The sequence below is a fragment of the Megalobrama amblycephala genome, linkage group LG21 (assembly GCF_018812025.1).
Source record: "Megalobrama amblycephala isolate DHTTF-2021 linkage group LG21, ASM1881202v1, whole genome shotgun sequence".
Taxonomy (NCBI): domain Eukaryota; kingdom Metazoa; phylum Chordata; class Actinopteri; order Cypriniformes; family Xenocyprididae; genus Megalobrama; species Megalobrama amblycephala.
The window spans coordinates 3,057,136-3,182,013 of NC_063064.1; the positions used below are offsets into that span (position 1 = coordinate 3,057,136).

General features: G+C 40.0%; 7 protein-coding genes across 8 annotated transcripts; 3 read left to right on the forward strand and 4 right to left on the reverse strand.

Moving 5' to 3' along the window:
• Positions 1-5,258: 5,258 nt before the first annotated feature.
• Positions 5,259-29,049, forward strand: slc1a6 (solute carrier family 1 member 6). 2 transcript variants are annotated; one of them, XM_048173361.1, is made up of 10 exons: positions 5,259-5,722; positions 17,962-18,219; positions 18,383-18,520; positions 18,832-19,039; positions 19,118-19,160; positions 19,260-19,573; positions 21,147-21,380; positions 25,929-26,123; positions 26,287-26,421; positions 27,481-29,049. In XM_048173361.1, exons 2-10 carry the CDS (start codon positions 18,003-18,005, stop codon positions 27,677-27,679), a joined length of 1,683 nt encoding a protein of 560 aa, XP_048029318.1. In that variant the 5' UTR covers positions 5,259-5,722; positions 17,962-18,002; the 3' UTR covers positions 27,680-29,049. The 2 variants fall into 2 exon arrangements, with proteins under 2 accessions (XP_048029318.1, XP_048029319.1); XM_048173362.1 differs by lacking the exon at positions 5,259-5,722 and adding an exon at positions 5,796-5,996.
• A 4,354-nt stretch (positions 29,050-33,403) lies between these two features.
• Positions 33,404-37,153, reverse strand: ccl44 (chemokine (C-C motif) ligand 44). Its single transcript, XM_048173673.1, has 5 exons — positions 36,883-37,153; positions 36,378-36,507; positions 35,914-36,061; positions 35,767-35,799; positions 33,404-33,826 (listed from the first exon to the last, which is right to left on the reverse strand). The coding sequence occupies exons 1-5, from the start codon at positions 36,941-36,943 to the stop codon at positions 33,818-33,820; spliced, it is 381 nt and encodes a 126-aa protein (XP_048029630.1). The 5' UTR covers positions 36,944-37,153; the 3' UTR covers positions 33,404-33,817.
• A 4,953-nt stretch (positions 37,154-42,106) lies between these two features.
• Positions 42,107-52,506, reverse strand: pole4 (polymerase (DNA-directed), epsilon 4, accessory subunit). Its single transcript, XM_048173215.1, has 4 exons — positions 52,131-52,506; positions 47,771-47,855; positions 47,625-47,666; positions 42,107-42,355 (listed from the first exon to the last, which is right to left on the reverse strand). The coding sequence occupies exons 1-4, from the start codon at positions 52,374-52,376 to the stop codon at positions 42,342-42,344; spliced, it is 387 nt and encodes a 128-aa protein (XP_048029172.1). The 5' UTR covers positions 52,377-52,506; the 3' UTR covers positions 42,107-42,341.
• A 4,173-nt stretch (positions 52,507-56,679) lies between these two features.
• LOC125257172 lies at positions 56,680-57,615 on the forward strand. Its single transcript, XM_048173644.1, has 3 exons — positions 56,680-56,882; positions 56,987-57,125; positions 57,258-57,615. The coding sequence occupies exons 1-3, from the start codon at positions 56,687-56,689 to the stop codon at positions 57,550-57,552; spliced, it is 630 nt and encodes a 209-aa protein (XP_048029601.1). The 5' UTR covers positions 56,680-56,686; the 3' UTR covers positions 57,553-57,615.
• LOC125257171 (putative nuclease HARBI1) lies at positions 57,262-59,028 on the reverse strand. Its single transcript, XM_048173643.1, has 3 exons — positions 58,029-59,028; positions 57,622-57,918; positions 57,262-57,393 (listed from the first exon to the last, which is right to left on the reverse strand). The coding sequence occupies exons 1-3, from the start codon at positions 58,736-58,738 to the stop codon at positions 57,351-57,353; spliced, it is 1,050 nt and encodes a 349-aa protein (XP_048029600.1). The 5' UTR covers positions 58,739-59,028; the 3' UTR covers positions 57,262-57,350.
• A 10,009-nt stretch (positions 59,029-69,037) lies between these two features.
• On the forward strand, positions 69,038-80,500 carry LOC125257208 (serine/threonine-protein kinase NIM1). Its single transcript, XM_048173676.1, has 4 exons — positions 69,038-69,059; positions 72,116-72,406; positions 76,712-76,980; positions 79,378-80,500. The coding sequence occupies exons 1-4, from the start codon at positions 69,038-69,040 to the stop codon at positions 80,128-80,130; spliced, it is 1,335 nt and encodes a 444-aa protein (XP_048029633.1). The 3' UTR covers positions 80,131-80,500.
• Positions 80,501-105,502: 25,002 nt separating this feature from the next.
• Positions 105,503-107,057, reverse strand: ccl25b (chemokine (C-C motif) ligand 25b). The gene is made up of 4 exons (XM_048173436.1): positions 106,902-107,057; positions 106,677-106,766; positions 106,253-106,370; positions 105,503-106,081 (listed from the first exon to the last, which is right to left on the reverse strand). Exons 2-4 carry the CDS (start codon positions 106,738-106,740, stop codon positions 105,976-105,978), a joined length of 288 nt encoding a protein of 95 aa, XP_048029393.1. The 5' UTR covers positions 106,741-106,766; positions 106,902-107,057; the 3' UTR covers positions 105,503-105,975.
• Between the last annotated feature and the right edge of the window lie 17,821 nt (positions 107,058-124,878).

The window sequence follows — 124,878 nt, forward strand, 5'->3', positions numbered from 1 at the left end:
TCTAACTCCACTGAAATGCCCTCAATAACAGATGCTAATGCTGGCTCACAAACCTTGACAGACTCTGCATTGGGCTTGGGCTCCAGGATGAAATTAGCCTCTGGCAATCACTCCAGCTTGGTTTTCATGGCAGCTCGAGCTCTGAGTCAGTGGTGGGCTCTGGCATATCCATGGCAGGCCTGGCTGTTGGCTGGCTGCGCTCTGGGTCTAGAGTGGAGCTGGCGATGTCCTCATTCGGAATGCAGACTGCAAATGGTGAGTTGTTTTGAACCAGCAGCCACTTATATTTGGCAAAGCTCCCTGGAGGACCATTCACAGGCATGCATGCCTTCAACTGCACGCCAGATCGAGAAAGTCCCTTGTGTGATCCTTGAAGGAGTGATCCCCTTGCTCCAGCAGGAGGAGAAAGTCTGTGGACATACAGGTGCATCTCAATAAATTAGAATGTCATGGAAAAGTTCATTTAATTCAGTAATTCAACTCAAATTGTGGAACTTGTGTATTAAATGAATTCAATGCACACAGACTGAAGTACTTTAAGTCTTTGGTTCTTTAAATTGTGATGATTTTGGCTCACATTTAACAAAAACCCACCAATCTCAATAAATTAGAATCCTTGATAAGATCAATAAAAAAAGGATATTTTAAACAGAAATGTCAGGCTCAATACTTGGTTGGGCCTCCTTTTGCATGAATTACTGCATCAATGCAGCATGGCATGGAGGCAATCAGCCTGTGGCACTGCTCCGGTGTAATGGAAGCCCAGGTTGCTTTGATAGTGGCCTTCAGGTCATCTGCATTGTTGGGTCTGGTGTCTCTCATCTTCCTCTTGACAATAGCCCATAGATTCTTTATGGGGTTCAGGTCAGGCGAGTTTGCAGGTCAATCAAGCACAGTAACACCATGGTCATTGAACCAGCTTTTGATACCTTTGGCAGTGTGGGCAGGTGCCAAATCCTGCTGGAAAATGAAATCAGCATCTCCATAAATCTTGTCAGCAGAAAGAAGCATGAAGTGCTCTAAAATTTCCTGGTAGATGGCTGCGTTGACTGTAGACTTCAGAAAAAACAGTGGACCAACACCAGCAGATGACATGGCAGCCCAAATCATCACCGACTGTTGAAACTTCTCAGTGGACTTCAAGCAACATGGTTTCTGTGCCTCTCCACTCTTCCTCCAGACTCTGGGACCTTGATTTCCAAATGAAATGCAAAATTTACTTTCATCTGAAAAGAGGACTTTGGACCACTGAGCAACAGTCCAGTTCTTTTTCTCCTTAGCCCAGGTAAGACGCTTCTGACGTTGTCTTTGGTTCGGAAGTGGCTTGGTACGTGGAATGTGACAGTTGTAGCCCATTTCCTGAAGACGTCTGTGTGCGGTGGCTCTTGATGCTCTGACTCCAGCTTCAGTCCACTCCTTTTGAAGCTCTCCTAAGTTCTTAAATCGGCTTCGCCTGACAATCTTCTCAAGCCTGTGGTCATTCCTTTCACTTGTACACCTTTTCCTACCACACTTTTTCCTTCCAGTCAACTTTCCATGAATATGCTTTGGCACAGCACTCTGCGAACAGCCAGCTCTTTCAGCAATGACCCTCTGTGGCTTACCCTCATTTTAGAGGGTCTTGATGATTGTCTTCTGGACAACTGTCAAGTCAGCAGACTTCCCCAAGACTGCTGTTGGGATTACTGATCTAAACCCAGTATTTATACCCTGAGAATGGTAATTTAATAGAACTTGAACTTAAATATTCTAATAATTTGAGATACTGTTTTTTTTATTTTTTTTATTTTGATGAGTAGCAACCTGTAATCATCAAAATGAAAACAAAAAAGTCTGGAAATATTTTACTTTATGTCTAATCAATCTAGAATATATTTAATTTTTACTTTTTGAATTAAATTACAGGAAAAAAAAAAAAAATTCATGATATTCTAATTTATTGAGATGCACCTGTATCCATGTTTAAATATTTGCAATTATAATCCAATCTTTTGGTCTTGTGTTCTGTTACGGGGATGCTTGTATATAAGATCTAAAGGAAAATGCATGACGCAGAATGTACGAAGGTACTTTTAGTAAACACAAAGAGAACTCGGGCAATACAGCACAATCCACATAAACTTTAACACAACACAAGGAACTGAGGAAGACTAAATGCTTAAATACACAGAGGATGATGATTAACTGAACAGGGAACAGTTGATACACTAATCATGCATGATGGCAACTAATGAATACTCAGACAAAAGGTGGCAATGAAAACAACATGTCCTCCAACCAATACGCCCATATAGGTTGTTTGTCACTTCCCTGAAATATGACCCATAGCAGCATTTACTAAAGTTGCGCCCCTATCGACAACAGGACTATTTCATTTTAATGCATTGTTCCCTTTTATCTGCACCACATTTCAGGTTTTGCATAACTCAATTGTTAGAGCATTGCAATATACAACAATATGCATCATGTGATCATGTAATCGTGGGTTCGATCCCAGGGAACGCATGTGCTCATAAAGTGCACTATAAATCACTAAGGGTAGGTTTAGGGGTGGGGTAGGTGTAGTCGTTAATAAAAAAAAAGAGTTTTGCCAAATGGAAATAGGACAAATGGCAGGTAAGGGACCGTGTAAAAAGTCCACACATTGCATTTAAATGAACACGCATTTTGATTGGTAACGACGGTCATACGTCATTTCATGATGAAGGACGTAATGCGACACTGTCATTATTATCTCTTTGAATGGGGAAACATCAAATTCTCCAAAGCTGTTTGCCAAGCTTTCAATTAAATTTCATATTTGTAATCACCAATGAAATCTGACAACAACTGTCTCATAAATGTTTTTTCCAAACGCTCGAATCATGACAAAAAAAATTATTTTTAGGCTGGATCAAGCTAATGCGCATGCGCAGACCTAAATGCGCGTCTCTTGTGCCTCATTTTGGAGGCGACCGTCCGACTGTTTCTATAGAAACCGGAGCTTCTAACGGCTGCTGCAGTGACGCGATGACTTTACCAGTTGACGATTGGCTCTTATTTAGAAGGCGGGGCTTATTTCGCCATATTGCGCGTTGCACTTTCTCCCTGTCATGAATGTGGCTCCCTCGGCTCATCCTCCGGACCACCGGAGGGAGCCATCACCCGAGTATTGACTGGTTACCATTCGGACTCCAATACCCATAGGCCCTCATTCCTGGGACTGATGAACCATGCACCTGCGCCATCAAACACACACTATTTAAGACGCTCACATACACACATACCTTGCGAAGTCTTGATTTGTTAAGGTGATCATTTCTGAGCGTTTATCCTGTGGACTGATTCTTTGTTATTACCTGGACTGTTTACACTGTTTGATCCGTTGCCGCCTGCCCTGATTTCTGCCTGGACTTTGTACTTTGTTTGCTTGCCGCCTGCCACGACCATTGCCTGTGACCCGACTCTGATTATTGCTGCCAGCCCTGATCCACTGCCTGTCCCTGACCACGGTACTGTCTTTGCCCTACTGTATTATTGTGTCTTTAATAAAAGCTGCAAATGGATCCGCACTCCTCTGACCCTTCATTACACTCCCATTCAAAACATTACGAGTGACACGTCTTGTGTTATTCTGTAGTCTTTGTTGCCTCTCTCAATTAGCAATAACTGTTCTCATAACAGTACTGAGACTTCTTCTTACTTGCTCATCCCGTATGTATGTTACATATAATAATAATAATAATAAACATAAATGTCTTTAGCATGCTAACAAGCTTTTGCTATTTTTTATCCAACACAATAACTTAGATCTTAAGTTGGATCAAAAAAACATTATTTGTTTAAATTAACTTGTTTCAGGCTTGTTGTTGTATGCACATAACCTAATTGTGGAAAAGTTGTTGTTAATTTTATTAAAGGTTAGTTCACCCAAAACTGAAAATTCAGTAATTTATTACTCACCCTCATGTCGTTCCACACCTTCGTTCATCTTCAGAACACAAATTAAGATATATTTGATGAAATCCAATGGCTCAGTGAGGCCTCCATTGACAGCAATGTCACTGAACCTCTCAAGATTCAGAAAGCTACTAAAGTTCATGTGACTACAGTGGTTCAACCTTAATGTTATGAAGCGACAAGAATACTTTTTGTGCACCAAAATAACAAAATAACGACTTTATTCAACAATATCTAGTGATGACCGATTTTAAAACACTACTTTACGAATCTTTTGTTTCGAATCAGTGGTTCAGATCGTGTAAACGAAGCCTCCTTTACTGAAATCGTGTGACTTTGGCACTCCGAACCATTGATTTGAAACAAAAGATTCATAAAGCTTTGAAACAGTGTTTTGAAATCGGCCATCACTAGATATTGTTGAAAAGTCTTTTTTTTTTTTTTTTTTTTTGGTGCACAAAAAGTATTCTTGTCGCTTTGTAATATTAAGGTTGAACCACTGTACTCACATGAACTTAAATATGTCTTTTGTACCTTTCTGGATCAGGTTCAGTGATATTGCAGGCAATGGAGGACTCACTGAGCCATCGGATTTCATCAAAAATATCTTAATTTGTGTTCTGAAGATGAACAAAGGTCTTACAGGTGTGGAACGACATGAGGATAAGTAATACATTATTTTCATTTTTGGGTGAACTAAGCCTTTAAGTTCATTTAACAAACTATTTTTTTTGAGTGTACAGAACAATTTCAAATGATGACATCTCAAAAATATTTTGTATGTTCAATCTGAAAATTAAAGATTGCTCCAACTGTTTGAAAATGATATTCCTTGGCAAAGAAATTACACATTTAACCAAATTTACTGATTTATGGTGACTTTGTGTTAATTATTACAACAATTTTTTTCAATGTTGTATCATTGTTATATATTTTTTTCAGTGTATATGAGACTGTTATACATTGTTGTGTTTTAATTGGTGCTTATAGCTCCTAAAAAACTGTATTCTGTATGCAAATAATTTTTGTGACTCTTGCAGAATTAAAAAAAACGACCTTATATCCACTGATATTCCTGAACAACTGGGTTTCACTGTGTTCCATACCACAACTTATTATGAAAGAACACTAATGCAACAAGTACAATATAATGAAGTTAATGCGTAAGTGCTGTAATAAATATCAGATTCCTTAGAGTCTCATTGGGGAAAGCAAGGAAAAGAGCGGGGTGAATTTATACAGCAGAGCAGACCTAAGACACTGTGTAGGTGGTGAGTGGGCAGATCGGAGCAGAAGGTCACACACACACATCTGAAGGCTGGACCTGAACCAGTACGAGAAATCACGTTGTCATGGTAATGAGATACGCTGAATATTTGTCTCTTGCTCATGCACAGTGCAACAAATAATTGTCACTTAAAATGCAACTTTATTTATCATTTAATGAAGATCATATTTCTCAAACAATACTTTCAGATACTATTAAATGACAATGCCACTGATATTGAACAATCACAGTCATTAAATGAATCCATCAGTAAACGCGCAGTGGGTGTTGTCGCTGAATGCACTCAGTATAACGCCTCCCCCAATGAGACTTTATTAACGTGTTGATCCTTCGCGCTATCGGGCAGTAGCTAGTTTTTTTTTCTTACCTCCTCTTCCCACGCTTTCCTTTCTTTAAACTGTTGTGAGGGCAGAATATCGCGGAGTCTCCAGCTTCTGCCGCACGCGACGTTACCACAGTGCGCGCGGGAGAACAGAACAGAGCTGCTGAGAAATGGTAAGTCGTGCTGTGTTGTTTTAAAATGTAAAGTGTCTAAATATATTATAATAAAAAATTTAAACATTTAGCTGGTACTTTGAATGAGGCATCAAATAATTTCTTTTTTTTCTTTCTTTAAAAAAACCATCATGTTCAGTTCACAAATACAATTCTCTGTTTTTTTGTGTTTTCTGGTGATGATCTTTTGGTTGACTATTGGAAAGTGGAAAGGATGAGCGCAAGATTACGGTGTGGGTCAGCTTTGTAGTGCTCACCTGGGGTGTTTGTTGATGTGAGTATTTATGCTGATTTGAGATCAGTGATCAGACCATCAAGTAGGGATCAATGGAGGGAAAACTGACCCTAGATCAGGCCAAAAGGTATGTTGTGTACCTCTAGTGTCACTCAGTATGGGGTCACATGGAGGGTGAGAGAGTCAGGCCATATAATAAACTGTTTCATGTGTGTTTGGCACAAGTTGAGCTTTACCTGTGGCCACTTCAGTCCTTCATCTCCAGCACTAACCCACTGCAGAGCAATCATGAGTGGTGAGTGAACCCATGTCAAGGTTTTATATTGTAGATTAGTTTGGAAAATATTGGGTGACATGCTGGGTGACAATCTTACTAATAAAAATTGTCTCGTTCTTATTTTTTTCTTCTTGGTTTATTATGAAGTTTATTCTTATTTTTAACATATTTTGACATTAGACAAACATTCATTTGTGTCAGTTGTCTGTATGATGGTTGATTTTTTTGTTAGCCAGTCCATAATTTCAAAATATTTTTTACTAGAAACACAAGGATAAGAGTTGTGAAGCAATAAATGAAAAGTCTGTCATTGTTTACTTATGTTGTTTCAAACCCATATTATTTATTTTGCCCTTGTGCTTTTTTTTTTGATATCCATCAAATATCCATTCCCTTCTATTGTATGGAAAAGAGCAACCTGGACATTCTTATAAACATCTCATACTGTGTTCCACTGGGGGAAAAAAATATCATATGGGTTTGGAATGTCAAAGGTGAGTAAACGATAACAGAATTTACGTTTTTGGGTGATCTGATTCCTTTACGAGTGCTTTTTACATTCCTTTGCTATATTCCTGACAGGATTTCTGTAAATGTTTTCCTGATTTTAACACCATGTCCACAATATTCAAGCTAGTTTCTGCCTTAGAGTAAAAACATAAAAAAGGTAATTGTGAGAAAATTGCAATTATGAGAAATAAATTCACAATTACAAAAAATGATAGAGGCAATTACAAGCCATAAAATTGCAATTGCAAGATATAGTCACAGCTGGTTGCAGCAGCAGGACCTAATCTCAGCAGTCTTTAATTTATTAATAAAATAAAATAATCATCGTCAGTTTTGCGAAATATTCCTTTTTTGAATTGATTGAAAAACCACTGCTGGTGAGTGTAAAGTTTTTTTTTTTTGCAATATATATGGTAGTTTTTGCGAAACTGATGTGTTTTCGTTGTGCGTATTTTCAATTTGCAAATTTAATTTGCACAATTTGAAGGGTAATTGGAAATGCTTGTGGCGTCGCCTATAAGGGTGGGAATCGTAAGAAATTTTCCGGTTCCGGTTCTGCCTAGCGATTCTGGTTCCGATTCCGGTTCCATTAAAATAATTAAACAACCTATAAAAAAAATAGTAGTAAGGGAAAAAATGCACAGTACTCAACTCAAACAGTCCTTTTTGTGTTTACTATTCTTGTCAAATGAATTTAACATACTGCTAATCTTAAGTTCACTAATAATACAACAATTCAATTAGCTAAATTACAGTAAGGTTCATTAGTTAACATCAGTTATCCACATTAACATGAACTAATAATAAACTGCATTTCTACAGCATTTATTAATTAATATCTGATGTATATGAGTAGTGCGAGGGCTTTTCAGTGCATTCACCCAGCAAGCAATAGCCGTCATTTCACCGTCTCGGTTAACTATAGACCCGATATAGTCCGGCTATGTGTAACCCACTTTTAGCCAAAACAATCTTTCATTTGGTTACATGTCGTTTTTGCCAAAATAACTTGCGAGTTGTATGTTATTGCATCATGTAAGTGAAGTCAACAGTGATTACAAGGTGTTTGGTTTCACATCTATGACATGTTATATTGTGTAGGCTGTGCGTAGCCACGATTTAGCTCATAGTCAGACAGGCTATTTGTAGCCCACCTATAGTCAATCCTGATTTATTGTAGTTTTTGGACAGGAAGTGCTTGAGATGGTTGATATCTCATCATGTTCGCAATGTCAATGATTTCTACAAGATTTAAGTGGCATTTCATGACATGGTCTATATGTAGTCACGATTTAGCTCTGAATTGGATAGGCTATGTGTAGTCTGCTTTTAGTCCACCCAGCGAAATCGAGGCAATTTATAGTCTAGTTTTTACAGCTTGGCTATAGCCCTGATTCAGACCAGCAATGAGTGTAACCAAAATAGTGTTAAGTCATTTTCGACCACAAAGCTTGTGGGATTCTTGATATACTTGCATTTATACATTTATATGCAAGTATAATATACATTTATATGTAAGTATATATTTGAAACAGCATATTTTTGCTGTCACACAATCCTACATTCTACGATATCATATATATATATATATATATATATATATATATATATATATATATCAGGGTATAGCCAAGCCATATATTAATTATAATTATATACCACACACATATATGACTGTATTTAATTTTAAGTTAAATAAAAATTTACAATTCTCAACCGCTAGATGGCAACTGTGGCTCTACTGAGACATGACCACTGGCAACGCGAGACTTGAACGTTGACTCTCGATCACTGTTGCCAGATCTCGCGATAAACATTTCCGCATTTCACAACTGTTGGAGACAGAGAGCAAGCAACAGCAAATGTTAAAGCAAATTCTTTCCTGCTTTTGGTCTTGTAAGTATCTGTGTTTTTCATTTTGACATGTGTTTATTATTTATGTACATTATGTGTAGGAACCGTGACATTTTAGCGGGTAACAGTGCAGACTCAGAGTAAAACGTGGTTAGATTAACATACATGCACATGTACTGTAGTGTTTCCTTGTGCCCTAAAACTCTGTAATTATCTAAATACAAGGGGTAAACATGAAACCTGTGCGCCCTACTATTATTTGTTATGGAAGCCTTGTATATCTTTTAATCTTTTGATCATTATGAAATAAAAATATGAGTTTTTGATTTGGCAAGGCAAGTTTATTTTGTATAGCACATTTCAACAACAATGTTCAAGGTAATTCAGAGTGCTTTTCATAAAACATGGAATTTATGGAACTGAAAATTAATCAGGTTGTTTTATAAACCAAAAAAATATTGTTAACATTTTTATTTAACTTTTTTTTTGTCAATGTTATTTTTTTTTTTTGTCAATATATTTTGATTGTTACACGTTGTAATTTTCTTTTAATGTTTATTTGTATTGTATTTGTAAAATGTATTTTTTTTTATCATTGTGCATTATCTTGAGTTCTTTTTCTAAATAAAACCTTTTATATTTAATTTGTTTGGACGGATTGTCATTTATGAGAACCTGTTATATTTAAGTGAAAAGAATCCTTTAGCCATTATTTAGTTGTCTATTGCATGTATAGATGTAATCATTCATTAGTAGTGTAATTGATGACTAGTCTATTTTTAGGTTATAGATAGACGTCTATTAGATTTTCACTGACAGCCCCAATTTTGCCTTATTTTAGCCTAGACCCGTATTAACCGTCTTTTAAACATAAATATGTAGTTGTCTAATAGTCGTCTAATTGATGACTAGTCTACTCTTGGGTTATGGTTAGACGTCTATTAGATTTTCACTGACAGCCCAAATTCAGCCTTATTTTAGCCTAGATCCATATTCACCGTCTATTAGACATATATATGTAGTCGTCTAATAGTCGTCTAATTGATGACTAGTCTATTTTTGGGTTATGGTTAGACGTCTATTAGATTTTCACTGACAGCCCAAATTTTGCCTGGTTTTAGCCTAGACGGCCGGGCTATGTTTTGACGGCTATTAGACGTCTAATAGACATAAAATTGCTTGCTGGGCATTGCTATAATATTCAGGAGGTGGGACGTTTCTATTACAGGATATGCTTCCTGCACTTCGCCCACCCATCACACCAGAACTGTTTTCGGAACAGAAACTTAGAAATCTTGCACGTTTCCGGTTCTTTTCAAAAAACACCACATACCATGTTCTCGGTTCCCAACCCTAGTCGCCTCACATCGAGGCTAAAAAGTTTGCTTTTGCTTGAACCAAGGTTGCCAGGTTTTTACAACAAAACCTGCCCAATTGTTACTCAAAACTAGCCCAATCGCGTTTCTGGGGGCTCCCCTGATAAACATCGCGTTCCGGGGGGAAAAATCCACATTCGCATTCCAGAGCCTAAATATCATGTTATGTGGGGTCGCTTCAACCCACGGACATGAAAAACGACCCGTGGCAATGGTGTAAAAGTAGGGAAAATCCGCTGGAAAATTGCGGACTTGGCAACACTGGCTTGAACACACTGCACAGACTACAGCCGACGGCCAACTTGCATGGACGTTCTGCACCTGTGTGAGAGGACATAACTCTTCCATACCAGTAGGTGGCAGTAGTCTGTGTTAGTTTACTAAAAGCATCATGGAATATTAAAGGTGCTCTAAGCGAGAGTAACTGGTGGAGTAACTTCCTGTTGACGTTCGAAGTGTTGTCAAACAAAACAGAGGCTAGCTAGACCCTCCCTCCTCCTCCTCCTCCCCCTCCCCTCCGTGCTTCCTGAAACAGTCATGAACGCGCATTTAAAATCATTCTTGTCGGTTATCTTGGCTCGGTTATTCATGTTTATTATGTTTCGTGCTCCAGGCTGCACCAGGTAGTTTTTGTTGCCGTTTTTGGAGCTTGTGGCGACTATAGAGACCGCGTTTTTTTACAGTGTTGATTCAGGGGACAGGCAGCTAGGCGGATAATGAGGGAGATGTTTGCTGTATGTGACAAAAAATGTTTTGGCCTAAAAACAGCGTGACATCGCTTAGAGCAACCTTTAATAATGTATTTTATGTATTATAGAAAGCTATATGTTCTTGCAGGACAAAATTGCAAAATGATCATTAAAAAACCCCCAGCTCCCCAAAAACCGTCAGTATGAGTTGGATTCATAGACTGTAAAAAAATATGGACGTAGTGTCCGTGACGTCACCCATAGAGTTCTGAACAGCAGTTTTGACGCGTAAATGAGGCCGCGGCCATCTTAGCTGCACGTGACCGCACGTCACTCACGGATAACTGAAAATGGGCAAAGAGGCGGGACGTAGTTAGAGCCCATGCGGCTTGTTGCTGAAACCACGCCCGCCTAGCATATCTATCTTAGATACTATCTAAAATATTAATAAAGATAACAATACCATTAGAAAAGTACTAAAGTTTTACTGTCAATCTACGGTGATGATTTTTAAGATAACGTTATAACATTAGATGCTCTAACACCAGTAGGCTTATTAATTTGTGTGGGTTGTGCAAATAACACAAAAAAATCAACTGGGACTTCATACCTTTTAATGAAAAAGAGATCGCGAGATGAATCCAATCCGTTGCACTTGGGTAAAATGTCCATTTCAAAACATAAAAAAACTACTTTTTGTTCATGAAAGCATTAAATCCATGAAAACTTTATATATTATCCAGCGTTTGCATTACATATCTAAGGAATGATTTGCTCTCCATCATCGTTCTTCAAGAAAGGATGCAATCTGAGCATCGTTTATAATGTAAAACTCTATACGTACAGTACCAGATATAACTCTCAAATGTTCTCTCAAACTAATGAGCACATGTCCAAAGTATAATTTTTCAAAATAGTGCAGCAGTTTTAGTTATAATATCCAAGCTGTGCTGTCGGAGTTGTATATCCTCCTGGTATTGTCACTGTAGTAAATCTCAGGAACAAAACTTTTAGCCAATGCCACGACGATCCAACAACGTGTGTTCCGCGTGCGAGCACATGTACACAGACTGACATTTGTCTGAAGTATGCAGCAAGCCATATATTGTATAAAATAATCCAGAAAAAAGGCACAAATACGGCTGAGATGCCAAATTCAGCGGCTGGAATTAGCTGAGGTAACATGACGGCTCACAGACAGCAGCGCCAATCCACCTGTCACTCAAGTGACCACGCCCTTAATTATGCAGAACTTTAAGGCTTAATATAATTTAAACGGATGAGTTATAAAAAAATTCACCCCCCTCAGAGTTGTCATGAAAGGCAAAATTAGCAGTATAGACCAAAATACAATTTGAACCAGAGTGTAAACATGTTTTTTTCTGCTGTAAACTTGGCTGTTTTAACATGATGGTCAATGAGATTCTGCTCCCTTTTGCAGCCTGTCCCTAGCGGCCAGTCGATGAATCGCAGTTTAAGTTACTTCCGTATTGGCTTCACGAGAAACTGGGGGAGGTTGCCGCTTGGTTGGATTGGTTGAATTGCTGCTAATACCCTCGTTGGTGATTTTTTTAAATTATTAAGTTCTGCCTTAACATAAATCCTAACATATATGTGCTCACATCTGTTGTTGTGGGCAACCCTGTGCTCTCAGCAGGTTATTCACACTCACAGCTGACTCCAGAACACCTTCAGTTCCATCCTGTCTGCATCTGAAACAGAATATACAATGACAGTCTCAGTGGAGACACTGTGTACTGCTTATCTGAAAGTCACATGATATTTGTTTGTTGTTTTCGGGATAAGTGCCTCAATATGACATTTATTTTGTATTTACAGTTTAAATAATCAATAAGCATGTCATTACTGTAGCTTCTCATCAACATGGCGTCAGCATGTCATTAAACACGAGCTGGGATTGAAGTTGGTGCTTAACTGCAAGAGCAGGTGGTGAATTTTAATGCACTTGCTGACCATTTCTCATTTAATTAACTGCTCTCAATCACTTGAAAATGACCTTTAAAGCAGTGAGAAAATTATGTTCTGAGGGACTAAAATGTGTGGCCCATTGATGTTGCTTAAAGAGAGGTGAATTAACAGTTTGTCCATGCCCCCTACAGGAGCAGTACTGTATTCTCACATGATGAAGAAAAGTTTTACAGGATGCAGTACAGAATTTATCTTTCCAATTTATCTTTTCTTTAAAAAGCAAACTCCTGTGTTACAGTGAGGCACTTACAATAAGTGAATGGGGCCGATTTCATAGGATTTAAAATACTTAGTGTTTTATAAGTATGGAAGTATAATGTTAACATGAATTTATTGTGAAAAAATCACTTATACTAACCTTTCAGTCTAAAGTTATATCTAATTTTAAACGTTGTTGCATGACAACAGAACACAATAAGCTCTTAAAACTGAACTGAAACTGAAAATGAATTAATATTAGAGCTTATTAAAAATTATTTTACATTTCAGCTTTTAAGTCCTTAAAAAATGGACTCTATTCACTTCCATTATAAGTCTCACCATAACATCTTTTTTAAAGATGTTTTTTTTTTTTTTGTCACATAACCAACGTTGTTCTTGTGACTGTTCGTGATATACTAAGTTTAAAGGGGACCTATTATGCCTTTTTTTATTTTTACCTTTACTTTAGTGTCTGCAAGTATAATAAAGTACAAAGTCCATCCCAAAGGAATTGAGTCTCTCCAAAAGAAAACATCTGCCTTAAATGCCTTATTTTTAGTCCTGCCATTATTTCCGTGATGTAGCAGTAGGGGCTTTCATACCGGAGGAACCTTTTCATAGTTCCTAGAACTATTGGCTGAAGTACCTGGACTTTGCCGTGTTCGCACCGCAGGAATTGGGAATGATTTTAGTTCTAGGAACTCCTTTTGGGGGAACTAAATTAGCTCCTACTTCAGAGTAGGGTCTAAACCAGCTCTATAGGAACTATCAGTGACGTAAATGTACGTTGATTGGTCAAACGCATGTCAAACGCCGGTACCCGGAATTTGTAAAAAGCCATGTAAACATACAGTATATTTCCAAACGTTTTGGAACACCTGCCTTTACGTGCACATTAACTTTAATGACATCCCATTCTTAATCCGTAGGATTTAATATGGAGTTGGCCCACCCTTTACAGCTATAACAGCTTCAACTCTTCTAGGGAAGGCTTTCCACAAGGTTTTGTAGTGTGTTTATGGGAATGTTTGACCATTCTTCTAGAAGAGCATTTGTGAGGTCAGGTCAGTGATGTCGGCGAAGAAGGCCTGACTCTCAGTCTCCGCTCTAATTCATCCCAAAGGTGTTCTGTCGGGTTGAGGTCAGGACTCTGTGCAGGCCAGTCAAGTTCCTCCACACCAAACTCGCTCATCCAAGTCTTTATGGACCTTGCTTTGTGCACTGGTGCGCAGTCATGTTGGAACAGGAAGGCGCCATCCCCAAACTGTTCTCACAAAGTTGGGAGCATGAAATTGTCCAAAATGTCTTGGTATGCTGAAGCATTAAGAGTTCCTTTCACTGGAACTAAGGGGCCAAGCCCAACCCCTGAAAAACAACCCCACACCATAATCCCCCCTCCACCAAACTTTACACTTGGCACAATGCAGTCAGGCAAGTACCATGGTAACCACCAAACCCAGACTCGTCCATCAGATTGCCAGACAGAGAAGCATGATTCGCCACTCCAGAGAACACATCTCCACTGCTCTAGAGTCCAGTGGTGGTGTGCTTTACACCACTGCATCTGACACTTTGCATTGCACTTGGTGATGTAAGGGTTGGATGCAGCTGCTCGGCCATGGAAACCCATTCCATGAAGCTCTCTACACACTGTTCTTGATCTAATCTGAAGGCCACATGAAGTTTGGAGGTCTGTAGCTATTGACTCTTCAGAAAGTTGGCGACTTCTGGGCACTGTGCGCCTCAGCATGTGCTGAACCCACTCTGTGATTTTACGTGGCCTACCACTTCATGACTGAGTCGCTGTTGTTCCCAATTGCTTCCACTTTGTTATGATACCACTAACAGTTGACCGTGGAATATTTAATAGTGAGGAAATTTAAAGAAGGGACTAATTGCACAGGTGGCAACCTATCACGGTACCACGCTTGAATTCACTGAGCTCCTGAGAGTGACCCCTTTTTTTCACAAATATTTGTAGAAGCAGTCTGCATGCCTAGGTGCTTGATTTTATACACCTGTGGCCATGGAAGTGATTGGAACACCTGAATTCAATGATTTGGAGGGGTGTCCCAATACCTTTGGTGATATAGTGTATTTACCTCATAAACATGGAAAATGGTGATAACGGCATTTACCTGTTATCTGCAGGGTTGTGTTCTTTTCTCCACCTTGAGACTGAAAGTTGTCATAGGAGATTTCGTCTCTCTTAGCCCTACTTTTTGCTCTTTCATTCATGTAGATTATGCATTTACATCCCATTCTCTGTTATCATGACATCCACGACACACAACAAACAGCCCCGATCGCGGCATCCTCTACCGCTGTGAAAGCCTCTTATGTCACTATGTAACATGTTTGCATTATGTCCGCCTGCCGGCTTCTTTGGCTCGCCCTCAAACAAAGGTAGTTATAAGGCCAGGATAAGTTTATACATTTTTTTCACTGCATGGGCATAACATCATTACATGGACTTCCAAAGGCAGAGGAACTGAAGAATCAGTGGTTAAAATGTTATGGTCACTATATGCTTTTGTTGTATGGAAAAGAGTTTCTAATTTTGCTCCAAAAAACGACAAATCTTCATTTTTGGTAACTAAAACATTGTAAGTACATATCTTGTAATGGACAATACATATTTCGGCATTTAATCAATTCAAGATAATATTATTATGGTAATATTATTTACTATGAATATTACATCATGGTTTCATTAATTATTATTCCCTATCTTTCAGTCATTTCGACGTTGTGTTGATGTGATGACACTAGGGGTCGCACCTGGGAGCCCCAAGTACCTCTAATAATTAAGAAAAGGTAAATGAGAATTGGCGAGTGGAATTTGCATGCTGGCAAGTGCTGCAGCAAGCGCTGGAGGCGATCTGGGGGTTTCAGTGGAAGCATTTCCACCGGGTCAATCCCCACGTGACTTCCATTAGTTTCCCCTGGTTGAGTTCATGGATGAGGGCAAATTTAATTTTTAACTTGTGGGCTCAAGTAGAGGATGAGTTGTTGAATGCAGCATCGGAGGGCGGGCTAGTGCCTTCAGATGCTGAGGACTCAGTTGGACCCTCACAATTTGGTGTGGTTGCCCAGTCTGAGACCGATGCATAGTTGGTGGCCATGCTTGCCTGGGCTGCCGCGAACTTCTGGCTCAAGTGGAACCCTCTGCCCTGCCCTGAGCGTTTGCAGTTTGATGATAGGTTCCTGGGTTCTGAGCACCTCTCACAGTCATGCTCCATCCCAGTTCCTTTCTTCCCGGAGTCGTGGAAGGCACCTTTCACTGCCAGAGCGTGCTTCACAAGCTCTTCCTTGCTCACTACCCTCGATGGTGGGGGCGGCCAGGGGGTTCACAGAGGTTCCAAAGGTATAGCAGGCGATCACGGTGCATCTATGGTCGCAGAGCACCGCTACCTAGTGGAACCGTCTTAGACTTCCGTCCAGGGCCTGTAAGTTCACTTTGTCAATGACGGTGAAGGCTTACAGTGATGCTGGACAGGCCGCCTCCACCTTGCACGCTATGGACATCCTGCAAGTACATCAGGCCAAAGCACTAAAAGAGCTGCAGAAGATAGTCCTGACCTGGTAATCCTGGGATTAATGTAGGAACTGCTCTTGGCAATGACTTCCCCCTATGGATGACGAAGACTGGTTCGCGACAATAGACCTGAAGGACGCATAATTTCAAGTCTCAATTCTACCTTGACACAGACCATTTTTTTAGTTTGCCTTCATGGGTCAGGCATACCAGTACAAGGTCCTTCCCGTCGGGCTGTCCCTGTCACCTTGCGTCTTTACAAAAGTCACAGAGGCAGCTCTTGCCCTGCTAAGGGAAGTGGGTATTCGCATTCTTAATTATCTTGATGACTGGCTAATTCTAGCTCACTCTCAAGATCTGTTGTGTGTGCACAGGGACCTGGTGCTCAGAAACCTCAGCCTTTTGGGATTTCAGGTCATTTGGTAAAAGAGCAAGCTCTCCCCAGTGCAGAGCATCTCTTTTCTCAGGATATGGTTGGACTCAGTCACTATGACAGCATGTCTCATGAGAGAGTACACTCAGTCCGTGCTGAACTGCCTGAACTCGTTCATGGGGAAAACAGTGTTTCTACTGAAACAGTTTCAGAGACTCCTGGGGCATATGGCATCCTCGGCAGCAGTAACACCACTAGGGTTGATGCATATGAGACCGCTTCAGCACTGGCTTCAGATTCGAGTCCCAAGATGGGCATGGCACCGCAGCACACAGTACGTGGCTATCACACAGATCTGTCGGTGTTCCTTAGAACAAGTTCAGGGCATGTTGTTGTTACAACGGACATGCCCAAGACAGGCTCGGGCGCTGTATGCAATGTGGTGCGGAGGACTACGCTGCTTACATGAGGCTTTGAGAAGGTTACAACATGACCTGGTGCACTTGTTATTAGGCACACAGCAGCCTGCCTGCATATGAACCGGCCAACCTCGTAACAGTTCAGCTAATTGTGGTGGTTCTTATAGGGACCCCTGGTGTCATCCCATCGACACAACGTCAAAGTGACTGACAAATAGGGAACGTCTTGGTTACTATTTTTACCTCCATTCCTTTATGGTGGAGGGAAGGAGATGTTGTGTCCCTCCTGCCACAAAACTGAACTACCGCTGAAATGGCCAGGACACTATCTCGGCTCTTCAGCACAAACCTAAATGAGTGGATGTAAGCCACCTCCTTTTATACATGTGTGTCTGGGGGAGTTGCATGCAAATTCCACTTGACAATTCTCATTGGCCTTTTTTGAAGTATCAGAGGTGTTTGGGGCTCTCAAGTGCAACCCCTAGTGTCAGTGCATTGACACAATGTCTTGTTCCCTCCATCAGGGAACAGAGCTTACAATAGTAACTATCCCTGCTTCTCAATCAGCTCCCTAGCTCCCTAGGTCATGAATCAGTATATCATGTAAATTAATATGGCCGATTCCCTGATCAGTGCCCTGACTACTGAACTAGGGGGCTGATTGAGATGCACGCCAAGATTCACTTTGAGAGATGGTGAACTTTAAATCATGAAACATTGCAAGTAACAAAAAATGAATTTTAGCCTTGACATAATTTTCCTCAATGTTTTGCCACAGTTTCCCATGAAACACTCTTGGACCATGTATTAGAGCTGATTATGAATGAGAAGCCTCCAAACAGCACCAGCCTGTTTCTGAGTGAAGACTCTGAGAAGCCACAGCGTGCTGAGGAGGGGCTCCACCATCTGTGCCGAGTATTACAGAAGCAGATGTCAGGAAGTAGGCGAAAGATGGGCTGCATCACACGAGACAGCGTGAAGATGTTCCTGCGGAGGAACACGTTTGTGATCTTCACAGTGGCTGCTGTGGCTTTAGGTAAAGCAGTAAATCAGTTGGCAAAACAACAGGAAAAGCACATAAAGTTGTAGTTGTTTTTTGTTAATAGTGGCACTGTTTAGGAAGTGTGAAGTCCAAAAGAGTTTACAGACTAGCTAACTTAAGTTTCACATTAAATTTCTGTCTGTTTGACTGTATGTAGGGGTGGTGCTGGGTTTTGCCCTGAGATCTCATAACCTGTCCATCAGGGAGGTAAAGTATTTTTCTTTCCCTGGAGAGCTGCTGATGAGGATGCTTCAAATGCTTGTTCTACCCCTCATTGTCTCCAGCCTTGTCACAGGTATGCCTGAAAAACATAGCATTTATTAATTTAGGTTAATTGTTCATTGTTTATTTGTTTATTCATAATACATTTACTACTGTTAATATATAGGCTACAACTTGAAATGTTTAAAAATTTATAATATAGACTACAGTTCAAAAGATTGTGGTCAGAATTTTTTTTTTAAAGAAATGAATAGTTGATCAAAAGGGACAATAAAGACAATTATAATGTTACTAAACAATTCTATTTAAAATAAATGCTGTTGGTTTGAACTTCCTATTCATCAAAGAATTGCCTTTGTCTTGGTTCTTCATGTTTTTGTGCAGGAATTTCCTCTTTGGACAGCAAGGCTTCTGGGAAAATGGGAATCCGGGCCATTATCTACTACATGGTGACTACGTTTATAGCAGTTTTCATCGGTATTGTCATGGTGATTATTATCAGGCCGGGTAAAGGCAGCAGGGATAGTCCAGTGGCCTCTAGTGGCAGCATTGAGCCAGTGCAGGCCGCTGATGCTTTTCTGGACCTGATAAGGTGGGGAGAAATTTTCGTTTGACTGTTGCAATCCTTGTTTATTTTTTAGATGTTTCTGATTTTTTCTTGTTCCTACAGAAATATGTTTCCACCAAATTTAGTTGAAGCCTGCTTTAAACAGGTTTGTAAATTCTCTTCTAATGCATTTCCATAACATTAAAGTGCTTCTACTCATTTGGTACAAGTAACAGATATTACTAACCACCCATTTTTCTTGCAGTACAAAACAATATACAAGAAAAATGTGTTGACAAAAAATGTCACCATCATCGTCAATGCGACAGACAACATCAACTCTACAGATCTCAGCCAATTATCCAACTTAAGCACAATCCTGCAGACCATTCAGGAGACGGTGGAAGATGTGGTTCCTGTCTCAGGTTCCTCGAATGGGGTGAACGCCTTGGGGTTGGTGGTCTTCTCCATGTGCTTTGGATTAGTGATTGGAAACATGAAACAGCAGGGCCAGGCTCTCCGGGACTTCTTTGACTGCTTGAATGAAGCCATAATGCGCTTGGTGGCCATCATTATCTGGTTAGTGTCCAATTATGATGTTATGATAACCCTGATAACCCTAGTCCCTGATGACAGTGAGGCAGTCATTTAAGAGTCAATGACATGATGCTATTAATTTATTCAAAAATACATTAAAAATGGAATTCATACATATAATGACTGGAATACACCTCTTCAAAGGTTATATTTTTAATTTCTTTGTTACAATTTATTTTGAATTTTTTTGGGGGATCATAAAGTAAAAATGTCAGTGATACTATCTTAATATCTCAATGAAAAAGTCACATAAAAAAATGAAAGTCTTGAAAGAAAATCTTAGGCCTATCAAGTAATTTGGCAGTAGTGGCCAAAAGTGATGTCTGGAGGGGATATTTGTTTTTAATCTCCCTACAAGTTCAATTAAACTATCAAAATATGAGGAAAATATTTCATATTTTTAAAAATATTTTAAATATGAGAAAAGAACTAAACACTGAACTTGGTTAAGTTATTTATCTGATAAATTTATTTGTCAAAAAAAAAAAAAAAAAAAGAAGAAGACACGTAGTGACAGGGCCAGCCCAAAGGGAAGGACCTTGTACTGATATAACCTTTTTATTTTACTCTAAAACCTGCATAGAAAATCAAAAAGCTTACAGGACAAAAAACATGCATTGACTATATAATCAAAATCATAATCAGTTATTAATGTTTCTTTGATTATCTTGATTATCTTTGATTATCTACAACCTGTTTTTGCATGTGTTCATAATTCCTTTATATGTCAAAAATGATGTCCGCATAATTTGGCATGTTTCATTGCATTATCACAAATAAAACAATTGACTCCAAGCTCAACTACACAATATGCTTATAAAATCTTTAATACATTTGTAATAAGATTTGAATAAAGGGTGAAGATGTAAATTTTACTAGGCCATACTTCACTTTTGGCCACTGCTGTATATTCAAGGAACGTTTCTTGAAATGGTATAGAAATTTTTTAAAAACCTGAAACATGAATACAGTTTTCAAAGAACTTTGGTATATAGATTTTTTTTTTTTTTTTTTATTTTCCCACCACAGTTAAGTAAGAATGGGTGGTTAGTAATATCTGTTACTTGTACCAAATGAGTATCTGAAAGGTTCTCATTATTATTAACTAAGTCATTATTATGGGAAGTTTGTTGATTTTGAGACAATTTATTATGGCTTACAGATTACTTTTTTTTATTGTGACTTCTTATTATTGGCATGTATATGGAGAAAGTAATTAAACACATGATGCAGATTAACAAACAATAACTTCTTTACTTTACTAAAAGAAAATTAAGAAATTAAGAAAATAAAACTAAACAAAACATAACCTGACGATTATCATTTAAAGATTCATATTTTCTAACTGTGGTGGAAATGAGCTTGCAGATACAGTATTTGACATTGGCTGGAGTAGAGAAATTATTGTAACATTGAAATAAAAATCTTTAAATTCAAGCTATTGTGGTGAAATTTCAGTTGAAATACAACATACAATAAATGCTTTATTCATGGATGCATGTATGCTGAAGCCACTATTATTGAATGTCTGTCCCATTTGGCCTCTGTTGAGCAGGTATGCTCCAGTGGGTATCCTCTTCCTGATTGCAGGGAAGATTGTTGAGATGAAAGACCTTGCTCAGGTGGGCGGACAATTAGGGATGTACACGGTATCTGTCATTGTCGGGCTACTCATCCACGGCCTGTTCGTTCTACCTCTGCTCTTCTTTGTGGTGACCAAGAAGAACCCTTTCACTTTTATTGGTGGGCTGCTACAGGCTCTCATCACAGCTCTAGGCACATCATCCAGGTAACCACCTGTGTAAATAAAATATTTGCTATATCTATTGGTAGTCAGATGTATCGATTCCAAATCTTTTGTATGTCACGTATTATCTGTATATATTTATACACATTTAAACTAAATGTGTATTAATAATTGATAAACTAAAATTGATCATGTGTAATGGATTAAGTGTATAGTAATTACATAAATCATATCAAATATTTATAATAAATAATCATTGCTAAAAGGCTGGCAATTTTGTGTTTAATAATCTTTTATTATGTAGTGACTTTTAATTCAGAGCAAGAGAAACTGGGAAACCAAGAGAAACCAAACCAAAACAATGAAATTAAGCAAAACAAAACATAATCCTAACATAGTGCTCCCTTTCAGTCGGTCATGTTCGATGTTACGTCGACGTCACTGTCGTATTGGGATATCACCTGAGAGCCCTATCACCTTCGAGTGTAAACTAAATGAGCCAATGGAGATTGGCATGCAAGATTTGCATCTCTCGCTCTGCCCCGCAGCACGGGTATAAATAGGAAGCGGATGCAATGCACATTTGTCTTTCATTTTGGAGCAGAGCTGTATGTTCCTGTCTCCTGAAAGTACTGGTAAAAGTCGAGCCATCTTCGGGAAGAAGCCTCTCTGTGTCCTGTGTTGGTGTGACAGCACTTTAGCGGGATCGCGGCCTCTGTTGGGCACAGAGAGTTGCGTCTTCTAAGAATTAGCTGTTTTTACAGCCTAAAATAGTGAGTGCACACCACAGGCTGCACTATTCCCTGTGTGTGTGTCGTGGCCATTTCCCCTGTGTGCTTCAACATTGTGAGAGAGCAACACTCTTTTTAAAGATGTCATTCCACCTGTGCGTTTCTAGATGCGGTCGATATCTGATCCCAGCTGATGGCCATAGACACTGTCTTATGTGTTTGGGCATGTTACGGTGTTACGGTGTTACGGTCAAGACTCCATTACCTCCAAAGAGGGGGAGTCCCCTCACCTATGCCCAGATCTAGACCCCTTTGGCTCCACCTGACGACCAGATGCATCGATGCATCGGAGGGTGAGCTTAAGTCCTCTGGGGATGAAGACTTGGCTACGTTACCCCTGTCAGGGTTGCACAAGCCTGACCCAGAAATGACGGATATGCTTTTCCATGCTGTAGAGAGAGTTGGGCTCGAGTGGAGGCCTCCACTGTGTCCCGAACCCTTGAGGCTTGGGGCAGCCCATGCTGGTTCTCAGCGCCCTGCCCCAGTACCTTTCTGGAGGTGCATGAAGAGGTAACTAGATCGTGGAAGGCACCTTTTTTTGCTATAAACCGGTCTGGTTCCTCTTCCCCTCTCACTACCCTTGATGGCAGGGTAGTCAAAGTGTACACGGAGATTCCTGGTGTGGAGCTGTAGTGATGTAGCTGTGTCCTAAGGGCACTTCATGGAGGGGTAATCCCCATCATCCATCCAAGGCTTGTAAGTTTTCGTCCACTCTAACTGGCAAGGCTTACAAAGCCGCTGGACAAGCGGCCCCCGCAATCCGCACCATGGCCCTCCTGCAGGTCTACCAGGCTAAGGTGTTGAAGGAGTTACACAAGGGCAGTACTGACCCAGGGCTTCTGCAGGAGTTGCGCACAGCGGCGGACTTTGCTCTCTGAGCAACGAAAGTCACTGTGCGCTCCCTGGGACAGGCGTTGTCCACACTTGTGGTCCAGGAGCGCCACCACTTGCTTAACCTGGCGGATATGCGGGAAGCTGATAGAAATCAGTTACTGAATCTCCCAGACCGGCCTCTTCGGCGAAGTGGTGGAGAACTTCGCCCAACAGTTCTCAGCTGTCCAGAAGCAGACAGAGGTAATTAAACATATTCTGCCCCGATGGCCAGCTGCTGTCTCCACCTAGCCACTCCTGCTCAGCCAAAGCAGCAGTCACCACCCAGGCCGCAGCGTGGAGCCAGTCGCAGGCAGGTCACCCAGCCCATCCAGGCAGCCGCCAAACCTGCAGGAAAACATAAGGGGAAGCGGCCCTGAGACAGGCAACCCACAGGTGGAGGACACTGCTCTCCAGGAGATGGTGACTGCACCACTCCCTCCCCCAGTGGAGGGCTGGGCGGAAAATCTTGTGTTTCCTTTTGTTTTTGTTCTGCAACTGGCCCCACAGCCAGTGGTACCCAAACTGGGCATCCAGTTCACCTCCGTGCTGGCCAGTGATGCTCCTGTCTTGCGGGTAGAGATCGCAGTCCTGCTGGCGAAGGACGCGATGGAGCTGGTCCCTCCAGCCGATAAGAAGACAGGGTTCTACAGCCCCTCATTCATTGTACCCAAGAAAGGCAGTGGGTTACGGCCAATCTTGGACCTGCTTTGGAGGGACAGGCATATCAGTACAAGGTCCTTATCTTCGGGCTGGCCCTGTCACTACGTGTCTTCACGAAAGTCACAGAGGCGGCCCTTGTTCCCCTAAGAGAACATGACGTTCGCATTCTCAACTATCTCGATGACTGGCTCATACTGGCCTAGCCACGAGAGCAGTTTTGTGAGCACAGGGACATGGTGCTTCGTCACCTTAGCCTGTTGGGGCTTTGGGTCAACTGGGAAAAGAGCAAACTTTCCCCTGTGCAGAGGATTTCTTTTCTCAGTATGGAGTTGGAGTCGGTAAACCTAACAGCATGCCTCACAGAGGAGCATGTTCAGTCAGTGTTGAACTGCTTAAATAAACGCAGGGCAGTGGCCTCACTGAAACTTTTTCGGAGGCTCCTGGGGCATATCGCATCCGCAGCCACAGAAACACAGCTCGGATTGCTTCATATGAGGCCATTATGAACACTGGCTTCACGACAGAGATGGGCATTGCCATTGCCAAACCTTCAGCCCGTGGTCGGACCCTGGGTTTCTGGGCAGGAGTTCCTCTAGAACAAGTGTCCAGGCATGCTGTGGTGTCCATTGGCCCAACTGGACCTGGTTTCCAGACACAGCCCCTCCTTTCTCTAAGGAAGGACCTGTTTTCATAGAAATGGGGCACTCTATGACACCCGTGTCCAGACGTTTGGAATCTCCACATCTGTTCTCTGGACAGGACGTGGAGGACTTAGGGACCACAAGCAGTAGTAGACACCATCACTTCAGCTAGAGCCCCCTCTACGAGGCGCCTCTATGCTTTCAAGTGGAACCTATTCATTGAGTGATGCTCTTCTCACCGGGAAGACCCCTGAAGATTTTTGGTCAGAGCTGTGGTTTTCTTGTTGCAAGATAAGTTGGAGCGAAGACCTCCACCCTCAAATTGTATGTTGCTGCTGCTATTGCCGCACATCACAATGCAGTTGATGGTAAGTCAGGTTCCTGAGGGGTGCAAGAAGGTTAAATCCTCCTCGTTCACACCCCATACCCTCTTGGGATTTAACTCTGGTGTTAACAGCACTTCAGAGAGCCACTTTCGAGCCTCTGCTGTCGGTAGACTTAAAGATTCTGTCCATGAAGACGGTTCCTCCAATTGCACTGACTTCTATCAAGAGGGTAGGGGGCCTGCATGCATTTTCGGTTGCATATGTCCCCTCAGGTTGAGGGCTCACTCTACAAGGAGTGTTGCTTCTTCCTGGGCATTGGCACAAGGAGCCTCATTGACAGATATATGTTGAGCTGTGGGCTGGGTGACATCCAACACATTTCCTAGGTTTTATAGCATTCGTGTAGAGCCGTTTTCTTCCTGTGTGATCGCTTCAACCAGCCAGTGACACAGAAGAACCCGCTCAGTGTCGGCTTGCTGCACCATTCCCCTCCTTAGGGACCAGATACGTGTGCTAATTGCTCCAGTAGAGTTCCCCGTTTGGCGAACCTTGAAGTTCCTCCATCACCACTTCCGGTGGTTGGACATAGCGGAGCTTTTGATCCCAGGTCTAGCTCTGGTAATTGCACCCAAGTGCTGCACCCTGAGCTAGGCTGGGTGCCATATGTTGCGACTCCTACAGTAGTCCCATATGTGTATTCTTCCACGGTATGGCTTCCTATGGTGAGCCTATGTCTTTCTCTTGGCAGAGTCCACTCTGCCATCTCTGCTTGGTGTAGTCTCTCCCATAACAAGGCCGGAGCCAACCCCTATTGGCCAGTCCATATGTGTAACCTCCACATGATACCTCCCTATGGGCAAGATGTGGACTCTGTGTTATCCAATAAGTCTTACTGCTTGGGTTATGTGGAACAGCAGTGTCTGACTCCCTCTGTGTAAGCCCTGTTCCATCGTCCGCTCTAAGGTGCAGGAGGAGTAGGAGGCTTACGCAGAGCGCTGGAAGTGGCAGCAACAGTGGCGTTTTCCTAGAGATCCCAATACGTTGGTGACATTGACGTAAAGACGAACATACATAACCTTCGTGTTATAAATGCACATTTTTTTTAATAATAAAATATAAAAAACTTAATTTACAATGTTAATAACTGTGAACATGTGTCCTGACAATGTGTTAATAGGTTCATTTACTGATTTCACTGGTATTTTGCTATAACTATACACTCCTGAATAGATGTGAATTGCCACCTTTGTTTTAACAGCACATGATTCTATGGCATTATTATTTTCTTTTCTTCCTCAGCTCTGCCACCCTGCCTATCACTTTCCGTTGTCTTGAAGAAAACAACCATGTGGACAAACGAGTGACACGTTTTGTGCTACCAGTTGGAGCCACAATCAACATGGATGGCACAGCTCTGTATGAGGCAGTGGCAGCCATTTTTATTGCCCAGGTCAATGATATGGACCTGAACTTTGGCCAGATCCTGACCATCAGGTTAGTTTTGGCAAGCACAAGTACAGGTACTGAAGGAGTGTTTATCTCTTCTCATTCATTTTGCAAAACAGCTTTACTTTGCCAGTTTTCTCCTTGACTCCTGTGGGCCAATTTCATAAAACTCGACTTTTTCCAAATTAAAAAGCTCTCATGTTTCTTTCAGTATTACGGCGACTGCCGCTAGCATTGGAGCAGCAGGCATCCCTCAGGCTGGGCTGGTTACCATGGTGATAGTATTGACATCGGTGGGACTGCCCACAGAGGACATTACACTGATCATCGCAGTGGACTGGTTCCTGTGAGTCTCTCTCAAATGTCACGTTGAAGCATGCGGCTCCAGTAGAGCGCACTCTCTCAAAGGTTATTGATACATAATGCAGAATGCTAATCTGAAGGAGTGTTAGCAATGTTGACACATTCTGCTTTCATATTGTGCTTCCATAATACTACATTTACATTTACATTTATTAATTTGGCAAACACTTTTATCCAAAGCGACTAATACTAAACACTGAATTGAAAACATTCAACGTTCCTCTTCAGCAACTGATTCAGGTATTGTCACATAACTAGTCAGGCTTCTGTGCAGCAAACATGAATGATTCCTCAAATCATGCAGTTTGTTGAGAAGAGGTGTGATATTACTTTTTTACAGTTGCAAAAAAAAAAAAAGGCTAAAAATTGCCATGTGCTTACATAAGAGACCCAAGACATTTCTAGAGTCCAGAGATTCATAGAGACCACATGAAACACTCATCTTAATCACCCTAGAAACCACCTAGGTAACGTCTTGGCAACCATCCACAACACCCTAGTGTATAACATCATGCCAATAGCCACCCAGAAAACCATAGCACCTGCATAGCAACACCCTGGCAACCACCCCAATACCCTAGCAACATGCAAAAAACACTCAGAATCCCTTTAGCATTTGCATAGCACACGCAATCACCCAAAATACACCTGCAACTGCATAGCAACATCTTGGCAACCACCCAAAATACACTAGCTACTGTGTAGCAAGACCAAGGCAACCAACCACAACACCTTAGCAGTAACAGTCAGTACTAAACAGTAAGTACAGCAAGTAACCATCTAGCAACGCTTTGCCAGTCACCCACTACAACTTAATAACTGCATAACAACATTATGAAACTCACTCAGAATACTTTAGCATTTGCATTGCAGCACCCTAAAGACTAACATGGCTACATGCTAGCAACACCATGGCAACCACCTGCAACACTTCAGCATTGTGTTGGCGAGTTTTGCACAGCAAGCAAAATACAGAAAATTTCAGAAAATACAAAAAGGTGTAAATGTAAATATAATGTAAATATTTTGTGTGGTTCTTCAGGGATCGACTCAGGACCACCACCAACGTGCTGGGAGATTCGTTTGGTGCCGGGATTGTTGAGCATCTATCGCGACAGGAACTTCAGAACCAAGATGTAGAAATCATCAACTCTGTGATTGAGGAAAATGAAAAGCCATATCAGCTGATCTGTCAAGAGAATGACTCTCTCAAGCATCGTAACAGTGAAACCACCATGTAATAATTCTCATATAGTTATAGTTCACACCTTCAGCACTGTTATATTCTGAAAATCAGAACTTGCAGAATAAAATGTTGGAAAGAAGACAGCCATATGAGTATGTTGAGAATGTAACATGCCAATCCAACGTTTTATCCCTCAGTATTTTCATTTACTCTTTTCATTTACAATTACATCCAAGGCAAAGTAGCACCCAATTAAAATAACACTATGCTAGTTTTATAATGCTGATTTGAGACTGTTAAAAACACGTCTTTGTAATTTGTATAAATATTGTTATAGAGTTGGTTGATGTCATTGAACCAGCATTATTTCACAATGTCTTTCAGATGTTTGAGCTATATTACCTCATACACACAATGCCAAACTCATAGATGTAGAGACAAAGGGAACCTTTTTGAGTTACTTTGATGTTCTTATTGTGTTTTTGTTATCTAACATATCAGTGAGGTCATTTTTGTAGATGTTTATATGATATTGTAATCAGTTATTTATATAATTTACCCCTGGTTTCACAGACAAGGCTTTAGCTAGTCCTAGACCAAAATGCATGTTTGAGCTGTTTTAACTGAAAGCAACTCTTAAAATATGTCACTGCCAAGATGCATACCAGTAATGTTTTTTTTTTTCTAGGGAACGTTTATAAAAGCTACTTAAATATCCTATTGCCTAATTCTGGTTTAGGCAAAGCCCTGTCTGTGAAACCAGGAAGTAATGTTTCTTTGATGGATTTAGCTTTTGCTTTACTCACTGTTACGTGATGGACTGTGTGAAGTATATAATTCCCCCATTAAGAGTGGCTTTTAGTAACATTATTTGTTTTGAATCAATCATTGATAGCACATATCAGCAGGTGAATTATTTTTTTTTTTGTGGTGGAATATGGCTGTTATTCTAGGATTATTTAGTGTGTTCTGGTTCTCCAGCCAGTTTGTATTGTGAAGTGACAGTTGTTTTATTTATATTTGAAGTCTATTAGCCTGCTTTATAAATATTCCCAGATTGTGCAGCCCATATTGCAGCTGTGTCTGTGTGAAATACTTGAATGTTTACCACAGTCCCCAAACAGTTTACTCTCACACAAGAGTTCATTACGAATTCACTTCACAATCATCTCTGGGTTTTAACAGTATATTCTTTTAATAGAGATTATCTTTAAATGCAAACTACAGTATGTGAAAATGGTGTTATGTACTTATAAGTATTTATATAACCATAAATGCTACAATTTTGTTTGTTGTATTCATTATTTTGAGTTTGCTTTTTTGAGGTAATGGTATAGTGTGGGCACATTTTTGGTTTGAGTTATTTGGTATTATGGATTCTGGAAGGTGTTAAGATGAATAAATGTCTCAGGAATAAAATTCTCATTTTACAGTGTTTGTCTTGTCACAACAAACCACTGCACACAGTTTCCCACTGTTAGCAAATGACAGTAATATATATTCACAAAACAGCATCCTCTAGTGGTGTGTAGTGGTAGGATTCAGTAATTTTGAAAACTACTGGCACATACACACCGATCAGGCATAACATTATGAGCACTGACAGGTGAAGTGAATAACACTGATCATCTCTTCATCACGGCACCTGTTAGTGGGTGGATATATTAGGCAGCAAGTGAACATTTTGTGGCGAATTAACTCAAAGGGGAAATATTAATAATTATTAATAACTCAATATGATTTATTAATTATGATTGATTATGAATATGTAAATCTGTTAATCAGATTTACTGGATATAGCTACATTAATCTCAATATTACAATCAATTAACCTGTTGTCCAGGGAACACTTAGTGTTGATTGTTTAACAACTCTAAGAAATGTTCATTTCCAGGTTATGGAAAAATAACATTCTTATCGCACCGTGCTACTTAGAGCATAGGTTCGGGGTCTATATCACTTAAGAGGCAATTCATTAGCAGATGGAGTCAGAACCAAACATGTATTGTGCACAATCTTTATTAACTAACTCACAAACACATAACTAAACTAACAAACACATAACATAACATAACATAACATAACATAACATACACAAAGGGTCACACACATATGAAGGTCAGAATGAGTAATGATAGAGTTGAACCGGAAGAGGTACTGTTACTAGAGCTATAGGAAAAAGTCAAAGACAATCTGGAAAGGACTCATCAGGTTCTTTTAGCAATAGCAAAGGTAAGTCTTACAAATCAATACTAAACCGCTGCTTAGCATTAAAATGTACGATACTTGCAAGATGCCTTTAGGCTGAGGAGTGTCGGATCTGCAGGTTGAGGATAAATCTTGAGGTTATCGTCTGAAGTTGTTGCCAGTCTGTTGGGTGATGAACACATGGCTGGGTGTCGTAGGCCGGGGGCCTGCCGGCCGCAAGGAGACCTGTTCGGTCGTCCAGAAGCAAGGAAGAAGAGAGGGAGTGGCACTGTTCGCTGGTTTTTAACCTCTGGTCAAAGTCACACCTCTCAGTTGTTGACCGGACCAATGAAGATGTTGTAATTCCGGGTGGCAACACCCCTCCTGTCAGGGCTTTTACAACCCAGAAAGATTAACAAACTGAGTTCTTAAATAAGAACTATTAAAGATTCTTGTAATACTGATGTGTTGCACAGATATGGACATACCGCATACACAAGCATTTAAATCTTCCCGCTACGAATGTATAGACACTAAACATGGCATGATTGAAGTTACCTTAAATGTCATGTAACTTAAAAATCATAAAACATGTAAATACAATGACTGCAACACAACACAGTAAATAATAGATACCATTTCCTGGGAATATGCCTGTTCATTTATAGAATTAATGCAGTAACGTCTTTGTTCTGTGTGGAAAATGCAGGGAAGATGCAGATTTCCTGTGTCTCTTCTCTGCTCTCAATGTGGCAGCACATTCCTCAGTGCAATAAACTTCTCGGGGGATGGGTACAGTCAAATCCCAGAGTGAGCTTAAAACTATTGGTGAACTAAGAAATAATTGTGTCTGATTTGTCTCAGTCATTACATTTTGTCCTCAAAGTTGATGTGTTAGAAGCAGGAAAAATGGGCAAGCGTAAGGATTTGAGCGAGTTTGACAAGGGCCAAATTGTGATGGCTAGACGACTGGATCAGAGCATCTCCAAAACTGCAGCTCTTGTGGGGTGTTCCCGGACTGCAGTGGTCAGTATCTTTCAAAAGTGCTCCAAGGAAGGAACAGTGGTGAACCAGTGACAGGGTCATGGGCGGCCAAGACTCAGTGTTGCACATTGGGAGCGAAGGCTGGCCCGTGTGGTCCAATCCAACAGATGAGCAACTGTAGCTCAAATTGCTCAAGAAGTTAATGCTGGTTCTGATAGAAAGGTGTCAGAATACACAGTGCATCACAGTTTGTTGCGTATGGAGCTGCATAGCTGCAGACCAGTCAGGGTGCCCATGCTGACCCCTGTCCCCACTGAAAGAGACAACAGTGGACACGTGAGCATCAGAACTGGACCACGGAGCAATGGAAGAAGGTGGCCTGGTCTGATGAATCACGTTTTCTTTTACATCACGTGGATGGACGGGTGCGTGTGTGTCGCTTACCTGGGGAGCACATGGCACCAGGATGCACTATGGGAAGAAGGCAAGCCGGCGGAGGCAGTGTGATGCTTTGGGCAATGTTCTGCTGGGAAACCTTGGGTCCTGCCATCCATGTGGATGTTACTTTGACACGTACCACCTACCTAAGCATTGTTGCAGACCATGTACACCCATTCATGGAAATGGTATTCCCTGGTGGCTGTGGCCTCTCTCAGCAGGATAATGCTCCTGACACAAAGCAAAAATGGTTCAGGAATGGTTTGAGGAGCACAACGAGTTTGAGGTGTTGACTTAACCTCCAAATTCCCCAGATCTTAATCCAATCAAGCATCTGTGGGATGTGCTGAACAAACAAGTCCGATCCATGGAGGCTCCACCTCACAACTTACAGGACTTAAAGGATCTGCTGCTAACATCTTGGTGCAGATACCACAGCACACCTTCAGGGGTCTAGAGGAGTCCATGCCTCGACGGATCAAGGCTGTTTTGGCAGCAAAAGTGGACAAACACAATATTAGGAAGGTGCTCATAATGTTAAGCTTAATCAGTGTATATCATGCTAATAGAAATGAACAAATAGTCACTTTGAGAACGGGTGTCTTTTTATAGAGTCTGAGAATGATGATGATGATGTGTGTGACTTCTGCCCTTCCTTGGTCTTTGTAACATCATTTGTTTTCTTTTGATCACATGGTTCAAACAGAAGTTCCCTTAAAGGCACAATATGTAAGATTTTTGGATTAAAAAATCCAAAAACCACTAGAACTATGTTATTTTGTTGACTTGTGTACTTAGGTTATCCCAAATGTTTCCAACAATGTTTAAATCGAGAGAAATCCGCTATTTTAATGAGCAGTGTAACGGGCCGTGTCATTGTGTTGCCCGTCAATGATGTAATATCTGCATTACCCTCAATTTCTGGTTTTACTTCCATCGAAACCATGTAAACATTAAAGAAGCTTTAATAAATTGTGTTTTATTAGACAGGTGAGCCTTATAACAGTCTTATTGTTTGAATCTCTTGTTTTCTTGATTTACCACAAGAAACATGTTTGTATCCAAAAAGTAAGTCAAGCGGCTAACATAACGTAATCAGAAAGAGCTTTATAGTAATATGATATTTTCTCCACCATGCAATGTTTTAAGATGAATTGCATACCATTATAAACCAACTGCATACCATTTAGAAACTCAAGTTATACAGCTTTTATTAATATATTCTAATATCGATCTAGCTTACTGCAATGTACAACAAATGTGTCTCATACTAGCCACCGAACAAACGCAGAGAATAACATTATAACATAACTTTCAACACTAAAATGTTTTTGTACGATTTTTTTTTACGAATTTTTAGTATGATTGTTTTGACCAAGTAAAGCAGCTGTTTCATTAGAATGAAATAAAATAATTGTAAGAAAGTTCAAATTTAGGAAAGAAGGAGAATGTTAAATGTAACTTTAATTGTAATTTTAACCGTTAAATATGCATAAACAACAAAGCAAAAGGAGCGCCAGTGGCTGAGTGTGGCATATAAGCATAAAAACAGCAAGGTAAAATGTCCCAGGCTCTTGACCCCACCTGCTTTAAATCACAGTAACGTTAATAAAAGTTTAATACATTAGCTCATCCACGAACGTGATTTCTGCCTGAGTCCCATCGGATTGCTTTCCATCAGCTTTGGAGGTAAAGACATCAACTCCCATGATTCCACACCTTAATTATTGTTTTGAATAAGCAACCTCTAGGGGGCAATCTTACATAATGTGCCTTTAAAAAACACAAGTAATTAGATTTTTTTTTTTTTTTTTTTTTCAAATAAGTTGTTGATACTATAACCCATCCATTCATTTTCCAAGATTCTTGTCCTATGTAAGGTCACAAGGATGCTGGAGCCTAATCCCAGCATCTCAGGCCATGCAGTGATTATAGTGTAATATCTTTTCTATATCAAAACTAGGTTTGGAAATGTATAAAAGTGTAGATTTTCATGAAGAACAAAGACATCCAAAAGGCAAAAATGGTGCAGACCTTCAAGTCTAAAATTTTAGAGAGAATTTGACAGTGAAGTAATACAAGATCATCTAATATCATCCTAAAATAAACTGGGTTTATGTACTCAAACCATATTTTGTGAAATATACATTTGGGAGAGGGGGGAAAGTCTGTTACAATAAAAACAAAATGATTTTCAATATTTGTCTTTTATTTTTATATATAAAAATCAGTTGTGTTTAACATACACAAGATTCTGTAATTGCACTATAAATTGTTTGAGAACAGTCATACCAGCTTACTGGACTCTATAGAAGAGCTTGTATAAGTTATAGAGACTATACATAGCTGCAGAGATTATAAACAACCTTAAACAAGTCTCAGAGAAGAATACTTTGGCATATAGATTAACAGTCATTTGAGAGGACATCTAAATATCACAATATATCTGGATAACATACTGTTTGGTAGTGAATCTACATATATTTGTGTAGTGAGTCTACATATATTTCCTTATACATATATAAGAAAACAGCGACACACGAGAAGGCTGGAGTTTCATCAATCACCTGTCTTCCCTCAAATTTCACTTGGTCTGAAAAAACAAAACAAAAACAAAACAACAACAACAACTCTGATTACTTTAATATTCACAGAGATTGCAGAGGTAAGTATTGTCAAAGTGAAGACTAAAAAAAAGCAGTTACCTACTGAAATATTTAAATATTTTCCCCATTCATTTTCTCCATTGTCATTTAAAGAAAAAAATATATATATTTTTGAATGAGTGAACTACTTCTCATGAAGCCTCATAAATTGCGTAATTGAATCTGAAACTATAATGGATGGAAAGGGATGGATGGATAACTATATTGACTAATCATTAATTATTATTACGAAATGCCATATATTTGAGGTTTATTGCAAAGTATATGAAATATATGTTGATTGAAAGTGTAGGTAGACTTGATTAAGTCACATATTAGTAGAAAATCTGCCATTATTAGAGATTTTATTATTTTAACAGTACTGTTTCTGCCACTGAATAAAAAATAAAAAAGGTAATTGCGACTTTTTATCTCACAATTCTGACTTTTATTGTGAGATATAAACTCAAAATTCTGACTTTTTTGGTAACATTTTAGTATGGGGAACACATATTCACTGTTAATTATGACTTTTCCCTCAATAAATTCCTAATTTAGCTTATTAAATAGTTGTTAAGTTTAGTTATTGGGTAGGATTAAGAATGTAAAATAAGGCATTAATATTTGATTAATGTACAAATAAACAGCCAATATTATATAATATGCATGCTAATAAGCAACTAGTTAAAAGACCCTAAAATAAAGAGTTACTACTATACTTTTTTTTTTTTTCTCTTAACTGCGAGTTTATATCTTTATATATTGCAAGTTATAAAGTCAGACTTTTCTCCTCAGAATTGGACTTTATAACTTGCAATTGTGAGTTTATATCTTCACAATTCTGAGAAAAGTCGTCAGAATTGCAAGATATAATCTTGCAATTGACCCTTCGCTGGGAGTTTGATTGACAGGCAATCTAACCAATCATAACGCCGAATCCGCCATATTGTCTGACAAAGCAGTCAGGGGAGTTAGTACATTAACATTGGTGGACTTCAACTTGAAAACTGATATGTACTGACGTCCTTCAGTGGTTGAAATGTGGTTAATTCATGTTTATTTGATGATATTAACTTGTAAGAAGAGATGATCGGTTCATGAGCCGCTGGATCTGAGGCGCTCCAGCAATCTTTCACGACACATTAAAGAGCCACAAAATGGTATTTATTGTTTAAATTTCTTTAAAAATACAAAATTTGAAATTTGAGACTTTGTTTCATATCAAAAGTAACCTGCTCTGTCTTGTCTGTCGATGCGTTGTCAGCTTATTCTTTGCTCCGTGTTGTATTTTTCACTGCGTGAGAACATGTGTGGCGTGAGAGCGCCATGGCTTGTCGGACATAGCAACAGTAACTAAAGGGGGCGGGTCTTTGTGAACGGTCAATTGCGAGTTATATGCGAGTTTATCACATAACATCTCATTGCATGTTTAAGCTCTCAATTCTGAAAAAAAAAAAGTCAGAATTGAAAGAAAAAGTCGCAAATATCTTTGAATTTTTTTATTCCATGGCAAAAACAACCTTCCATAAAATATGCATATACACAAATCCAAATAAAATAAATATATATTTTATGTACATGTGATATTTCCATAAAATATTATATATACATAATTGGTGGATTCCTCTTCAGGATTTTAGGTAGTGTAGTTCTTTACAGGGAATTTACCAATTAAATGCAGTTTTGTTTCAGATAAAGCTGAAATCACACTGACTTGTGGCTTCTACAGAATCATGTACCATCTCTTAACCCCTGTGCTCATGGTAGGTCCATCATGAAAGGTTGATATCGAAAATCAATGTATCAATGGAAAAAATGAATGGGAGTCTTACTTCCAGAACCCTACTTTTGCACTGCATTCAAATGGCATGCTGCAGATCTTGTTTACCTTGTTCATCTTTTGGGAGTTAACAACATCGACCTGTCAACAAAGAGAAAATGACACTTAAAGACACTAAATTTCTGGACCACAGAGCATCAGTTTTATTCGGACAGCGATACTGACGTTACTTTCTTTAATCCATGGAGATCTTACCTCCGACATGACGGGCAGATTCATATGCCGATGTGGCCACATGGTTCTGTGGGCTTTGGCTGCCAGCCTCTGGTTCAGTTTCCGTAGTAACCTCTTCACCTTCCTGTCTCTTGGATCAGCGCACTTCACCGCCTTTTTGGTGTACAGTCTGTCGTGATTCAAACAATCGAGAACATGAGCGCCAAGATTTCAAGAGCTCCCTCCAAAACCTCTCTCTTTACATACAGCAAATCCCAAATCTCTTAATCTGCTACGCTTCAAGTCAGCGCAGGCCAAATTGGCCCCGGTGAAGAAACAGTTTGGGCATTGTCCACCAAGCCTGAGTGCATTCTTTTGCTCTACTTGCCTGACAATTACTGCTCTCAGTAATAAAAATCTGACCTGCTTAGACGGCAATGCCTGTGAGCTTTAATAGGGCATATTTTCCATGTCTGTGATTGTTCCAGGATGCCTGGAATACTTGCATGATGGCTCTTATGCTGCAATCCGGCCCCTCCGTCTGCCTCTCATACCTCAGGACGTCTTTGGTCCGGACTTTGCCTTGAGAGTACTGCATGCAGCACTGAACATCTCGCTGCATTTGCACACCCTTCCCTGTGGCATAGAGAGAAGTCACAAACCAGCAGCAGAATTCAACTAAGATTCACACCTGGAACCCATCGACAAGTATCATAACTGATGAAATTATGCATAGAAACTGGCATGTTCAACAGTTTGCAGAGGAAAACGCATGTCATAATCAGATTTGGACTCCTTTTCATCCTTTTTGGAGCTTCCTGTGGCAGGCACAGCCTCCCATCATGCTTTAACACACCTCATATCCTCAGACATGCGTGAAACTCCAGCATCCGAAGCTTCTGAACCAGTCTGGCTATCATAGCATTATGCCTCTTTCCCTCCCACCGAGATCTGGTCCCAACCGCCCCATTCCGACATCACAATCAGATGCGAGGGAGAGTTTCACCTTACCTTCCAGGCAGCCGAAGAGGACGGCCGAGAGGAAGAGGATGGAGACAGTCTGCAGGAACATGGTGGAACCTCAGAGGGATTTTTTCCTCCGTTCTGTCTGCTGTCCTCTTGTGCTGTTTTTATTTCTCTCCTCTCTCCCTCCCTTCCCCTATTTTTTCTCTCACGCGCTAACACACCCACAATCTCCCTCGCTCCCCCCCTCGTGTGCTGTTTTCACAGTCGTAGCATCTCCCCTCACTGTTGAGAAACGCACAACTCTCTTCAATTAACACATTGAGCTGTGCGAGCGATGGTGCGATGCGTGGCATAATTACTGTAGTTCTGAGCCCATCATCCTTGTTTGCTTTAGAATTTACAACTGAAACCCTCTCGTAATAAATCGGTACAAAATTCTTCCAAACATTTGAAGAAACAAGATTAAAAACAGCATTCTGCAATGAAATATGGGCCTGAAGTTGAATGCTGAAGGGAAGGAAACACCTTACATTAAACAGCCCAACTTTCTTTTTTTTTTTTGGGGGGGGAAACTTATGATTTATTGCAGTCAAAAATGTTGGCGCTGGATAAAATGCAGTCCTGGGGTCTGCAGGGAGGAGTGTGAGAAAACATTGGAACGAACAAAACATCAGGAATCAATATGGATACTCATGTGCAGACATTTAGAGCCTGTCCTCATGTCAAGTTCTTGTGGAGAAACTGTTTTGGGACTTTATGGTTTTGGCATACCTGGGATCATTAGATCAAAAATATGCCATCTGTGCGTCCAAGGTGGGTGTGGAAGGCATGCCAAAACATACCATGCCCATGACCTCACCGAGTCCATTGGCCAATCGTCTTTCCCGCATATCTCTTTAGCAATTAAGGTATCGCTGTACAGCATGCCGAACAAAACATGCCAGCCGCTGCTCAAAGAAACCTCTGTTCATTTTGTGAAAGAAGAACAGCTTAATGGACCGCTGACAAATAAACACAGCTTTTACATTTAAAAAAATGGCATCAGCTGCTTGAGTATCTGGGAAAACAAAACAAACAAAATTGTTTGTTTTATTTACTGAAGTACTCCTAATGGAAAAAAAAAAAAAAAATTGAACCCAATGCCCATTGTGACTTGAGCCAGACATTTGAGCCTGATTAGCAGTCCTTGTCAGTTAACATGAAAGTTGAATTACAGTTTAAGTGAAACCAACTGAATCATCCCAGGTTATGGATTGGTAAAAATGAACGATTCTATAAATGACTTAACATGTCAAAGTACATTTATTCATGTTCAAAATCAAACGTAAGTGGTCTTTGCTAATGCCTATGCCGTGTATTTCAGCATGCTTCTATGCGGATACTAAGGTGTTCTCGCCCTAATCAAAAAAGTGCATTACCTCTTAATCGTAGAAGTGATAGCACATCATTTCTCAAAAGCGGTACAATTTGAGCTTTAGATTTAACAGGTTCAATCCAATACAGTGTCTTAAAGGGAACCCCTGGTATTAAGTCTTATATGGCTTAATATAACATTAATTATGTCTCTTACTAAAATATGTAGTAGAAAACCCATGAAAGATTTTACGTTATTTAAAAAATCCATGACATATTTGGACATATGGGGGGGGGGCATTTTGTTTAGCTGCACAGTGCGTTCTACGTCGATGACGTCAGATGGTTGCACTCGGTGAGCTACTGACGCTGCCCTGTTGCTATTTTTACCACAACACTGCTCGGATTACAATATACGATGCCACATTGTGCAGCTTTTGGATTTAATTTTCAGTCTATGTGCAACAAGAGAAGCGATGTATAGTCTTAACTGCTTTACTAGCGATAAGAGGAGAATGGGAAGTTGTGAAGAATGTGGATGAATAAAACTTCCTAAAGATCTTTGTTCTCTTCACTTTAGCCCTGATGCCTTTGAGGCTTTTAGTAGACCACAGCTACTGAAAGAGCTTACAATTGGCCGATGGATATAAGTGTATGCTTTTAACCAAATGCCGTACCTGTCGTGGAGCCTGACAAGGCAGCCTAATCGACACATCTCGATCGAGACAGGCTGCCTCAAAGCTTGTGTGCGCTGTAATCACATAAAACATAGCATCTTCTCAGCACGTTTAACTGTCAGTCATACAACAGTAGATCAAATAGCCACAGAGACATTGCAACATCTTCGATGTTTTCATTCTCACTAATTTTGCGCTCTGGCTCAAATCGAAAAGGCTGATCGTGTTTTAAAAAAACCCCGCAGGTATTAAGACTTGTATGCATTACTAGATTACCATTGCACCAAAACATACAGATGAAAAAGTATCAAAGGCATCAGGGCTGAAATTGGAGAGAACAAAGACGTGGTTCTTTAGGAAGTTTTATTCGTCCACTTTCTTCACAATTTCCCATTCTTTTCTCCTCTTATTGCTAGTAAAGCAGTGAAGACGTACAATACATCGCTTCTCTTGTTGCCCATCGACTGAAAATTACAACCAAAAGCTGCACAATGTGGCATCGTATATATTGTAATCCGAGCAGTGTTGTGGTAAAAATAGCAACAGGGCAGCGTCAGTAGCTCACCGAGTGCAACCATTTGACGTCATCGACGAATGGCAAAATGGCGACCCCCATTGTCCAAATATGTCATGGATATTTTAAATAACGTAAATTTCATGGGTTTTCTACTACATATTTCAACAAGAGACATCATTTACGTTCTATTAAGCCATACAAGTCTTCAATACCATGGGTTCCCTTTAAAGTGTTAGTTGACCCAAAAATGAAAATTCTGTCATTATTACTCACCCTTATGTCTCTCCACACCCGTAAGACCTTCGTTCATCTTCAGAACACAAGTGAAGACATTTTTAATGAAATCTGAGAGCTTTCTGTCCCTACATATAGATAGATCTGATGTAACTACCACTTTCAAGGTCCAGAAAGGTAGGAAAGACACCATTAAAGTACTCAATGTGACTCCAGTGGTTTAACCTCAATTTTATGACGCAACACAAGTGCTTTGTTTGCACAAAACTACATAATTTATCACTTTATTTATGAAAATATTGATCACGACACATGCGTTTTATGTTCATGCGAGAGCCGACATTGTTGCGTGAACAGTCTTTGGATATTATTTTGTAAATAAAGTGGTAAATTATGTTTTTTTGCACAAACAAAACACTCAGGTCACTTCATAAAACTGAGAATAAACCACTGGAGTCACATGTAGTACTTTAATGATGTCTTTTCTGGACCTTAAAAGTGGTAGTTGCATTGGATCTCTATAGATGGACAGAAATCTCTCGGATTTTATTAAAAATATCTTTACTTGTGTTCTAAAGATAAACGAAGGACTTACGGGTGTGGAACAACACAAGGGTGAGTAATTAATGACAGAATTTTCATTTTTGGGTGAACTAACCCTTTAAGCATCTTCTGTTAACTTGTCATTGAAGCATGTTACAATAGCACATCCACACAAAGACAACTATGCAAAGAATTCTCAGCATGCATACTAGAGTTCTTCAGTTCTTAAATTGCTCATGTAATGACTCACATTATTTGCGTGCCTTCATCAAAAATTAATTAACTTTATGTCCTGGATCAAGACATAAAGCCAACTTAACTAACGTAAAATATTGGTTTTCAATTTTTTGGCAATGTTTTTATTTCTGCTGGATCTACAGCATCTCTCACACTGCGAGTCCAGTAGGACTATCCATTCAAGGCAGACTGTTTTCCCCTGGGGACACGCTTTAGTTAAATCTCAGGAAAGACACATGCTATGCGGAGATGATCATGCACATTCTGCTCAGTTCCTCCTGAACTGGTGATCATAAAAATCTTTGGATTAGTTGCCATGTAAACTTTTGTCTTTAAGCTCCGTGCCTGAAGACAAAGTCCCAGATATTAAGAGAGAAACAGTGATGCCTATCTCATCCTGGATATTGAGGTAGACTGGTAGTCTGATTATGCAGATGACACACTGCTCATAGTCCTTTCACTGACCTTCTGATGAACAATAAAACTGGAAAGCACTTCACAAACTTCAATCAGAATTGATTTTACAACTATTGGAAGCATAGCCCGATAAGAAACAATCGTTTCAAATAGCAGCTGTGGACTTTTCTTCTTTCTCACTGGTCTGTCCACAAGACTGTAGGGGGGCCCATTTGTCGTTTTAGGTTTCAGAAGGTTGCTGACGAGCATCAACTTTGCACCCTTGATGAGTGCATCCCACGACCCCTGAGGCGAGTGGACTCCCTAAAAACAGTGAAGCTCTTGAAACCAGTAGTTTTTGCAGTAAGAAAAGGCCTTTGAAAACTTTCAAGGAAAAAAATTTGCACCATAACAAAAACACCCAGTAACCAGCGAACAAGATGTTAATGAGCACTACAGCATTTTCTGATATATTGTCTGCCTGTGAATTAATCGGTACCAATTAATTTTGGACTGACATAAATTCTATAATTTTTTAAGTCTACATGCATTTTCTACCAATTTCTTATGTTTTTTTCTATACAATTAAATCACAGAGAAGCCATAATTTGTGTTCGTCCATTTCTAGTAATACGATCGATTTCAGATTTATGGCATATATGTTGAGTTATATTTGAAAGGATTATTGCAGCTTCCATAGACAGTGTATATTTTACCAACTATAAATGTTTTTTTTTTTTTTTTTTTTTGCTAGTACTGATCTGTATTTAAATGTCAGAAACATAAAATAAACATATGGTTGAAAACACTGAACAGTTGTGATATATGATGAGCGCTGAACGTGCCCATCCCTGGCTCAGCGCCATCCAAAACGTGAACGAAGATTTGAATGTAGCAGTTAATAACATGACGCACTGAACATTCTAATCACAGGTGTGATGTATGCTTCAAAGGGTTAATTATCTAATGTCATTTTTTTGTTTTTTTTTGTCTTTTCCAAGCTGGATTCAAATCCATTTTATACAATTAATCACAGAGAAGCCATAATTTGTGTTTGTCCATTTCTAGTCAGTAATATGATCGATTTCAGATTTATGGCATATAAAAACAAAAACTGTTGTTGGTTCCTCACAGGTTGGTCAAAAGGTTTCTTCTGGTTGTAGTGAACAGAATAGTTCATGGCCAGAATAGTCTGCAGACCAGACTTTGCTGATAATCAAGTCCAGCAACACAAGAAACACTCAAAAAAGCATAAATTCATGCAAATCATTTTATCCCACTCGTACAAGAAACACACAACACCCAGAACAGATAAAAGAACTTCACTTTATTTAAACACCAAACATGGTTTCATATAACATAGAAAAATACAATTGGCATTTTACAACTTTGACAACTATACAATATTAATCAAACTGCCCAAGCATACCAACATCATCATCATCATCATTAAAAAAACACCAGTTTGCCTCTTGATTTCTCAAATCTGAAAGGGACCTTCAGAACTTGTTGACAGTCTTTATATTCATATCAATGCACCTTTTCAGTCAGTCCAGGGTACCTACACAAGAGTGATAAAGAAAACAAAAAGTTGATTTAAAGTTTGGTTCCATATCCCTCCACAGTTCTTTTGTTGCATTGGACTATTGGTTCTGAACCATGGTAAGTTCACATCATTGACCTAAGTAACACTGTATATACAAGTTGCAACTTTTTACCATTTGGCGTTTTTGCACCAGGTAGTTATAGGAACTCAGTTATAAGAACTAGCCACAAGGGCGGTCCCCCAGAGAAAAAAAATCCCCTAAGGCCATTTTCCTGGTTGCAATCGCACCGCCAGTAGGAACTCTGAAGTGATCTAAGCCGGCCAACAGCAATGTCATTTAAGTGCATCATTCAACAACGTCAACAACTGGAGGATGCCGTGATCAGAGCCGTTTTTATTTTGTGTTCTGTAATATCGGAGATGGATTGTAGAAGTTATGCGTTTGAAAGAGCAAAAAAGAAGGCTAAGAGAAGAAATTTAAGACAATTGCAATGCCACATATCATTGGTGATGAGAAAAGAACATAACGCTGCAGAAAAAGGCGACAGGTAAATACTGTTAACATTAACTTTCTGTATGTTTCTTTTATTGCTGTTTTGGTAAGTACTGAAAAGTAAGTACTGAAAACCATGTGTTTACACTGCTCTTCTAAAAATGGCGGGTGCCGGTGATTTATATAGCATGAGTTTATATATAACCCCCTAAATAAAAATAACTTATTTATAATAAAACTTTACTTTTCGTTGTAATAATTACTGCTATTGATTTAGTCTATGTATTTTGTAGATTATAGAAACAAACAGATTTAAAGCATATAAGCACTGCAAGGCAAACTTCACCATATCTCGGCGTTGTACACTGCATTTTGTGAATAAGAAGCTGTTTCCTGCAAACCTATCATCCTCCATTATTTAGCTTACAGTTCGGTTGATCAGTAAAAGTCCTTTTAACAGAAGTCTAAAACTCTATTTTTTGTATCATTTTGGATGGACTCTCCAAACACAAGCTTGTGTAAAATCGATGGTTCTGTACAAATCACCTAGGCCGAGTGACATTTTAGCTTCAGAACTAATAAATTCACCAATCGAGTTATATTTGAAAGGATTATTGCAGCTTCCATAGACATCTGTGTATATTTTACCAACTATAAATGTTTTTTTTTTTTTTTTTTTTTTTTTTTTGCTAGTACTGATCTGTATTTAAATGTCAGAAACATAAAATAAACATATGGTTGAAAACACTGAACAGTTGTGATATATGATGAGCGCTGAACATGCCCGTCCCTGGCTCAGCGCCATCCAAAACGTGAACGAAGATTTGAATGTAGCAGTTAATAACATGACGCACTGAACATTCTAATCACAGGTGTGATGTATGCTTCAAAGGGTTAATTATCAAATGTAATTTAGGTTTTTTTTTGTCTTTTCCAAGCTGGATTCTACGGAAGAGGATTAGGGCCAAGCAATAATAAAAAAATAAAACCATCTCGAGATTAAAGTTGTTAAATTTCGATAAAAAACATTACATTTCAAGAAAAAAGTTGAGATAAAATGTTGAGAATAAACTTGTTAAATTCCGAGAAAAAAGTCGATAGATTATGAGAACAAATTCGTTAAATTATGAGAAAAAAAGTCGTTACATTTCGAGAAAAAAAAGTCGAGATAAAATGTTGAGAATAAACTCGTAATTTGCGAGTTCATTCTCAACATTTTATCTCGACTTTTTTCTTGAAATGTAACGAGTTTTTTTCTCATAATTTAATGAGTTTATTCTCAACATTTTATCTCAAACTTTTTTTTTAAATTTAACGAGTTTTTTCCCCTCATAATTTAACGAGTTTATTCTCAACATTTTATTTAGACTTTTTTCTCGAAATTTAACGAGTTTTTTCTCAAAATTTAACAACATTAATCTCAATATGGTTTTATTTTTTATTATTGCTTGGCCCCTTATCCTCTTCCGTAGCATTCAAATCCATTTGGCTCAAAAATTTAAGGGGGCATGTGCATGATGAGAAAATTTTCACACCGTTAATCAATGACATGTGACAATACCGGTAATACCGGTGTCACCAGGGGGCGGGGCCTCTAACTCTTTTTTTTTTTTTTTTTTCCGCTTATGAATGCTGGTGTGGCCATGCGCATTTTACTTTCACTTTCAAATTAGCGGCAATTGCTTGAATGTTGGGTTATTATCAGGGCTTGACATTAACACCCGCCAGCCTGCCAAATGCGGGTAGATTTCAGCTGTGGCGGGTAAAAAAGCCACTCCCACTAGCCACTTTGGCGGGTTGAGTATAATTTCAGCCTACAGCCAAATGCAATGCCAAGATCGTCATATCACAAAATTACAATTAAATTACAATTCTTTATCGATTAACTTGCAGTTAGTGAAGGCGGGATCGGCAGAATCGCACTGAATGACACAACAGAAGCGCGATCAGTTCTCCTTGCGCCTGAATACACACACACAGATGTCAAAATGTCCATCATGTGGATTATCTCGCGTGAATACAGTCGGTTATGGCTTAAGTGGACGTAAACAGGTGGGTATGGATATGTGTCAGTATATTACGACATGCATTCAGCAGCCCAATTAAATCATTAATGTTAATCAAACAACAAAAGATGTTAAATATTTGTATACCTACTGTATCTGAAAAAAGATTTTTTTTTTAAATGTACTATTGCTTTTGTAATTTGCTTCTTTGTTCTTTTATACAGCCTAACAAAAAATTACTTTTTCTCATATTAATTTCTCATATTAGCCTATGCTCATATTGCCCACCTGTACATACCAGCTGATATACAATGTAGTCTTGATTTAGGAGGTCAATCTGCATTTGAAAGTTTGAAAGGGTTTTAAATCTTCTAAATCAATTAAAATTACTCAAAATCAAGTAATTCTAACATGCCAAAGTCAACTTTAATCATATAAAATGTAATTTCCCAACAGCAAAATTGTGGCCAGTGAAAATGCTGAGTGGCTAGTAACTTTGGAAAACCACTAGCCACAGTGGCTGGTGAGCAAAAAAGTTAATGTAAAGCCCTGGTTATTATTCTTACTGAAAAACAGTAGAACGACAAACTCGCTTATATTAAACACAACGTTTATTAACAAAACAAGTAAGAATACACCATGCTAGGCCTAATATAAAATAACAAATAGGCTAACTTACACAACGTTTATATATAAAAAACTGAAACCATGGAAACTGTGGAACCAAATAGGGAACAGAACGTTTAAGTTCATTAGTCAAGAGCAGTTATTCTCTCTCTTTCCTTTGTTGTTTGATTAACATTAATGACTTTAAGATCTGCCGCTGCTGCACACGAACACGGATCTGACACGTGTCCCATTTTCTCACAAATCTTTGTGTTCATTTAAAGGTGCCATCGAACGTTTTTTTCACAAGATGTAATATAAGTCTAAGGTGTCCCCTGAATGTGTCTGTGGAAGTTTCAGCTCAAAATACCCCATAGATTTTTTTAACTGCCTATTTTGGGGCATAATTAGAAATGTGCCGATTCAGGCTGTGGCCCCTTTAAATGCTCGTGCTCTCCGCCCCCTCCCGAGCTCTCGACTCTATCATTGCATAAACAAAGTTCACACAGCTAATATAACCCTCAAAATGGATCTTCACAAAATGTTCGTCATGCATGCTGCATGCATACATCGGATCATGCGAAGTATAGGTATTTATTTGGATGTTTACATTTGATTCTGAATGATTTTGAGGCTGGTGCTCCGTGGCTAACGGCTAATGCTACACTTTGAGAGATTTATAAAGAATGAAGTTGTGTTTATGAATTATACAGACTGCAAGTGTTTAAAAATGAAAATAGCGACGGCTCTTGTCTCCGTGAATACAGTAATAAACGATGGTAACTTTAACCACATTTAACAGTAGATTAGCAACATGCTAATGAAACATTTAGAAAGACAGTTTACAAATATCACTAAAAATATCATGTTATCATGGATCATGTCAGTTATTATTGCTCCATCTGCCATTTTTCGCTATTGTCCTTGCTTGCTTACCTAGTCTGATGATTCAGCTGTGCACAGATCCAGACGTTAATACTGGCTGCCCTTGTCTAATGCCTTGAACATGGGCTGGCATATGCAAATATTGGGGGCGTACATATTAATGATCCCGACTGTTACGTAACAGTCGGTGTTATGTTGAGATTCGCCTGTTCTTCGATGGTCTTTTAAACAAATGAGATTTACATAAGAAGGAGGAAACAATGGTGTTTGAGACTCAATGTATGTCTTTTCCATGTACTGAACTCTTGTTATTTAACTATGCCGAGGTAAATTCAATTTTCAATTCTAGGGCACCTTTAAGACTTAATTTAACTAATTTAAGACTGCTTTTATGAGAAAATGTGACAAAACAGACATTTTGGCATAATTTGTGTGCGTTATGGTCATTCAAGCGCGGAAGAGAACTTGATACTGACACGCGTTGTGTGTGTGTCACACAGGCAGGACATTCAAAGACAGCGCGTTCTCATTTGTCTTGTCACGCTTGAATGGTTTAAAAGCATTTGCATGATTAAGAGCTTGATCATATAAACGCAGAAAAACAGATACTGTATTAATTGCGCGTTAAACTGAAAAAATTTTCCTCGGTGCTACGGTGGGCAAGTGATGAAACCGGTGTTGCGACTGAACACCGTTAACACGACTACCGTAGCAAGCCTAGTCCGCGGCCGAAACAACTATTGTACTGGGTTAGACCCTACTCTGAAGTGGAAGCTAATTTAGTCCCCCTAAAAGGAGTTCTTATAACTAAAATCATTCCCAGTTCCTGCGGTGCAAACACAGGCAAAAAGAGGGTACTTCCGCCAATAGTTATAGCAACTATGGAAATGTTCCTACGGTACGAAATCCCTATTGTAACTAATGATTAAGGACAAGAACTGTGATTAAGGACAGATTGCATTTAAACTGGGAATAGTCCTGAAGTTCACATGAGCTGTACGCAGACCACCTTTTCGAGCTGATTTGGTGCGGGTTACTGATGGGCTTTCACAAAACCAAGCAGGAACCACCAACAACAAAGCAGAATATCTTTAATGAAAGAGTTATGTTATTACCAACTGCCTTAGTTTTTTATTTCCTAGAATCAATGTTCTACATGGTTCTTGCTGTTCTTGGAAAATGAGGTTTTAAGGGAGGAAAGAAATATAGGCAATCAGAATGATCCATAAAACTCGTCCCCACTGCTTTAGATCCATTGCCAGCAGGAAATAACATTAAATTATGTCTCCCTTACCTTCCAAAAATGCGAATTCATCTATTGCTTCAATAGCATTATCTGCCAAGAGAAAAAAAGCACCAACAATTACTGCATCAATACCACTGATGTTTCTAGTTAAATGTGCTATACTAACCATTTTAGAATTTAACATTTTAACTTACCCAAGTCTTTGCGTTGAAGAGTTTTTCTCTTTCCCTGTTGTGCATAAACAAGAGCGTCCTTTGCAATCATTTCAACAAAAAGCTCCTGCAGGCAGAAAAACAGTTAGGTTAACTCAGATACGAGATATGTGTATTGGTGGGAGCCATCCATAAAAGTTGTTCTGTGCCCTGTGAGCTGAAGCGCGGCCCTGACGGTAGTTAGGCACAAACAGGTCCATCAAGACAACAAATCTACCCTAGTTTGACACCAGAATTCAGAATATCCAGACAGACAAGCATTGTATCCATGAATGCAATGCGAATGACAGGCTCATAGAAGAACTAGTATTAAAATGTTTTTAACAGATCATCTCTCCTCTTTCATTCAATTTTATCAGTTTTCTGTGTCAGGAACAGTCACACAGTAGGAATTTGAACTTTTTTGACACTATGAGAACTTCTGCCATGGTAAGGCAATTACAGTAATTAGCTTTCACTGAGCATATCACACTTTACAAAGCAGTTAGTTGTGGTCCTTCAAATTTGATTGTATGAGTAGCGTTAATGCTTCATTATTAGTATTTATTTATATTACACTTGCTCATGGGATATTGCTTAAATGTGAACTGAGACTGTCTTACTATATTTTGTCATTTCTTTTTATAATCTGCACGCTACATACAAGAAAACCATGGCAAAAACATATAATGTGCACTAGGCAGATAGACTGATATGAAATTGGCAGATAAATTGATAGATCTGAAATTGAAATGACAGTCAAGCAGAGAAAGAGAGAGAGAAAATCTTACATTCACTGATCTTTTTTATGCTTTAAAAACATCTGTGATGTATTCAATATTTTCACCAAGATCATGATCTAGCTGGCTAACATACAAATGGTTTTATTGAAATTGCAGAAATGACTTGTGATTGTCTTTAATATATCAATAAGAAAGTATAAACAACAAACCAATCAGTAAAGTGTTTAAGAATTTATGGAGTTGTATTATGGCTGCTTAATTTCCAGCTTTATGGGTTTTTTTAATAAATGAAACATACACCGATCAGGCATAACATGATGAGCACTGACAGGTGAAGTGAATAACACTGATCATCTCTTCATCACGGCACCTGTTAGTGGGTGGATATATTAGGCAGGAAGTGAAGAAGCAGGGAAAATGGGCAAGCGTAAGGATTTGAGCGAGTTTGACAAGGGCCAAATTGTGATGGCTAGAGGACTGGGTCAGAGCATCTCCAAAACTGCAGCTCTTGTGGGGTGTTCCCAGTCTGCAGTGGTCAGTATCTATCAAAAGTGCTCCAAGGAAGGAACAGTGGTGAACCGGCGACAGGGTCATGGGCGGCCAAGACTCAGTGATGCACGTGGGGAGCGAAGGCTGGCCCGTGTGATCCGATCCAACAGACGAGCTGCTGTAGCTCAAATTGCTCAAGAAGTTAATGCTGGTTCTGATAGAAAGGTGTCAGAATACACAGTGCATCACAGTTTGTTGCGTATGGAGCTGCATAGCTGCAGACCAGTCAGAGTGACCATGCTGACCCCTGTCCACCGCTGAAAGAGCCAACAGTGGACACGTGAGCATCAGAACTGGACCATGGAGCAATGGAAGAAGGTGGCCTGGTCTGATGAATCAAGTTTTCTTTTACATCACGTGGATGGCCGGGTGCGTGTGCGTCGCTTACCTGGGGAACACATGGCACCAGGATAGCTATGGCGAAGAAGGCAGTGTGATGCTTTGGGCAATGTTCTGCTGGAAAACCTTGGGTCCTGCCATCCATGTGGATGTTACTTTGACACGTACCACCTACCAAAGCATTATTGCAGATCACGTACACTTTTTCATGGAAACAGTATTCCCTGGCGGCTGTTTCTTTCTCAGCAGGATAATGCTCCTGCCACAAAGCAAAAATGGTTCAGGAATGGTTTGAGGAGCACAACAACGAGTTTGAGGTGTTGACTTGGCCTCCAAATTCCCCAGATCCCAATCCAATGGAGCTTCTGTGGGATGTGCTGAACAAACAAGTGCTGATCCATGGAGGCTCCACCTCACAACTTACAGGACTTAAAGGATCTGCTGCTAACATCTTGGTGTCAGATACCACAGCACACCTTCAGGGGTTTAGAGGAGTCCATGCCTCGACGGATCAGGGCTGTTTTGGCAGCAAAAGGGGACCAACACAATATTAGGAAGGTGCTCATAATTTTATGCCTGATCGGTGTATGTATGCATGTATATATACACAGTAAAACCAAAATTTATTCAGACACCTTTAACATTTCATTCATTAATACAGTTTATTCACTATAGTTTAAAAAATGGTAATAAAATATGACAAGATCTCAGAGTTAAACTGTGTCAGACAAAAATAATCTTAATTATGTCAGATAACACTTAAGCAAAACATGGTCAGGTCAAAGTGTCTGAATAATGTTTGGTTCCAAATTATCAATTTTACTGGTAGTCCACAAATTTTTGGGTATAATATGTCACAGTTTACTTTATTTTGCTATCCTCACTTACATAAATGAACTATAGTGTCCTGCACCCACTATGAAAAATATATAAAAAAATATATCTAGTGTCTGAATAATTTTTGGTCAGACTGCATGTCTGTGTGTATGTGTGTGTGTATATTTAAATGCAAAAGTATTAGGCACATTAGCATTTTCACCTCAAAAATGGTTTTAAGCCAGTTATTTATATCATTTGGTGTAGTGTGTCAGTAGGATATTTCACTTTACATTTCCAAACATTCTTTTTGCCATTAATTATTATAATCCAATGAGATTTCTGTATGCACAAGGAGTCCGACAACAGTCAGCAACTGAATCAAATCAATATTTGGTGTGCGTTTAAAACAGCTTTTGTTCAGGTACACTTGCACACAGTTTTTCAGGTAGCTTTGAAGGTAAGTTTCTTCAAGTGCCTTGGAGACGGTGCCACAATCTGACCTAGTTTTAATTTTAGCAGGTCAAATCATTCCATTCAGTAAAGGTCTGGATTTAGTCAGTCTCAGTTTTTTATGTTTTTTCATGAAACCAAGATGGACTCGATGATGGTGAGATCAGATCACACCGACTGTTGTCAAGACTCTTTGTGTTTACAAAAATCTGACTGGATTATTAGGGGAGAGCGGGGTAAGTTGTCACACTTTTCACACTGTCTAACATTTACTGAGCACCATACATCACAATGGTATAAATGTCATACCAAATGAAAGAAGGAAGTCTTGGGCACATAATGTTGTATTCATTACATTTTCATATCTTATCTCATTACGGAGTTGTAGACTGTTGAATAGAGAATGTGCACTTGTGACAATTTGCCCCATCGGCGGGTAAATTGTCACACTAGATTATCTAAAAATAAGAACAAAACTACTTAATTGTGATTATTGATTTTAATTTTTAAATTCAAACCAGAACTGGAAATATAAACAATCATGCCTAGAGAATTTGGAAAAACAATTATTTCAATCCAAACAATGCACATTTCAATCAAAACACATTAAGTGGCAAGACCACTTTACTTTGAACTTTAAACTCAAACTTTCTCTGGCTTGCACATAGATCCATGATAACTGAATGGAATACTGCAGATAACTCGCTTAACTTTTAATCTCTGAACATAGCTGACTTAACATGTTGAACCTCTTTTTTGAGCATGTTCTATGTGTTTATTTGTACTGGGGCAAGTTGTCACACGTGACGACTTGCCCCAAACTGATATGTGTGCTAATGTTGGCTAAATCTCAAGGTGAGCTCAACATAGCACGTCATCTAAAGTATCAAAAGACACGTCATTGCCTCCTCTATGTTGTGCAAAATAATAATTTTTAACATTCATATCTAACAAAATTGTATTGCATAAAATTTAAAGTGCAAATTTTTACTTTTTAAGCCCAAAAATAAGAAGATTTTGCTAACCTCAGATTAGAGCGATCTTGACCACATGTGACCAGAAAGTTGACTATAAAAGAAGAAGTCACACAAAGTGGCTATTTGATTTTTGAGATTTGAGATTGATTTTTGGAGTTGTGAAGAGTGTGACAACTTACCCCGCTCTCCCCCTACAATTAATAGCAAAATGAATGTTTGGAAATGTAAACTGATATTTCCCACTGACACACTACAGCAAAATATATTAATAACTGTCTTAAAAGCATTTTTTGGAGTTAAAATACTAACGTGCCTTTAGCACAGTACTGTAGATAGATAGATATCAAATTACAGACAGACACAAAAACACAAATGGACATCACAGACAGACACACGGAGCTAAAATGAACAAGATAACGTAGATAGAGAGCCAGGAGAAGTGAGGGGGAGATGTAGTCAGCACGTGCACATATGTGAGTGTCTCACCGTGGCCTTAGCTATGATGAACACGGACTCTTGACTCGCCAGACTCACATCCGGATCTGCTTTCATCAGCGTTTTGATGCGGGACAGCGGTAACTTGGCGAGACGGTGCTGCTGCTGCGCGCCCGTCGTGGGCCCAGCTTGCCCATTCCCTCCGTCCTCCTCCGGCTCGTTGCCTCGGGGCTCGTCTTCAGCTACGCTGCGGTCCAAATCCGATTCCACGGGAGCTGCGGACGCAGTCGTCGCCATTGACGCAAGCGGCTCTCAATAGAACGCGCTGTAAAACGAAAGCGGTCGTCTAATCTTCTCCCGCCAAATCCGACTGTAAACAACCGTGAGGCAAACGGCGGAACAGACGTCACAGCGCGACGTCATTTTAGCGGGTCAAATCATTCCATTCAGTAAAGGTCAGATAAAGTCCATTAACAAGTGGTGTTGACGCACTTCATTTTAACGAAGGTTGATTTTTAATTAATCACAGATGACATGTTTGAAACACCAGAGAAAGAGCACTTTGTAAAAACTCCACTACTTCAATTCATACCTCATCTGATGGTTACTGAGGAGAAATTTGGGATTTGATGAGGCACTTTCTAAATAAAATGTAAAACTTTGAATAAATATTTGTTTTAATGCTTAAAGTAATTGTTTGTTTGTTTGTTTGTTTGTTTATTTATTTATTTTATTTATTAAAAAAAAATAGGCTATAAAATCGGGACCCACTTTATATTAAGTGGCCTTAACTACTATGTACTTGCATTTTAATTAATCATTTGATACAATGCACTTATTGTGTACATACATGTTTTTACATTGTACTTATATTTTAAAAACACCTGCATGTAATTACATCTGTAATTAATTTCTGTAATTACATTCATAATTACACTGTTGACCCATCCCTTACACCTTACCCCTACCCTTAAACCTACCCATACCACCAAAGCTTTCCCTAACCTTACCCGTATCCACCTCAATAGCAGCAAAAGTGTTTTGCAATTCAATATGAACCCAATAAGTACATTGTACTTATTTTTTGATGTAAGTACATAGTAGTTAAGGCCACTTAATATAAAGTGGGACCTAAAATGATTTCATGTCATTTCTCATTGTATGTCAGAATTCATGTTAATTGCTTTGTCATCAATATTACCATGGCACCATGAAAGAATACTGTGGTGTTCTTTAAATATATATATATTTTTTCAATGAATATGGTAACTATTCAGTACCATGGTAAATGGGGCTACACTGCAAAAAAATGCTGTTCTTAGAATTTTTGTCTGGTTTCCAGTCCAAATATCTAAATATTCTTAGATCAAGAAGCATTTTCTTGACAAGTAAAAATTATTTTCTTGTTTTTAGGGGAAAAAAAAAAAAAGTTAATTTTAAGTTGTTTTTCCTTAAAACAAGCAAAATAATCTGCCAATGGGGTAAGCAAAATAATCTTAATACAAACTGAAAACTTATTTTTTCCCAAAAACAAGAAAATAATTTTTACTTGTCAAGAAAATGCTTCTTGATTTAAGAACTTTAAGATATTTTGACTAGAAACAAGACAAAAACTCTAAGTAAGAACAGCATTTTTTGCAGTGTAGTTGTCACACTGTTTTATTCCACTGAATGTTTCTTTTGGTACATTAGGTTTATTTTTGAAAGTAAGTTTGTGCATAGACACATACTAGAGTCTGGGTTACAAAACAGTTATTGACCCTAGAATGCGTAAGACAAAGACAAATGTAAAGTGGGTCAAAATGAACCATATTGGTATTAATGATTTTCTTAAAAAGGTGTCCTATAATGAAATATTTAAAGACCCCCTGTGGTGAAAATCAAGTTTTTAATGCTGTTTATACTTATATGTCTATGTAGTGTTTTTAATATGCTTTAAGACAAACCATGTGCAAATTCATAAGTCAGCACCATTGCTGAGTATTTTATGTTTGAAACTGCAGTAAACCAAAGACAGTCTAAAACCCGCGGTTTGAAATCGTGGGTGTTTGTGACGTCACAGACTACCTTGTAACCAATCAGAACAACGTGCCGGCAGGCTTTAGCATATCATTAACTATGACTGCTCTGAAGCAGGAAAATCTCGAGAGAAGCCAGGTTATCCCGGTATATTTTCTGTTGATATGAAAAATTGTGTAGATTTATCAATAGGCTATAGCGAGTCTATTACGATGTTATGATGAACTATATGCCTTCCTCCACTGACGTTCTGAGTTGTTCAAATAAGCGTTTGTAAGGATACTGATTGTTAGAAGGCTGTCTGACTCTGAGATGAAGAACAGGAACGGCGTGTGTAACATTAGCAACACATTATTAGCTGTTTGATAATGTAGTCAAGCAAAAGGCTAATCATATTATTTCATATTAATGACAGAACCGTCGAAAGGGCTGTGCCAAGTGTGCGAGCGCATATGGGCTCACGCTAAGTAAAGTGACAGCTGACTTGAAGTAAAGCCAATAAAGTTCATGTTTTTGTCCTTCGAAATATTTTAATAGCCTACTATTAAAACATAGCTAAAACAATATTGCTCTGAGCGTGTGACCGTGATTCGTGTGCATATTCAGTCAGTGTGTCCTCACACGTCTAGTTCTGAGAGAGCTATTCAGTCCATTATAAATTTTAGCCTACCTGATAAGTTCAAGAAAATACGCTGGAAGTCCACGCTCATTCAAGGATGTCCATTTGTTTCATGTACGGAGAAGGCACGGGCGCCTGCAGGATTTATTCTGAATGGTTTTTTTTTTTAAATCTGAAAACTAAAAGCAACGAAATTGTCAAATTGAATTGTCAAGAGTAATTTGCATATTCATTGATCCGTGTATATTTGTTACAAGTGCTGGTATATAGATGAGGTGGTACACGGAGATCCACAAATAATGGTTTTACTCAAATGAAAGAGTAATATACATCCAAACACATAAGCAAGATCAAGGAACACATAGAAACATAGAGTAACATCTAAGACCGGACAAGGAGTGAAGGGAGTGAGTGCAATATAAAGGGAGTGCTGATGAGAGAGTCCAGGTGCAGGTGATCCGTGATGATGGGGAGAAGACGAGGGAAGTGAGTGCAGGTGCGGAAACAGGAGGATTATGGGAAATGGAGTCCGGGGAACACAGGAACTGTGACATTACCTCCCCCTCCCGGTTGCTCTATCTACAGCGTGAGGACGTGCCTACCGGGAGGGGGAGGTAATGTCACAGTTCCTGTGTTCCCCGGACTCCATTTCCCATAATCCTCCTGTTTCCGTACCTGCACTCACTTCCCTTGTGGGCGCCCTGGAGACCTCAAGCAGGAGCAGGGAGAGGAGTGGAACGGGGTGGAGGTCTCCAGGGTGGATCCATGAGCCATAGTTGGTCGGGAGCTTCGGCAGGCCATGGCAGGTCAGGGGCCGTGGACGGCCACGGAGGGTCAGAGGCCGTGGGTGGCCATGGAGGGTCAGAGGCCGTGGGCAGCCATGGCAGGTCAGGAGCTGCAGCAGGCCATGGATGGTCAGGAGCTGCAGCAGGCCATGGAGGGTCAGGGGTTGCAGCAGGCCATGGTGGGTCAGGGGCTGCAGCAGGCCATGGAAAGTTAATGTCCGAGGGCGGCCATTGCGGGTCAAAGTCCATGGGCTGCCCCTGCGGGTCAATGTCCGTAGGTGGCCATTGTGGGTCTGGAGCCTTGGTCGGCTCTGGCGACCCTGAAACCCCACCCAGGAATTCCCCACCCACAGGTGCAGGAACAGGTACTTGCCCCCCCAAATACTTGGGGAGATTTAGGAGAGTCTTCAGGGCCCGTATCCCTAAAGATTCTGAGAATCCTCTCAGAGAGCTCCTAACTTAACCTAAAAATTCCTTGCCAGGAGTTTTAGCTTAGAAGTGATTCCAGAACATTTTCAGTGAACTCTGAGCAAGGAATGGATGGAAAATCCTATCTTAGTGAGGAGGTGTGGTTGACCCCGTTGCTAGGTATGAGTCATCATTTCAAAAGCCGTGATTGGTTGATCCTACAAGTTTGATGAAAATGAACTTTTGGTGATAATGAGCAAAGGATGTACCCTCAAATCAATAAACATAATTATACACTCTAATCTTATGCAGACTGTAATTGTAAATAATATTTCACATTCAAGAAAATATCTGGAAAATGAATAGTAAGCTGTAGGCGTTATAGCCTAACATTAGAATCTAAAATATGTGAAAACTTAAGCTCATTACACCCTGTTCAAATAATGATTCCTGTCTTATTTGCTCAGATTAATATCCTAGCTGGCATATTTTGTACTTTCACTCCCATATGGACCCCATTGAAAACAAGATGGCCTATTTCAAGGGGCTGTCCTTAATGAAGTAGAAATTACAACGTTACAACTCAGTGTGGTCTTAACGAGGGTAACACGGCTCAGCTTTTATCAATGTCTGTGATTGCTGGCTGGTCTATTTATGAAGGCTTGTTAACAAATATCCTACAAACACAGAAAATGGAGAAAAAAAGGAATCGCAAGCCGAACTGGACTGAGGAGCAAGGTTTGTTGCTGGCCCAGTTGGTGAACGAACATAAAGGTATGTTACGAGGAAAATTTGGCCCAACTGTCACTAGCCAAGGCAAGAGGCGCGCCTGGGACACAATATCCCAAACAATCAATGCCTCTTTTCCACTGGTGGTGCGGACAGGCGACGATTGTGAGAAAAGGTGGTATGTGCTGCAGTCCAAGGCAAAAGATGAGATTGCAGCACACAAGCGGGAATCCTCACTCACAGGTGAGCAAAATACTATAGCCTACCACATAATCTGGCAACTTGCTCCTGCTGGCAAAGTTAATTTACATGCCTAAGTACTGTGTTCATTGACTGTTTCTTTCTAGGGGGTGGACCACCTGCAAAGTGGCTGTCCCAGGTGGCCGACACTGTCTTTCAAGTCCTGGGACACTCTGAGGTCAGTGTCACCGGGCTGCCAACAGGCATTGACACGTCAATGATGCAGGCCCTTGAAATGCAGCAAAGGTAGGACACCAGGGTTATTCATATCAACAGTGTTTATTCATTGCAGAAGCCATTTCATGTGTTATCCATGCTCATTGTATTAAATTAATTTAATCAAAACAATAATTAAACTAGGCCTATGTATTTCTGTAGCATGGAGCCATCACAAGAACCGGGCCCATCAAGTTTGCCGACAAGATTGCCGCCTGAACCATCTGCAGCTGCTACTCAGGATAGCCCGGCGGATCAAACACCATTCCCATCCGAAGCACCTGCTCCGTCAGCATCCCTGCAGGAGAGAAGATTGCAACTCACAATTGATGTGTTTGAACAACAAAAAAAAGTCCTTTCCCTTCAGGAGGAGTACTACCGCCTTAAAATTGAACACCTAAAAAATAAACCATTTACAGATTGTGTTCTGTGTCTTGCATTTAACAATTGCAGGTGATGTGCAGTAAAACTGTGGTAGTTCTTAATACCATCACAAGTTCTCAAATGACATGGGGCTACAGCTTGCCTGAAATGTAAATTTGTGAAGTTTGCCCTGTAAGGCAGTCCACTCTGGGCTAGGTTCCCCTGTGGAATGTGAATATCTTCTTCACCACCATCCTCATCGTTGTCTTCATCCTCATCGCCATCCTCCAGAGGTTCTGCAATTTGTCTAACCTTGCAAATATTGTGTAATATTGCACAGGCTATGATGACTTTGCTGACTTTTTCAGGCCTCAGCCGCACCTCTCCGTGGAGAACATGAAAGCGCCTCTTAAGCTGGCCTATGCCACGCTCCACCACCGCTCTTGTTGTCTTGTGGGCCCTACAATAGAATACAGACCTTTAATTATTTGATGGAAATATTGCACTACTTGGATGCTCTAACATATTGCTTGCATTTCATTTCCATGATTTTTGTATTGTTTGGCTTACCTGTTATAGTTTAATTGGGGCCCTTGGCGTGGCTGGAGGTAAGGTGTAAGGAGCCATGGTTTGCATGGGTAGCCACTGTCCCCTAACAAGTGGCAATTAGCTGGCACATAGCGTCTCTCAAAAAGCTGTCTGATGCCACTCTCGGAGAGCATTCTCGCATCATGTGTGGAGCCTGGCCATTTAGCCACAATGTCCAAAATCTTACAGGCCGCATTGAACACTATTTGCACATTGATGCTGTGGAAATTCTTCCTGTTAACAAAGACTGCCTCGTCCTCTGATGGCGCAATTATTCTCACATGTGTTCCATCAATTACACCCACAACGCCAGGGAATCCTGCAATGTCCATAAATGCCCTTTTATGTGTGTGTAAAGTGCGGGCATCCAGCGGGAATGAAACAAATTGTGTCACAATATTAGGTTGTGACAAAGCTGTCAGTGTTTGGGTGATGACTCTGCTGACGGAGGATTGGGACAGACCCAAGTCATCACTGCTGCATTGTTGCATCCAGGTTGCCAAATACCTCAGGGTTGTGATTACTTTCTTCTCCGGTGTAATAGCGTTGTGGCGTCGAGTTGGTGAAGTAATTGCATCTCTAAGGAGATCCACCACAAACATGATTCCTGCACGATCCAATCTGTAGCGTCTCAATAATTCCCTGTCATCCAGTGTTTGCAGGACATCTCTCCTGCCTCCTCTGTTGGCCATTTTGTGCAGCTGCTTAGGGGAACTCCTAAGCCACTAAAAGTCCTCTTCCCTGCTCTTAGCAGATCTCGCCTTAGGAGCCCTTTTAAGCGCTAGGAATCTTGAGGAATAGCTTTTATATTAACTGGGATTTTCGTGTCACTTTTAGGGGAAATTCTAAGAAAACGTCATGACTCTGAGAATTTTCTTAGAATTTGGCCGCTAGGAGCCACTTTTTGCACAAAAATTCTTTAGGGATACGGGCCCAGGAGTCTAAGGAAAGGAGTGGGTTTGTGGGCTGGAGTGGGCTCGTGGCAAACTGGAGCGGCTGGCTCGGCGGCGGCTGGAGCGGCGGCGGCTGGCTCGGCTGGCTCGGCGGCGGTGGCTGGAGCGGCTGGCTCGGCGGCGGCGGCTGGAGCAGAGGGCTCGGCGGAGACTGGAGACACTGGCTCGGCGGAGACTGGAGACACTGGCACGTTGGTAGTTACTGGAGTGACTGGCTCGTTGGCAGCTACTGAAGCCGCTGGCTCGTTGGCAGCTACTGGAGATGCTGGCTCGTTGGCAGCTGCTGGAGACGCTGGCTCGTTGGCAGCTGCTGGAACCGCTGGCTCGTTAGCAGCTACTGGAGACGCTTGAAGAGGGGTCCAGTCCATCCCCTCATACATTATCAAAACCCCCACTGGCACAGGAGTGGGCTCAGTGGATTCTGGAGATGGCTCTATGGGGACTGGAGAGAGCTTTACTGGGACTGGAGAGGGCTTTGCTTTCCTCCTCTTCCTCCTTCTACTGGACTCAGTGGAGGTGTGTGGGTCCAGCAGGAAACAGGGGAACAAATCACTGGAGGGGTATGTGGAGGAAGATGGAGCTTGACAAACTGGCCAGGCCGCCCGTGTTTCCGGGAGGACTGGACGAGAGTTACACTTATTATCCTGAACCTCTTCAACAAAGAATTTGGAGTCGTTTAAATATAAGATTAAATTAATAGTATCGTTTAGGGAAACATAATCATCAGGTTGATAAGAACGGATAGTGTTCTCGTCCAGTCCGTCCAGAAACAGGGCAATCAAACGAGCATCCGACCAGTTTGTCAAATAAGCTAACTCAACAAACTCCTTCACATACCTCTCCAGCGAACGTCCAAACTATAGCAGCCCGATGAGGCAATCAGCGGCCGTCATTGGTGTAGGAGGCACAGGAGGAGTTGGAGCCACGGAGAAATTAACGATAACCATTTTCCTTTGTGGATATCCAGTCAGTTTGGTCCGGTCTTCTGTTACAAGTGCTGGTGTATAGATGAGGCGGTACACGGAGATCCACAAATAATGGTTTTACTCAAATGAAAGAGAGTAATATACGTCCAAACACATAAGCAAGATCAAGGAACACATAGAAACATAGAGTAACACGTAGAGTAACACGTTGTTGGGGATAAACAGTTTAGGACCCTTGAGATCAGATATGTTGAATAAAGACCCGGAGTCAAAGTTTTAAAAAATTAATAAATTGAAGAAAAATTTAATGAAGAATAGTTTGCAGTTTCATCAGCAGAAGTCAGCTTCAGGTCTCACAAGGAGTTCGTAGGCCGCTCTGCATACATTCACATTTCCACAGCAATTATACTCTAACAGAGTCAACTAACTACGTCATTACCACAGGTTGGATGATTCTGATTGGCTAAGAAAAATATAGACAGATTTGGTAATCTTCCACATATGGACAGATAGTAAGAAGCATATCTCCCTTCGTCACGGTGATGACGAGGGGGACCCTAGGTACCGGATGTCCTTTTGGGGTCATGACATGGTGTCTGCTGGTCTCGAGCAGAATGGCAGTTGTCCAGTACAAAGGGACCTGCACAAAACTCTTAGCGCACATACACAGATACGCATGATTCACAGCTTCTTCAAGGCTGAAGTTGATCTGAGCTCTGCTCTCAGCAGGAAACTTTCCCCAAAACATACTGATAACATGTTCTTTTCTCAGTGAGAGGTACAGAGGAAAATAGATGCTTTAACATACATTGAAGAAGTCATTCAAATATTTTAACAGAAATATAAATGTTGATTAATAACTTAAAAGATATATATTGAAGCGGCAGTGGATTCCAGAATCCACCCCTTCAACGTAGAGTAACACGTAGAGTAACACGTAGAGTAACACGTAGAGTAACACGTAGAGTAACACGTAGAGTAACACGTAGAGTAACACGTAGAGTAACACGTAGAGTAACACGTAGAGTAACACGTAGAGTAACACGTAGAGTAACACGTAGAGTAACACGTAGAGTAACACGTAGAGTAACACGTAGAGTAACACGTAGAGTAACACGTAGAGTAACACGTAGAGTAACACCTAAGACCGGACAAGGAGTGAAGGGAGTGAGTGCAATATAAAGGGAGTGCTGATGAGAGAGTCCAGGTGCAGGTGGTCCGTGATGATGGGGAGAAGACGAGGGAAGTGAGTGCAGGTGCGGAAACAGGAGGATTATGGGAAATGGAGTCCGGGGAACACAGGAACTGTCACAATATTAAATGAGACAAGGGTGTACAAGCTATTTTAAGGCATGGAGAAATTTTTTTCACTTGAATTTTTTTTTAAATACGTCATTTTGGTGATCAAAGATGAGTTTTAAGGGATAAAATAATTGACTACAGGGGGACTTTAATATGATACACAGATATTTTAATATATCAAACATGCTTATTTGTCCACTTTCCTTAAAGACCCCCATGGTGAAAATCAAGTTTTAATGTTGTTTATATGTCTATGAGGTGTTTTTAATATGCTTTAAGACAAACCCTGTGCAAATTCATAAGTCAACACCATTGCTGAGTATTTTCTCCTTAAAACTGCAGTGAAAAAACCCAGCAGTTTGAAATCACTGGTGTTTCTGATGTCACAAACTACCTTCCAATCACGTCAACATGCCAGCATATCATTAACAGCGAACTAGCAGGGGAGTCTCGAGAGAGCCCAGGTTATCCTGGTATATTGTTCTGTTGATATGAAAAATCATGTAGATTTAACAAAATGGCGGGTGTGTGATGTATATTACGATGTTATGATGAACTATATGCCTTTCTCCACCGACATTCTGAGTTGTTAATGTGTTTGTAGGATACTGATTGTTATGCTGCGTTCACACCGAACGCGTCTGGGGAGTCAAATTCGCGTCAGACGCGTCTAGTTGGACGCTTGAACATTTTGAAGTCAGACGCTTCAGACACGCTTCAAATTCGCTCTATTCACGCGCCTAAACAAAGTGTGTTCAGACGCGAATTCGCGTCATGGGAGGGGCTTCCATCTCTTTCTGCACAGATCATCTGAATAAACACATCATCTTGTCAGTTAGAAACCAGTAGCGGCAATTTAACTCGGTTATGCCAGGTGTTGTGCCGAATTCTGACCCCCTGCCAGATTACTACCCCCCTCGTTGAAGTCGCTACCTGATTGCCTAATCCTAATCGCACCCCATATCCTAACCCCTTCCCCACACCTTCTCCTAAACCTACCAATACTAGGGGGGTAATAATCTGGCAGGGGATCGGAATTCGGCACAACACCGGCTGGCTTTTTCTAGCTAGCAGGTGGGCTAGTCTCAATGGCTAAAATCATGCAAAGTGTTTTACAACTAACCAGATTGTCCGATTTCTTTGCTTATCCTCTTCCAGGCAAGGTCCTTTTTATTCCTGTCTTGATAAAAATATGATGACACATCATAGAGCTCAGGGTGGCCACACACAGCGACTATTATCTTTGTTCTGGTCTCCACCGCTGATCACGTCATAAACACGTTACTACCAAAGCAGAGTCCCTGATTGGTTAACGTGCCGCGAATTTTCGCCAAAGTTCAGATTTTTCAACTCAGGCGTCTAGGGCATCAGATACTCAATTCACACATCAGATGCGTGAACGCTCAATTTGCGCCGCGCTAGACACTTGATTCGCGCCGCAGGACGTCTAGATGCACGTTTACATTGACTTAACATGTAAATCAGACGCCCCAGACGCATTCGGTGTGAATGCAGCATTAGAAGGCAGCTGTCTGACCCTGACATGGTGAACGGTAACATGTTTTGTGTAACATTAGCAACACATTATTAGCTGTTTGATAATGTAGTCGCGCAAAAGGCTAATCATATTAATTACCGTTATGTGTCTGATGTTGTAAGAGTGATACCATTGTGTAGCGTTGACCTCAGTAAGTTGACCGAGTGGATTTTCGGAGCTGGCGTGAGCGAGTGGAGGCGGGGCTAATTTGCATATTCATTGATCCGCGTAAATTAAATGAGGCAAGGGTGTAGAGTAAAGCTATTTTAAGGTGTGAATAATTTTTTTCACGGGAAAAAAACATTTAAATTTGTCATTTTGGTGATCAAAGATGAGTTTTAAGGGATACAATTTTTGACTGCAGAGGGACTTGAAAGTGTCTTGGAGCGCGCATCATTATTCAACGTGTTGATGTAATTTAAACTGAAACAGGAAGACAGGGCGGGATATATCGAACAACCCTGCCCCTTTTTAAAAAATAGCCAATAGCATTTCATTTATATCACAGCTCGGCCAGAGCCGCTGAGCTTGGTAAAGCTTTGGTTTCCTTCTAATCTCTAACCGTTTCTCCTCCTAATCTCCTCTATATCGCTTTAAAATACAGTATTCTGTGCAGAATTCAAATGGGTCCGATATGTTTTGTGGTCTGTGCCGACTCGCGGATATGATCCGCTCTGTGCTCTCATGTCTCTGGACCAGAGCAGACTGGTACTGCGGCAGTTCACGTGACACTAACGCGAAAACCGACTTCATTCGCGTCAATGGAAAGCATATTTACACTGTCTGAATCGTTCCCGTGCACTATGTGCCATTCACCATGTAGAAACTAGTAAATGTGTGAACAAGTGACCGATTTCAGCCGCAGCTTCAGCGTCTGTTTATAGTGTAGGAAGGGGTGGGACTTCAGATTCTAGAGAGCATTTGATTGGACAGAAGATTTGATGAGAAGCTGAAGTGTGATGTGATGTCATGAAAATCTGTGATCCATTTTAGCAAAGTGAGAGACTGTACGTTTTGAATGCTTACATATCCTAAATGCAAATTTTGTCATTGTTTTGGAACACACCAGCTTACATATTCATACTAAAAGCTAAAAAACTTTGTAACGTGGTTCATAGATGTGGGAAGAAGGAGGCGGGAACCGGCGAACATTCAACCAAACTTTAATATAAAATAAACAAAGAACAAAACGAAAGTAATGCCGGCAGACCCTCGCGGACGTCTGCCGGCCACACAAACATAATAAAACGTAAAATAAAGTCCAGGCCTGGTCCTCTCTCGTCCTTCACTGTAGTCGCTCCTCCTTTTATGCTCCCGGAGCTCCTCCGTGAGGGACTCAAGGCCGGTGCGCCTCCCAGGTGAAGCTCATTAACACTCGCGCCACCGGCCTCGCGCCGTTCCCTCACGGCTCTCGCCCGCCCTGGTCGCCACAAACTTGTTTTCAGGGGGGACTTTAATAATAATGGATCGGTTTGACCCCCTTATATGCATTCTTGGGGAATACAAAGATGATTTTGTTTCCCATATGACCAAGATTTTTTTTTTGTTTTTTTTGAGGAGTTTATGTAAATAAATAAATGTTTTTATTGATAAAATATTTTCAAAAGCCACGGCCTGCATTTTGAAGTTATTTTCCACCATTATTACCAGGTAAGATACAGTATGGATTATGGTTTTTTTTTTTTTCAGCTAAAATGAAACAGTAATATATATATATATATATATATATATATATATATATATATATATATATATATATAAAATCAATTACAAGTAGGGTACATTAATAAAAATAAGACCATTGTTTTGGCCAAGAAAAATTGTTATTAGTGATGTCATGATCACCAGTGAGAGTGCCCTATCAGCCACTAGAGGGCACTCCATCTTGGACTCTTGTTTTCACCCCTTGGACTACAATACCCATACTCACTCTTGGACTCATTATCCCACTCATTGCACTCAGCTGTTTTGTGTTTGTTATCAGTGTCTGTCTATTTAGTCTCAGTTGTTTCTGTCCTTGGTTGTGGTTTGTTGTATTTTGTTACGTGCACTTTGTTTCTCTGGCTTTTTGTATTGGACTGTTTTGTGGAGTTTAACCTTTGCCTGTGTTCTGGATTACATGCTTGGAGTCTCCTGTAATAAACATCGCTGCACTTGGATCTTACCATCTTGTTCTTGTGTGCACCGTGACAGAACAAACCACCGCTATGCAAGGATCCAGCAGCAGGAGACTCCGGTCATCCGTGGGGCTGAGGAGGCTCAGGCCCTTTTGGCAACTCTCCGCCAGAGGAGAATGGAGTGCGGGCATTCGTCCAGAAGTTCTGGTCACGGGCGGAGGGGTATGGTCTCTCTGATACGGTCCTCAAAGACACAATTAATAACTGTCTGGATAAACCTCTGCCGCAGTGGGAGATGGAGCTGGTAAGGGGGTTAAACTTTTGGAATTTCTCCAATTACCTGCATCTGCGTGGGAATGGGCCGCTTCGACTACCTCCAGCACCCGCTCCAGCCCGTGTGCCCGCTCCAGCCCGTGTGTCCTTTCCAAGGCCTGCTCCAGCCCATGAGTGCGTCCCAGCCCGTGAATCCGCTTCAGAGGCTTCAGAGGAGGTTGGCACTGAGTCTCCGCTTCCCACATCTAAAAGGAGGAAGAGGAGGAGGAAGGCTTCCATCCCCCAAGACCCGGAGGCCTCTCCAGAGCTCGCTCCAGTCAGTGAATCCACTCCAGAGCCCGCTTCAGTTAGTGAGTCCACTACAGAGCCTGCTCCAGTCAGTGAGTCCGCTCCAGTCAGTGAGTCCGCTCCAGTCAGTGAGTCCGCTCCAGTCAGTGAGTCCGCTCCAGTCAGTGAGTCCGCTCCAGTCAGTGAGTCCGCTCCAGTCAGTGAGTCCGCTCCAGTCAGTGAGTCCGCTCCAGTCAGTGAGTCCGCTCCAGTCAGTGAGTCCGCTCCAGTCAGTGAGTCCGCTCCAGTCAGTGAGTCCGCTCCAGTCAGTGAGTCCCCTACAGAGCCCGCTCCAGCCAGTGAGCCCACTACAGAGCCCGCTCCAGCCAGTGAGTCCACTACAGAGCCCGCTCCAGCCTGTGAGCCCGTTCCAGCCAGTGAGTCCACTCCAGAGCCCGCTCCAGCCAGTGAGTCCGCTCCAGCCAGTGAGTCCGCTCCAGCCAGTGAGTCCGCTCCAGTCAGTGAGTCCGCTCCAGCCAGTGAGTCCGCTCCAGTCAGTGAGTCCGCTCCAGTCAGTGAGTCCGCTCCAGTCAGTGAGTCCGCTCCAGTCAGTGAGTCCGCTCCAGTCAGTGAGTCCCCTACAGAGCCCGCTCCAGCCAGTGAGCCCACTACAGAGCCCGCTCCAGCCAGTGAGTCCACTACAGAGCCCGCTCCAGCCTGTGAGCCCGTTCCAGCCAGTGAGTCCACTCCAGAGCCCGCTCCAGTCAGTGAGTCCGCTCCAGTCAGTGAGTCCGCTCCAGCCAGTGAGTCCCCTACAGAGCCCGCTCCAGCCTGTGAGCCCGTTCCAGCCAGTGAGTCCACTCCAGAGCCCGCTCCAGCCAGTGAGTCCGCTCCAGCCAGTGAGTCCGCTCCAGCCAGTGAGTCCGCTCCAGCCAGTGAGTCCGCTCCAGCCAGTGAGTCCGCTCCAGCCAGTGAGTCCGCTCCAGCCAGTGAGTCCGCTCCAGCCAGTGAGTCCGCTCCAGCCAGTGAGTCCGCTCCAGCCAGTGAGTCCGCTCCAGCCAGTGAGTCCGCTCCAGCCAGTGAGTCCGCTCCAGCCAGTGAGTCCACTCCAGAGCCCGCTCTAGCCAGTGAGTCCACTCCAGTCCCGCATGCTCTCCCTGTCAGTCCCGTGATGGCCAGGAGGTCTGTCTTCACTTTTTATATTTTGGCTGTCTTGCGTGCCTGGAGGATGCACTCAGAACAGCCCGAGCCCGCTCCAGCCAGTGAGTCCGCTCCAGAGCCCGCTCCAGCCAGTGAGTCCGTTCCAGAGCCCGCTCCAGCCAGTGAGTCCGTTCCAGAGCCCGCTCCAGCCAGTGAGTCCACTCCAGAGCCCGCTCCAGTCAGTGAATCCACTCCAGAGCCCGCTTCAGTTAGTGAGTCCACTCCAGCCAGTGAGCCCGCTCCAGCCAGTGAGCCCGCTCCAGCCAGTGAGCCCGCTCCAGCCAGTGAGCCCGCTCCAGCCAGTGAGCCCGCTCCAGCCAGTGAGCCCGCTCCAGCCAGTGAGCCCGCTCCAGCCAGTGAGCCCGCTCCAGCCAGTGAGCCCGCTCCAGCACGGCATGCTCTCCCTATCAGTCCGGTGATGGCTAAGAGGGCTGTCCTCACGTTCTATGTTTTGGCGGTCTTGCGTGCCTGGAGGATGCTCCCAGAGCAGCCCCAGCCTGAGCACGCTGCCGTCCCAGAGCAGCCCCAGCCTGAGCACGCTGCCGTCCCAGAGCAGCCCCAGCCTGAGCACGCTGCCGTCCCAGAGCAGCCCCAGCCTGAGCACGCTGCCGTCCCAGAGCAGCCCCAGCCTGAGCACGCTGCCGTCCAGAGCAGCCCCAGCCTGAGCACGCTGCCGTCCCAGAGCAGCCCCAGCCTGAGCACGCTGCCGTCCCAGAGCAGCCCCAGCCTGAGCACGCTGCCGTCCCAGAGCAGCCCCAGCCTGAGCACGCTGCCGTCCCAGAGCAGCCCCAGCCTGAGCACGCTGCCGTCCCAGAGCAGCCCCAGCCTGAGCACGCTGCCGTCCCAGAGCAGCCCCAGCCTGAGCACGCTGCCGTCCCAGAGCAGCCCCAGCCTGAGCACGCTGCCGTCCCAGAGCAGCCCAGCCTGAGCACGCTGCCGTCCCAGAGCAGCCCCAGCCTGAGCACGCTGCCGTCCCAGAGCAGCCCAGCCTGAGCACGCTGCCGTCCCAGAGCAGCCCCAGCCTGAGCACGTTGCCGTCCCAGAGCAGTTCCAGTCTGAGCCCGCTGCCGTCCTTGAGTCCTCCGCTCTCCCTGATACGGCCACGGAGGCCGTCATCGAGCTGTCCGCTCTCCCTGATACGGCCACGGAGGCCGTCACCGAGCTGCCCGCTCTCCCTGATATGGCCACGAAGCACCCTTGGCCAGCCCTGCCGCCGCCGTCCAAGCCTACTGCCCTGCCGCCGTCCAAGCCTTCTGCCCTGCCGCCACCGCCCAGATCTTCTGTCCTGCCGCCGTCATCCAAGCCCTCTGCCCTGCCGCCGCCGCCCAGGCTTTCTGCCCTGCCGCCACTGCCCAGGCCGTCTGAACCGTTGGAACCAGCCTGGTCAGTTCCTCCAGCGCCACCCTGGCAATCAGCCAGGATTCCAGACCCTCTGGAACCAGCCTGGTCAGTTCCTCCAGCGCCACCCTGGCACTCAGCCAGGACTCCAGAACCACTGGAACCAGCCTGGTCAGTTCCTCCAGCACCACCCTGGCTATCAGTTGGGCACCCTGGAGCTGGCCCACCATCCCTCCCCCTGATCCTCCTCCTGTCCACCTCCCTCCTGAGTTTTTGTGTTTTTGTTTTGTCTGGTGGAGCGTCTGGTAGCCGCTCCTTTGAGGGGGGTAATGTCATGATCACCAGTGAGAGTGCCCTATCAGCCACTAGAGGGCACTCCATCTTGGACTCTTGTTTTCACCCCTTGGACTACAATACCCATACTCACTCTTGGACTCATTATCCCACTCATTGCACTCAGCTGTTTTGTGTTTGTTATCAGTGTCTGTCTATTTAGTCTCAGTTGTTTCTGTCCTTGGTTGTGGTTTGTTGTATTGTTACGTGCACTTTGTTTCTCTGGCTTTTTGTATTGGACTGTTTTTGTGGAGTTTAACCTTTGCCTGTGTTCTGGATTACATGCTTGGAGTCTCCTGTAATAAACATCGCTGCACTTGGATCTTACCATCTTGTTCTTGTGTGCACCGTGACAAGTGAAGTGTAATTTAACTAATAATAATACAATATGACTTTCCCCAAGTGACAATCTGCCCCAACTAGACTTTTAAATGATGATATTGGAAGATTACTTTAAATTTTAAAAATATTTTAATTTTAGCAGTTTTGAACTAGATGTTTAAAATCACATTTACTGGTCTTCCCTATATCAAGTATGTTATTACCATCTTACCATCACAATAGTACTTTTTATATGAGTAGGATGTGTCCACGCAGCATTTGCACAGCTTCATTGAGGTGTGTTGCAGTTTGGATATTATTACATTCTTCTAATTGGATTGAGCACTGGTGATCGGTGGAGGATTAAAGGCTAGAATGAGAGGTTGTCCTACTGTTCTCTACATTCATTCATATAGCCACCAGCATGAAGGATCCACAGCTACCAGGTAAGGTTTAATTCTTCATTAATGGCAAGTTTTTAATCAAACAGTAAGGGAGTGCAAATATAAGATCTTATTGGCCATTATAAAATGTTCTTTTGAAAGGCACCATCTCACTGTTTTAATTATTCTGTGCCATGTTAGACCTCTTTTATGTACTGTAGTACACGTTAGGACACTGTAGTGCACGTTAGGACAGGTTGCATAGATTATGAACAACTGAAAAAAGATAATGAAAGATTTTTTTTTTTTTTTTTTTACAAGACAAATGTGATCCTCTATCATCTGCATACAGTGCATGTGCTTGAGATGTAATCGCTGTTTCATTGATAAATAAAAAATCTTTCATTTTAACACTAAACACTGTTTTGATCTGCAGATATTGGTTTGTTAAAGACGATGAAGCGTCTTACAGTACAAAAGTGAGTCCAATAAATAAACATTAAGATGTATATTATTTTTATGTTATTATATTGTTTGGTGGACAAGAAGAAAAAAAATGTAGTTTTGTATCGTTTAAGTGAAATTTAAAACACTTAATGCTATTACAATGCAAGAACATTGTGTTAAAAGCAGCAAAAGCCACTAATTAAAAGTAGTTCATTCAATTAAGTCTTATTCATTCCCAGCTATTTGTGTTCTTCCTGTAGTTTTAGTATTACTGATATTGAAAGTAGTTCAGTGGATTTTCTGTGTATTTTTAGAAGTGTGTCGAGCCTGCAACTTGTGATGCATGGTCTTAAAAAGGCTCCTAAGCCACCCTGCTTAAAGACTTTCCTATTCAGGCTTACAAGGCTGATCTTGCCTCCAATGCTGACATACTGGACATTTGAACTAAAATAGAAAGGACATGCAGTCATGGATTAGGATTATACAAGAACATCTAGAGAGATGCAACTCTTAACTATGTCAAGTTAAATTTTGTGATATTTCAAAAAGGTGTTCAGCATGTAATTTCAATATGCTGGTGGTGTCATACACGTCTCATTTTAGGTTTAGGTCTATAATGAATAAGTAGGTGTAGGTTAATTTTAGTCATTTTTAAACTTTAACCTCTCATACAGTAGCGGCCAAAAGTTTTGATGGTTTTGATTAAAATATTTGAGGAAAATATTTTGTTTTTTTTAATATTTGAAATATGAGGAAAGCCTGGCTTAAAATTATTATATTATTGGCATGTTTCATTGAGTCAACTCAATCAACTCCAAGCACAACTATGCAATATGCAGAAAAAAAATCTTTAACACATTTGTAATAATATTTGAAAAAAGAGTGCAGATGTCAATTTTCACTTTTGGCCACTTACTGTATGTCTCAAAGATAATAGTGATCATAATTGAGGATATTTTTTAAGTACATTTTTTAAAATATATATAATAAGACATTGAATTATTGCAGTTTTGTATGGCATCAAAATGACTATATTGTATTGGCCTCAATGTTCTGTTCTAGACTATAGAGTCTAGACTATTACAAGCAGATTTTCTATATCAGTGTCATGATCCCTGTTCTCCCCATCTATGAAAGGTTAAGCCTCTGTAAACCTTTCCTCCAGCATGGAAGGTCATTAGGAGGAAGTGTCCCAGTCTGACATGGACATTGATATTTCTCATGCCATTACAAACCTTGATTTAAAGGCTTATACTTATTTTATATTATAATTATTTTGTATATAAACAATTACTAAATCAAAAGGAGGGCTTCTGTAACTCTAAATAAATTAAATTAAATTATAAATTAATGTAGTCCATTTAAGTTGATTCTTATTAAGGATAGTCTGCCTTTGTTTCTGTGTAGGTTGGGTTTTGTCACATGTTTAAGTTCTCTGACCTATAGTTTTAAAGTTTGTCTCTATGGTTTTTCATTTTTTAAAGGGTTAGTTCACCGAAAAATGAAAATTCTGTCATTAATTATTCACCTTCATGTCGTTCCACACCCGTAAGACCTTCGTTCATCTTCAGAACACAAATTAAGATATTTTTGATAAAATCTGATGGCTCAGTGAGGCCTCTATTGCCAGCAAGATAATTAACACTTTCAGATGCCCAGAAAGGAACTAAAAACATATTTAAAACAGTTCATGCGACTACAGTGGTTCAACCTTAATGTTATGAAGCGTCGAAAAACTAAGCTTCATGAAGCTTTACAAATCTTTTGTTTCGAATCAGTGATTCGGATCGCGTGTCAAACTGCCAAACTGCTGAAATCATGTGACTTTGGCACTCAGAACTGCTGATTAGAAACAAAAGATTCATAAAACTTTGAAGCAGAGTTTTAAAATCACCCATCACTAGATATTGTTGAAAAGTCGTTATTTTGTTTTTTTGGTGCACAAAAAGTATTCTCGTCACTTTATAATATTAAGGTTGAACTGCTGTACTCACATGAACTGTTTTAAATACGTCTTTAGCAGCTTTCTGGGCATCTGAAAGTTAATTATCTTGCTGGCAATGCAGGCTTCACTGAGCCATCGGATTTCATAAAAAAAATCTTAATTTGTGTTCTGAAGATGAACGAAGGTCTTATGGGTCTGGAACGACATGAGGGTGAGCAATTAATGACAGAATTTCATTTTTGGGTGAACTAACCCTTTAATTAAAATGCACACCTGTTGTTCTTTTCATTGGTTTGTTCTGTGTATTTAAACCCTGTGTTTTGTTTTGTTCAGTTCTTGGTCCGTTCTCATCTCATTATGTTTGGTTGTTCTGTTTCCTGTAATTTTGATAGAGTTTTATTATTTTTTGTTCTGTTAAATAAAGAGAAGACTGCTGCGTTTAAATCCTGCATTTTTATTTCTCCCTGCTTCTACCAAACGTGGCAATTCTGTGAGAAATAATATTTTGACTTGAATAAAACCAGTTCATTTAGATTTTAATTTTTTTCAGTGCAAAATTTTCATAGACACAGTGACTGCCAGATTAACCTAAAACACTCTTCATATTCTCTACCATAGAGGATGCATGAATTAGTTTTTATCCACCTTTGTTTATTAATTTGAGTAATTTTACTTTGCTGTCAGTTTTCAATCATCCTGATTATTTATTTTTTTTGTCTCATGCAAGGTACCAAAATACTAAACGTCTGGGCGAAGCAACATGGGAAAAAAGGAAAGAATGAGCCAGAGGCCCAACCTGCACGGACAGAACCAGAAAAACGCACGGTTCCGGCACTGACACCTGAACAACGTGCAAAGCAAACAGCCTTCGAGAAGGTCCTCTATGACATGTCCCACAATGAGCGGGTCATCGATGACATTATGTTGGGCCGCAGGATTGCTTTCTATGAACTCAGGGGAGAAATGGGGACTGGAAATTTCTCCCAGGTCAAACTGGCTGTTCACGCTTTGACTAAAGGTGAGACAATCAGTGATCAATTTCAGTGTGATGATTACTTAAAGTGCCCCTGTTATGCTATTTTAAAGGTTCCTATTTTAAAGGTTTTGTTTTGGAGGTCTACTACCATAGGTTTACATGCATCCAAAGTAAAAAAAAAAAGTTAATTTTCTTATAACATTGCACATCACCCTTTTTTTCTCACATTGTCTGAAACGATTCAATAAAGGATTCAGTCTCTCTGTCTGAACCCCTCCTTTCTGTGAGCCTACTCTGCTCTGATTGGTCAGATGGCCCAGTCTGTTGCGATTGAGGTATAGGATTTTTTTTTTTTTTTTTTTTTTTTTTTTTTTTTAGGATGAGGATTAGTGCTCACGAAAGAGATGAGTTTTCAGCTGTTTTTTGAATATAGCCAGGGATTCTGCATTCCGGATGATGGCAGGAAGATCATTCCACCAGCAAAGGACAGTGAACGAAAATGTCCTGGAGAGTGATTTCGTGCCTTTCTGTGATGGCACCACGAGCCTTAGCTCATTTGATGAGCGTAGGCTTCTGGTAGGAGTGTAGACTCGTAAGAGTGAGTGGAAGTAGGAGGGTGCTGAGCCTGTGGTAGATCTATAAGCTACGCCTTGAATTTGATGCGAGCAGCAAGTGGTAGCCAGTGCAGAGAGATGAAGAGAAGCATGACATGGGCTCTTTTGGGCTCGTTAAAGACTAGACGTGCTGCAGCGTATTGAATCATTTGTAGAGGCTTGATTGTGCATGATGACAGTCCAGCCAGAAGAGCATTGCAGTAATCAAGCCTAGAAATAACCAGAGCCTGGACCAGAAGTTGTGTTGCATGTTCTGTTAGAAAGGGCCTGATTTTCCTGATGTTGTATAGTGCAAATCTGTATGACCGAGCGGCCTTTGCAATGTGGTCTTTGAAGGTCAGTTGGTCATCAAGGATTACTCCAAGATTTCTGGCCGAATTTGATGGAGTAATTGAGGATGTACCTAGCTGGATGCTGAAATCATGTTTTAGAGTTGGATTGGCAGGGAAGACGAGAAGCTCAGTCTTTGCCAGGTTAAGCTGCAGATTCTTTCATCCATGCCGAGATGTCCGCCAGACAGCTTGAGATTCGTGCAGCTACTGTGGGATCATCTGGTTGGAATAAAAAAGAAAGAGTTGTGTGTCATCAGCATAGCAATGGTAGGAGAAACCATGTGCTTGTATGATGGGACCAAGTGATGTAGTGTAAATGGAGAAGAGGAGGGGTCCAAGAACTGAACCCTGAGGAACCCCCGTTTGCAGCTTTACTCGCAAACTACAATTCCTGTTCATAAAAGGTGAGAAGCAGACCCTATATAGACCCAAATACACTCAAATTAATTACATGAATTGATTAGTGTACTATCAGAGTAGTGATAAAGATGTTTGCTGTTGTAATGATGACAGTAGTACACACAAAAGTAGTAACTGTTCTGTGCTCTGGCACGGTTAGCGCTCACACTGCATGTGAACCTCGCTCGAGCCCAACCGAACACTTCCATGTGGGCCAGGGCCGGCTAAACGAACCGCGGCAGGGCACGGAATGGAGCATCACATGAACCGGGCTTTGAGGGTTAAACGCGCTCAGGCACAGTTCAGAGCGCCTAGTGCATTTAACCTTCAGAGTAACCCTAGTAGGCGATCTGAACCGTGCCCGAGTGCGTTTAACCCCCAAAGTAACCCTAGTAGGCGAACCGTGCCAGAGCGCGTTTAACCCTCAAAGTAACCCTAGTAGGCGCTCTGAACCGTGCCCGAGCGCGTTTAACCCTCAGAGTAACCCTAGTAGGCACTCTGAACCGTGCCCGAGCGCGTTTAACCCCCAAAGTAACCCCAGTAGGCGCTCTGAACCGTGCCCGAGCGCGTTTAACCCCCAAAGTAACCCTAGTAGGCGCTCTGAACCGTGCCCGAGCGCGTTTAACCCCAAAGTAACCCTAGTAGGCGCTCTGAACCGTGCCCGAGCGCGTTTAACCCCCAAAGTAACCCTAGTAGGCGCTCTGAACCGTGCCCGAGCACGTTTAACCCCCAAAGTAACCCTAGTAGGTGCTCTGAACCGTGCCAGAGCGTTTAACCCTTGCAGTAACCCTAGTAGGCGCTCTGAACCATGCCAGAGCGCGTTTAACCCCCAAAGTAACCCTAGTAGGCGCTCTGAACCGTGACAGAGCGCGTTTAACCCTTGGAGTAACCCTAGTAGGTGCTCTGAACCGTGCCCGAGCACGTTTAACCCCCAAAGTAACCCTAGTAGGTGCTCTGAACCATGCCAGAGCGCATTTAACCCTCACAGTAACCCTAGTAGGCGCTCTGAACCGTGCCAGAGCGCGTTTAACCCTCACAGTAATCCTAGTAGGTGCTCTGAACCGTGCCAGAGCGCGTTTAACCCCCAAAGTAACCCTAGTAGGTGCTCTGAACCGTGCCAGAGCGCGTTTAACCCCCAAAGTAACCCTAGTAGGTGCTCTGAACCGTGCCCGAGCGCATTTAACCCTCAAAGCCTGGCTCGTGGTGGGCCAGAGCGCGGTTCGGTTGGGCTCATCATCATTATGACAGCAAACATCTTTATTACTACTTTGATAGTACACTTATCAATTCATGTATATAATTTGAGTGTATTTGGGTTTATAACAGGTCTGCTTCTCACCTTTGATGAACCGGAATTGTAGTTTGCGAGTAAAGCTGCAAATTCTTCCATTAACGTCAGCTGCTGTAATAATCCTCTGATATATGCAAGTGAAAAACGCTGCGCGGCAAAAGTAATAATATATATTAGGCAGTATCTTAGCGAAAGTGCATTTCTTCCTGTTTTCTTCCATTCAAAAAGATGCATCATATATGACGTAAGTGTGCTCCGGCCTGGAACGTTAAGTGCAGTGTGAGTGCAGGGCAACGGGGAGTGGGGAGAGGGGATAATCACACTCGGGTTCGGTACTGTATATACAATGGCCCCACAAAAAAGTATATGGACACTCATGCCACATTGTCTGAATGGAAATATTATAAATCAAATAAAACCAAGTGGAAACAAGTTTAACATCAACAGAAAATATCTCCATTTGCATTGAACTTTGCAGATGTTGTTTATGCTCAAGCTGCAACATTATACACTAACTAAAGTTAAAAAAGTGAAATCATAATCAAGGACGCTTTTAAACTCTTTCTGGTGACATGTCGGACTTCTCCAATAATTGAGTCTAAACCCAAGCTTGCATAAATCTGCCTCTGTTTTTGAGTGCAACACTTACATCTTAAAATCCAATCAACAACCAATGATCAGAACCAAGTCCCCGCCTCACAATTTTTCTTTTGCGAGAACCTGTTGCACACAAATTTACTTAACAGTAATGAAGAAAACATCTGTCACTACTTCTGTTTCTTCGCAAGGTCTATGTATTGCTGTAGTCTGTAGTTTGCAGCCCTGACGGCAGGCGGCACAGTTTAACAGGGTCTGTAAATATGTCAGTGACCACGAGTTGATCCGCTCATGTAATCTCATCAGATTTACAGCACCCCCTCTGTGAATCTCTCTAATATTTTGGGGGGGATTGGTGAGATGCCTCCTGAAAAACAACACAGCAGGGAGGCCTCTCAAGAATTTTGCCACATATTTAAAAAGAAAAAAAAAATCTTTAATAAGATTTTAAGCCTGACATGAAATAATACTTATTAAAATGGGATAATTTTATATTAAATATGATATATAAAATATTAAAACATTTTTTTCATAGACTCATAAGCTTTTATGGCTCAAATTATGATAGTAAAATATGGTGCTTATATCAAGGATGATGTGTTATATTTAATACTCACATTTTAACATGATTTTTCTAAAAAATAAATAAATAAATAAATAAATAAAAAATAAAAATAAAAATGCATGGATAATTAAGTAAACTTATACATTTCTTCAGTCCAGTATGTGTTCATCTAGAAGTATTACTAACAATATAAAATGTTTTCTTATGTTTACTTTATAAAATCAGTAATGATTTCACAACAAAAAGGCACAAGTCACGACCTGAAGTGTTTTTTTTTTTTTTTTTTAGAACTATACTAAAGGGTCTTTTACTTGCTAAAAAAGTATAAACTATCAATTGTATGACAGAAGATATGTGCTATTTCAGCACAGTTTTGAATGTGAGGCTGTAAATGTGCACATTAAATATGATACAGTATAGGCTTTATAGGGTTAAGTTAGCAAGGTCACTTTAATGTCATTAGCACCCCCACTAAGTTTGTATAACATGGATTTTCCCAAATATAACTCACTTTGATTTAACACAAATCTCTCTTTCTCTCACAAACAGAGCGTGTTGCAGTAAAGATTCTTAATAAGGCGCGTCTCGACAAGAAGTCACAGAACATATTTGCCTCAGAGATCATCTGTATGGAAAAACTCTCCCATCCAAACATTGTGCGTCTGTATGAGGTGCTTGAGACCAGTAAGCATTTGTACATCGCTATGGAGTATGGGAGTGGAGGAGACCTGTTCTCACGCATCACCACCAGGGGGCGCCTGTCAGACCTGGAAAGCAAGCTCGTATTTGCCCAGATCATCTCAGCCATCAAATACATGGTGAGAGCAGCAGGGCTTTGTCTTCATCTGACCTGACAACAGCAAGAGTCACTATTTATATTGCTCATACTTAGAGTTAAGAATTTTATATTAGGTGGCCTTAACTACTATGTACTTACATCCAGAAATACTTATTGTGTTCATACTGTATTGCAGTGTAGGTGTATAACAGTGTTATCTATCTATCTATCTATCTATCTATCTATCTATCTATCTATCTATCTATCTATCTATCTATCTATCTATCTATCTATCTATCTATCTATCTATCTATCTATCTATCTATCTATCTATCTATCTATCTATCTATCTATCTATCTATCTATCTATCTATCTATCTATCTATCTATCTATCTATCTATCTATCTATCTATCTATCTATCTATCTATCTATCTATCTATCTATCTATCTATCTATCTATCTATCTATCTATCTATCTATCTATCTATCTATCTATCTATCTATCTATCTATCTATCTATCTATCTATCTATCTATCTATCTATCTATCTATCTATCTATCTATCTATCTATCTATCTATCTATCTATCTATCTATCTATCTATCTATCTATCTATCTATCTATCTATCTATCTATCTATCTATCTATCTATCTATCTATCTATCTATCTATCTATCTATCTATCTATCTATCTATCTATCTATCTATCTATCTATCTATCTATCTATCTATCTATCTATCTATCTATCTATCTATCTATCTATCTATCTATCTATCTATCTATCTATCTATCTATCTATCTATCTATCTATCTATCTATCTATCTATCTATCTATCTATCTATCTATCTATCTATCTATCTATCTATCTATCTATCTATCTATCTATCTATCTATCTATCTATCTATCTATCTATCTATCTATCTATCTATCTATCTATCTATCTATCTATCTATCTATCTATCTATCTATCTATCTATCTATCTATCTATCTATCTATCTATCTATCTATCTATCTATCTATCTATCTATCTATCTATCTCATAGCAACCACCCAGAACACCCTAGCAACTGCATAGCAACCACCCAGAACATCATAACAACCCCCAAAAATACCCTAGCAACTGCATAGCAACATATAGCAACCACCCAGAATACCTTAGCAAGTGCATGGCAATACCCTAGCAACCATTGTGAGTACCTTAACAACCGCATAGCAACACCCTAGCAACCACCCAGAACACCCTAGTAACCATCCTGAGTACCCTAGTAACCATCCTGAGTACCCTAGCAACCACCTCAAGCACCGTAGCAACCACAAAGCAACACTCTAGCAACCACCCAGAATACCTTAGCAATCACATAGCAACACCTTAGCGACCACATAAAACTCTTGCAACCACTCAGAGTACCCTAACTCTCTATCTATATATCTATCTATAGATAGATGTGTAATGTGTAATTACACTGTTATAATTACAATTAATGTAAATTACAATGTATAATTACAGAAATTAATTACAGATCTATCTATCTATCTATCTATCTATCTATCTATCTATCTATCTATCTATCTATCTATCTATCTATCTATCTATCTATCTATCTATCTATCTATCTATCTATCTATCTATCTATCTATCTATCTATCTATCTATCTATCTATCTATCTATCTATCTATCTATCTATCTATCTATCTCATAGCAACCACCCAGAACACCATAACAACCCTCCAAAATACCCTAGCAACTGCCTGGCAACACCTAGCAACCACCCAGAATACCTTAGCAAGTGCATGGCAATACCCTAGCAACCATTGTGAGTACCTTAACAACCGCATAGCAAGACCCTAGCAACCACCCAGAACACCCTAGCAACCACATAACAACACCCTAGCAACCATCCTGAGTACCCTAGCAACCACCTCAAGTACCTTAGCAACCACAAAGCAACACCCTAGCAACCAACCAGAATACCTTAGCAATCACATAGCAACACCTTAGCAACACATAAAACTCTTGTAACCACTCAGAGTACCCTAACTCTATCTATCTATCTATCTATCTATCTATCTATCTATCTATCTATCTATCTATCTATCTATCTATCTATCTATCTATCTGTTTGTTACAGTATTTATTTATTTATTTATTTTATTTTTATTTTTTTGAAACTGAAATTGAACTGCAAATGAAAAGTTTGGGCTCTGTAAGATTTATTTTGAAAAAATTGTATGCATTATATTGGCAGTAAAGACAAATATTGTTATATTGTTAAATATTGTTAATTAATACTGACCAGCGATATTCATTGAGAATTATGTGAGATGATATATTCTTTATCAGTTGTTATTTAGTAGTTTGTTAGTTTCATTTTATTACACTTAGAATCTTTTTTAATTGGTGTAACTAAAACGGATCTGTTTATTTTTCAGCATGAAAATAACATTATCCATCGTGACCTGAAAGCAGAAAATATTTTTTACACCACATGCTACTGCATCAAAGTGGGTGACTTCGGCTTCAGTATCGTCAGTGAGCCGACGGAAACTCTGACCACGTTTTGTGGCTCCCCGCCGTATGCGGCCCCTGAGCTCTTCAGAGACAAAAGCTACGTGGGCCGTTATGTGGACATCTGGGCGCTGGGTGTCCTGCTCTACTTCATGGTCACCGCCACCATGCCTTTCTATGGCGACAACTTAGGCAGACTGAAACGTTGCATCCTGCAGGGGGCGTACAGCATCCCGCCCTACGTCCCTGACTCCTGCCAACTGGCTATCAAAGGCATGCTGAGACCCGTACCTGTGGACCGTACCACGGTGTCACAGCTGATGATATGCTCCTGGCTGAAGAGCATCGAATACCCCAAACCCTATCCCGCTTTCAGCATGACGCCCAATTTCCTAGCTGACCCTGCAAAGAGCCTGTGCGTGGAGGAACAGGAAGTAAAGTCAGCTCTGAGTGAGCTGGGTATCAGTGCCACACATCTGCAGAATAACACCTGCACTGACTGTCGTAGCCCAATAACAGGAACTTATCGTATCCTGCTGCACCGCATCCAGAAGAGGAGATCTGTGGAGGCAGTGGGATATTCTGCGATCGGCCCAGAGGATTTTGGTAACAAGAAATACTGGGCTAACAGCGCAACAGCTAAGCACAATCCCTCTGCAGTGTGTAATGTCCTATGAAGACAACTGTGATTATATTTGAATGGTCCATGTGTGGATAATACGTCTGATGCCATGCTTCAGGAAGTAATGAATTTACATGTATGAAATTCTAATCGCAAAGCTATAGCATCCCAGCATCGATCCCAAAATTAAGCTTTTACTTTCATTAATATTTTCATAATATACCAAGCTAGAAAGTTCCCTTTATCTGTGCTTTGGTGCTCACCTGCTGCTAAATCAATGACGATTTAATGATTCATGAATGTTTTACAAACAAATGACTCTTGCGATTCTTTTTAGCGAATCAAAAAATATACAGTACAGGATGACCAGTATAGCCTGATTCCTGAAATGAATGACTCTTATGAGTCAATTTGACCCTTCGCAAAGACCCGCCCCCCTTAGTTACTGTTGCTTTGTCCGACAAGCCATGGCGCTGTCACGCCACACGCAGTGAAAAATACTTTGCAGAGCGAAGAGGATACTGACAACACATCGACAGACAAGACAGATCAGGTTACTTATGATATTAAACAACGTCTCAGCTGTCAAACTGTGTCATTTTTTAAGAATTCGAACAATGAAAAACATTTTGTGGCTCTTTACTGTGTCGTCTAGTTAATTTATAGCATCAAATAAACATGAATGAACATGAAAAGGAAGTTTGTTTCAAATGTGGAAAGACGTCAATACTCACCATTTTTCAAGTTGAAGTCCACCAAGGACTCCTGACTGCTTTGTCAGACAAAGTGGCGGATTCGGCATTATGATTGGTTAGATCGCTTGTCAATCAAACTCCCGGTGAAGGGTCAATTCTTTTTAGTGAGTCAATAACATGCAGCGTGACCAGTGTAGCTTGATTCCCAAAATGAAATACTCTCAAGAGTCGGTTCTTTAAAGCTTAAGAAAATCAAAAACATACAATGAATTGCTCTTGTGAGTTGGTTCTTTGTAGCGAATCAAAAACATACAGCAGTGTAGCATGATTCCAGAAATGAATGAATCTTATGAGCCGGTTCTTTCTAGTGAATTAAAAACATACAGCGTGACAAATGGGCCTGTCCCTAACTACACTTTGCGGTCTTCCTATGAGTTCACATTTTTGTCAGGTAGAAATCTGCTGTGGAGCTCAATTACAGTACCGGCTTGGTAAAGTGCAAATCGAGGTTGCATATCGGCCACAAAGGTGGCGCTCGTGAGCAACCTATTCAAAACCTAAAATGACAAATGAGACAAAAAGTATACTTCGGCTGTCCGCATAAAGTAATTTTCGACATCATGACGGGGTGTGTGGACGTCCCCAGACCCTCATATTGATGAAAATTATGTCATGCGCATGTGCAGAATGCATCTTTCTGCGCTCACAGCCAAAGGAGTATACTTTGAACTGTGCGCGAGACAGAGAGGTAGGTGAAAAATGAAGTATACCTGGGCCTAAAAGTATACTTTGGCTGTCCGTGTCCAAGTGTGCCATTTGGGACAGGGCCAAATGTAGCCCGATTCCTGAAACAAACGAGTCTTATGAGCCGGTTCTTTTTAGTAAATCAACGCAATGAGTCCAGTGTAGCTCCATTCCCAAAACAGATTATCTTAAATGGTTAGTTCACCCAAAAATGAACATTTTGTCATTAATTACTCACCCTCATGTCGTTCCACACCCGTAAGACCTTCGTTCATCTTCTGACTTTAGCAGTTTGATACACGCTCTGAACCACTGATTCGGAACAAAAGATTCATAAAGCTTCGAAGCTTCATGAATCAGTGTTTTAAAATCGTTCATCACTAGATATTGTTGAATAAAGTCGTTATTTAGTTTTTTTTGGTGCACAAAAAGTATTCTCGTCGCTTCATAACATTAAGGTTGAACCACTGTAGTCACATGAACTGTTTTAAATACATCTTTAGTAGCTTTCTGGGCATCTGAAAGCGTTATCTTGCTGGCAATGCAGGCCTCACTGAGCCATTGGATTTCATCAAAAATATCTTAATTTGTGTTCTGAAGATGAACAAAGGTCGTAGGGGTGTGGAACGACACCCGTAATTTTGGGTGAACTAACCCTTTAAGACCTGGTTCTAGTTAATCAAAATTACACATTGCGATCGGTGTAGACCGATTCCCAAAAGTAATGGCTCTTATGAGCTGGTTCTTTTTGGCGAATCAAAAACATACAGGGTGACCAGTGTAGCCTGATTCCTGAAATGAATAACTCTTACTAGCCATTTCTTTTTAGTGAATCAAAAACATACAGCACAAAAAAGTAGCCCGATTCTTGAAACGAATGATTATAATGAGTCAGTTCTTTTTAGTGAATCAATAACATGTAGCGCATTCATGTAGTTCAATTGCCAAAATGAATTACTCTTATGAGCCAGTTCTTTTTAGCACATCAATAACACACTGCGCAAGCAGCGTAGCTCGATTCCTGAAATGAATGACGTCTTTCATTGAATAGCTTTCGCTGAATAGCTGGATTGAATCATTATAATCGAAATATAATCAAATGAATCAGAATGAATCATTTGTATTGCACAGGTTTTTTCTATTTGACAAAATCGATAGGGTCCAGTGGGGTCCAAAGGTCTGAGACTAGTGAAAATGCTTAGGTTTTATGTCACTTGTTTAACAACAATAATGTCCTTTCAAAGAGGTCTCAGACTTTCAGACCTCAATGACGTATGTTAATACAGGTGCTTTATGTTTACCAACCTTTTATAAGCAGAACAATTAGTGGATTTAACATATACATGTAATTCTAAAGAAGGATGTTTCTGTTTGTACTAAAACATTGTTTTGCAGTCGAGCCATAAGTGGACATATACTTTTGCCAAGTTGAAAATGGAAATGTGCCCAGTACTGAGTGGTTAGGCAAACATTTGATACATTTTAGTATCACTGAAAGGTTGAATGTTTGAGAATGTTTTTTGTTTGACACTCTGAGCTGCTGCTTTGGGCTGAGTGTTGAGTGTCACACAGTAAATGTTTGCAATAAATGGGTTACTGGCTGTTCTGGCCTTATGTAACAAAGTTCACATGTAGCTTTACAAAAGCCTGATGGATTTGATGCTGATTTGGTGGCCTCGACTGCCATCTGTCTCCATTAAATTAGCAGAATCGCTACTCTCAGGCAGGGTTTACACTGCGTATGACGTAAAGGATTAATCTCTGATCAGCTGTTAATCCTAATTAGTGTGGTGCTTAATAAAAAGCTTGTGGTATTAGTGATGACATTGTGTTCTATAGAATTAATCACCTTAATTATCCCAGAAAAGGGAAACAAGCCTTGGCACATTCATATCAGGAATGGAGGAGATCTGCCAAGACGCTGTTTTTACAGGCATGATAGAGTTTTGTAGTTGCACACATATGCCTTTGACCTTGTAAATTATACCTAAAATACTTTTCAGATAGCTAAACCTTATATTACTTACTGGCATCATATTGTAGGTGTGAAATTGTTATTATGCATCATTTGCAGCTTTAAGGAATGCATGTGATTTATTGTTACATGACTGTGTGTTAATATTAACAGCTTTGTGTTTAAGCTTATATCCATGACAAATAAATTGTACTTTGCTAATATGATTCACTTTGTCACATGAATTATAGATACAACATGAAAAATTTTATTTTTTTATATTTTAATGACAATTAAATCAATTTTCCTCCCAAATTCTCATTACTGTAATGCAAAAAATGACATTCTCATGCTAAAAATAATTTAAGTATTTATACAAAAGTATATAAGTATACATCAGTGTATTTTTTGTTATTTGTCATATAGGAATATAGAAATGTAGGATTCATAGCAGAAAAAAAAAAAATCCCAATGCATTATGATAATGAGAATTTAGGGAAATGTGTGTAATTGTGATAGAGATAATAATAATTAAATGTAAAAAAAAACAAAAAAAAAAAACAGTACATATACATTTTTTTTTTCATTTTTGAAGTTTATAAGCTTTAATACTCTTTAAAATGCATGCACAAAACAGGCGTATCATAAAAATCAACGTGCTTCAGGTTCAGTGCTGTGAAGATTACAAAACCTCACTGAGACCCATGAGGTTTTTTTTTTCATCTCATTGTGCAACATCTGATCAAACAACTTGATCACAGAGTCATTTATTTTCTTATGTAATCCAGTACACATTGTTCTTATAAATTGTGAAATCGGACAAAATGAATAGTAAATATGTACATTAGTGAATCCAGTTAAATGACAAATTAAAGAAGTTTATTCTTTTTACTGGAGCCCGAGAATTGCTCAATTTGAATAAGATAGCCAGTGTAAACAATTGTGGGACTGGATTAACTGTACTAAAATTTTTCAAGCCAACCAATATATTGACATAGTCAACCACAAAAATACAGATCTATTGTATTTTTGAAAATTCTCCTGCTATTGCTAAGCACTTAAGGTTTAGACTCAAAATAAACATCTCCCATTACAGCCTATCATGATAAATATTCAGCAACAGAACGCTTGTGAAAACATTTGTTCAAATCCTTCTTAGACATGCAAAGCATGGCAGAGATTTACTGTCCTCGGAACGAACTGTTTCTTTTTATCCCCATGTGACTTCATTCGGCCACAATTTCACAATACTTGTGCTCTTCCTGTGCGCTACTAGTTTCTGCTTGCAGCGTTTACAGTTTCTTCAATGTGATTGTCAGTTTACAAACTGATATGGATTTTGCAATACTCTACTTGGTCCCATAAATCCAGACTTGTTCACACATGCGTTAGCACCAAAGTGTACAATCGATGACTAGTGAAGATCACACAAGATCACTGATGTACTTTGATACCAAATGCTACCTGTATATTTCACAACAGTAACAGCTATAGTCTTTCATTTCCCATTTAGATACACCCTTTAAAGTAACGTTTATAAGCTGCCTTTCTAAATTATAGGACATCTTAAAACTTAAAATAAGAAAGTTCAAATACATGTGTATCATCAGAACCCGTAGTTCCACCACCTCACGGACATACGGCGCCCTCTCTAAAATTGGAAGATTTTACCTTTACATAGTTTCCTGTATTTATTAAATATATATATATTTTTTGTGTATACTCTGGGATCTCTGTGAGGCCATCAGCCAAACAGAATTGCTATGATGCAAATAAACAAACAAAAATAAAATTTTTAAAGCTGCTGTGCGTAACGTTTTTTGGTTAAAAATTATCCAAAATCAATTTTTGAGCAAGTACATATAGCCAGTGTTCAAAACTATCTCCTTACTTTAGCGCGATTCACAACGGTAAGCTTGTTTAATGTTTTCTAATTCGGGTGGTACTGCTGGGTTTTCGCAGGAAATTCGAGCATGTTGTCGTTTGTCATTGCTTCACGTCTGTTTACATAAAAAAGGAGTCCCATCTAGTAGCTAGTAGTGAGGCGGATAATAAGGCAATAATCAAACTTATCATTTTGATGGCGGATTGTATGGTATAACAAATTAACATTAGAGATTACACTTAAAGAAATTGAAATCTACAGGTAACGCTAATACACACTAAATACACAGTCACACAATGCTGATGTTGTTAACATGAACAATTTCAGAACAAAGTATATCAGTAATAATAATTTGCACGGTTTGACGTGATCCGAGCTAAGCGATTGTTCGATATAATCACCATCGGCGCGACAGCAAACATTAGATTCATCCGCGCTGAGGAGTCATGCCGATGCACAACCCACATAAAGATGATAATTCCACAAACAACTGCAATTGCAGGTTTCAAACAGAGATGGCGACAAAGAGGCAACTTACGGACTTGCAGCTTCAAATTGGTTAACAGTTGGGCGGTTATGTACCACCTCCCAAAGAGTCCTATTTATGGAGCCAACTCATTCTTCATGGCACCGGTCATCCAGGGATCAGTCTAACCCTCTCACTCCTCCAGGAAATGATTCTGGTGTCCCCAGATGACCAACAACGTCAGAAGGTTTGTCCTAGGATGTCAGGAATGTGCCATGACTTAAACACCTTCCCTTCTTGATAGCTTCACCTGTGTCCTAGTAGTAGTGGACCGGTTCTCCTAGGCCTGTTATCTGGTCCCACTTAAAGATCTCCCAACTGCCATGGAGATTGCAGAATTACTATTCAACCATGTGTCCAGAAACTTTGGACTACCCGAGGACATAGTTCGGGATAGAGGCCCACAGTTTATCTCCAGGGTGCGGAAAGAATTCTTATCTCTTCTAGGTGTAACTTTAAGCCTCTCCTCTAGTTACCACCCACAGAGCAATGGGCAGACGGAGACGAAGATTCAAGAGATTAGTCACTTCCTGAGAACCTTCTCTCACAGCCTCCACTTCCTTGCATAGGCCGAGTACACGCAAAACTCTCTGCAACAGCCAGCCACTGGTATGGCCCTGTTTTAGTGTGGCAGGAGATAATTGGTTCTGAGTGAGTAAGAGGGTCTGGGAAGCTGCACATCACCGTCTGCAGCAACAGAGATCCATCAGAACAGCCATGCCAATGCCTGGAGATCTCCACCTATCAGATCCAGGCAGAAGGTATGGCTCTCAACTCATCCAACTGCACCTGCCCTGCAAGAAATTGAGTCCCAGATACATTGGTCCCTTCACCACTGTCAAGAAGGTCAACCTGTTTAAGTATCAGTTACAAATTCTCTCACTTTACCGTATTCACCCTACCTTCTGTGTCTCACTGTTCAGACCTCACCATCCTCCAGTCTCCTCTCTCTCTGCCGAGCCTTTGCCACTGGTCCTAGAGGATTTTTTTTTACCTGGTGCAGTAGGGGTCATCTCGAGTACCTTGTCGAAGGCTATGGGCACCTGCAGAAAGATCGTCGGTTGCTCGAGATGACATCCTGAATCCAGCCTTCACAGCTCCTCATGGACAGGGCCGGCCATGAAGTTGGCAACCTTTGGAATGGGGTGGGTAATGTCATGGATATACCATTCTCCACACATTTTCCATAACAGCGCTAAAACAATGTCCTTTTGTTTTCAAAAGTGCCTTTCAATTTAAAAGTCTCTTGCGACTGACTCATTCACTTGTAAGGTTTGCCGCCATCTAATGGCGTATTTATGTACCTTTCACTCACTCCATATTATGCACTAATGGACCCTTTCTCAATACCAAATACAACATATTATTTATATAAAATATTTATTGAACAACAATATTTAAATTAACAACAATAGCCATTATAAATGACAACAGGAAATAAACACAATTGCACAATTCAGTCAAAAGTACAAAAGCAGCGCTTTACAGGATGTAAATTGAATAGCCTAATATTAAAGTATTAAATTTAACATAGTCCAATTTGATTTGCTCAGGAACAAGTAACAGATTGATTGCATCAAAGATTGCCTGTTTTCTGTACCCAAAATGAATTATATCTCATGTTTAATCACTATAAGAGTCCCTGAAGCACTGACAGAGATGAAGCTGTTCTCGGCGGGTACTCGAGCACTGAACGGCCGCTGACGGCCTGGAACTCGCATCTCCGAAAATGTCTAAACAAATTGTAAAATAGGTGCTATGATTAAATATGAGTCACATATTTGATGTCTAAACAACTACATTCTCTCCTAAAAAAAACTCTTAAAACTACAGTTCCTGGAACAAGTGTAGTATTTGTAAAAATTACAGGATTTGCTCGGCTGCTACGACAATTGCTTCAAGCGGAGTGGTACAAACGGTGAAAATGTAGGAGTGCTGTTATCACTAAAATATCAGCCAATCAGATTTGAGAACTGTTGTATAGATAGCCTATATATATACTTTTTATATTTTAAGTGTGCCAAGTAACAAAGTCATGAAATGATACTCTCTTGAAGTACACTTAAGTGGCCTTTTGTTTCATTAACATTGTTATCAAAGAGAGATTGTTTATCCTCAGTGTGTGTCAGTGGGTCTTTTGGATGATCTAATCTGCAAAACGTGAGAAAATTTACCAATCATTACTCAGAAAATGATCATCTCCCTTGTATGCGAAATTATCTCATGGGGTTCTCCTTTCTGTGAACACATAATTAACGAGCAGATCGGTCAAAGTTGGTTTTCTTTCAAATGAAACAGATTAAAACTCGCACACAAAAGAAGTTTCAATCTGAATCTTAATAGTCCATGCACTTGGCCGACACTATTAAATATTCATTTCCGAGCACTTGCAAAAGTTCTCATGGCTACAGGCCAACAAAACCCGCTTTTGCCTTAGTCATGAACGACGCAAATAACAAGTTTAGAGTTGTTGGTGGAACAAGCATACGTGATGACATATTGTCCTGAAAACGTCCAACCGCCCTGAAAGTGAATGTGAGAAAAGTGACACAAACCTTATAACATTCACATAACATTCGGCTTTGTCACAGACATTCTACAAACAAAATGCTCTCAGGCTTTAATTGTTTATGTTACACAGGCCGGTTTGGAAGTTGTCTTCAGGTTTATACTGGCACCTGTTGGTGTAGATGTAAATGCAAAAGGTTCCAATTACTGACTCAGCAGCTTCCAGGGAACATTAAGAACTTTGGCTAATGTTCTGGCAAGGTTCTCTCAAAGTTATGAACAAATGTTCATCCAACATTAATACAAACTTTGTTCAAAATTATCAGCTCTTTAATAATGTTTTTAAAATGTTAGCACAAATCTTTTTACATTGTTTATGCATCAATCATGATTTTTTTTTTTTTCTAAAATGCTTTGGGGATATTAACACAATACCATTTTTTTTAACAATATTACACAATATTATGTATGTACACTGCATACACTATATTACAAGTCCCCTGAAGCCATACAATAGCTTTGTGTGAGGAACAGACTGAAATGTACACTGTGCATGCCATCTGAGACTAATTTCAGGGATTATAAAATATTTCTGTTGTTTTAGGACAACCTTGGATTGCCGAGTGTGACATGCTCATGGATGGCTGATTAATTATCTTTCTGGTCGATCTTAGTTTATGACATTAACTTTTTTGCTCACCAGCCACTGTGGCTAGTGGTTTTCCAAAGTTACTAGCCACTCAGCATTTTCACTGGCCACAATTTTAATGTTGGTAAATTACATTTTATATGATTAAAGTTGACTTTGTTATGCTTAAATTAATTTATTTTGAGTCATTTTACTTGATTTAGAAGATTTTAAACCCTTTCAAACTTTTAAATGCAGATTGACCACCCAAATCAAGACTACATTGTTATCAGCTGATATGTAGCCTACATGTGGGCAAGAGGTGGACAATATGAGCATGGGCAAATATGAGAAATTTGAAAGTTATTTGTGTTAGGCTATATAAAAGAACAAAGAAGCAAATTACAAAAACAATAGTAAATTAAAAATAATCTTTTTTTCAGATACAGTAGGTTTATTTAACATATAGCCTAGCCTACATTTATTTAACATATTTTGTTGTTTGATTAACATTAATGACAGACAGGTAGGCCTATTTAATTGGGCTGCTGAATGCATGGACGTAACTGACGCATATTCAGTTATTACCCACCTTACGTCCACTTAAGCCATAACCGACTGTATTCACATGAGATACTCCACACGATGGACATTTAGACGTCTGTGTGCACGTGACTATTCAGGCGCGAGGAGAATTGATCGCGCGCGCAACAGAGAGAGAGCGCACGCGAGAGAGCGCTTTTGTTGTGTGTCATTCAGCGCAATTCCGCCTATTCCTCCTTCACTAACTGCACGTAAATAACGAATTGTGTGATTGGATTGTAATTTTGTGCTACGACGATCTTCAACGATCATTTGGCTGTAACTGAAATTATATTCAACCCGCCAAAGTGGCTAGTGGGAGTGGCTGTCTTACCCGCCACAGCTGAAATCTACCCGCATTTGGCGGGTTGGCAAGTGTTAATGTCAAGCCCTGGTAGTAATACATTTTATGGGGCATCAAAAATGAAGAACCAACAGAGGCACAACAATTGATTATTGTTACGGTACACAGGAGGCAGACACAGATGTAAACAGGTAACTTGTATTTATTGACACCAGTAGAGCATGGAGCATGAAACAGGTAAGCAGAATAGAGTCAATGGATGATTAGATGATAATGATGGAGATAGTTACTGTCCTTTTCCTTTCAGATATGGAGATGTATGGACACGCTGGAGCTTGGAGATCGCTGGAGGTGACTGGAGCACACCCACACAGAAGACGAGGCACACAGAGGGAAGGAGACATGCTGGAGACAGGTAGGTATGGAGTAAGGAATCCTTGAGGTAAGCATTAACAGAAGTATATGCGAACGAGACCGGACATGGAGTGCTGTGTGTGTGCTCTTTCTGGTGCTGCTGATGAGTGTGGTGATGAGGTGCAGGTGGCGGTGATCAGTACTCTGGGGATGGTGTGCGCTGGGATTGGTTGATGTTGGAACCTGACGTGTCTGTGACAGTACCCCCCCCTCCACGGCCCGCTCCGAGGACCCCGACGCTGTGGTGGTCGTCCTCTTCCCCGCAGTGCCGGTCTATCAGGGTGGCTGTCGTGGAAAGTTTGAAGTAAGTTGGGATCAAGGATGTTGTTTCTTGGGACCCAGGAGCGTTCCTCGGGGGCCGTATCCTTCCCAGTCGACCAAGTATTCCAGCTGACCACCACGACGCCGGGAGTCCAAGATCTCATGAACCTCGTATGCCGCGCCGTCCTCCAGGATGAGTGGAAGGGGGGTTCGGCGGGAGCCACGTCAGGTCCTGTGGAGAGAGCAGAAGGGTGGTAAGGTTTAAGGAGTGAGACGTGGAAAGTGGAGTGAATGCGGTACCCTTGTGGCAGCTGGAGTTGGTAAGTGACCGGGTTGACCTGCTTGATGATGGGAAATGGGCCAATGAACCCGGGACTCAGCTTTCTGCAGGGCAGACGCAGTCTGATGTCCCAGGTGGACAGCCAGACCTTCTGACCGGGCTGGAAGACAGGGGTGTTGGAACGCAGAAGGTCAGCTGTCATTCTGCGTCTGCGCAGGGCTCGTTGCAGCTGATGGTGCGCTGAGTCCCAGACCCTCTTGCTCTCTCGGAACCAGTAATCCACTGCCGGAACGTTAGAGGGTTCCCCAGTCCAGGGGAACAGTGGGGGTTGGTAGCCGAGTACGCACTGGAATGGTGTGAGTCCTGTAGTCGACTGCCGGAGAGAGTTCTGGGCGTACTCGGCCCAACCCAGGAACTGGTTCCAAGAGTCCTGGTGGTCATGACAGAAGGTACGGAGGAAGCGGCCGATCTCCTGGACCTTCCTTTCCGTCTGCCCGTTCGACTGCGGATGGTATCCCGAAGTTAGGCTGACGGCCACACCTAGGAGGGAGTGGAATGCCTTCCATACCCTGGAGATGAACTGGGGTCCTCTGTCTGATACAATGTCCTCTGGTATCCCGAAATACCTGAACACGTGGTTGAAGAGCATTTCTGCGGTTTCCATGGCAGTGGGCAATCCTTGTAGTGGAATGAGACGACAAGATTTGGAGAAACGGTCTATGATGACTAGGATGCAGGTATTTCCATCAGAAACAGGGAGATCAGTTATGAAGTCCACTCCTAGGTGTGACCATGGTCGGTTGGGAACGGGCAGAGGAAGGAGTTTCCCAGCTGGCAGATGACGAGGACTTTTGGAGATGGCGCACTCCCGACAGCCCTGCACGTACCTTCTGACATCAGATGCCATTCCTGGCCACCAGAAGCGTTCTTTCAGCAACGAGAGGGTTTCATTGACCCCCGGGTGACCAGTGCCTAGTGACGTGTGAGCTGAGTGGATGGTAGGAGTGCGTCGTGTCCGGGTGATGTAGAGCAAGCCAGGTGGACAGCCTGGCGGAGGGTTTGTGGAGGCATTGGAGGAGGGAATGGTCTCCTCTGACCAAGTGATGGGGCTTACAATGAGTGAGCTCGGGATGATTCCCTGTCACCGATGGAGTAGTTGACTTCCGCTGGGCTGAGCTTGCGGGAGAAGAAGGCGCATGGATTGAGTCTACTTGGCGTCCCCTGCTGCTGCGACAACACCGCTCCCACTCCGGTGGTAGAGGCGTCCACCTCAACGATGAAGGGCTGTTCTGGATCGGGGTGAACGAGTAAGGGAGCGGTGGTGAAGGCTTCCTTGAGGCGATTAAAGGCGTTAGTGGCTGCTGTGTTCCAGGACAGAGACTTGGGCTTGTTTCGGAGAACTGGTGAGTGGATGGGTGATGGAGCTGTAGTCTTTGATAAATCGATGGTAGAAGTTTGAGAATCCAAGGGAGCGTTGCAACTCTTTAATGGTAGTGGGTTCTGGCCAGTTGGTGATGGTTTCCACCTTCCTCTCGTCCATCCGGATGCCACTGTGGTCGATGATGTATCCAAGGAATGAGACGGTGGGTTGATGGAATGAACACTTTTCTGCTTTGAGGAATAGATGGAACTGGCGAAGTCGGGTGAGAACCTCCGCAACGTGTCGGCGATGTTCGGCCTGGCTCCGGGAGTAGATGAATATGTCGTCAATGTAGACTAGGACGAAGCGGTGGAGAAACTCCCGGAGCACCTCGTGTATGAAGTCCTGGAATACGGAGGGGGCGTTGACCAGGCCATATGGCATAACAAGGTACTCATAGTGACCAGTAGGTGTAATGAAGGCGGTCTTCCACTCGTCCCCCTCACGTATCCGGATGAGGTTGTACGCGCTGCGGAGGTCCAGCTTCGTGAACACAGTGGCACCACGGAGATGTTCCAGGGCCGCTGGGACGAGAGGAAGGGGATATCTGAATTTGACGGTGATTTTATTGAGGGAGCGATAGTCAATACATGGCCGCAAGCCTCCGTCCTTTTTAGCCACAAAGAAGAAACTGGAAGCAGCAGGGGAAGTAGACGGCCGGATGTATCCTTGGGCTAGGGCCTCCTTGATGTAATCCTCCATGGCCTTCTCCTCCGGGATGGATAGTGGGTAGATCTTACCCTTCGGCACTGGTTCACCCGGAAGCAGGTCGATGGCACAGTCCCATGGCCGGTGTGGAGGCAGCTTGGAAGCCCTCTGTGGGCAGAAGACATCGCTGAAGGGGGCGTAACACTTGGGGATGTCGATGGAGCGTTGTTCAACTGGACTCTCGATGGATGTTGCACAGAGGGAGAGATCAGAAGATGGAGAAGGTGGCACAGGAAGTTCAGTTAGACAGCAAGAGAAACAGGTGTCGCCCCACTTCAGGATTTCGCCCGTCTTCCAGGAGATGGTTGGGTTGTGCTGCTCCAACCAGGGGCGCCCCAGAACCACGTCAGCGGTGGAATCCTCCAGAACCAGCAGATGTAATTCCTCTTGATGAAGTAGACCGACTTGAAGCTTGAGGGGTCCTGCCACTGGACATGCTTACGGCTGAGAGGCTTGCCAGTTATGGAGTTGATCTGGTAGATCGTCGGAGTCGGAGAGGTCTTGAGACGTAGCTGCCGGCAGAGGGTGCCGGAGACGAAGTTGCCGGCTGACCCTGAGTCAAGGAGTGCGACCACTGTAAGGGAGATATCAGCGGCAGTAAGATTGGCGACAGCGGTGAGTGGTTTCATCTTTTGAGTAGAAGGGATGATGGCACTCACCATGGGTCGAGGAGTTCCTGTGGGGCACGCCGCAATCGCATGCCCAGGAGCGCCACAGTACAAATATAGCTGACGGCGGCGCTCAGCAGGTGATAAACGTGAGTTCTCAACATCCATTGGTTCGTTGGCTGGTTCTGGGGAGCTGACGGGTTCGGATCAGCAGAGGAACATGTTGGGAAGTGATGGGTCCTGGTGCTCTTGGAGGCACGCCTGCATGCGAGTGGCACAGCGGATGGATAGTTGGATGAACTTCTCGAGGCCGATGGAGTCCTCGCATGCAGCAAGATGCAGCCGTACCCGAGGTTCCAATCCTTGACGATATGTGGTAATCAGAGCTTGTTCGTTCCATCCGCTAACTGCAGCAAGCGTTCTGAATTGCAAAGCATAGTCGTAAATAGACATTGATTCTTGTTTTAAATTGTAGAGTTTCTCACCAGCAGACGAATCTGTAATCGGTTTCCCGAACACCTCCCGGAAGTGGGAAATAAACGCTGGATAGGATTGTGTCACTGCACCACGTTGTGACCAGATGGAATTGGCCCACTTCAATGCTTTGCCGCTTAACTGAGAGATGAGAAAGGTTATTTTGGATGTATCGCTCGGGTACAGGTGCGGCTGCATCTCCAGGACCAGTTCGCATTGCAGCAGAAATCCGCTGCAATCCTCCGCCGATCCTGAGTAGGGCGCCGGTTTGGCCATGGGACTGGCGTACGGCGGCGGTGAAGAAGATCCTGTGGTGCTGGCTGTGGTGTTCGCTGGTGCAGGTGAGGGAGAAGTGACTGGAGATGGTGGCGGTGGATTGGCGGTGAGGGTTCGCCGAAGCGCATCCACCAGGGCCTGAAATGGATCCGGTTGGCTCATACTGGGTCTGCGGTGTGGGTCCGGTCTTCTGTTACGGTACACAGGAGGCAGACACAGATGTAAACAGGTAACTTGTATTTATTGACACCAGTAGAGCATGGAGCATGAAACAGGTAAGCAGAATAGAGTCAATGGATGATTAGATGATAATGATGGAGATAGTTACTGTCCTTTTCCTTTCAGATATGGAGATGTATGGACACGCTGGAGCTTGGAGATCGCTGGAGGTGACTGGAGCTGACTGGAGCACACCCACACAGAAGACGAGGCACACAGAGGGAAGGAGACACGCTGGAGACAGGTAAGTATGGAGCGAGGAGTCCTTGAGGTAAGCATTAACAGAAGTATATGCGAACGAGACCGGACATGGAGTGCTGTGTGTGTGTGCTCTTTCTGGTGCTGCTGATGAGTGTGGTGATGAGGTGCAGGTGGCGGTGATCAGTACTCTGGGGATGGTGTGTGCTGGGATTGGTTGATGTTGGAACCTGACGTGTCTGTGACAATTATATGTGTATATGTGTATATAAGAGAGCATAATTAAAAGAAAAAGTGTGAAAAGTTCAGCTAAAAAAAGTATTGATAGTTCACAAAAATAAATAAATAAATTCTGTCATCATCTACTTGCTCTCCGGTTGTTCCAAACCTGACTTTCCAAAGCTATTTTGAAACTCAGTAATTTTTAATGAAAGTCAGTGGGATCCAGTGTTGTTTCTTCCTTCTTTTTTTGTGTTCCACAGAAGAAAAATAGTCATACAAGTTGGAACTACATCAAAATTATTCATCAGTTTCTTTATGTTTTGGCTGTATATCAAAATTCTAGTCCATGACACTGACCTTGTGTAATTTCTTTTCTTCGTTCATTTCCAGGCAAAATCAACCTTATTCCTAACATTAGTGCAAGGGGATTTTGCAAAGACGTGCACTGGTATCTTAACAACCTGACAATTGTTACCAAGCACTTAGTTAAAGACATTTGAAATAATAAGTGGCAGAAATGTGTGTTTTTGTGTTTAGATTTTAGTGTTAAAAGACTATGGACTATAAATGGACTATGTTTAGGGTGCATTTATGGTGTTTTTGTCTTTTTTTGAAAGCTTATGATGAGTGTGTGATTTCTCTTATGGGGGAAAAAAAAAAACAGTTAACATTTAGTAAACTTCTTTTGAGTCCCACAAAAGAAAGAGAGTCGTGTGGTTTTGAAACTATTTAATAGAATTTTCCATGTGAAAAAAGTATAGTACATTCTAGTAACTTTGCAAATACATGTCAACTAACTCTCAATGGAGTATTAGTAGACAGTCTGCTTAATATCTGCTAACTTGTAAATCGTGATGTTGATGCTCCCCCAGCTACGTCAACTTTTTCTACTAACTAAAAACTATATCCTTACAGGCAAGGCAAGGCAATGACGTACATCAAACTGCCAAAGTCACGTGATTTCAGTAAATGAGGCTTTTTTACATCATAAGTGTTTCGAAACGTTTCGAAATTTCAATAGTTCACGTGACTTTGGCAGTCTGATACGTGCTCCGAACCACTGATTCGAAACAAAAGATTCATGAAGCTTCGAAGCTTCATGAAGAAGTTGTAGGGCATTGCTCGACAGAACCTACCAATGACTTTATCAATGAACAACATGATTGAACAAAGCTTCATTTTGGTCCAAAAGATCCATTTCCTGACAGGAAACGCCTAGCCTTAACCGGAGTGATGACGTGACTTCTTTTAACAAAGGACTCTGTCTAAAGGACTTCTTAGCTCATCAGCAATAAACTAATCAGAACCCATCACGTGGATTTGATCACATTAAATCTATTGATTCTCTCACAAAAACCCTCTTGTATTATTGGACGGAACAGGAAAATACCCATCAACGGATTTAAAGACGAATCTGTCCTATCAATACCTCCCTTGTGTTGACCGTCCATCGTGACCCGGTCATTCGTGACTCCGGTCAAAGTTTAAACTATGCTTAAGGACTCAATCTTGAATCTCAAAAGGGACAATTGTCGATTACTTAAAGTATTAACTATATACAGAATAATACATGCCATGATGTAATTACTAACATGTCTATTCAATGTATTCAATATGTGGGTTTTCTTCAAATGCATTATTGTAATCATTGTTTTAATTAGGTCAGTCTAGTAATATGTGTGTAAGAAGTGTGTCATGTTTGAGTTCTAAATGCAGAATTTATATTCTCTGTAATTCTGTGTGAATGAAACATTGAAATTCAGTATCAGGAAAATATTAAGAAACTTTATAAAGTTGTTAATAAAACAGGAGAATGTTCTGCAGATATCACGCGATGTGATCAATAGACAATAGACGAGGCGTGTCTAATCTCCGTAGCAACGTCTCATTGGAAGATCGCTCCCTTAAAACTATGCTGTCCGAACAAGCTAATGTCAGAAGCTGGAAGTCAGAAGCTGGAAGTCAGAAAAGGCCAGAAGTCGGTCAGAAATCGCTCGAAATCGGTCAGAAGCCGGTAGCCGAAACACCGCTACTTTGACCACGGCGGAAAAGTCGCATGGGTCATTGATAACTGATTGACCGGGGCTGATTTTCCATCGAACACCCGACTTCAACCACGAGCTGCGCCGCTGATCATTCGACAGCCGTCACATCCAGACTCCAAAACACTTCGTGAAATATCTGACCAAAGTCTCCCAAGAAGAGAGCCGCTCAAGCCAGACGCTCAGCCAGCAGCATCCTTCAAAGCTTCCGCGCAACCCACAGGGCTTTCCCGAGAAGACGTCACCTGAAAGACAGCCAATCCAGAACGGGATTCCGCTGTACACGAGTCACGGAACAACCCGATTACCTCAGCTGTCACAGCAAACGCAGGTACAAGCAAACTTCTCTCTCTCTTGCTGGAAACTGGTGAAACTCCTTTAAACCTAAAGAATCAAGCCAAAGCTCTGCTTTTGTGATTTTCCTCAGGTTATGAGTTAAGTTAGCACTGAACTTGGACTTTTCATAACTCATCAACTCCGCGAATGTGTGTGCATGTATGTATGTGTGTGTGTGTGTGTGTGTTTAGCCTTAGTTTCCTGTAATCATTAGAAGTAGTCAATAAATCTTGTTTTGATTTTCACATATACGAGTTTCTTGTGCTGTGTATCAAATTACTGTCTTAAACTCAAAGATCAAGTTACCTCTTGCTTATAATATAATAATTACAATAATAACAATAATCATAATAAAATATTGTTACTGTTGGCCGCAGAATAATATTTTGTCCAGAATTGGTAAAATACTCTAACCTCAATTTTCGCTGGACGAATAATTGATGAAGTGTTAAATATTAATTCTGAATCATTTACAGTGAATCATTTACAGTTGATTCAATTCTTATTCCCTGTAACAATTAAATTGAGCTAATAAATAGGCTAAGTCCTTACAAAGTGTTTTGAAATCAACCATCACTGGATATTGTTGAATAAAGACGTTATTTTGCCGCACAAAAAGTATTCTCGTTGCTTCGTAACATTAAGGTTGAACCACTGAAGTCACATGAACTGTTATGAATGTGTCTTTAGTAGCTTTCTGGGCATCTGAAAGTATAAATTATCTTGGTGGCAATGGAGGCCTCACTGAGCCATCGGAGTTTATCAAAAATATCTTAATTTGTGTTCTGAAGATGAAAGTAATGGGCGATTTCAAAACACTGCTTTACGAATCTTTTGTTCCGAATCGAGACTGTCCTCCAAAAAAAAAAAAAAGACCTTATAGGTCGTTTTTCAAGCACCTTATTACGACCTATATTTACGTTTTGAAGTCATGCGCCCTCTAGTGGGTGTAAAAATAATGACAGTGTTGTGTTACGTCTGTTGTCATGAAATGACGTATGACTATCATTACCAATCAAAATGCGTGTTCATTTAAATGCAATGTGTGGACTTTTTACACCATTTCTCCTATTTCCATTTAGCAAAACTCATTTTTTTATTAACGACTACTCCCACCCCATCCCTAAACCTACCCTTAGTGATTTATAGTGCATATACACTTTATGAGCACATGCATTCCCTGGGATCAAACCCACGATAGCATGATCACATGATTGCATATTGGTATTGCAATGCTCTACCAATTGAGCTATGCGAAACCCGAAACATGATGCAGATAAAAGGGAACAATGCATTAAAATGAAAGTGTCCAGTTGTCGAAAGGGGCGCAATTTTAGCAAACGGTCATATTGGTCGTATTTCATGAATTAAAATGAAAGTGTCCAGTTGTCGATAGGGGCGCCACTTTAGTAAACGCTCCTATGGATCGTATTTCAGGGAAGTGACAAACAACCTATATAGTTGGAGAACATGTTGTCCGAATCAGTGGTTCGGAGCGCGTATCAAACTGCCAAAGTAAGAAGATGAACGAAGGTCTTATGGGTGTGGAATGACATGAGGGTGAGTAATTAATGACAGAATTTTCATTTTTGGGTGAACTAACCCTTTAATTAAATGCTACAATACTACAGTTTTTTTCAATAGCTAACAAGCATTTAGCAATACTTACAGTTTTTCTCAGTCGCTTTGGTGCATTTCTCACATCACTATTTACATTTGCACAACAGTTAGTTCAACCTCCACAACATTTAGTCATTTGTGCACATCATAGTAGCAGTTTCTTATTCCTTCGAACAAATTGCAAATGCTTTTGGACATGCATCAATTGCTTTCATACAACTCTCTGCTGTTTTATAACATTATCATTTGCTTATGTCATGTCAGTCAAAATTAACTATACTTGTGAATGCTGAATAGTCATTCCATATAAAACTAATAGTCCTCATTTCATTGCTTGAGTCATTACATACAAAAATGTTGAACTAGTTGTCAAAATCTGTCAAGCAAATTTTACACATTTTTTTAAAATCTTTTTTTTCCTGAAAATGTCTCCTAAATTGAATAATTTCTCTCAAGTGAATCTCAACTTTCACTGATGAGAAGGGGTGTGTGAAGCATTAGTTGCAACCAATGATAAGCCACTTCTCTACAATCACTGTCAGAGGTGAATCCCATAAACCCCATTTTACAAGCATATACGAACCAAGCAGGACATAGTGTGTACCATTTCTACAATACTGTGACACAGAAGTGGAAGGTCAGCCTCATGGAAAAGGGGTAAGGGTGCAGGGAAGAAGGGGAAGGGGACAAAACAGGGGAAGAGGAAGAAGAGGCCAATAGGCAGATCCCTGATGAAATCAGGGCTACAATTGTGGATCATGTTGTCAATCACAGCCTCACAATGGCTGAGGCTGGTCGAAGGATGCAGCCAAATGTTGGGAGAATCACTGTAAATTCAATTATTCAAACATTTCGTTGGGAGAACAGGTGTGTATAAATGGACAGTAATTCAGCACTAAACAATCTGCACTGCACTACTGTCATCGTGTCATACATGAAGCTTACAGTGGGACAAGAACTTGTCATTGTACATTTTACATTTAGACATACAGCTTTACTGCATCACACATTTAGTGTATTGTAGTGTACAGTAGTGTTACAGTAAAGATTTGCCATATGTACTGCAATATTGTTTACAGTTGTGCACAGCTCTACCCAAAGGGAGTTTATGTTTGTTGCAAACAAGGGTGTAATTTTTCTTTTGCACAATGCTGTGAACAAATTAGAATTGCAAAGAGCATATGCAGTAAAAATGTGAAACATACATATTCAAAACATATTCAAACATACATATACAGTAATGTGTAACTTTACTGTATTTTTCAAATGGCTGTGCAAATAGTATATAGTGCTGTCTTGAGCATTTTCAGGTAGTGTCACCAAGATCTGACTTTTTTGCATTGGAAAACATTGACAGAGTAAACTGTCATAATGAAAACATGACAAAGCCATTTGACTATCTTGTTCATAAACAATGGTGTCAGGACTTTCATCTTGATGACACTGACACTTTCATTGACACGAATACTTGCTTTTGAGGAATGACCTATCCATTTTGAGCAAGTGACACGCTTTTGCAGGTTATCAACTAGGTTTTGCAGTTTGTACTAATTGTTTTGAGAACTGCATTAACTGTTGTGCAAATGTAAATAGTGATGTGAGAAATGCACCAAAGCGACTGAGAAAAACTGTAAAGTACTTTTTCTAAACTCTTACAGTTTTTCTCAGTCGCTTTGGTGCATTTCTCACATCACTCTTTACATTTGCACAACAGTTAATGCAGTTCTCAAAACAATTAGTACAAACTGCAAAACCTAGTTGATAACCTGCAAAAGCGTGTCACTTGCTCAAAATGTATAGGTCATTCCTCAAAAGCAAGTATTTATGTCAATGAAAGTGTCAGTGTCATCAAGATGAAAAGTCCAGACACCATTGTTTATGAACAAGATAGTCAAATGGCTTTGTCATGTTTTCATTATGACAGTTTACTCTGTCAATGTTTTCCAATGCAAAAAAAGTCAGATCTTGGTGACACTACCTGAAAATGCTCAAGACAGCACTATATACTATTTGCACAGCCATTTGAAAATACAGTAAAGTTACACATTACTGTATTTAGTGAGGTAACTGAGTACAAGACACTGAATATGTATGTTTCACATTTTTACTGCATATGCTCTTTGCAATTCTAATTTGTTCACAGCATTGTGCAAAAGAAAAAATACACCCTTATTTGCAACAAACATAAACTCCCTTTGGGTAGAGCTGTGCACAACTGTAAACAATACTGCAGTACATATGGCAAATCTTTACTGTAACACTACTGTACACTACAATACACTAAATGTGTGATGCAGTAAAGCTGTACGTCTAAATGTAAAACGTACAGTGACAAGTTCTTGTCCCACTGCAAGCTTCATGTATGACACGATGACAGTAGTGCAGTGCAGATTGTTTAGTGCTGAATTACTGTCCATTTATACACACCTGTTCTCCCAACGAAATGTTTGAATAATTGAATTTACAGTGGTTCTCCCAACATTTGGCTGCACCCTTCGACCAGCCTCAGCCATTGTGAGGCCGTGACTGACAACATGATCCACAATTGTAGCCCTGATTTCATCAGGGATCTGCCTATTGGCCTCTTCTTCCTCTTCCCCTGTTTTTTCCCCTTCCCCTTCTTCCCCGCACCCTTACCCCTCTTCCATGAGGCTGACCTTCCACTTCTGTGTCACAGTATTGTAGAAATGGTACACACTATGTCCTGCTTGGTTCGTATATGCTTGTAAAGTGGGGGTTTATGGGATTGTAGAGAAGTGGCTTATCATTGGTTGCAACTAATGCTTCACACACCCCTTCTCATCAGTGAAAGTTGAGATTCACTTGAGAGAAATTGTTCAATTTAGGAGACATTTTCAGGAAAAAAAGATTTTACAAAAATGTGTAAAATTTGCTTGACAGATTTTGACAACTAGTTCAACATTTTTGTATGTAATGACTCAAGCAATGAAATGAGGACTATTAGTTTTATATGGAATGACTATTCAGCATTCACAAGTATAGTTAATTTTGACTGACATGACATAAGCAAATGATAATGTTGTAAATAGCAGAGAGTTGTATGAAAGCAATTGATGCATGTCCAAAAGCATTTGCAATTTGTTCGAAGGAATGAGAAACTGCTACTATGATGTGCACAAATGACTAAATGTTGTGGAGATTGAACTAACTGTTGTGCAAATGTAAAGAGTGATGTGAGAAATGCACCAAAGCGACTGAGAAAAACTGTAACACAGCAACACACCTACATCACACAATTAGCCAAATAGTTAATTTTCTGCCCAAAACCATATGTTGTTATATAAACACAAACTCCACATTTCAAAATGCTAAAAACTTTTTTCAGCACATACTAACTCTATCAACTATCAAAACACAGCAAACCTGATTCAAAATCGAGTCATTCTGTCAAAACATAGCACTAGTTTTCTATCCAACATGAACATATAGTCAATCATAGCGCAATGACTGCCAAAATACTAACAGTTGATGGCATTATGAAAACTGCATTACTTGACATGTTTCGGTTCTAACTGGAGAAAATATGAAATCCAATGTTTTTATAATTCAGTTTCCTTTTACTGCAGTAATAGTATAATGCATGTAAGCCATTCTACATGTTTGGTTGAGTGTTGAATGTGTGCATTCTTGGCAACAGAAGTGAGTCATTATTTTATAGAATGTACAGTAGAAAAAGAGAACTACAGCTACTGGTCAGATGAGTCTCCTATGAAGAACTTCAGTGTCCCCCTTGGTTGAAATCTCTTTCTGGGGTTGGGTGTGTGGTGGTGATGGTGCCCTCATAGAGGTTGGGATGGTGTCCCCTTGGTAGTTAGTGCCCTATGCAGACCACATATTCTGCATATATGGAACAGTGGTAGTGGAATCGTTGTAGTAAAAGCTTTACATGAAGATTTTACTGAAATGAAAACATGAAATTGCTGCCATTGATCAACAACAAATCCAACATACATGGCCTTTGGTTACTGTTGAAGCTTTTTTCCACCACAGAATAAAAAAGTATAAAAGGTAATTGTGACTTTTTATCTCACAATTCTATTTTTTTTATTTATTTATTTTTTATTTTGCAATTGTGAATATACATCTCACAATTCTGACTTTTTCCCCTCCGAATTGTGATATGTAAACTATAGGAATTGAGTTGTGAGATAAAAAGACATAATTACCTTTTTTATCTTTCTATTCATGGCAGAAATAAGCTTTCATAGGTTCCATGTGTAAGTGAAAAAAACAGAGATGCACAATGCAGCACTCATTCTTCCTCCTCTCCCATACCTCTTCTTCTCCCTTGTCCTGATCCAACTTCTCCTTTTCCCCTTCATCTATTCTTCTCCCTTACCCAGATATTATTTTCTCTCTGCTCCTCTGTGTTGTTCTTCATCCACACTGAACAAATCCGATTCAAAGAGTCCTATTTTACTGTGTATGTCCATGTAATGGAAAGAAGTTCAACCCCTGACTATACTTCCAACTGAGACTGGAATCTGCTATTTCTCAATATTTCAGTGATCTGCTAATTAAAAATGCTTATCAATTGTTTCAGTATTTGTTTTATGTATTTTTTTTTCAATACTTTTGAGCTGCTGTTGTTGCAGAATTAGAGGTTTTATCCTATATTTAATGATTGGATCATTGGGTCTTCATTTCTGACTTGCTGTGTTTAAGCATTTGCAAATAAGATGAGAAAGATCCATGATTTTGGTATGAGGTAAGCTTATATGAAAAGAAAATTTAAGCATTTAAGAAATGTGTTAATTGATTGCATTTTGTGTGAAAACGACATGAATTGTGTTAATGGTATGGCCACAACAGACAGATGTTCTGCTAAATGTGTTTAGAGTTTTGAAAATGTGACTACAGATTGGACAAAAGTATGTTAGCAATTGAAAAAAACTGTAATTCTGACTATCTGAATCACTAAATTCGGGGTTTCCCTGCTTTGGTTCATGAGACACACAAGTAGCAACTCCCAGCTTCCTGGTGACCTCCTGCCTTTCAATAGGGAGGAGTTATTCCGACACCTTCCGCCTCTAAAAGCTTCCAGTATCCCTTTGACCCCTCAATGGAGTGGAGTTATCAGCAACCTCTGATGGCTTTCGGTAAGACACCAGCCTGCAGCCAAGGACCTTCCGTCCCACATTCATGTCTAAGTGTGTGTGTAAACTCACTGTCTCAATTCCCAATTCTCTCCACTTCACTGTAAAAAGTAATACGCTCTATCTACTCAACAAAATTGTGGCAACAGATTACAAGCAATATTATTAATTAAATTCAACATATAAGAATTGAGTTATAATTAATCAAATGAATTCCTTAAAAGTCAACCATTTAAAATGGGTAAAATTAGCAAACACCATTACAAAACTCCAAACTGACAAATGAAACACTGATCACCATAATGGTAACCAAACATTTTCAATAAAATCAACATCTAAACCTCTGTTAATTCTTGTGTTTCTCTTTCCTTCAGTGATTCTGCTTGTTATCATCAGGTGTCTTCAAAGTTGGCAATAAAAAAATAAAGAGTTTGACGTCTGCCTGCTATTCAGATGTTTTTGTTTAAATATTGCTTACATTTTACTTGTTTTAAATGGTTGACATTTAAGGAATTAATTGGATTAATCCTAACTCAATTCTATTAGTTGAATTTCATATCAAAATAATATTGCTTGTAATCTGTTGTCAAAATTTTGAGAAGATATAGCGCATTACTTTTTACAGTGAGACAGCCCTAACCAAAAATAAATAAAATCTTAACCAAAAAATATATTATAAAGAGAATTAAAGATTAAAAAAGATGATACATGGATCAATAGATGCATAAGAAATAAAAAATATAATGCATAAGAAATAAAATTAATCGAATCACTAAATTCAGACGAGTCAGAGAGCTTTGGTTTGTTATTACAAAGCACACTTTTTAAAAGTGTACTTAATTATGTTAACAAGTGTATTCTCTTTCTCTTTTAATGTCTATCTATCTGCAAGTGCATTGTTTTTAAATACAATTATTATTGGCCGCACAGCAAGAATAAATGGATGCGATGACAGGTTTAGATCCAGAGTATTTGATTCACAGCTATTTGGCATGAAATAGAGAAACTATACTCAGTAATTCATCCCATCCCAGCAAGTTTAGGCATCACCTGTCATACCTCACAGTGATACTTTGGCATTTGAAAGATACAGAGATAAGAATCCCCTAAATCAATTTCAAAGAGCTTAAGCAAGAACAAACGTGTCTCACTGGCATGGAACCAACTGGGAAATACATGTATTTGCTTTGAAAGGCCCTGAAAGGCAGACTTATTTTATAACCAAGCTTTTCTCATTAAGCAATTAATATTTAATTTAAAGGCTAAATAAAGCAGTGTAACAATTTTTGGTTGTTTAAAATATCAGAATTTAAAATAACCTACTAAAATACAGCAGTAATAATAATAATATATGCTAGAGTATTGTCATAGAAATAGCACATGAAAGAAAAATACATGACAATTTATTTAAATGTACAATTGCAACACTTTATTATATACTTAATGCATGAAATGTATACTGCCCTCTTACCAACTCAAACACACACACACACACACACACACACACACACACACACACACACATACACACACTTAAATGCAGGTTATGCAGTTCACAGGTTACATGTATATTCGATTAAAACATCAAAAAAGTCAAAAATATATACATAAAGTTTTATAAGATTCATTGTGGAGCTTGGAAATGAGCAAACATTCACAGTTCATACATTCATATTGTTCTAATACAATGAACAGAAGCAAACCAATACAGTTCATTATGAACCTCGGCATGAAGATAGCAATTCATAGTCTGATGTAGAAAATATATGAATCAGCAGGAGTGATGGTGTTATAAACTACATATTGTTATTTTAGTGTGTTGGTCATATACAGTTTCGTCTGCAGTGGCGTGATCAAATCTGTCTCTGAAACTCGTACACTACTTAGGGCCTGTTTTTCTTTTCCCATCTATTTTCTGCATGATTTGTTGCACCCAGTTTTGTCTTGGATCAGCACAGAGTGTCTTTGATTTCTTCAACTTGAAACTGTTTGGAGACCAGAAAACGAAAAATGAGAAAAAGACATACATATCTGCAACCGTGGCTGTTAAACTGCTGTGTAATTGCAGCATAAGACAACCCAGTGTTACTGGAACCATGAATTCAAGCTTTCCAAGCAATTGTGTTGTATGTGCTTGATTAAAAAAGCATACTCACACAATAGCAGGAATGTTGCACCCTCCATCTGTTTCCTGCACTCTGTAACTCTCAATGTTTCTTCTCATGTTCTTCCTCACTCCTACAATGTACTTCAAACAGCAGTTTTCATAGGAACCTGAGAATAAATCAAAATGATATTTAGTCATTCTATCTATCTATCTATCTCTTTTTTCAGTGTATTTTTGCAAAAGCACTTTGCATCACTTTTTCTTAATTTATATTTTTTAAATTTCCTGTTAAAACCTTGTGTAACAAAAACAATTATGCTGAAATGTTTTAGAATCTGATCAGCTATATATATATATATAAAATGCACATTTATATAAATGTACAAAATTATTTTTATATATATTTAATATAAATTAATATCACATTATTGCTGCAAAATGGAAATGATCTCACTTAATTAGCCAATTCTTACCTTGCGCGACACTGGGATACATGCAAGCCAACAGCAGGATCAAAACCAGAATTTGAAACTTCATGGCTGAATGCTGTGTTTCCTTATAAGCTGCAAGAAAAGACAAGTAAATGTTTAGTATGAGCAGTTTTCATTACATTATTTGCATCCACCAGCCAATATATATAATAAATAACGTGGCTCAAATGTGCTGAATAATAGCTAGACCGCATGTCTCATCTTTACCTCAAAGGTTCTCGGAAGAATGATGTTTTTCTTCACGGCTAAAGCTGCTCTTGTCGTCTCCTCTGTTTAGTTAACACTTTTTATAGCAACAAAACCTGATACTTTGCCACACCCCCTGTCACATTTTGCCTAGATTTACTTTCTGCTGCATTAGACGCTGTTAATAAAGTGGATCCTTTCGATTGACTTTTGCTTGACACATCGCAGTTGACTTAAGAGCTCCCGCACTAAAAACATAAACAGGATCTCTAATATATTAAACATCTATATTTGGTCAGTAGGGAGATGTTTTAGCGTGAGAGATGGAACCGTTGGGAGTCTGGAGTTTTTTTACAGCCCCCCCTTTCTCGCCCCTGCCATTATTGCACAATACAACATCTTTGCCAAATCACTTTCCCCCTTAAACATCTGCTTTAGAACTTTTTATGGTCTGTGTGCCAATAAAAACAGAAAAAAAAGCAAATGAAATGCAATATTGTGCAACAAGATTCCCCTCAATTGATCGTACTTTTGAAAATGTCCAGCGGTGCATGTTGTATATTTATGTCAAATAATCTCTTCCTCCTTTATAAGTGTCTCAACTCTGACCATTCACTATGTTAGTGAATCTTGACCCTGACTGACCTAAACTGCAGAGAATTTTGTTTCTTAAGGGAGCTGTAAATGGTTTAGTGACAGACACATAACAGCCAGTGATATTGTGCAGGTTTTTGCCAGTAACAACAATAAATTGCTTTTGGGGGAATTCCAAGACATTTGACCAGGACATAAGAATCTCATCATTGAATTGGTGCATCTTACTTGTTACAGACATTTAGAGGCTGTCGTACCTTTACAGTTTTTTACAATTGCTAGTATACATTTCTCAATACTTAGGTCACTTTTTCAAAACTCTTCACACAGTTCTCCTAACCAACTTTCATCTTGATACAGCAGTTAATTTCACATTCAAAATGCACTAAATCTACCAAAACACTTCTCAACATGTCTCAAATCAACTCATTCTTCCAGAACACTAGCAAAGGTTTTCACTCAGCAAACACATTGTGTCAGTCATAAAACACAGACCTAATAAACGCTAACATCAGGTAGCATTATACTTTTTCTTTTGTAAAATTTCTTTGCAAAACAAGAATGACACTCTCTATTGTTTATAATTCACTGCAGTTTATGACACATGAACCATGTTTACATTACAGTACAAAATTAATCAGAATTTTTCCCCTTTGAATGGATGATAATGAAATTGAAAGACTACAGTTTTTTTCAGTTGCTAACAAGCATTGTTCAATACCGAAACCACATTTTCAAAACTGTTCACACAGTCTGCATTACCAGCATGAATGTTTGCCAAACAGTTCATCTCACCTACAAAACTCACTCAGACCAACATAACACTGGCAACAATTCTTATTCAGAAAACACACGTTTCATTCACAACACACTGACCTAAAAAACACTAACAACAGGAAGCATTACATAGTTGATGAACTTTTCTTTTTTTAAAGTTTCAATGATTTTACACATAAATCAGTTCTTCATATAGAATACTGTAACACTATTTCACTTTACTGAAAGCATTTGTAACACGAATGAATCCGAAATTAATCAAAATTTCATTTTTTATATGAATATAGTACTTGAAAATTATAACCAAAAGGTGAAAAAAGAGGGAAAAAACTCCAGGGCTGCAATGATAATAAAAAAAGAATAAATAAAAATACATTCTACACATTACTGTAACAACGTGTAGTTGTTCATTATAGTAAATTACAGTGATGGTTCTAGTCTGCTCTCTCTCTTGCACTGGAGTGGGTGGAATTTCAGCTAAAATAGCAATTTGCTTGTAATGATTATTTTTTACATTTTTGGCTATAAAATTGAGAATATATTACTGCATAAATGTTTGGAATTTGCCATCATTCGGTTTTGAATGTGTTTTTAATCATTTTGAATGCAGTGTGTTAGCATTAGAAAAATGTGCTGAAAATACATAGTATTTTGCATGTTGTGGAGTACGAATGGGAAAAGGGTTCCTGAATTTTGAAAAGTGTGGTCACTGAATGCATTTTGTCTGAAAGCAATGAAAAATGGTTCACTTTGGTCTGCATTGACTTCTGTTTCACTGACTGTGAAGAGTTTTGAAAATGTGGTTTCGATATTGAACAATGCTTGTTAGCAACTGAAAAAAACTGTAATGTTTGTGTAGGTGTTCAGTTTCAGCTAAGTGCTTTGATAGTATTTGATTTTTTAGATTCAGAATATATTTCATAACAGTATTACTGTAGAAATGCAGCATATTTCTGTCTTATTTGGTCTTGTTTTGAACTTAAGTTTAACAGTTTTGAAAACAGTATGTGCAAAATGCAAATTGGCTAGTAGATGCACTGAGTTTTGGCGTTTGTTGTGCCATGAGAAAATAATTAATGTAATTTGAAACATGTAGTCATTGAATGCATTTTGTGCCAAAGCAATGATAAATGATCCACAGTTTAGCTCATATAGATTTCTGTTGTGCTCACTGTGAAAAAGTGACACAAGTATTGAGAAATGCGTCCTAGCGATTGTAAAAAAAAAAAAAAAAAAAAAAAAACCTGCAGCAAGGAGTTCCACTTCATCTTGAGGGTAATAAAGTGAGGGTCAGATTTCTTTGACAAATCCACCTCTATTAAAGAGATCTCCACATTTGCTTTCAAAGAATACTGAGTTTTTGTTTCCCTCAAAGTTCGAGGACACTTCAGCCTGTTCAGGGACCAACACTTTACGTTCCGCAACATAAATGGCTGCAATGTTAAATAGTCCCATATGGAGAACTGTTGTCTTGATCTATTTAGTCCTTTTACAACTTTTTGTAAACTTTTTTGTTGTTTTGTCACAAGAACATTCTGCCAGTGTTTCTAGAATTCTGCATAATCGCCTATGTTATTATACTACACTGCAAAAAGGGTTGTGCATATTTTATTTATTTATGACATGCCATCGTTTGTTTATGACATGCCATCGTTTGTTTATGACATGCCATCATTCCCCTCACCGCTTTTTTATGAAGTCATATTTCTATAGGCCTATGTTACAGATGGTCTTGATTTCATCTCTTTTTTCTGAAGCTTACAGTAGAATTTATGTGACAGCTTAAACATCTTACTCCACTCTCCCAAATAGCTGTGAACATTCCGTATTCTTTTTGCATTGCTTAGAGTAGAAATAATGCAGAAACTATATACTCTTATTGAATTTATTTATATACTATTGTTTTATTCAGAGTTGTTCGGTAACAGTTCATGGATTTTTCAGTCCTGTGCAAGAATGAAATAGTCAATTAAATAAGCATAGATATATGTAAATATCTATGGAAAAATGAGTATAAAAAGTGTAAACAAAGGTGCGTTCACGCCATGTTGTATTTACTGTAACGATTCTGAACTGTAAAAAGCCTTCATATGCTTTTAGAAATTGTAAATACAAAAATGCATAATTTTCTGAGAGCTTTGACTTGTCCCACGTGGCTGCTGTACCACCTGACCACTGCAGATTTAAGATGTGTTCAAAGCCACTTGAATGCAATAAGAGAGCGGCAGGCAGGGTTGGACAAAAATACATCAAAATGTATTTTAAAATAAAATACCAAATACCTTAATTTTAAGTGTATCAAAATAAACTACAAAATACAGCAGCCACACCATGTATCAAAATAAACTACTGTATTTTTGTATTTTAAAAATACTAAAAAATACTTTTACTAGGGAGCATGAAATTTCATTGCAAACCTTCCATCAGTTGGCCTATTTGATCGATCCCTTCACCATTACACTGACTCACGTTAAACAATGTTTGATAGCAACAGCTTTTCTCTGCCCGAGTCATGCAATAAATCTGACATGTGCAACCAGTTAAAGGCACAATATGTACAGTAAGATTTTTGGATTAAAATATTCAAAAACCACTAGAACAATGCTATATATTTTGTTGACTTGTGTACTTACATTATCCCAAATGTTTCCAAGAATGTTTAAATCCAGAGAAATATGCAATTTGCAAATTGACATCATAACCGCGTTACCCTCGATTTCCGGTTTTATTTGGTAGAAACCATGGAAACACCAAAAACATATCTAATATGATAAACAGCGCTGCGTTACCCCATATATGCAAGACCGGAAAAAGCGGAAGCGGCGACTGCGGCATAATAAAAGTTACGCTGCTCTTGAGACGTGTGTCGCGCTCGTCTCTCATTAGCAATCTCTCCAGCGGTCTTGTTCAGCTCCAACATCACTCGCCCTGCTCTGCTTCATACTACAGTAACGTTAATACTCTCATCCATAAACATGATTTCTGCCTGAGTCCCGTCGGATTCTTTCCCCTGGCTGTAGACGTGAAGACAACACCTCCTATGATTCCACAAAATCAAGGATAAGCGACTGAATAAGCGACCTCTAGTGGCGAAAATTTACACGATGTGGATTTAACAGATCAAATATTGACATATCCCTGTGATCTCCCAGATGAAGGTTAGTTTTAAAGTAACCCACAGTTTAATGTTTAACAGTTTGTGAATGACTCGTAATTGTATCCTAATTTAGTTATTTGGTGTTTGGTAACGAAGGGCCTACTTTGCATCAGCAACACTGACTCAATGACAAACAAGTCAACAACTGATGGCACCTGTATTCATGTCAGCTAGTTTCTAACTAATTAATCAATTGATTGTTAATCATAAATATAGGGGGCTGCTGCTCGGTATAAGAGTTTTCAAGAACATGATGTAAATTGGTAAACTATTTAGCCTAGGCTGCTAAAACGAACACCAAAACTTAACATCTGTACTGAACTCAACAAGTCTGGGCAAACTATTAAGCACCAATCAGAGGCCATATTGTTATGATGTCATCATGTAGACTTCTTACAAAATATTTTACAGTATTTTAAGTTTATTGTTCAAATTTTTTTGGAAAAACAAACATCAACATTTGAAAAAACATGTTATATGTGGTAAGAAATCTGATGGGGGGTTTGACATGTTTGATTTTTTTGACGTTAATTATACCTTCAAAGTAAATTGGGTAAAGAATTGTGTCAATTCACCGGATTCAATTTGGTACTTTATTCCACACAACATCTACAAAAAAGTGGGTGGACTTAAATTTTTGTTAACTTGTAACTTCCAAACTCCCTATAAAACTCTCTAAATTCCATGAACAGGCTCTGTTGGCATGGAAACTTTGCTTTGTTCACAATTTCTCTCCACATAAAGTGAAACTGTGGAACAACGACAGCATTCTAATTAAGAACAAGTCAATTTTTTTTTAAGAACTGGCATGAGAAAGGTATTGATTATCTTTGTGATATGCTAGATACACATGGTAATGTTTATTCTTATTATGATGTCATGTCTAAACACAATTTTCCGGTGGTCCGTAAAGAATTTTTTACAATGGTAAAAGCTATACCAAATGGTCTTGTTCATTTAATGATCATTTAAAGAGATTGTAAAGAGTGAACAGGAATTTTTGGTTGAAGACAGGAGTATTTATGACCCAAAATGTAGTAACAAAATGATAAGAGATGTATTTCAGTCTAGAAAAAGAATTACTCCGAGGGGAAAATTTTTCTGGAATTCTTTAATAGATAAGATTAATTGGAAAAAAGCATGGCTCTTACCCTATAAATTTTGTGTCTCTAATAAAGTTAAAGAAGTACATTTAAAAATTTTGCACAATATATACCCCACTAATGAAATTATTTCTAAATTTAGTAACACTAATTTAAATTGTAATTTTTGTAAGTCTGGTATTGAGTCAATCGATCATCTTTTCTTCAAATGCCCCCTTGTTAAAGAATTTTGGTCCGATCTGGCAAATTTTTTGGCTTCGAAATCTAATTTGGTCATTGATTTAAATATGTGTGATATATTCTGTTATTTTTCACATTGTAAACAAAATATAGAATATATAGGAAATTTTGTTATTTTGTTGGCGAAATATTACATTCATAAATGTAAATTTTCTTCAACAGTGCCCAAATTAAACCACTTTCTCTGTGACCTAAACTATTTAATTATAACACTAAAAAAGATTAACAACAAAAAAAGTGACAAATTTATAAACTTGTATAATGATCTGATGAATGTTACATAATTTGTTTTATTACCTCTGTATTTTTTTCTTTTTATTTATTTATTTTGATTGCTTTCCTTTCACTACTTTATGTATTTGTTTTCCTTATTTTATGTTTGATGTCATCCATTGTTATATTGATATGATTAAGTTGTTCTTGTTCAATCTTGCAATAAAAAACAAAAACAAAAAAAACATTTACAGTATTTTAAAACTACAAAAATACATAACACTAAAGTATTTGAATACAAAATACAAACCCATTTTCATCAACCCTATCAAATACAAATTACAAAATACTATTTTGTATTTAAAATACGTATTTAAAATACATCATCATAAATATCATAAATACTGCCCATCCCTGGTGGCAGGATTCAAACGAGGATTGCGTTTTGAAAGATTGGACTAAGTAATGGCAGTTTGGCACAGCTGTACTGTGACTGGACCGGAGATGGAGGAAGTACATGGAAAAGGACGAGATAAGGGGAAAGATGGAAAGGGAAAGCAGGTAGGGAGTAAAAATGAAAATCTGAAGAAGAAAAGGAAGGCTAGTACATTACGTACAAGTAGTAACTTGGATTTGAGTGGTGAGGAGAGTGATATGTGTACATTAGAGGAAACTGATGATGAAGAGTATAAAGTGGTTATCAAGTTTCGGGAGGAAGGTGGAGTGGAGCAATTGGTGATATAATTGCAGCAAGAGTGATAAGGAATGGAAGTTTATTGATTACTTGTAAAGGCGAGGATCAGAGGGATCGGGCACTCAAGCTGGAAAGGTTGGGGCAGTTTCAGTGGAGAGTGTTGAATATGATCAAGGAGGGAAAAAATGGAGTAAGGGGGTGATTACATGTATAACAGTGTGTGTAGGGAATGGAAGAGGTAAAGACTAACTTAAGGGGTGGGAATGTGATGAGAGCACAGAGACTTCAAACAACAAAAAAGGGAATAAAGGAGGAAAGTCAGTCAGTTTTATTACAATTTGAGGGAGAGGTCCTTCCAAAGAAAGTAACAATTGGATATATGAGCTACTTTACTTTCTGCTTAGATGCTCAATTTGTCAGCGCTTTGGACATGTAGCAGTAATGTGCAAAGAGACAAGACGATGTGCTAGATGTGGAGGAAATCATATTTATGGTCAGTGAGGGGAAAGATGTACCACCTAAATGTTGTAATTGTGGAGGTGCACATAATGTGGATTATGCAGGATGTGTAGTAATGAAGGAAGCGGTACATGTGCAACAAGTGAGAATGGGGCAGAAGGTGTCTTATGCAGAAGCAGTTAAAATGGTCCGAATCCAGCCAACAGGAAATAGCAGTGGGGTAGTGTGGAGTCTTCCAATCAACAGCCAGAGTATATAAGCAGCTGCTTACCTCTCTTCAGTCTCAGCTGTTCCAGCATCCCTCCACCTCCCCAAACTTCACCTTCATCTCCGGTACATTGCCCTATGTAATCATATCTTATATTTATTCACTGTGGGGGGTATATCAGAGTTCGAATTGAAGCTGCTTCATCGAGCCCCTCATCAGTGGACAGCAAGCCAAATTAGCTAAACAAATACCTTAAAGATTATATGGGCAAACAAACTCGTTAATACAATGGAATGCCCGAAGCCTGATAGCAAATGGGCAAGAGTTTAAAAGTTTTGTTGATGAAATGGTACAGAAGCCAGATGTTATTTCCATTCAGGAAACCTGGCTTAGACCAAATCTGGATTTTATGATATGTGGTTGTTCGTCGAGGAACTGACAATGAGGAAAGCAGGACTTAGGGGCCGTTCACACAGGACGCGTCTTTGCATCTAAAAACGCGAGACACAGCGCTCAGGAGTGGTTTTAAAAAAAGCGCAGCATAGAACGCGAGTCTCGAGACGTGATGCAATAACGACAATAACGGAAATAATAGAAATAGGCAAACTGCAGAATTTACAGATACAAGTTTTGACATGGAAAAAAAAGAAAATAAGATAATAATGAGTGCCTCCTCCACCATGTTGCCATTATATAAAACAGTTGTCATGCCAACTCGCAACGCGAGGGGCCGTGAGGGGCCGCAACTCACCAAGGGAGAAAGAACTGCGAGCTCAGTATGTGTAAGTAATATCCAGATTGTCTACATACAGTAGTGCATACAGTAGGCCTAATTGTACTCTACAGTATAGCACACTCTCTGTACGACTTACAAAATTCTAAATACAGTATATTGTATTCTACACAGACAATATTTAACTTGGAATCCTTGGACAGACCCCATGACTTCATCTTTGTCGATGAAGCAGGCTTCAATCTAACAAAGAGGAGACGGAGAGGCCGAAACATGATTGGACAGTGGGCCATTGTTGAATTCCCTGGTCAACGAAGTGGCAATGTCACAATCTGTGCTGCTATCAGCAGCCATGGTGTTCTACATCACCATGTTACACTATATAACACCCAGCACCTTCTAAGATTTATTGCCAATCTAAGAGATATTTTATTTGAGCAGCAGGTTCAAGAGCTAAATGAGAATCCCATTCCCACCTATGTGATAATGTGGGACAATGTGAGTTTCCACCGAGCTGCTCAGGTAAGGGAATGGTTTAACATCAATGGGCAGTTTATGAACTTGTACCTCCCTCCATACTCGCCTTTCCTGAATCTGATTGAGGAGTTTTTCTCCTCTTGGAGATGGAAAGTATATGATAGACAACACTACACCAGAGTAAATCTGCTGCAAGCCATGGATTTAGCCTGTAGTGATATAGGTGAGGAATCATGTCAGGGCTGGATATGGCACACATGAGGCTTCTTCCCCCGTTGCCTCAGGAGGGAAAATATTACTTGTGATGTCGACGAAGTGCTCTGGCCTGACCCAGCCCAAAGACAAGAAGAAACACATTGATCACATGTTTACTCCTTTGATTTTTGTCCCTTTTAGTATTGTATACTGCAGTACAGTGCATTGTAGGCTGTATACTGTACAAATTGTATGGCCCTGAACATTGTGCTTTCCATTTGTTAACAGTACTGACTGCTCAATAGATTTTGACTGGTTGCAGGTTCATATCAACAAATAACAAGAATTACAGTATCACAGAGACAAAGGACAAGTTTGTGAGATGCAGTACTGTAAAAATAGGGGTACAAGGAGGAGGAAGAACAACAAAAAATTGCAAAGAGCAAAGCAGAGTAGTAATTTCTGATCAATTTTGAGCTACTATGATAGAACATGTTTTCGTTCATCAAAAGACAATGACAAATTTGTTTTGAGATTCAAAATGTACTTCTCCCTGAGAACGACATAGTTTTGAACAATGTGTTTTCTGTTTTTTGGTGTATTGTTTACTGACTGCTTGATAGTGTATATCATTTTGATTACTTTGTTTATGATTTGAGAGCAGTGCTTGATTTTGAAGACAGGATTTTGAACACTGTTTTGAGGCGAAAGTTTCATTTTGTGAGAGGAGTCAGAGGTTTTGTAAACAGTGCTTGAAGATGAGGTTTTGTGTTTGATGGTTTCAGAAATTGTGTTTTAGCAATTGAGAAAACTGTAATAGAGAGCAGATTAGTTTCCAGGAAATTATTAGAGGGGTGACAAATGAAACCTTTCCTAAGAGTTCTGGGAAAAGGAGAAGGAAAGTGGTTCCATGGTGGACAGAGGAATGCAGAGAAGTAGTTAGAGATAGGAATAGGGCATTTAGGCAATTGAGACGTACTATGAGCATTTTGTACAGTATAAAAAGGCTCAAGCATTAGTAAGAAAGACCATATGCCAGATGAAGAGGAATTATTGGTGTCAGTTCTGCAGTTCAATAGGTAGAAGGGCACCTGTGGGAGAAGTATGGGGGATGATAAGGAAGGTGGCGTAAGGAGGGAATGGGACTACACTGTATTGGTCAGTGGGTGGTCAGACTGACAAGGAGAAGGCAGAGATAAAACCCATTACAAAACACACTAACTATAGAACGATTGCATTAACATCTCATGTAGGTAAAATATTGGAATGTATGGAAACTGACAGACTGGTCTATTTTTTTGGAGAAGAAATATTTAATTACATCATTTCAAAGTGGGTTCAGGAAGGGTAGAGGGACAATGGATCCAGTGATATGCCTGGAAGATGAAATAAGGAAATCCCAGGTTAGTTTTTCTCGATTGCTTAAACACATTTCTTGAAACTATGCCTCATATTCTCAAAACAGTAAACACAAATCCATAACTTCTCACTCAATTATCCAAACATCCTATTTTCAGGTCAAAATGAAGCTCTACACTCAAAACCATTCACTCTTGCTGAAAAACCAAACACACAAGCCCTCAAAAACACACACACTACAACATAGTCTTACACACTGGTGAGATACATTCAAAACAATACTACAAAAACCGGTAACACTTTAGAATACTGATCCTTCATTAATGAATAACTACACAGGAACAAATGAATAATGCATTATTAACACTCTAGTAACTACTATTAACTAACAAGAAACTCTGATTAATGAATTAGTAAGTAATAGTGCTCAGTTGAAGGTGGTAGTTCACTATTAACTAATCAGTAACTACTGTTTTTTCATTCCTCCCAGAGAACTACTAAGAACTACAGGTTCATAATTAACATGAATGATGCATAATGTATAATTAATTCTAAAGTAAAGGCCTTGGTAACCCACTAGTAATGACTGAAGTATTACTAAATACTTAAGAAGGAATTACTAATTATTTGGATCAGTATTCTAAAGTGAAAATCATGATAACTCTCTAGTAACTACTGAAGTCTTTGTAAACTTTTGATGTTTTTGTGTGTTTTTGTACAGTAATTCCTTATGATATATTTGGTAACACTTAAGTAATTACTAGTGGGTTACTATGATCTTCACTTTAGAATACTGATCCAAATAAGAAGTAGTTACTTTAGAGTTATATAGTAACTCTTGAGTTATTACTATCCAATACTTTACAAAAACATCAAAAGTTTACAATGTCTACAGTAGTTACTAGAGAGTTATCATGTTTTTTTAGAATTAATTATACATTATGCATTATTCACATTAATTACGGACATGTATATAGTAGTTCTTAGTAGTTCTCAGGGAGGTATGAAAAAAACAGTAGTTACTGATTAACTAATAGTGAACTACCACCTTCAACTGAGCACTATTACTTACTAATTCATTCATCAGAGTTACTTGTTAGTTAATAGTAGTTACTAGAGTGTTAATAATGCATTACTCATTTGTTCCTGTGTAGTTATTCATTAATGAAGGATCAGTATTCTAAAGTGTTACCCAAAAACCTAAAACAAAGCCAGTAATAAGTTGTGTTGCTTGTGGTTCTCCCCCTCAAGGAACTTTTCACATGATGAACACGTGTCTATACATTTGCACATTTTTTATTTCTTAATGTACTGTACAGTACAATACACCAAACAACAACAAAAAATATTCTGCCCCAGCATCACATCTTTGATCTGGGACAGGCCAGAGAATCTCGTCAACATCACAGGCTGTACTGGCGCTATCCAGACAGCGGGGGAAGATCCTCTTGCATGCCTGATCCACCCCTGACACACATCAACTGAAATGTCTATTCAGGTTTCTTCCATTCCATCGTCTCTGTGTCCTACAAAAACAGAAGCACTGATTACTGTAACTGTAACACAAATACTGTAACAAAATGGAAGCAGACCTGTATGTAAGGCACTTTGATGCATGTGTTGTAAAAGAGTACAGCACTCAAAAGTTACAGTACACTGAGGTACACCAGCCTGTTTTCCTCCCTGAAGGTTCTTATGATCGAGGCGATGGTGAAGGAACTTAAGTTTAGCTGAACTTATTGCCCAGCCTCCCTCATAGTCATAGCATGGACAAAGACATGGTCAACTAGTGGCACAAATTTCATCTGAGACTCCTTGTCTCCTTGCCCCTCATCCTCCTCTTCCTTCACCTCTTCCTCCACTCCTCTCTTGTTCATCCTCTTCCTCTCCTCTTCCTCTCTGGTGTCCTCGACCTTTTCAATCACATCTCTCTGGATCCATTGTTCCAAAACTGAATGAACTGACTCAGGCTCTTTTATCTCTCTATTGAAGTTTCTGATTGGTGTGTGATAAATTCTGACTCTTAGTGTTTCCTCGTGGGTAGCTGTGTGCTAATTGAGCTCAAGATACACTGACTTGAGTGAACAATATTGAATGCTAGCGCTTTCTAAATGACAACATGGTGTAGGCAATGAGAAATGAAGGGATTTGTGTCTAGAGTTTTGCAGTGACAGTTCAACAAATCTGATTCATGTGTCAAAACAGGGGAATAGTGTTTATAGCTTAGGGAAATGGGTGGCGTTATGGTTTTGAAATTTTAGTTCAAAAGCCTCATTATAGTGTTTAAGCAATCGAGAAAAACTGTAATAGGGAAACAGTGGTGGCAGTCTCCCTAGATGTTGAGAAAGCATGCGATATGATGTGGAAGGAGGGGTTGTTGATTAAATTAGATCTTATGATTTCCTGTACAGGCGCTCTATATATGAGAATTGGGAAAGAAATATCTGGTAGATATCTTGTAGAAAATGGGACCCCTCATGGTAGTGTAATTAGTCCCTTGCTTTTTACTATTATGATAAATTATGTTTTTTTTTTTTTCGGATGTAGGGCCTGAGATTGGAAGATTATTTGCGGATGATGGGGCCTTGTGGAAAAGGGGAAGGAACATAAAATATACAGTAAGTAAGTTAGGACTGGTAGAACAGTGGTCAATGAGATGGGGTTATAGGTTTTCAATAGAAAAAACTCAGGTGGTTTTCTTTACAAGAAAAAAGATGGGGGAAGAGTTTAATCTTAAATCATATGGGCATGTATTGGAGAAAGTAAAATCCTTTAGGTTTGGGGGAATGGTTTTTGATGCTAGAATAACATGGACTGGCCACATAGAAAAAGTTATAGTAAAACGAAAAAGGTAAAACTTACAAGGATATGGTAGGTCTCACCCTTCAAGATCAGTTATGCAGGTATGCTGGGAGCATGAAAGGGTTAAAGGTCAGAGTTTTGGATGGGTGGGTGATGCTATAGGTAAAGAGATGGAGCTGAAGGGAAAGGAATTTAGTCCAACAGTGCCGATGTCATTCAGGTGACATGCAAATATTAAATAGTCACTTAAAGAGTAGAAGGGAGGTGGATTTATATGAAGTGTTTTGTAATAGTTTGAATGAGGAAAATAATGGTTATCTGGATATTTACACAGATGGCTCTAAGGATCCTCAATCCGGACAAACTGGGGATCAAGGTACAGAAGAGACTGATCATTTATCCATATTTACAGTGGTGGGTATTTGGTTGGCATTGCAGTGGGTAGAAGTTATACCAGATAAAGTTGTAATTTGTTCAGACTCTAGTGCAGTTCTAAAGAGTTTGCAATCATTCAAGTCACAATCAAGGCAGGACATACAGGTACTGGTCATATAATTAGAATATCGTGAAAAAGTTCATTTTTTTATTGTAAATTATTTTTAAAAATGAAACTCATATATTCTAGATTCCCTACATGTAAAGTAAAACATTTCAAAATTTTTTTTTTTTTTTTTTTTTTAATTTTGATGATTAGAGCGTACAGCTCATGAAAGTCCAAAATCCAGTATCTCAAAATATTAGAATATTTACATTTGAGTTTCATTAAATGACCATCCCTACAGTATAAATTTCGGGTATCTCTTGTTCTTTGAAACCACACTAATGGGGAAGACTGCTGACTTGGCAATGGTCCAGGAGACAATCATTGACACCCTCCACAAAGAGAATAAGTCACAGATGGTCATTACTGAATGTGGTGGCTGTTTACAGAGTGATGTATCAAAGCATATTAAATGCAAAGTTGACTAGAAGGAAGAAATTGGGTAGGCAAAGGTGCACAAGCAACAGGGATGGCCACAAGCTTGAGAATACTGTCAAGTAAAGCTGATTGAAACACTTGGGAGAGCTTCACAATTAGTAGAATGAAGCCGGAGTCAGCGCATCAAGAGCCACCACACTCGGACATCTTCAGGAAAAGGACTACCAAGCCACTTCTGAAACAGAAACAACGTCAGAAGCATCTTACCTGGGCTAAGGAGAAAAAGAACTGGACAGTGAACAGTGGTCGAAAGTCCTCTTTTCAGATAAAAGTAAATTTTGCATTTCATGTTGAAATCATGGTCCCAGAGTCTGAAGGAAGACTGGAGAGGCACAGAATCCAAGCTACTTGAAGTCTAGTGTGACGTTTCTGAAGTCAGTAATGATTTGGAGGGCCGTGACGTCTGCTGGTGTTGGTCCATTGTATTTTATCAAGTGCAAAGTCAATGCAGCCATCTTCCAGGAGATTTTGGAGCACTTTATGCTTCCATCTGCTGACAAGCTTTATGGAGATGCTGATTTCCTTTTCCAGCAGGACTTTAGCACCTGCCCACAGTGCAAAAACCACTTCCAAGTGGTTTGCTGACCATGATATTACTGTGCTTTATTGGCCAGCCAACATGTCTGACCCCTGAATCTATGGGATATTTTCAAGAGAAAGATGAGAAACAGTCGATCCAACAATATACAGATGAACTGAAGGCTCAATAGTGCCTCAGCAGTGCCACAGGCTGATCACTTCCATGCCACACTTCACTGATGTTTAAAGGAAACAAAATGGTAGATGGCAAAACAAGCCAGTAAAAGGGAAGCTATTGAAATATAAATTTCAATAAGTAAAGCAGAAGCTAAGGTTCAAATCTGGATGAAAATTATGGAAAAGTGGCAGAGACGTTGAGATGCAGAGAAAAAAGGGAGACATTTATACAGCATACAACAAAAGGTTGGGACAGGGAGGGTTAATGGAAAGAAACAAAGGGAAGAAATCATTTTTACTAGGTTTTATAGGGTTGGACACTGTGGGTTAAATAAGTACTTATATATTATAGGTAAGCATTTATCAGGAAGATGTGAATTTTGCAATAGTATTGAAACTGTGATATTTGAATGTCAGAAGTGTGAGAGGAAAAGGATAAAGATGAAAGAAGGCATAAGAAGACTGTGGTTTCAAGGGAATTAAATACTGGAAAAAACATCAAATGACATTAGTACACATTTATTTAGTTTTCTAAAGGACACAGGTCTGGAAGATAGGATATTGCTCTTAAATGTTCATGAAAAAATTGTTTTATAAGAGAAGTCACGGACACTTGTGCAGATATGATTCAGTGTGTTTCAATGAAGCGACTCAACGTTCCTTCGTTACTAGTTCTGAAGTGACGTTTTAGAATTAGTAACGGAGGCTTGGTCCAACTGACAACCTGAGATTTGAATCCGTGGCGGAAGGAAGTAGTGCTGCACAAAAGAGGGTTTTAAAGACACTCCGTTGTTGTTCTTATTTATTTAAACACTTGTGCCGTCGAACTGTTGTATAACCGCAATATCACACTCGTAGCCATGCGATATGGCTGTATATCAGCACGCTGTGATTACCTACGGCACTCGGCACTCGAATCACAGCGTGCTGATATACAGCCATATCGCACGGTTACTCGTGTGATATTGCTCATTTACACTGGAACTAAAACAATTACAGGTATACTGGATTTTAAAGATATTTAATGGGCATATTTTTAGACAGTACAGTAAAGAAACTGATGATTGAGGAGAGGTCGAATTAGCCTTTCTTAACACTTCTGCATTGCATTTTCACTTTTACAAATGAAGGGATAGTGAAATATCACAAAGTCACTCATTTAAGCTAACTTAACTCAAAGGGACAATCCACCCAAAAACAGAAATTATCTCATCATTTACTTACCCTCATGCTGTTCCAGTTGATTATGACATTCTCTTTTTCTGTGGAATACAAACAGAGATATTTAGAAAAATAATCCATCTCTGTGTGTTCACGCAAGAAGGTCAAAAACCAAAGTGAACATGACGGTAATCCACATGACCTCAGTTGATTAATCAACTTCTTCTGAAGTGAAACAATAGATGTGTTTTTGGAAAATACTTACATTACAGATTTGCCAACTGTCCAATATGGGCTCAAAGTCAACATGTTGTAATTTGTGATGTGTTTTAAAGCTTGAGGAATCATTTGGATGTACAGACTTTAAAATATTAGTATTTTTCTAACACACACCTAGTGTTTCACTTCAACTAGGGTCATGTTGACTATTTCATGTTTATTACTGTGAAGCTGTTTTGTATAAAGGGCCACAGAAATGAAGATGACTTGACTATGAACATTATCCTGTACCTGTGACTTGTGGTTCTCCAGCACAATCGCTGGGCTGGTGGGGCGGACAGCAAGTGGACAAGCGTCTTGACAGATGGGTTTTGACCCGCACCTGTTCCAGACAGAAACAGATATTAACACAAGTGCAGAGAACATATCAATTCATAAATTACACAAATAAAATAATATAATTTGCTTAACAGTGCTTAATTTAAAAAAAAATCTACTTCTTAAAGTGTCTCATCATTCTCACCTTGTTGCTGTTGCACAAACCGTCTCTGCTTCTGCTACTGAAAATAAAAAGTAGATTTTTTTACAGTTATGAATGACACATGTAAACCTGTAAGTCGTGACAAATAAGCATCTTCTGTTACAAGCAACTTACTGAATCACTGGCTCAACTGGATAATCGAAAACAGCTTGTCATTCAGCAGAAAGTGAATAAAAATTATATTATAGTAAGGCTATATTAATAATGATAATAATAATAGTAGAAAAATTGAGCGTATGAAATGCCATTAATGCCAAACCAGCATATGCCTGAACTTTAATAACGAGCAAATAACGTGTGCCTAATTAACAAGTTTAGTAAAACATTCAATTTAGCAAAAAAAAAAAAAAGACTTACGTTACAGGCTCCACTGTCAGTGACAGGAGCATCATAGATCGACAACAGCAGGCAGCACGGTCTCCCAAACACTCTACAGCTGAAATTTAAAAAAAAATATTAAACATTTTTTGTGTGTAACGTTAGTTTTCACTAGTGTCCAAATTAAAAACAACTAACTTTAAAACGGAAATCTGAAAATATCAAATGCGTCTCATGTGAGCAAATAAACAAACGGGGCATTAATTTGACAAAGTAAAAAAAAAAACCTTGACAATAAAACATTATACATTCAAAGTAGCAATGAACATTACATATGTGAAAAATGACGACTAAAAATAAAGTTATAACGTTAGCTCTTACCTTTTACTCCGAGAACAACTGACGACCGTTACAGTTCAAAATGACGCGCATGCGCAGTACTCCAAAAGTCCGTGAGCGCTGTTAGTGGTTTCCCATTCAAATTACGTCACAGTTAAAATCGTACATCTAGCGATTTTATTAATCTATTTACTTGTATTTGATGTAGATCTAAATGCTATATTACACTGACAATAAATTACAATTAAATAAATAAATAAATGAATTAATTAATAAGTAATAGACTAAAACACACATTTGTGAGGTGCCATGATCACTATTACACAGGTATTTTTTGGGAAGATATGTGAACAAAGTGTCAATGTGGAAAATATGTGGAAATTCATGTTTTTCTGTAAGTGTTTAAAATTCTTCAAACATAATGGATAGTTTTGTTCACAAGGCTTTCTTCCACGTACATTTGCATTGTCGACTGTAAGATTGGAAATGTATTTTCTTGCGCCCTGAAATATATTTTTATATATAAATATATTTTTCCTGCCCCTGAAATACATGTTTAAATATATTTTAAGTATATGAAGGTTGAAACAAAATATATTTTCAGTTTCAAAAATATATTTCATTGAACTTCACTGTTTGTAACATATATTTACCATATATTTAAAATATATTTTGGCCAGATAAAATATATTTTTTTACCGTATGGGATACTTATCCACTTTTTCATGAGAAAT

What these genes read in the sequence shown, in the direction of transcription:
- slc1a6 (XM_048173361.1), top strand. Translation starts at nt 18,003, where the DNA reads ATGAATGAGAAGCCTCCAAACAGCACCAGCCTGTTTCTGAGTGAAGAC. An exon ending in TGTCTCCAGCCTTGTCACAG is followed by an intron (nt 18,521 to 18,831) that starts GTATGCCTGAAA and finishes GTTTTTGTGCAG; the next exon opens with GAATTTCCTCTTTGGACAGC. An exon ending in ATCGCAGTGGACTGGTTCCT is followed by an intron (nt 26,422 to 27,480) that starts GTGAGTCTCTCT and finishes GTGGTTCTTCAG; the next exon opens with GGATCGACTCAGGACCACCA.
- ccl44 (XM_048173673.1), bottom strand. Translation starts at nt 36,943, where the DNA reads ATGTTCCTGCAGACTGTCTCCATCCTCTTCCTCTCGGCCGTCCTCTTC. An exon ending in CCTCTTCGGCTGCCTGGAAG is followed by an intron (nt 36,508 to 36,882) that starts GTAAGGTGAAAC and finishes TCTATGCCACAG; the next exon opens with GGAAGGGTGTGCAAATGCAG. An exon ending in TGCAGCATAAGAGCCATCAT is followed by an intron (nt 36,062 to 36,377) that starts GCAAGTATTCCA and finishes GAATCACGACAG; the next exon opens with ACTGTACACCAAAAAGGCGG.
- pole4 (XM_048173215.1), bottom strand. Translation starts at nt 52,376, where the DNA reads ATGGCGACGACTGCGTCCGCAGCTCCCGTGGAATCGGATTTGGACCGC. An exon ending in TCATCATAGCTAAGGCCACG is followed by an intron (nt 47,856 to 52,130) that starts GTGAGACACTCA and finishes TTCTGCCTGCAG; the next exon opens with GAGCTTTTTGTTGAAATGAT. An exon ending in TCTTCAACGCAAAGACTTGG is followed by an intron (nt 47,667 to 47,770) that starts GTAAGTTAAAAT and finishes TTCTCTTGGCAG; the next exon opens with ATAATGCTATTGAAGCAATA.
- LOC125257172 (XM_048173644.1), top strand. Translation starts at nt 56,687, where the DNA reads ATGTTACGAGGAAAATTTGGCCCAACTGTCACTAGCCAAGGCAAGAGG. An exon ending in GCGGGAATCCTCACTCACAG is followed by an intron (nt 56,883 to 56,986) that starts GTGAGCAAAATA and finishes GTTTCTTTCTAG; the next exon opens with GGGGTGGACCACCTGCAAAG. An exon ending in GCCCTTGAAATGCAGCAAAG is followed by an intron (nt 57,126 to 57,257) that starts GTAGGACACCAG and finishes GTATTTCTGTAG; the next exon opens with CATGGAGCCATCACAAGAAC.
- LOC125257171 (XM_048173643.1), bottom strand. Translation starts at nt 58,738, where the DNA reads ATGGCCAACAGAGGAGGCAGGAGAGATGTCCTGCAAACACTGGATGAC. An exon ending in CCCCAATTAAACTATAACAG is followed by an intron (nt 57,919 to 58,028) that starts GTAAGCCAAACA and finishes ATTCTATTGTAG; the next exon opens with GGCCCACAAGACAACAAGAG. An exon ending in TTCACAAATTTACATTTCAG is followed by an intron (nt 57,394 to 57,621) that starts GCAAGCTGTAGC and finishes TCTCTCCTGCAG; the next exon opens with GGATGCTGACGGAGCAGGTG.
- LOC125257208 (XM_048173676.1), top strand. Translation starts at nt 69,038, where the DNA reads ATGAAGGATCCACAGCTACCAG. An exon ending in GAAGGATCCACAGCTACCAG is followed by an intron (nt 69,060 to 72,115) that starts GTAAGGTTTAAT and finishes GTCTCATGCAAG; the next exon opens with GTACCAAAATACTAAACGTC. An exon ending in TGTTCACGCTTTGACTAAAG is followed by an intron (nt 72,407 to 76,711) that starts GTGAGACAATCA and finishes TCTCACAAACAG; the next exon opens with AGCGTGTTGCAGTAAAGATT.
- ccl25b (XM_048173436.1), bottom strand. Translation starts at nt 106,740, where the DNA reads ATGAAGTTTCAAATTCTGGTTTTGATCCTGCTGTTGGCTTGCATGTAT. An exon ending in GTATCCCAGTGTCGCGCAAG is followed by an intron (nt 106,371 to 106,676) that starts GTAAGAATTGGC and finishes ATTTATTCTCAG; the next exon opens with GTTCCTATGAAAACTGCTGT. An exon ending in TGCAACATTCCTGCTATTGT is followed by an intron (nt 106,082 to 106,252) that starts GTGAGTATGCTT and finishes GTCTCCAAACAG; the next exon opens with TTTCAAGTTGAAGAAATCAA.